General features: G+C 43.9%; 3 protein-coding genes across 11 annotated transcripts; 1 reads left to right on the forward strand and 2 right to left on the reverse strand.

Moving 5' to 3' along the window:
• The first annotated feature begins 890 nt into the window (after nucleotides 1–890).
• Nucleotides 891–4,599, forward strand: LOC311110933 (BLOC-2 complex member HPS6-like). The gene has a single exon (XM_084153579.1). It carries the CDS (start codon nucleotides 1,157–1,159, stop codon nucleotides 4,037–4,039), a length of 2,883 nt encoding a protein of 960 aa, XP_084009705.1. The 5' UTR covers nucleotides 891–1,156; the 3' UTR covers nucleotides 4,040–4,599.
• Nucleotides 4,600–11,491: 6,892 nt separating this feature from the next.
• LOC311110994 (prominin-1-A-like) lies at nucleotides 11,492–38,996 on the reverse strand. Of its 4 annotated transcripts, none has more exons than XM_084153670.1 (24): nucleotides 38,676–38,994; nucleotides 30,185–30,436; nucleotides 24,475–24,539; nucleotides 23,875–24,080; nucleotides 23,624–23,744; nucleotides 22,213–22,276; nucleotides 21,949–22,038; nucleotides 21,519–21,712; nucleotides 20,498–20,572; nucleotides 19,925–19,988; nucleotides 19,257–19,413; nucleotides 17,475–17,627; nucleotides 17,214–17,337; nucleotides 17,028–17,116; nucleotides 16,782–16,866; nucleotides 16,386–16,529; nucleotides 16,199–16,267; nucleotides 15,940–16,032; nucleotides 15,702–15,755; nucleotides 15,499–15,579; nucleotides 15,078–15,146; nucleotides 14,700–14,789; nucleotides 14,488–14,600; nucleotides 11,492–12,512 (listed from the first exon to the last, which is right to left on the reverse strand). In XM_084153670.1, exons 2-24 carry the CDS (start codon nucleotides 30,426–30,428, stop codon nucleotides 12,461–12,463), a joined length of 2,496 nt encoding a protein of 831 aa, XP_084009796.1. In that variant the 5' UTR covers nucleotides 30,429–30,436; nucleotides 38,676–38,994; the 3' UTR covers nucleotides 11,492–12,460. The 4 variants fall into 4 exon arrangements, with proteins under 4 accessions (XP_084009796.1, XP_084009795.1, XP_084009797.1 ...); XM_084153669.1 differs by having other exon boundaries at nucleotides 30,185–30,460; XM_084153671.1 differs by having other exon boundaries at nucleotides 30,185–30,471.
• Nucleotides 38,997–45,687: 6,691 nt separating this feature from the next.
• On the reverse strand, nucleotides 45,688–93,982 carry LOC311110889 (LIM domain-binding protein 1-like). 6 transcript variants are annotated; one of them, XM_084153509.1, is made up of 11 exons: nucleotides 93,753–93,982; nucleotides 70,322–70,427; nucleotides 70,163–70,207; nucleotides 69,941–70,016; nucleotides 68,427–68,529; nucleotides 68,114–68,286; nucleotides 67,780–67,902; nucleotides 62,081–62,158; nucleotides 61,545–61,668; nucleotides 50,468–50,601; nucleotides 45,688–48,739 (listed from the first exon to the last, which is right to left on the reverse strand). In XM_084153509.1, exons 1-11 carry the CDS (start codon nucleotides 93,778–93,780, stop codon nucleotides 48,686–48,688), a joined length of 1,044 nt encoding a protein of 347 aa, XP_084009635.1. In that variant the 5' UTR covers nucleotides 93,781–93,982; the 3' UTR covers nucleotides 45,688–48,685. The 6 variants fall into 6 exon arrangements, with proteins under 6 accessions (XP_084009635.1, XP_084009632.1, XP_084009631.1 ...); XM_084153506.1 differs by having other exon boundaries at nucleotides 45,688–49,443; nucleotides 93,753–93,929; XM_084153505.1 differs by having other exon boundaries at nucleotides 45,688–49,443; nucleotides 50,462–50,601; nucleotides 93,753–93,929.
• Nucleotides 93,983–107,166: the final 13,184 nt, after the last annotated feature.

The raw sequence follows: 107,166 nt of genomic DNA on the forward strand, positions 1-107,166 counted from the left end.
AATCTCAAAGTAACTTCAAACCAAGTCGTCGCATTTTGAGTGTGTATTCAACTAAAAGAATCCTGAATACACCGATCTGTGATTTTTAAACATTTTCATTCCATCCTGGTCAAAGGCCTTAGCAATATGAAAATTGCAGGAAATTAGCTTTAAAACATTTTATTTTTCGTAGGGGTGGACCCCCAGTACCCCCATCTTAGGGTGGAGCCAATGACATTCAGGGTAGGAAATCTCACTCCAAGCTATAGAATCTTTGAAAGTTGGCAGCCCTGAAGTGGAAACTGACATCTTTCTAGAGCTCAGTCTTTCTGACCTGAAGATCACTGACGTCATGTTTTGACCTTGTTTTTTTTGTTGTTGTCTTGAAAGTACCATAAGAACAAAGTATAGTAAACTTCAGCGATTTCGTCATTCAGTCACATCATTTTCATGAACGTTTTTCGAAAAAAATGTTAGGAGTAACTTTGTAAGTGTTGTATGGCACTAATTTGCGATTATTTAGTTATCCTGACTCCTGCCAAATCATTTCACAAGCGAAGTCAAGCTGAAGATGGAAAAATAGAGACTGTTACGTTTTCTCTCTAGCTAGTATTGTTGTGATGCATTCTTTCTGATACGTCTTTATCCTTGTTTTCACTAGTTACCACAGCCACAAAGGCTGTATCGTAAAAATTCATGAAAACAAAAATGTGCTTTTTGGTCTTAATTTAAGACTAGGTTTAGGCATAAGGTTAGCAGTGTGGTTAATGTTGGTGTTAAGGTTAGGTTTAAAATCTGATTTTAAAAAATATTTTAGAAATAGCCATTTGTGGCTGTGGTAACTCTCCACTCCTCCCCTTTAAGAAAACAAATCTTGTATCCGGAAATTAATAAACTCGTGATGTCAGGAGGTAGCTAAGCATCCAGATAACTAGCTTGCTAACTTGTTTTACGGATAAGATTTCAACTGTTTTGAAATGTCGATAACTACATAGTTAGAGACATTTTCATTGACAGAAATGTGATTAGTAAAGCAGACGAAAATCGGGTGATTTAACCGCAAACATGGATTGCTACGAGTTTAAGGGATCCAGCAAGCATCATGACTGAGTGAGTTAAGATTTGTGCTAGCTACTGATCGAAGACCTTCTCTGCCCATCTACCAAGCTCTGTAGACATGATGCGAGTGTTGGAACAAGTGGCAGATTTCGGAGACTTTACTAGAGGTACGGATTTAAACGAGTATCTAAAACAGATTTATTCAAATAACAGTAGTTGCAAAAGTAATCTGTCAGATGTGCGCGTGAGTCCAGATGGACGACACATTCATGTCATTCTCCGCAAACCCAAGGCTGGTCTCATGACTTTTGACAAATATCAGAGACCGCAGCTGATCCAGAGCCAAAAGCACCTAGATTTGGGGCTGACTCGGACTGTGCCCATTGTGGATATTGTGTATTTTGACGACGACAACAACAGAGAAGGGGGTGTTGCTGTGCTAGCTGTCATATTCGAGAATGGAAAAGCAGAGTTTTGGAAATTTCTGGAACTCAAAGGGGGATGGCATCTCCTGCACACTGCGGACCTCTGCAACAGTCCCCGGGCTAAAGTCATCTCTGTCTCGGCCAGTCCGAACTACATCTTCTGGTGTGAGGAGAGGCCTCTATCAGAGAGCTCCTCACCTGTCAACGCGACCAACAACTTCAGGTACTGCATCTGCAAACGGACCTATGAGGTGGGGGAAACAGCTGTCAGTTTAGATGGCGTGAAAATCGCTCTGCACAACAACCCCCGCTACAACGTCATCAGCTCAGGTGAGAATGTTTACCTGCTACCTGATTTGAAAGACAAATCCACCATGGCCCTCTCCAAATTCTTTCTCACGTGGTCCCCCCAGCATGACACATTCAGAGTGAGCAGCACCTGTAAAGGTACTCTCCTTCGAAAACACTCTCCCTCTACTAAAGAATCCGACTTTAAGAGATTGGTAACAGACTGCATGGGGTACCTATCAGCCCTTAACCCCCCAAAAATCTATGGCTACTCCCCTACTGGCAGTGGAGGCCTGTTACTACTGCTCAGCACAGGCTGGGTCAGTCTACTACAGAAGGATGGGGTGTTACGACAGATCTACAAACTAGCTGACAACTGCCTGGCCAGCAGCGGTGCCCATAACAGCCTGAACGTGTACCAGGACACCCTGGCTCTGACCATCGGACGGACCCTCTACCTGATTGACACTACGTGTGGCGTAGAGCTGGAGAAGATAGCCCTGAAGAGAGAGGGGCTGCTCTACGGGACCGAGAAGCAGGCACCACAACTGCTGTCAGAGACCGGCCTGTTTGTGGTGATGCTCCGGGAGGGGGACCCCCAGGGCCACGACTCCGACCCCGAGCAGAAGGCCCCGTCCCTGGGTACGGGGGAGAGCATCAGCCCCGCAGCTCTACTGGTAGAGGTAGTGTTCGAGGAGGCCTGTAAGTATTACCAACAGAGAAGTCTCAGCAGCACTCAGCTTACTGTGGAGAAGTTAAAGAGAGGAGGGATGTTCCAGGCTCCTATCTCTCTGGCCAACATCGTCAGAGACTACCTCCAGAGCGGGGAACAGAGGGGAGTGGAATTATCCCAGAGCGGTGCAGGGGGAGGCGGGGGAGGGCAGGAGAAGCTGCTGGGGTCCCTGGAGGCTGAACTGAAGGGGCTGGTCTCTCTAGAGGAGGTAAAGGGGGGATTGGTGAGGGGGAAGGAGGGGGAGGTGGAGGAGGTGTGTGAGAGTCTAGTGCAGCAGGAGGTGGGGAGACTCCTCTTGTCGTCAGAGCTCGACCGAGACTCTCTACGCTACCTCAACTCCATCTTCAGCCTGTTCCCCGGTCAGGCCTGGAGGGCCACGCAGAGCGCTCTGCAGCTACATTGCAACGGAGAGGGCTCTCTGTCCTCTAAAGCACCCCCAGAGGTCTGGAAGACTGTCCTCAGCCCCGTACAGGCCAATACTGTCCCCGCAAACCTGCCCTACACCAATGGCAACAGCCAGCCTAAACACAAGTCACCCAAACCTTGCTCCAGCACCAGCCCTAGTTTGAAACCTAGCCCCAGCCTTAGCTCCAACTCCAGCCCGACTGCCGCTAACTCGGCCATGCCCGTCTTCGAGCTCCTGTGCCACTCCGTCTTCCGCTTCCAGCCCAGCTGGCTGCCCAGGTTCCTGGAGCTAGCCGAGAAGCAGCAGACCTCGGCGAGCTTGGGGATGGGTCTAGGCTTGGGTGGCTCCACCTGGAGATACTCTGGAGGTAGGGGATCAGCTGAGAACGGAGAGAGCCTGCCCCTGTATAAACGCGCCCTGTCGGCTCTGCCTCTGCCCGGCCCCGGATCAGACCTGAAACAAGACCCAGATTATGAACAAAACCAGGACTTGGAGGTGGATCTTCTCCTGGTGAGTGGTAGACCCAACGCGGTCCTCCAGGCTCTGAGAATCTTGATGGGGAGACGGCAGTGGGAGAGGGTCACCGAAGTGGCCCAGAGGTTCTGCAGGCAGAGTCCCTTACTGAACAAGGATATCTTTACCACATTACTGTATGAGGTGGCCCAGCATCGAGACTTGGATCCATACCTAGACCTCCTATGGGCTCTGTGTCCTGAAGAGCTCACAGTCACGGCCATACTCAACATGGTGCTGAAAAATATACCCTCATCATCCTCCTCCTCAAATGTCCCTCCCTTCTCTTCCTCCCTCTCCTCTTCCTCCCCATCCTCCTCTACCATTGCTGATCCCCAGTCCAGCCAGTTGACCATTGGGTTGTTGAAGCCGTTGCTCAGTAGAGTTCTACAGAGAGAGACCAGGCCCAACCAACGGTATGCTGACATCCTCCAGTCGCCCTCGTTCCCCCCTCCCACGCCCCCTCGCCAGGCTAAAGGACTGCCCAGGGCTACCACCGAGTCTAGCATAGGCTTAGCTCAGCAACACAATCATGATGTCATCAGCAACACGGTGGCCATCTTGGATCAACACAACACTTCTAAACACAGGACTGTTCCCGGGGGCAGGGTGACCTCACCTCCTTACCCCGTCTGAGAACACACACACACACACTTGACTCTCACCACAAAACCCCCGTCTGACTCTCCCACAACCTGTCAAACCTTATCCTGCTATACCATAAACACACACACACACTGTCTGCTCTGTACAGAAAATAAGAGCTCTATGGACATTCCCAGCCTTACTAGGTTGGGGAGATATCTTCATGTTACTCTACTTGATGTGCAGTTAGCTACGAAAACCTTTTAACAGCCAAAGCATATGAGTAAAAAGAACTGAAGAACTATTAATACCAGTATTTACATTTCTGTTGATTGATGTGTGGTAGTGGGTTGTTAGATTGAAATTGGTTTAATCTGCTATTGAACAGCATTAAACTAGCATCTCTTCAGTGCTTCCTCTACACTGGAGCAGGGCTGTGCCTGAACAACTCGGCCAACAAAACAAAATGTCCTCCTTTTAGGCAGGCTTTATATTAGTTTATGTGCTGTTGTCAATCATAGGCAGATGAATGGCCATAGCTGACAGCTTACATTCCGAACAAAATATCACTTTAAAGTTATTCCAGGTTATTAAATTACTACTAAATCCTACCATTGTACATACCTCTCTTCATTTTGTATTTAAAAATGTGTATATATACGTGGTGTTATTTAAGTATTGCGTGATCAGGAATGCACACAGAGTAGAATGCTAACTAAGAGTTGCCTTGCATTTGATACACTTAATCGAAAGAACATTAATAGCCTTTTATAAACTGGGTGGTTCGAGCCCTGAATGCTGATTGGCTGACAGCCGTGGTATACCACGGGTATGACAAAACATTTATTTGTACTACACTAATTACGTTGATAACCAGTTTATGATAGAAATTAGGCACCTCGGGGGTTTGTGGTATATGGCCAATATACCACGGCTAAGGGCTGTATCCAGGCACTCCGTGTTGCGTCGTGCAGAAGAACAGCCCTTAGCCATGGTATGTTGGCCATATACCACACCCCCTCGTGCCTTATTGCTTAAATATACACTGAGTATACAAAACATTAAGGACACCTGCATTTTCCATGAGAGACTGACCAGGTGAATCCAGGTGAAAGCTATGATCCCTTATTGATGTCACTTGTCTAATCCACTTCAATCAGTGTAGATGAAGGTGAGGAGACAGGTTAAAGAACGATTTTTAAGCCTTGAGAATGTGTGCTATTCTGAGGGTGAATGGGCAAGACAAAAAATGTAACTGCCTTTGAACAGGGTATAGTAGTAGGTGCCAGGCGCACCGGTTTGTGTCAAGAACTGCAATGCTGCTGGGTTTTTCACTCTCAACAGTTTCTTGTGTGTATCAAGAATGGTCCACCACCCAAAGGACATCCAGCCAACTTGACACAACTGTGGGAAGCATTGGAGTCAACATGGGCCAGCATCACTGTGGAACACTTTCGACACCATCTAGAGTCCATGCCCCGTCAAATTGAGGCTGTTCTGAGGGCAAAGGGGGGAGTGCAACTCAATATTAGGAAGGTGTTCCTAATGATTGGTATACTCAGTATGTATTGATGTTATGTGCATGTCACAGAGCTACCATTCTTGTCTGTAATATGGTAGAAACCCATTAACTACCCTCTTTTTATTTTATTTTGTCATCAAAATGTTAACGCTACAATGAACATTGTCATGTTCAGGTAGTGCCTCCTGTGCTTCAAAATATGATCTTCTATTTCGTGCCTACTGTACACAACCCGGATCTGTCAAATCGTCCCAGGTGTTCTACTGTACACAACCCGGATCTGTCAAATTGTCCCAGGTGTTCTACTGTACACAACCCGGATCTGTCAAATTGTCCCAGGTGTTCTACTGTACACAACCCGGATCTGTCAAATCGTCCCAGGTGTTCTACTGTACACAACCCGGATCTGTCAAATTGTCCCAGGTGTTCTACTGTACACAACCCGGATCTGTCAAATCGTCCCAGGTGTTCTACTGTACACAACCCGGATCTGTCAAATTGTCCCAGGTGTTCTACTGTACACAACCCGGATCTGTCAAATTGTCCCAGGTGTTCTACTGTACACAACCCGGATCTGTCAAATCGTCCCAGGTGTTCTACTGTACTTTAAAACGAACGATAATCGAAAGCTCTTTGTCAGTCATTGTGATACAGTTATCGGACCCTGATCCACAAACCTCTTTTGTTGAATGTTTATTTGTTTAGAATATTTTTAACCCTGGGCTTTAGGGGGTAAAGGTTTAATCTCTGGTACGTGACTTCTGCATTTAGTTTATGTTACTCATAAAGTCAGTCAACAGTCACTCTCAAAACTTAAACTACATTTTACTAAACTGTGTCTGTTTGACCATAACATTGACATAGTGACACCTTTTCCAGCAGCAGTGGAAAAAGCTATGGTGAAACACATTTATTCAAGAGATATACAGCTCTTCAGTAAAAAAGTATGTCAATTTTCTTCTAGGTGTAGATGAATATCACTTTCTACTTCTTAAAATCCTCTCTGCATTCTCTCTGTCTCTTTCCATTCTCTTTTTAGCCCTCTCTCCAGTCTCTCCCCTGTCCTTCTCTCTAGTCTCTTTCTTCAGTACCACCTAGTACATTCCTACCAAACTTCCCTGTAGAAGAGAGGTGACTCACTGTCTTCAAGCTCCTGTAATTGAATTTGGGATAACTCTGTTATGCCCTTAGTGGGGTTGGGATAGGCCCAACCCAAGGCATATCGCACACACACACACAGTGCAGACATACACACACCACGTGCACACACACACAAACTAGACACGCTGCACCAGGTCACATCTCCCTGCATGGGCCCGTTGACTGTAATGTCATTATAGATGTAAGACCCTCCTAACATTTTCTCTCTCTGTCTATCCACTGTGGCATTCTCTCTTTCTTTTGTTAGCATTCCCTGTCACCATCTCTGCTCTCTGTCTCCTCTTTCTCTCTCCTCTGATAGCATTCTCCCCCTCAGTGTTCTGCCACATGGTTTACACACACGTACAGACAGATGAGTAGCTACCCAATTGTCAGTATTATAGAACATCCCATTATTGTTTACTTGTCATGCCTGGGTTAAATGTTTAAGGCTGGAGATCAAACCTTGTACATGAAGCACAATGGATAAAGATGATTGTTTTAAAGTGCCTAAATTCTTATTTTCTAAAATTGTGCATCTATTTTCTGAAACCCAAAGCATGAATTATTCAGTTGCTTCGCTTTCCTAAGAGTGTTGTCAACATTATCCTGCCTTTTATTCACATCTTCTGACAGAAGATCGCTTTGTATTATGTCTTTTATTTTGTAGTTTAGACATTTTTGTGTTTCAACTGCCCCACAATCGAAAAAAGAATAAGGTTGATATAGTAGTCTATCAAAGTAATCAGACCAATTTATTTTTATAACTGACAATATGTAACTTCTTTACTTTAAATAGTAAAGTAAAACTTTGGAAACTTCTTCCGTTACTACAAAAATACTTTTAAAGAGCTTTAGCAAGCCTCACAACTTTACTTGCAAAGTTACCATCTAATTGTTTGAGATTATTCACTTCTGTAGTCATATCCAGATTTATACAACGGGTGGGTCTAATCCTGAATGCTGATTGGTTAAAATCACATTCCAGCCGGAGTCTATTCCACAAGTTACCACCGGCTAAATCTATGACGTTAAAATGCCTATTTACTCTGTTCCATCTGACTGCGCAATCCACTGTCTCATCAGCCCAGCCAGGCACTTTATAAGCTTGATCTCCACTATTAAAAGCATCTAGACATTATCTAACATTTTATTTTAGACTAACATTTAGTTTTCAACAGCGGAGATTTGTATTAACCTTGCTGTCTGTCTCACCGACATTTGCAACATTGTTTCAAATATTCGATATTCAAATTCGATCTCCAGCTGTCACATAGTAATGAACGTGTCGGGAGGAGACAGACAGGCAGGCAGCGTTTCTCAGCAAGTCGAAATCATGAATCAGCTGGCATCCTTTTTATGGATATATACAAAGAAATGTACATTGAAAAAAGGTCAAACGAAACGAAGTGCAGTTAGTTTGCACTCTTTCCAGCTTCAATTTGAAGTGATTGTTTTAGCTGTGTTGTTGGCTAGCTCCTCTGAACAACAGTGTCCTGACAAGTGTGAGCACATTTTCTATGCCAGGCGAAATCGCGCCTCATTAGCTTATTGTTATGGATGTCTCCAAATAAATGTAACTAAAAAACAGCTTATGCAAATGCAGCTACTTTGCTGTTATTCTGGCTGCACTTTTTGATGTAACTGTAAGTCTAGCCGTAGTTGGCTAGCTAGCAAGCAAGGGATAAGAACGTTGCCAGCCAGTATGGCAATGGAACATTTAGAATGATAATGGAGTTCTGATTATGTGCCAATATATCCTCCAAACACTGGCTTCTCGGGCATTATCACTGAAATACAGTGCCTTCAGAAAGTGTACATACCCTTGACTTATTCCACATTTTGTTGTTACAGCCGGAATTCAAAATGGATTAAATTGCTTTATTTTTTTTTCTTCTCACCCATGTACACAATACCCCATAATGACAAAGTGAAAACATGTTTTTAGACATTTTTGCAAGTTTATTGAAAAATAAATACAGAAATATCTAATTTACATAAGTATTCATACCCCTGAGTCAAAACATGTTCAAATAACCTTTGGCAGCAATTACAGCTGTGAGTCTCTTTCTGGGTAAGTCTCTAAGCCCGTGTCTAGACATGACAGTTCATGCAGCTTTTGTATTCTGATAATGGAGTTCTGATCATGGAATTCCGAACACCTCATCCGTTTACATTTAAATTTGTCCACCATGTCCACATTGTGTCCGTTCCCGTGCTATATTCAAATGCCAGTATGCATTCTATAAATGGTGGAATAGGCAGAATATGATAATACAACAACAACTGATGTCTGTAGCTACTACTGTAGCCAAGTAGCCAGCTAACCTCTAGTTAGTCAAGAAGCTAGCCATCAACGCTAAAGGGATTGCAAACAAGTTAGCATAACTCTAGCCAAACACGTTTTTTTATTTCTTCTAAATATTAGCTTGCTGACTAGCATTTATGAGGCCAGTAAACACGTTCCCAACCTCTTTGCGAGGCATTGGAAAACTGGACAGACTTGAGTTCCTTCAGAGAGCTGCTGCTCCTCATTCACAGCCTAGGGTCACATATCTGCTCTAAGGCAGTCACCACCACTGCTATAGATACAGCAGTCAGGACCATGGGATGGTGACCATGTGATGGTGTGTGTGTGTGAGATGGGGCGATGTGTTTTTCCTGATCACATGACTCGGCCAGGAAATACTGGTCGCCTGCTCTGAGAGCCAAAGATGAATTTGTTCTATGCCCAAATTCTCCACCCTTTTCCTTGAAGTGATTCAAGGAAATACCCCACATAGATTAAACAGCGGAGGGCTAGTGAAAGCATGGGTTATTACACCAATCCTATGCTTTTAAATCCATGTTGGGGAGTGCATACTAGAGTGAAAAGGGTTGAGAATTGGGATGCAGGATATGACTCATGAGATGCTGTGACTTGTGATGACATTCTGTTCTGTTTGTTTCACTGTGCATATGATGAGTATGTCCTAGCATATCCTAGTGTGTCGGGTGCACAGCATATGTCCTGGAGGGCCAAAATGTCTCTTGATTTTCATGACCTTTAATCACAGTCTGTGTATATTCTCTCTGGCCAATCATTGACATTGATTGATCAATAAGTGAAGCTTGTGCCAGAATTAAACTGAAACCAGTCGGATTGGATGGCTCAATGACTTTAATGGATGTATAAAGCTTTAGAATATGACAATAACAGAAAATCCCATTGACTAGTATCCTACTATTCAATCCAGAAAGGTGAATGTGCTCTGAAAAGGAAGTATTTTGATTATTTGCCTTTGCTCCATTTTGACAGGTGGAGTTCCCCTTTTTTATTGCCTGTTATCAAAATGTTTATTTTCCCATCGGCTGTGAAAAGTGTTCCATGTACAGTACTTTAGCCTTCTGTAGTGTTTAATTTTCAGCCACACAAATATAAAATGTTTGGGTATTTATGAATGAATGCAACATACGTGTGTTATTAAATCAAAGTTAAAACTTCAACATGGTCTCTGTTTGTTTGTGAATGTTTTCTATTTTGGAATATACTGTTTGATTGTATTGTATTTTGTCAGGCTATTTCTGATTTACGCTAACTGGTCGTTGTCTTGCCAAGCCAACAATGTAGTGTTTCTAACAGCAGAAACAGTCAGTTACACAGACGAACTACAGTAGTTGTGTCATTGGGTGCGTTCCAGATAACCATATTATGTGCAAGCTTGCACAGTTTACAAGATCATTATATCATAGTGCTGTGGTAAAGACCTGATATTCTACGCAGGCCTTAGAATGTGTCTATCTAGAATGTGCCCAGTATGTGTGTCAATGTGAGAAGTGCCCTTGAATGTTTTGTGAATAGTTCATCATCCTCACCATATGGCATGGCTCCCATAGGTTGTTCTGGTTTGTTGGGTCGTTGACATTGCCAACTCACTCTGAGTTACACAAACATTGTTGTTACCCTTTGTTTAAACTAGCCTGGTCCCAGATCTGTTTGTGCCATAGGAGTTGGCAAGATAGCTCAAACAGACCAGTCACAGAAATGGAGGAAACACTACATTTACTAGATGTATCCATGGCTTTGGATTTTAACCTCAATATGGCCATAGCCCTGCGATGACCAAATCTCTTTAGAGCTCTACACAGCCTTGTGTGTGAACAAGTCAAAGGATTAATGTGAATGCAGTGGGTTCAATGTTGTGTGTGTTTCTCCTGTGTGTTAACTATGAGAAGAATGACCTTACCGTGTTTGCTGAGCAGCGCCACTCCTTATTTGTCATGGCTATGGAACTGTGTGTGTGAGCGTCTCTGTTTTGTTTCACACCAGACAGGCAGGGTCCTCGGGTGTGCGAGAAGGGTCTCATCACGGATGGAATTATCACTAACTATGGAGAGGGGAGAGAATGGTGGGAGGGGAGGGAGGTGCACAGAGGACAAGGGTGGCGGAGACACCCACTAATTGTCTTGCGTCAGATTGTAGTCTGCACTCTCGGTTCGAGGATCCCCTGGAGTGATGCCAACAGCCTGAAAACAATGGGGACGCACTATCTCTGTGTTAGATAACCCTGCTGGGGATGGAGAGGGAGAGCAAGGCTGCTCCAAGAGGCTAGAACACTGCAGATCCGTCAATAGGTTCAAATTCCACCCCTGATACCCACGCTTCCATCCCCCACCTCCCTCTCTCCCCCATTGTGATGCTGAGAGGCTGTGTTCACTGATTCGGGTGGATTTGTGCTGTAAACCTAAACGCATCGATTGATTTGTTCAATTTTTAGACTGCATCTTGTAAACAATAATCAAATGCAGAACTCGTTTCTATTGGCCGCTGATGCTATCCTATCAGAAACATACTACAGTACAAAGTACTATAACAGTAATACATTTGAGAAAGTAGCACATCTTTAATTACAGTAGTTTGCACAATGCTCAGAAATGTTGTTTCTATATAAACAGACCTAAAAGTGCTTCGTAACATATACAAACATCCTACTCATTGTCTGGCACAAAATGTTATCATAGCAGAATCACATATTTCAGTCAATATAATTCATTAGAAGAATATATCTATATTAAAATAAAAAGACTAAAAAGAACCTCACAATGACATTGTAGATAACACAATGAAATGATAATAAACGTTATGTTGAATACCTACCCTATTTGATTTATCATATATACATTATCCAGGTGATACTAGTAGGGTTAGTCCCATTTTCCATATCGAAATCATTTAAAATACTAAAATACCAGTGATGTTCTTTATGGTACATTCAAACCAAATACTGGTTGAAAACATACAGTAGCGTTATATACATACAGTGAATCCATTAGATATCATGGGAAATGTTGAGTTTATGTAGATTCCTTTTTGCCCTGCATTTGATCCTGCATCACTCCTGAGAGGAACTCTGTGTATTCCTCAGTGTGTGTGTGTACTGCAGACATTAAGAATTTGTCCTTTAATTCCTGACACACTGCATGGAAATATGTGGTACATGTGTGGCGCATATGGCGTCTCCAGAAAACAGTTACTCTGTCCATTACGTGAGTGTGAGATCGCTCCTCCGTTTCAGTCCACCAATGAGGGAACGTACCACTTCCTTATTGAAATACACCATGTGATTGTATTTAGTCCTGGTTGGAATGTTCCATGTGGTAGCTTTAGGTAGGGGTGGCAGAGTCCTGGTAGTGACAATCATTTGATTTCTATGAGGGTGACAGAGTTCTGTTTGGCATGTTCCATGATCCTCTGTCAGGGAGTTGTGGCAGAATCATGGTTGTAGTCCCTGAGAGCAGTAACAGTCCTGGCCAGTCCTCTTTCCCCCAACTCAGTAGGGTTTGACTTGGGCTCGGGGGATGGTGTTCATGGCTATGTGGTTGCTGTGGGGAGAGAGATGAGACAAGACAAAAAGAGATTGTATATCATTCCCATACCACCTTTATTGCAACAACGTCTCGATCAGTCATAGTGTCCTGGGCCCGTATTCACAAAGAGTCTCAAAGTAGGAGTGCTGACAAAGGATCAGTTTAGCCTTTTATATCGTATTGAATAAAAAGATAAGATGATATGATATGGGGGGAGATATGGGGCCCGCCCAGTACCTAAGTACAATCATTGGATGTACAGTTGAAGTCGGAAGTTTACATACACCTTAGCCAAATACATTTAAACTCAGTTTTTCACAATTCCTGACATTTAATCCTAGTAAATATTCCCTGTCTTAGGTCAGTTAGGATCACCACTTTATTTTAAGAATGTGAAATGTCAGAATAATAGTAGAGCTTTTATTTATTTCATCACATTAGGAAAGACATACACTCAATTAGTATTTGGTAGCATTGCCTTTAAATTGTTTAACTTGGGTCAAACATTTCGGGTAGCTTTCCACAAGCTTCCCACAATAAGTTGAATGAATTTTGGCCCATTCCTCCTGACAGAGCTGGTGTAACTGAGTCAGGTTTGTAGGCCTCCTTGCTCGCACACGCTTTTTCAGTTCTGCCCACAAATTTTCTATAGGATTGAGGTCAGGGCTTTGTGATGGCCACTCCAATACCTTGACTTTGTTGTCCTTAAGCCATTTTGCCACAACTTTGGAAGTATGCTTGGGGTCATTGTCCATTTGGAAGACCCATTTGCGACCAAGCTTTAACTTCCTGACTGATGTCTTGAGATGTTGCTTCAATATATCCACATCATTTTCCTTCCTCATGATGCCATCTATTTTGTGAAGTGCACCAGTCCCTCCTGCAGCAAAGCACCCCCACAGCATGATGCTGCCACCCCTGTGCTTCACGGTTGGGATGGTGTTCTTTGGCTTGCAAGCAACCCCCCTTTTCCACCAAACATAACGATGGTCATTATGGCCAAACAGTTCTATTTTTGTTTCATCAGACCAGAGGACATTTCTCCAAAATGTACAATCTTTGTCCCCATGTGATGAGATGTGCTTGTGTGTGGTTACTCACAGCCTTGACTATCTGTGAAGTGTTAGTGTTGAGGAAGTCTTGAGCTGTTCCCACTTTACTCAACACATCTCCTAATGTGCGCTAAACCGTAGTCTGGCTTTTTTATGGCGGTTTTGGAGCAGTGGCTTCTTCCTTGCTGAGCAGCCTTTCAGGTTATGTCGATATAGGACACGTTTTACTGTGGATATAGATACTTTTGTAGCTGTTTCCTCCAGCATCTTCACAAGGTCCTTTGCTGTTGTTCTGGGATTGATTTGCACTTTTCGCACCAAAGTACGTTCATCTCTAGGAGACAGAACGCATCTCCTTCCTGAGCGGTATGATGGCTGCGTGGTCCCATGGTGTTTATACTTGCGTACTATTGTTTGTACAGATGAACGTGGTACCTTTAGGCGTTTGGAAATTACTCCCAAGGTCTACAATTTTGTTTCTGAGGTCTTGTCTGATTTCATCTGATTTTCCCATGATGTCAAGCAAAGAGGTACTGGGTTTGAAGGTAGGCCTTGAAATACATCCACAGGTACACCTCCAATTGACTCAAATTATGTCAATTAGCCTATTAGAAGCTTCTAAAGCCATGACATAATTTTCTGGAATTTTCCAAGTTGTTTAAAGGCACAGTCAACCTACCGTATGTAAACTTCTGACCCACTGGAATTGTGATACAGTGAATTATAAGTGAAATAATCTGTCTGTAAACAATTGTTGAAAAAATTACTTGTGTCATGCACAAATTGTCCTAACCGACTTGCCAAAACTATAGTTTGTTAACAAGAAATTTGTGGAGTGGTTGAAAAACGAGTTTTAATGACTTCAACCTAAGTGTATGTAAACTTCTGACTTCAACTGTATGTGTGTAAATATTTGTGTACATATGTTAGCTACTCACTCATAGACATCACTATGCTTCATCCTCCTGTAGAATTTGGCCAGATTGATGGAGAAGATGATGCTGGGGACAAAGAAGATCATACACCAGCCCAGACTGAACCAGAATGCATTCTGGACAAACACACACACACACACACATTTAGGTTAATAAACAATGTTAAATTAGCACAGTGAATCATTTTCTCTCTGTGTGTGTAATAGTTTTCTCACCAGAGATTGCACCATGTTTGAGCAGACTATAACCTCAGCTGAGTCCACAGCTTTTGCCACTGGGCCACAGAGACCAACCTGTTGAGTGATCTACATACACACACACAGAAGAGTGTCAATCAATCAAATGTATCAATCAAATGTATTTTATAAAGCCCTTTTCATATCAGAAGTTGTCACAAAGTGCTTTACAGATACCCAGCCTAAAACCCAGGCTGTGTGTCAACACAAGATGATCAACCACAACCCCACATTATTACACATATGGCTGAGGCTAAACCACACACGCAAACATAGGAACCTACAATGAAACCAGACACACACACTCGGTAGTGTAATGCAGTGATACAGTAATAGTAGTACACTAAGTGAACCCACTGTGAGGTTAGCCCAGTCAGCATACGCCATGAAGTACCCCATCTGACAGTCCAGGAACTCCTTACTCTCCTGAGACCGAGAGAGAGAGAGAGAGACAAGTGTAAGCCATGAGATTCAGTGGAGCTTTGCAGCAGAGAATCAGGTGGAATTTCCTGTAACTATGTGAAGTGGGCCGTGTGTGAGTAATGGCTGTGGTGCTACAGGCTAAGGCAGACCGAGAGCTGTGTTTGTCACACTCATCAGAACTCATCTCTCCCTCTTCACTGTACAGAACACTAGAAGTCATGAACCAGATGAAATGGTTTATCTTTCTAGAAAAGAAACCCAGTGCGGTAAATGTGGAATATGAAGTCATTATGATGTCATTTTCTGGTTGTAAAGTATTTTCTGTGATGAGATGTGCTTGTGTGTGGTTACTCACAGCCTTGACTATCTGTGAAGTGTTAGTGTTGAGGAAGTCTTGAGCTGCTCCCACTTTACTCAACACATCTCCTAATGTGCGCTAAAGGAGAGAGAGAGGGAGAAAGCGAAGGATGAGCAGGCATTGCATAGCTACATTATGACATAGTTTAATGAAAGAACACTTGCTGCTCATGCTTTCTGAACATTCTGCAGTATACTTACATTGATATGTGATGCTATGACACTAAGGGCAACTATGGTGGAGTTCAACTGAGTCTGAAACACAAAAGACAGACAGTATATACAACATGACTCTGCTCTGAATAATGACCTCTTAAGAATTGATAAAATAGTCATAGATAGTCCAGATAGCTGTATATTTATTACAACCAAACGCATGGGACATTTTGCTGAAGTTGTCCAGAGCAGAAAGCGACAGCACCAGGCTGGTCAGACATACCAGCTGTGGGATGATGGTAGTGTTAATGTATAACTGGATCTCTCTCAGGACTGTAGTCTCCTGGGTCAGCTCTAATTGAATACCTCGATCAAGCTGGAGGGAGACGGTGGGACATGCTTCACATTACTGCCTTTCTACAAATGTCCATATGCACAGTGCACACTGATGATCACAGTCTCCGATGATGATAGAGAAGAGACTGAGTGTGCTCAAAGGGAGGGAATATATTTGGAACAATGTTACATGTTTTATTACTCACTTGAATAGCAGCAAGTTTGTCTAACCTGTCTGCTGTTTCATTCAGATTAATGCTGGCAATATTGTTGATCTAAAAACAGATATAGAAACAGTTATGGTATGTGATATGATATGATATATACTCAAATTCAATACAAACTATAAGAGACCAAAGGTCACACAGATGTACACACACACACACTTTGTACCTGCTGTCTGACAGAGCTGAAGTCGACATCATGGGCTATGGCAGAGAAGCTGTGTAGCTGTTTGCGTATCTCATGGGTGAGCAGGGTGATGGTAGACAGTTTGATATCATTACTGTCAAAGTGCTGCTGAATCTCTTCTGTGTACTGGGAGGGGAGAGGTAGAGCGAATTAGAAGGACTAGAGGAAACATTGTCCCAGGAGAGCAGATGGTTTAAAATATGGACTTTACACCAATTTGGAAGTGGAAACATAAGACGATTAATTTGGGAACTAACTACCCATGTAAAGTGATTCCCAGTGATTATCAATAGACAGTGTATGGTGATAGAAAAAGTTAAACCCATATGTGATAGAGTAGAAACCATATATGATAGAGTAGAAACAATAGAATCGTACTTTGGACACGTTGAGCAAATCATTGAGGTCTATGAGCTCATACAGATGGAGGGTTGTCCATAGAGGCCTGTTCTGTTCACATTCACTACAAACACACAACAATACATCATTACATTGCACAATAGCCGAACAAAAACAAAATTACATTTAGCAGACGCTCTTATCCAGAGTGATTTATAATAACCATTTAGATAACCAGAAAGCAGATATTTAATTTGCATAACCCTTTATAATGTTTCTACATACTTGTATACTTCAGTAAGAGTCAGGTTGCTCTTCAGGCCCAGTGTCTTTCCTAAATTGAAGCCATGTATCAGGCCCGCAGTGTCAGCAAACTGGGGAGGGGGGAGACACACAATCAATCAGTGAGTCAATTAATGAATTGTGTGTGTGCATGTATGAGAGTGTGTGTGTAGGTGTGTGTTTGTGTACCTGTAGTAGCTGTCCACTGCGCCAGGGCTGGCACACCAGTGTGTAGACATTCCCTCCCAGTATAAATAGTAGTAACACCACCAGCATGAGGAGCCAGGAAAACAGGAAACTTATCCCTGCACCCCTACACACACAAATACGTTGAGATCACTATTTTACTAGATTATGTATTGTTAAGGGCACAAGCGTCACTTACGCCCATCCTCATATATATACACACACACACACACACACACACACACACACAATGACAGTACTTACGCCATGAGGAAGGTTCCTCCACAGTCTGCAGTGCTGGATCGTTCTGTTGGGACGTCTTTAGAGCTCAGTCCCACCGGACCCAAAAACAGACCCAGGAGGTTACACACTACAACCAGGAGAACTACACAGCTCAGGATAATACCTACAGCCCACCTAGAGAGAAAAAAACAGAGGATCTTTTATCTTATCTGTTCAGTCCTGTCAGTGTGTACAGTCGTGGTCAAAAGTTTTGAGAATGACACAAGTATTGGTCTTCACAAAGTTCGCTGCTTCAGTGTTATGAGATATTTTTGTCAGATGTTACTATGGTATACTGAAGTATAATTACAAGCATTCCATAAGTGTCAAAGGCTTTTATTGACAATTACATTAAGTTTATGCAAAGAGTCAATATTTGCAGTGTTGACCCTTCTTTTTCAAGACCTCTGCAATCCTCATTGGCATGCTTTCAAATAACTTCTGGGCCACATCCTGACTGATGGCAGCCCATTCTTGCATAATCAATGCTTGGAGTTTGTCAGAATTTTGTCCACCCGCCTCTTGAGGATCGACCACAAGTTCTCAATGGGATTAAGGTCTGGGGAGTTTCCTGGCCATGGACCCAAAATGTCGATGTTTTGTTCCCCGAGCCACTTAGTTATCACTTTTGCCTTATGGCAAGGTGCTCCATCATGCTGGAAAAGGCAAAACTGTTCTTGGATGGTTGGGAGAAGTTGCTCTCGGAGGATGTGTTGGTACCATTCTTTATTCATGGCTGTGTTCTTAGGCAAAAATGTGAGTGAGCCCACTCCCTTGGCTGAGAAGCAACCCCACACATGAATGGTCTCAGGATGCTTTGCTGTTGGCATGACACAGGACTGATGGTAGCGCTCACCTTGTCTTCTCCGGACAAGGTGTTTTCCGGATGCCCCAAACAATTGGAAAGGGGATTCATCAGAGAAAATTACTTTACCCCAGTCCTCAGCAGTCCAATCCTTGTACCTTTTGCAGAATATCAGTCAGTCCCTGATGTTTTTCCTGGAGAGAAGTGGCTTCTTTGCTGCCCTGCTTGACACCAGGCCATCCTCCAAAAGTATTTGCCTCACTGTGCGTGCATATGCACTCACACCTGCCTGCTGCCATTCCTGAGCAAGCTCTGCACTGGTGGTGCTCCGATCCCGCAGCTGAATCAAATTTAGGAGACGGTCCCGGCGCTTGCTGGACTTTCTTGGGCGCCCTGACGCCTTCTTCACAACAATTGAACCTCTCTCCTTGAAGTTCTTGACGATCCGATAAATGGTTGATTTAGGTGCAATCTTACTAGCAGCAATATCCTTGCCTGTGAAGCCCTTTTTTGTGCAAAGCAATGATGACGGCACGTGTTTCCTTGCAGGTAACCATGGTTAACAGAGGAAGAACAATGATTTCAAGCAGCACCCTCCTTTAAAGCTTCCAGTCTGTTATTATAACTCAATCAGCATGACAGAGTGATCTCCAGCCTTGTCCTCGTCAACACTCTCACCTGTGTTAACGAGAGAATCACTGACATGATGGCAGCTGGTCCTTTTGTGGCAGGGCTGAAATGCAGTGGAAATGTTTTTTGGGGATTAAGTTCATTTTCATGGCAAAGAGGGACTTTGCAATTCATTGCAATTCATCCGATCACTCTTCATGACATTCTGGAGTATATGCAAATTGCCATCATCAAAACTGAGGCAACAGACTTTTGTGAAAATTAGTATTTGTGTCATTCTCAAAACTTTTGACCACGACTGTATGTGTGTGTGTGTGTATGTTCATTACCTGATCATCTCTACCCTCTCTGCCTGTGGTGAGTACATGCTGATGTATCTCTGAGCCTCTCCCAGTGTGTCTGAGATGTTGCTGAGGGTAGAGACAGGGATGTTTCCCTTCACCTCAAAGATCTGTCTCTTGATGTCTTCAAGCTGCTGCATCACATCTGAGGGAGAAGGATGAATATACCTCTAGACACTGATCCAAGGTCAGTTTTAAAGGTATTTAGTTAAGATGTGGCTATAAGGCAAGTAAACATACAGAGTCTTGTTAGTGTGGGTGTGTATAATGACCTATACAAGATAGAAGTTTAACTGAATCAAATGTATTTATAAAGCCATTTCTATATCAGTAGATGCCACAAAGTGGTTATACAGAAACCCAGCCTAAAACCCCAAACAGCAAGCAATGCAGAAGCACGGTGGCTCTGAAAATCTCCCTAGAAAGGCAGGAATCTAGGAAGAAACCTAGAGAGGAACCTGGCTCTGAGGGGTGTTCAGTCCTCTTCTGGCTGTGCCGGGTGGAGATTATAAGAGTACATGGCCATTAAGGCCAGATCGTACTTCAAGATGTTGAAACGTTCATAGATGACCAGCAGGGTGAAATAATAATCACAGTGGTTGTAGAGGGTCCTAGTCCTATAACAGTTAGTAGTGACATTGAAGGTGAATACTCACTCTGTACCACATCCTTGGTGTCGTTGGTCACTTTTTGGGGAATACTGGCAAAGAAGTCTTCTCCCTGACACACACAGTCAGAAACGTCCTCAGTAACACTCCTAGGAGTTTCATGCATGGATCTCAATTTCCCCCTCAGAACAGCACCATGCATACTACTGTGTCATGTCAGTAACACTTCACTAATCCATCTCTCTCTCTCTCTCGCTCCCCTGTCTCTCTCTCTCCCTCTCGCTCTTTCTCACACAAACACACTCACTCCCTTTCATCCAGAGGTTATCTTAACCTTACATTGATTATGAATCGGAGTTACATTAACTGTGGTCACTGACCTGACCTATTTCTACTCATAACCATGTTTTCCACAACGGCATACAGTACGCAATACTGACACAGCAAGAAAGGTGCCGTTGTGTATGATTACTTTGCATGACATCCACAAAACACTTCATTTGGATATTGAACATTTATTGCAATAAAAATCACTAGTTAATTGATAGTCTTAGCATCCATAGACCATCTATATGGAACTATCGAAATACATAGTCTTCAAAAATGTGTCTATTTAGTTACCTCTTTCACTTTAGAGTTGAGATCAGCCTTGGTGACGTTATCGACAGCCGACTGCAGCTCACTCAGACTGGGGATCTATGGAACACACACACACACACACTTTAGGTTGCAAACAGCTCATAATCTTCAATGACTTCTCTGCAGTAAATGTCATTCTTATGCTTTGGCAGCAGGGGGCAGCAAAGCCAGAACTATCAACTATGCTGACAAACTCACATTTTTACTAGGCTATGTATTGCCAGCCTTATGCTTGTTATCAAAGTAGAACAGTGATAGGGGTGAATGAAATACTGCATTGTGTATAATAGAATAAACTGACATCTAAAAACAACATTTATATGATTACAAAGGACACCATTCTCCACAATCATATCAGAGTAACATACACCATGGTCTCTTATTCAATGTCCTTTTTTTGGCTGTTTGTTCTACCTCCTCCTGATTTGTTCTTAATAAGTAACTATTCAGGCCTTTTGTTGGACAGAAATGTCTGGTTTTGTGTGTGTGCGTTTGAGCATGCATTATGAGCTGTAATTTTCCCGAAACCACTTCATTTGTGGTAGCCTGTTTGAGAGGGGGTGGAGAGGAGAGAGTGTGTCAGTGGGAGTAGGAGGAGGAGGAGGAAGAAGAAAGGACTAGTCAGGTCAGCTAACATGTTGAAACCTTACATCACAAGACAACACCATGAGCCATTTCCACACAACTAATTTCCCTGTGTCATAGTGATCTCGTTAACCCAGTAATGTGTTCCTTCTGTTGCAAGGCAATTTCCTCAAAACACAGTCCACCACCACACACCACACACTGTCCAAAATCACACACACACAAGAAAGCCAAGTGTTTCTGTACAGCTCGATTGTGTTTAACAAAAGGCCTGAATCCTTCCTTATCGAGGACAAACCAGTAGGATGAAAAGACACAGAGGATAACTGGGGTGGAATTGCCATTCAATAGTGGAAAGAGGAGAGGGGAGGAGCGAAGAATGAATGGAGGCGGCGACGCGAAACAAAGTTGTACTCACAGTGACAGTGTCAAATGTTAGTTTCTGTAGCTCTGACTGATCGGCAGAGCACTCATTACAGTTAGGGTTTCTCAGTGTGCTGTTGATGCGGTCTCTGACAGAGCTAACGTTAGCCTGGACCACAGCCACATCAGACTGGAAGTGGGTTAGAGTAGAGTCTAACCTCACCAGCAGGATACTGGTACTGTTCACCACTAGATACAAATACAACATACACACATATTCAAATGTCAGTAGACTTTAAAAAGCGCTTTATTAAACAAGTCATGTAGAGAATTAAAAATGCAACTATATCAGTAGAGGAATATACACACAATCACTACACACACAAGCGCGCGCGCACACACACAGAAACACTAGTTAGAATATCAGAAGAGGAATACACACACACACACACAAACACACACACACACACAGGATGGAGTTGTACCATTGGCCATATCGCTGACAGACTGCAGGGCATGGTTCAGGGGGCCCTCTAGACTTCTCTGGATCTCCCTGCCCAGCAGAGGACCTATATCTAGGAGAGAGAGAAGATAGACATATATGTAATTGTTGACCAGTGTTTCCCAAATGGTGGGTGGCAGCTAGTCTCTCCTGGGTCAAAACGACAATTGGCATAACAATTGTTTCAGTGTGGTTGTCCTTTGCAGAACTTGTGATGCATTATGTGACTAGAAGCTCAGGTACTCACTATTGAGGCTTCTGGTGACTTCATCCACTGTCTTATTACTCTCTATCAGCACACTGTCAATTTGCTGAGGCGAGACAGAAGACAGACACACTTAGACACAGGGGAGACGACACAAACATGAGGAGACTCCCTCAAACACATTATAGCACACAGACTGAGAGTATGTACTGAAACTTCAAAGCCACTACCAACAGCCAAAGTACATTATTTACCTGTTCTAACAACACAACCCTGCCCTACCATTACCTTATCGCTCTCTCTTTCTCCCTCTAACCCCCTTCTTCCTCTCTCCCTCTCGTCCTCTCTCCTTCTCCCCAGTCTCGCCCCCTATATATCCTCTCTGCCCTTTTCCACCTTTCTCCCTCCCTTTCTTCCCTCGGCGTCCCTCTCCCTCTGTTGTACCAGATAAAAGTGTTGACAGTGCAAGCTTGACAGCCAGTTAATCACTAAGGTGAATGGGAGACTAATGGTGTGACAGAGGGTCAAAGATCATCCCCCAAGACATGCTAACCTCTCACCATTGCCAATAACAGGGGAGGTTAGCATGTTTTGGGGGTATGATGTTTGACCCACTGTAATTTTCTCACTCATCATTATTCACGATTCGTTTAGGATTGTCCGTAATCATGGTAGCATCCACATTAATGTAAAAGTGTTTAGAAACATATTATATTCTTCTTTACAATAAAAGTGACTCCAAAATAACACAATACAATATTTACCATTGATTTCTAATGGGCACTAAATAATCTGAAACACAACCAAAACTAACTGCAAATGCATCCGACAAGCTTGTAGAGTCACACTTGATGTAGTCATTGCGTCCTAGGAATATAGGGCCAAATTCTAAACTTTTGACTACTTTATTTCTAATAATCTTTACGGGTGTCAATAAATTTCACCCCTACCTTTTTGAGAAAATAAAATATTACTTGTTAAACAAAATCTCTTTCTCTGAGCAATTGTATTAGTTTAAAATAATATAATTTCCCCAAAAAATGTAGCATACCAAGGGCTGCTGAGGGGAGGACAACTCATAATAATGGGTGGAATGGAGTGAATGGAATGGTATCAACCACATGTAAAACATGTTTGATTTGTTCGATACCATTCCATTTATTCCGTTCCAGCCATTACTATGAGCCCGTACTCCCCAATTAAGGTGCCACCAGCTGCCTGTTGCACATACTCTATAGCTCAGTGTTTGAATTATTTATTTTATAGTAATTATTGCTAATCTTTATCAAGGGTGTCAATTTCAGACCCCACTGTATATCTATAAAACTGTCTGTATTGACACGTCTATGATGTTTTAGAAACTAAACTGGTCTTCCTTCTTCCTTTCTCATTTAGGTTTTCTACTCCCTTCTGAAAATAACAGGGAAGTCCTCACACACACACACACACACACCTGTGGGACAGCTGTGAGGTAGGTTTGGAGGTTGTCCAGTGTTTTGTTGACTTCTATAGAGCTGTCCTCGACACTAACTTTCAAAAACTGGTTGCTGAAGAACATGCAGATGTTCCCTGAACTACACACACATGCACACATACATGGACACACACACGCACACAAAAGTTAGTTCGTTTTCATTGTTTCACTTCATATCAAAAATGCTTGTTTTGTCTTATCCAAATGCTTAAATATGCGCGCACACTTACAGTATGACTAGCGTGGTGAGTAGTGTAGCCCAGTAGAATCCTCTCCTGTGACAGTGGACAGCTTTAGTCTGTCTCTGGTACATGCGTCCTCCACAGTGTCCACAGCAGCGACAGCAGGCCAGGCAGAACCCAACCAGGGGCATCAGGATAATGTATACAATCCCTATAGCAGCACACACTAGGAATCCAACTTCATAGAGAAGGACCTGAGGAGATTCACACACAGTTAACACGCAGAGACACACACACACATTAACAGAAACACCAGGATATACAGGATTATAAACAGAGTGTAAATAATAAGAAGAAGAAAAGTTAGCTGATTCAACATTGGTGAAGAGAAAGATGGTGACACTTTGCTCTAATATATTAACATTGCACATTACTGTGTAGTATTAGTGTACTTTACACTGTCATCTACTACCAATGCAATACTACAAACACTTATAACTGAATTACCAGAAATATTAATTTCAAGACCAATCTTCTATCTATAACAATGAAGAGTCATTGTTGTTCGATGTGACGTCACACTCTGTCAAATATCACTGGACAATAGATCGACTGTAATGTGGACAGGAAGCATACATCTGTTCTCACCTCTTTAATGGTCGTTTTGTCATCGTATATATTACCATTTCCCTCCAATAAATTAACCAGCAAATCTAAGAGAGAGGGATGGAGAGGGAGAGAGAGAAAGAAAGAAATTGGTTATTTTTGTGTGCATTTTATTTTTTATTTTTTTTACCTGTAACCACCCCCCTCCCCCCAAGTTATTTATTTTTTAAACAACAACAAAAATAAAGCACCCTACCCCGAGTTGGATTAGCAAAACAGACAAAAAGCTGGTCACAAATGCGGTCCTTGGTCCTATCCATATACTGCTAGTGAGTAAAGCGTGCACCGGACACAGGCCATGCAACCTCTGTTGTTCACTGGAAGCAAACAGAGGAGGTGAGACAGGGAACAGCTCGAAAGCAAGGGACCTGTAAGACATAGGTTTAACCTTGGGAGCAAAAGCTGCATTTGGACATAACATCACTTTGGAGTCGCCAGGCACGAACTCCAAACAGGAAGGGGTGTATTAAATCTCCAACGCGCATGTCCGACACCAAGGCCATAAGCAGGACAGTCTTGTAGGACAGACCCTCCTGACAGACCCTCCTGACAGACACTCTCCACGGTGGCCTGAATCAGGTCCACCGGAGGAACGTATAGAGCAGGGTCCGAGGCCACTGATACGCCAAAGCATCTGTTCCCAACGGAGCGCCCAGATCCCTCATTGAGAAGAACAGATGACAATGCACATTTTCATGCAATGCCTAAAGATCTAGATCTACGTCTGCCCTGCCGAACCGGATCCATATCTGGGCAACCACCAAGGGGTGCAATCTCCACTCCGTAGATAGGACCCCCCTGGAAAGTAGATCTGCACCCATGTTGAGAGATCCGGGAAGATACGTCGCCCTGAATGACAGGAAATGTGCACTGCTCCATACGAGCAAATAATAGGCCAGGTTTAGGAGAGAGAGAGACCACGTCCCCCCCTGCCAGTTGATGTACGCCACCGCCATCCTGTTGTCGGACCTTACCAACACATTCTGGCCCTCCAACATTTGAAGGAAATGCCTCAGTGCTAGCAAAACAGTCAGTAGCTCTAGGTAATTGATATGCAGCGCCCTTTGCGCTGTTGACCAAATCCCTCTTTCCGAGTAGCCCACACAAAGCGCTCCTCATCCCAGTAAGGATGCATCTGTCGTGATCAACATGCGGCACACTACCCAGCCCATGAGAACCGCTTGCAACAGCAAACACAGGTCCCTCCAAGGAGTCAACTCCCTTATGCATGACAGTTATACCTCGAGCAATCAATGGCAGTGGCGAGATACGTCCAGACGCGTAGCAATCACTCAGCGCTGAAACAGACGCCTCAACAGAAGTCCCAGAGGTACCACAGCTTTCATGGAGGCCACCAGACCCAATAACCGCAGGCACAAGCGAAAAGGCACAGAGTGCCCCAGCTGAAACCGTGCCAGACAGAGCCGGAATGCGACCCTCCTTTGTTGGGACAATAAACGCATGATTCAGAACCGAGTCCAGAATGAGATCCAGACACTGAAAGCACTGAGCCGGAGTCAAACAACTTTTCTTGTGATTCACTATGTACCCCAGAGACTTAATATAGGAAACCAGAGTGGCAGTGTGGAGCTCCACATGTTCCCTCGACTCCGCTGCGACCAGCCAATCATCCAGATAGGCCAATACTCTGATCCACTGGCACCGCACCAGTGCCAAAGTCGCCTCCACCACCATAGAAAAGGTGCGGGCAATAGGGAGAGCCCGAAAGGCAGGACCAGAAACTCGTACGCCACACCCTCGAAATGAAACCTCTCGAAATGAAACCTTTCTGTTGGGAGGATGTATAGCCACATGAAAATACCCATCCCTCAGATCTATGTACGTAAACCAATCGCTGGGACCCACCGACTGTAATAGCCAGCGAAGTGTTAGCATTTTGAACTTGCAAACCTTGAGGTGCTTGTTTTAAAACACGCAAGTCCAGGATGGGACTCAATGTTCCATCGCTCTTGGGAACTGAGACGGGGACCACCCAAATAGCCTGCTTTTGAAGCAGAGAAGAAATCTCCTCTCTCAAGACAGGCGCTAGGACTTCAGGGATCATTAACATAATGACGCTACGAAAAGGAGGACGCACAGCGAACTGCAGACTGTACCCCCTTGTCACCGTCCTCATCACCCATGGTGAAACTGCGCATGCCGGCCACTGGATGGAGCACGCTGCCAGTCTCCCATACATTGTCTCCTGAAGGGGCAGAGCACCACCCTGAGAACTGGGATTCTATTTTTTGTCATGCTTGTTTTCATATCCACTACTTGAAAACCGTGTGTCTGAACATGGGGAAGGAACTGTTTATTATTCCCACAACTGGACGGTACCGCACTCTTAATACCCCTGAACACCGAGGAACCTTTTGTAGAAACAATGTGCTTTCGTGGTACTGCCGTTCTGATACCCGGCCCACACCGGGTTCGTGGACTTCGCAAACCAGTAACTTGCCCCCATTGACCGAGCCACTTGGGAGCACTGTTGCCCTTGTTGGTGAAACTGGCTCATCCAAATACATCTGCCTGTCCACGTCAGGAATCCGGGACAACGTCAACCAGAGGTAGCGGTGAGCCACCACCGTCACCCCCATACTTCTCCCCACAGCCAGGATAGTACAGCAGGACAGACGCAGTACATAATCAACAGTAGCACCGAAACTGGCTTCCCCAGCTCTGAAACTGGCTTATTCAGCTCCTGCAGCAAATCGATATAATATTTCTGCAGCATTGTGACCACATTCAACGACCGGGCTACCACACCCTCAGTGTGGTACACTTTTGTCCAGCTGATCCGCCGAGAACCAGCACTATGTATTCGGAAGCATCGTGCCAGGATTAACCCTCTTGTTAGCCTCTGGAGCTAAGTAACTCGCCAGCTTTCCATCCATCAGCTCCGTCTCCTCCATACCCTCTACGTTCATGAACTCGCCATAACCTGGTAGCACCAGCCTGGCTGAATGAGGGGAATCCCAGGTCGCCTTTAGCTCATCGGCTAAATCTTTAAATGGGGGTAAGCGGCATTTCACCGCTGCAGGGACAGGAGGTAAATACCTTCCCCCAACCTGGAGGAACCCTGCTGTGGGGAAGAAGACGGCCAATCCATCCACAGGTGATCTGCCGCCCTACAACACAGCTCTATCAAAGGCGCATTAGCCACCAACGGTCCACTCTCCCCCGTCAAATCCAAAGCCAGGGCTTTAGGCTGCCCCGGACTGATGTCATCTGATTCACACTCTGAAAATCCTCCAGAGCTATCAGGGATAGTAAATCATCCCCGGAATCTAGGAATTTAGGAAATGTATGCGAGCCCCGGCGTTATAGCCAGGAAGGCTTCCGAGGGCGGGCTCAGCATCCATTGGCACGTTTGACGTGATTTCAGTTTTCTTCAGGTGAATATGATTGATCGTTGACTCCCCATAGTATGACATACCAAGTGACTGACTGAAAGGGAACATTTTCAGTTCGTATTGGCATTCCCTCTCTCTTTTCTATACACTCAAGCACAACACAATCAGTCATCATTCAACCCACAATGATTGGATATCAGTACAAAAAAACATATTCAACATATAAACATCTTCTGGCTTGTTCATGTGAGAGGATCAGAGTTCACACTTTCACAGGCTGTATGAAGATCGGGTGTCACATTTCACATCAACCCTCTGAACTCTCTCATTCTCATTCCCTCCCTCTCTTTGTTCGTTCCTCCCTCTCTCTCTCCTCCGTTCCTCCCTCCCTCACCCTCTCTTCCTCTCTCTCTCCAGTCTCTGACAACAGTGAGATAGGAAATCAAACCCACTGTATGTTCTTTAGAACCTAAGTTAAGGATCAGGAAACCATGGGTAACCACACCAGGGTTGTAAGGCCTGAGCCAACCACACATTAAGAACGGTTCCTCCTCCATTGTCTTGTCTAAACCTGGTAGTTATGGTTATTGTTCATCACCACCGGCTGGCATTCTGAAGGGAAACTTGAGAGGAGCTATATCATTGTCTAGGTGGGAAGGAGGAATGTCTTATTTTTCACATTCTCTCTCTATTTCTGCATTTCTCCCTCCCTCTTTCTGTCTCTCTCTCACACAGAGCCATTCACAGTCTAGTGAATGCTGACGGACTAGGTAAGTTGCATTGAATTGTGAAAACTGTTACAGAGTAACAGGGCGTGGTGTAAACCACATTTTTAAGAGTGTTTTTCTTCACTGTTTCACAAATGTGTGTTGGTGACTACCACACATGTTGAATAAATCAACTACAGAAGAGCTGTGTCACCATCACTTGTCTCTGTATGTGTTTCGATGATAAAACCTAAATAATAAAATGTACAATAAATCTAAAGAAATAAAGCTTAGAACAGGCTACTGTCACCATGTTCAACGAGTGAGAGAGAGCGAGAGAGGGAGATACTGAGAGAGAGAAAGACAGTGAGAGAGAGGGATTGAGGAGAGAGTGAGAGAGAAACACAGAGAGGGAGAGTGTCTTCGGATAGGATTCGAACAGAGAGTGGATCAGTCAGTATTTACAGTTGGATTCAGAAAAGTCATAAATAACATTAAATAAAAGTTTAAATAACTGCTCAATGCCTGGCACATAATAACAGACAAATATTAATGTTCTCAACAAACATAAAACCAAAACATGAGCAAAAAATGGTTGAAATACTAAGTTACAACAATACCTCCAACCCTGATTGGATAGAAGCCATGATCAAAGAGACTATCACAATCCAATCCGTGCATAGCAACCTGCTTAGCAACATGAGAGCTCTCTGATCTAAGACGAGTTTCACCTGGTGGCTGATTAACTTGGGGTGTGTGTGTGTGTACCTGAGGGACCTTCACTGTTGTTTGTCAAACAGAATCAATCCTGGCTCTAACAAGGAAGCAATAGATAAACTGAGCCAGCTCTGAACTCATAAAGAAATCTACAGACGGTAACAAAGGAGATGAAGCAATCAGATTCTGTCAGTGAGACAACTACAGTGGAGTATTGTCCACAGGTCTACAGTGTTGCTCTACTGTGTGGTTTCTGGTTTAATCATAAGTGTATGAGTCACTCACTACTTCAAAATAAAAGGAAACACACCATCCACAAATACTTTTATCTGACTACAGTAGTTAACCATTGACAGCCTGACCCACAACACACTAAAGGCATTCCCATTAACGTACTGATTAGCTAACCTCGTCAGCAGTTTCTATGGTTAAAGAGCGCCGGTTAGCTCTAATGCTTAACCTATCACATCACTATAGGCACACATGCTTAAATCTTTGGGGACGGTTAGGAGTAGAGCAAACGACGCATTTCCAGATGGAAACTAATCTCAGTTAACCTAGAAATAAAATATTGTGTAACGTTTACTTAGTCTGTCCACAAGAGATTAGTTGGCAACAGAAGGAAAAATAAAATATGTTTCTGCTATAGTTCTATACCAATTTCCCAAATTTGCAAATTGGTGGAAGCCCAGGTATTTATATGGGATTTACATAGTGGCTACACACACCTGGCTAGGTCAGTATGATAAAAAGACTGCTGTAGAAAAGGAGCGCTGTCAGACTAGGCTATGTCCAAAATGGCACAATATTCCCTTCACAGTGCACTTATTTTGTTTTTGACTATGGCACCCTGTTCCCTTTGTATACTGTAGTACACGACATTTGACCAGACAAATTCAGCCCCAGACTGACCTTTGGGGAAGGGGTTGGGCTGGACGGTGTGGAGGAAGGACTGGACCACAGCGGACATGAAGCCTGTGTCTGCTCCTGGGATTGACTGGTACTGGGGCTGGCTCAGGTTCGAGGGAGGGACTCCCGTAGGACAGGAGGCAGGGGGAGGCTGGGCCAAGCTGGAACCCAGGAACAGTGCACCGATCCAGGCCAACACAGGGCCGACGCAGCCCCCCAACCTCCAAACTCTCCTACATGCTCCCATCACTGCAGCTGGAGACAGGGCCGGAGGATGTGCTAGGGTAAGGCTGGATAAATTAGTGTGGCGCAATCAACTTATGACACAATCTCTGTATTGCTAGGCCTGCAAATGCACAGAGCAGAGAGAGATTGGGGTGAGAGTGGAAAAACACAAGGACACAGAGGAGAGAGCCAAGAAAAACACAGAAGTAAAAAGATTGTTGTGAAAGAGTGCAGGCACTGGAAAGGAAACAAATACACATATTGCCTAGTAAAGTATTGTATAGCAATTGTAAGAAATCCTGCCTTGAGGGAAACCATAAATGTGATGACAAGTGAAGGGTTATCAACTTCTGATAAATGTGTTCTTCTTCTGTTCATGTGTAAAGCACTTCCCTATTGATCTATAAACATTCGGCACAGCAACATTCTAGAGACCATATGTCTGTCTTAGTCTCTAACCATAATATATGCAATTTTTAGAGATATCTATTATTTTGAAAGCTAGAAAGTGAAAAAAGTATTTAATATATTGTATAGATCAATAAAAACAAAGAAGGCTATTAAAATACCAATCGCTTTTTACTAGTATAATGTTAGTCCCTCATGTTTGTGTCATTGGTGTTACCGCCTTGAAAATCACTCATTACAAAGATAAACAAAGACCTTGAGCATTCCCTCCAGTGGCAAACTGTTATCGGGGGAAGGGTCTATTTTAAAGAAAATCTTTGCTAATCACACCCTTTTAGTATGTCATAAATTTGAGGATTCCATTGATAATTTGGTGTCTAAATCCAAAGTCTCACTTGATGTTACTCAATTTAAATGAAGGGAAATTATTACATTGTGAGCAAAATTATTAATCATATCACCTAAGTAAATTATTTTCAAAGGGTTAATGACCTTAGATTTGAGCATCTGTGAGCTCCATTTAAGAAAATCCTCAATAACCTCCAATTTCTCATTGGTGTTTCAATCATTGGTGTTACTACTCCAACTGGTGGCACAATGTTATCATAATGGTACAAATTATTCACTGTCATTAACCCCTTACACTCGTGGAAATTGGCCAATATGGATAGGGCCAAATTGAAATGTTTCTAACAGAGGAACTATAAAAAGTATATGCATGACCATGGTAGCAATTGAAAGAGAAAACTTTGGAGATTATGGGGAAATTATCAGACCAAAGGTGAGGACACAACAGTTCACCTGACAAGACTGAATCCAAACATTACACTGTTGATTTGATGTGGATTTTACATTTATTGTACTTTTCACAGAATTGGTCAATAATGAAATCTAAAAATACTCTGGAAACATTCAGTAACATCATAATAATAATATTCATTGACATTTTGGAGAAGAAACGAAGGGTTTGAGTGACAGGTTTAACTGGTGTCTCCAAGTGGCCACACACCTCCAAACTGTGCACAGTTCTTAAGTAATTTCAATGTACTTTTCAGGTGCTTATTTTTTTTTAGCTCTCCTAGCTTTGACATTGAGGAACTGAAGCAAGCACATTTGTAGTTTTTTGTTTGGAAAACAGCCCTGCGTTCCCACCATCACATAATTACTGTTGTTGTTTACGCAATCCCAAAACATTCCATTATAAATCGCGATCTGGGTCAGGTTGGCATCATTTGAAAGCTTATTCTATTGCCAACATGGCTAGCTAAGTTATAAAATACGATCTTAGGCTTTCAAAAGGCACTTCAGACAAACAGATTGTAAATTTGGTGCACATAGAATGGAGTTTTGAGTGCATTCAAGTGCGTGTTCTGAGACTAATTTTCTTCACAATACGACAAACATAGGCTCATTCTTTTCAGGACAACCCAGGGTATAACGCATGTCATCCTTGTATCTGTGGATCAAACATAGCAATCCAAAACATTGATACTGTAAATGACATGTTTTCAAATATGGAAATGTAAAATGCAAATTTTCACTCATGGGTGTGTGGTTTGCTTGTATGACATCAAAGTAGTATTTATTTTAATCCTCAACGTCTCATCTTTCAGAACACAGACTCCTCATTTACATCATTTCCCTCATTCAGACAACAACAAATGTGCAAATGTGCAAAAGTAGCCCAATTAGCGGTAGGGATGGGGGCATCTTCTTGCCGCGCTCGGTGCTCAAGTTTTTAACTGTTGTTTGTCAAATCTCATACAGCGCTGTGAAGCAGAGAACCTTAGCTCCGACATCATGTATAGCATGTTACTGTACAGCCACTGCGTTCCAATTTAGTAGCTTAACAATGACAAAATCTGCAATTTTCAACCCGTATACGGGATGACAGGGGGTGTGAGTGGAAAGAGCTACGTTGCCATACTAGTTTATTTAGAATGGGAAGATGTACCCAAATACAGTTTTTTAATTATTTCCAAAATGCCATGACCAAATGCCACCGCAATTCAAGAACGACCCAGACGCTTTTATCCAAAGCGATTTACAGTAATGCGTGCATACATTTAACTTACGGTTGGTCCCGGGAATCGAAACCACAATTTTGGTGTTGCAAGCGCCATGCTTTACCAACTGAGCTACCACTGATAAGGTTATCAACATCTTTAAAGACTTGAGTTTTGATCAATCAACCACCAACACATAATAAATTACTTGAATCTTGCAATTTCACATGTCCTCTTCCTATATCAATCAAGAAAACACATAAAAACCCTGAGAAAGATCCCGAGACAGATCACCAAAAACATTAAAAACTTTCCATAACGCAAAACCACACACACACAACACACTGTATTCTGACCGGAGTCAGAAAATCGGTAATGTTTGTAGAAAAACAAAGACTATTAACACTCACTACTACGTAAGAGGTCATCATACACAACTACAGTGGCTTGCGAAAGTATTCACCCCTCTTGGCATTTTTCCTATTTTGTTGCCTTACAACCTGGAATTAAAATGGATTTTTTGGGGGGTTTGTTTCATTTGATTCATTTAAGATTTACTTTGAGTGTCCCATGTGAATTTCCACGACAATTGGGTATGACGCTACAAGCTTGGCACACCTGTATTTGGGGAGTTTCTCCCATTCTCCTCTGCAGATCCTCTCAAGCTCTGTCAGGTTGGATGGGGAGCGTCGCTGCACAGCTATTTTCACGTCTCTCCAGAGATGTTCGACCGGGTTCAGGTCCGGGCTCTGGCTGGGCCACTCAAGGACATTCAGATACTTGTCCCGAAGCCACTCCTGTGTTGTCTTGGCTATGTGCTTACGGTCGTTGTCCTGTTGGAAGGTGAACCTTCGCCCCAGTCTGAGGATCTGAGCACTCTGGAGCAGGTTTTCGTCAAGGATCTCTCTGTACTTTGCTCCGTTCATATTTCCCTCAATCCTGACTAGTCTCCCAGTCCCTGCCGCTGAAAAACATCCCCACAGCATGATGCTGCCACCACCACGCTTCACCGTAGGGATGGTGCCAGGTTTCCTCCAGATGTGACGTTTGCATTCAGGCCAAAGAGTTCAATCTTGGTCTCATCAGACCAGAGAATCTTATTTCTCATGGTCTGAGAGTCTTTAGGTGCCAGTTGGCAAACTCCAAGCGGGCTGTCATGTGCCTTTTACTGAGGATTGGCTTCCGTCTGGCCACTCTACCATAAAGGCCTGATTGGTGGAGTGCTGTAGAGATGGTTGTCCTTCTGGAAGTTTCTCCCATCTCCACAGAGGAACTCTGGAGCTCTGTCAGAGTGGCCATCGGGTTCTTGGTCACCTCCCTGATCAAGGCCCTTCTCCCCCAATTGCTCAGTTTGGCTGGGCAGCCAGCTCTAGGAAGAGTCTTGGTGGTTCCAAACTTCTTCCATTTAAGAATGATGGCGGCCACTGTGTTCTTGGGGACCTTCAATGCTGCAGACATTTTTTGGTACCCTTCCCCAGATCTGTGCCTCGACACAATCCTGTCTCGGAGCTCTACGGACAATTCCTTCGACCTCATGGCTTGGTTTTTGCTCTGACATGCCTGTCAACTGTGGGACCTTATATAGACAGGTGTGTGCCTTTCCAAATCATGTCCAATCAATTGAATTTACCACAGGTGGACTCCAATCACGTTGTAGAAACTTCTCAAGATTGATCAATGGAAACAGGATGCACCTGAGCTCAATTTCGAGTCTCATAGCAAAGGGTCTAAATACTTAGGTATTTCTGTTTCTTATTTTAAGAAATGTGCAAACATTTCTAAAAACCTGTTTTCGCTTTGTCATTATGGGGTATTGTATGTAGTCTGATGAGGAAAATGTTTTATTTAAGTAATTTTAGAATAAGGCTGTAACGTAACAAAATATGGAAAAAGTCAATGGGTCTGAATACTTTCCGAATGCACTGTACATATCTACCTCCATCACTCCAGTATCCCTGCACATTGTAGATATGGTATCGGAACTGACCCTGTATATAGTATGCTTATTTACTTATGTATTGTGCTCTTCATACTTCTTATTTCTCATGTTTTTTCCAGTATTACATTGTTATTGATTATTGCATTGTTGGGTTTATAATATTTAAGAAAGGCATTTCACTGTGCTTGTGCATTTGACACAAAAAAACTTGAAACTTGATCTTGGTCCTTCTTACAAAGAAGACTGTGTGACTGAACATACCGGTATTCTGTTTGTAAAGTAAAGAGAAAAGCTTTTACTGGGTTTACATAAGCTCAAACACAGTATTGAGAACCTACAGGGAGGAGGGAGGGAGGAGGTCAGTGACCTGGCAGTGTGGTTTCAGAGCAACAACCTCTCCCTCAACGTTAGTAAGACCAAGGAGCTGATCGTGGACTACAGGAAAGGGGGGGGGGGGACGACGACAAGTACGCCCCCATCCACATTGACGGGGCTGCAGTGGAGCAGGTCCAAATCACTAAAGACTTAAAATGGTCCAAACACGCAAACAGTCGTGAATAAGGCACGAAAGAGCCTCTTCCCCCTCAGGAGGTTGAAAAAGTTTGGCATGGGCCCTCAAATCCTGAAAAAGTTATACAGCTGTACCATTGAGAGCATCTTGCCTGGCTGTATCACTGCCTGGTATGGCAATAGCACCGCCCTCAATCGCATGGCGCTACAGAGGGTGGTGCAGACAGCCTAGTATATCACTGGGGCCGAGCTCCCTGCCATCCAGGACCTCTATATCAGGCGGTGTAGAAGGAAGGCCCGGAAAATTGTTAAAGACTCCAACCACCTAAGCCATAGACTATTCTCTCTACTTCCGCACTGCAAGCGGTACCGGTACATCAAGTCTGACACTAACAGGCTCTTGAACAGCTTCAATCCCCAAGCAATAAGACTGATAAATAGCTAACAAAATAGCTACACGGATTATCGGAGTTAACCATGTATCTGTTATTGACCTTATTTTTGCACTGTGCACACTCACAGTGCCCTACACACACTCACTCCATCATCTTCTCACTCACACATAATATGCACATACATTTATACTGACTCTACACACACGCACGCACAGCCACTCACATACAAGCTGCTGCTACTCTGTTTATCTTATATCTTGTTGCCTAGTCACCTTACCCATATACATATCTACCTCCATCACTCCAGTATCCCTGCACATTGTAAATATGGTATTGGAATTGACCCTGTACATAGTATGCTTATTTATTTACTTACTTATTGTGTTCTTCACATTTCTTCTTATTTTTTGTGTTTTTTCTAGTATTACATTGTTATTGATTATTGCATTGTTGGGTTTTGAGTTTGCAAGAAAGGCATTTCACAGTACTTGTGCATGTGACAACCATACATTGATACATTGAAACTTGATCTTGGTCCTACTTACTAAGAAGAGTGTGTGACTGAACATACCAGTATTCTGTTTGTAAAGTAAAGAGAATAGCTTTTACTGGGTTTGCATAAGCTCAAACACAGTATTGCAATGTCAATGTTTGTCCAACAAGTTTCAGTACATTATATTTCTTTATACAATGTGGTGGGTCTAATCCTGAATGCTGATTGGTTAAAACCGCATTCCAGCCAGTGTCGATTCCACAAGTTACCACCGCCTAAATCTATGACGTTAAAATGCCTATTTACTCTATTCCATCTGACTGCGCAATCCACTGTCTCGTCAGCCCAGCCAGGAAATGTATAAACTTGATCTCCACTATTGAAAGCATCTAGACATTCTCACATTTTTTTTAGACTAACATTTAGTTTTCAATAGCGGAGATTTGTATAAACCTTGCTGTCTGTCTCTCCGACATTTGCAACATTGTTTCAATATTCCAATTCGATCTCCAGTCTTCCCATAGTAATGAACGTGTTGGGAGGCGGGACGAGACAGACAGACAGGCAGCGTTTCTCAGCCAGTCGAAAACATGAATCAGCTGGCATCCTTTTTATGGATATATACAAAGAAATGTCAATTGAAAAAAGGTCAAACGAAACGAAGTGCAGCTAGTTTGCAGTCTTTCCAGCTTCAGTTTGAAGTGATTGTGTTAGCAGTGTTGTTGGCTAGCTCCTCTGATCAACAGTGACGAGAGAGCACATTTTCTATGCCAGGCGAAATCGCGCCTCATTAGCTCATTGTTATGGATGTATCCAAATAAATGTCACTGGAAAACAGCTTAAACAAATTGCTACTGTTGTTATTCTAGCTGCACTGTTTGGCGTGACTATAAGTTAGCCGTAGTTTGCTAGCTAGCAAGGGATAAGAATGTTGCCAGCCATTATGGCAATGGAACATTTAGAATGAACGACTGGGTATTTTTGTTCCATAGACACAGAACAAAAAGACTGAACGACTGGGTCGCCTCTCTGACAACCGAACCGATAGAACGAACGACCAACCGGATTGGGTAGCAACCCTAGATTTGTGTCGGGATGTCACGGATTCAGCCGAGGCTGCTCCTCCTCCTTGCTCGGGCAGGCTTCGGCGTTCGTCGTCACCGGAGTACTAGCTGCTACTGATCTATGTTTCTGTGTTCTACTTGTCTTGTCTTTATTGTTCACACCTGGTTCCCATTAGTTATTGATTACTTCCCTATTTAACCCTCTGGCTCCCACTGTATGTTGTGCGTGTTTGTTCTTGTTTGGTTGTCATCTGGTGAGCGGGTTTGTTTCCTCCCTGCGTGGAGGTTGTTATTTACGCTACGAGTAAAGTACGTTTTTGATTAGCTCTGTGTCCTGCGCCTGACTTCGTCCTACCGCATCACACTGACACGGGCCTATATCTTGTGGATGGATGATATAGTATTAATAAATTCATCAAAATAACGTTAATGAAAATATGTCAATCATTATTTGAATATGTTGGTAACCCGTTGTATAAAAGTGATAATGCCCTCAGAGCCGGTGTTTGGAGGATATATTGGCACGGTTTGCCAGCCCTCGACTTCGTCTCAGGCCTAACAACACCCGTGGCAATATATCATGCAAACACCGGCTTCTCGGGCATTATCAGTTAATTACTCAATAGTAGAACAACAGAATGAGAGAAAAAAGATACAGTGGCTTGCGAAAGTATTCACCCCCCCTTGGCATTTTTCCTATTTTGTTGCCTTACAACCTGGAATTTAAATTGATTTTTGGGGGGTTTGTATCAAGGATCTCTTGAAACAAGTTATTTTTTCATTTCACTTCACCAATTTGGACTATGTTGTGAATGTCCATTGCATGAAATTCAAATAAAAATCCATTTAAATTACAGGTTGTAATGCAACAAAATAGGAAAAACGCCAAGGGGGATGGATACTTTTGCAAGGCACTGTAGAGAGAAAGTGAGCGAGAACACAGATAGGGAGAGAGAGTAAGAAATAAAGAATAAAAGAAAGAGTTCTGTTGAGAGTAGAGCAGAGAGAGAGCAGGATGCCAGGCTCCTTTGTACACTACACACACAGTCCTATTGGAACACAGACAGAACACACATGCAACCAGTACTGGATTCCAACGCTCTCCAACTACTGCTGCTTCAGCTGTATAGAACTACTCCATAGCTCTTCTAAAGAAAAGTGGCTTAATCAATTACAACAGCGGACTTGTACATCATGTACAGCTACCTCAACACTTTTAACTACTGATATTGCCTCTGGGTGTTTACCTCAGTATCTCTGGGAGCTAACTGCAGAGCTGTTAGCCTACTTTCCATGTCCCTGTATGAGGCTCTGGGAGTGTGTAGAGGAGTAGGGGGGACAGATAACAGGAGAGTGAGAGGACAGGAAAGAAGAGGAAAGAAAGTAGAGTGTGTTGGAGACTGGAGAGTGAGTGTGATATCGGAGAGAGGAAGGGACCGAAAACAGGACTTTACCTGTTGTTCCTTCAGTCGAGTCAGGAAAGAGGTAAACCAGCAGAGCTGGAGCGTGAAGAATATGGTCCAGGTGAGTGGGTGAGTTTGAGTGTGTGTGTCTGCTTCCTGGACTACAGGTGTGTCTCCAATCTGCAAAGCACAGGTGAGTGAGTGTGTCCGGTCTCTGCCCTGGTCTCTCCACTAGTGTGTGTTTGTATGCGTGTGTCCAGTGTGAGGGAGTATGTATTAGTCCCTTCCTTGATAAATCTGATAGGGTCTCCTACTGCTGCGGTGAAAGTCAAGTTGACTGCCTCTCTCCCTGCCTGACTGTGAAATACTGGCACTGAGAATAGAGGGAGGGAAGAAGGGATTGGAGGAGGGAGAAAGGGAGGGTCTTAAATGGACGAGAGAGCGAGAGAGAGAGAGAGAGAGAGAGAGAGAGAGAGAGAGAGAGAGAGAGAGAGAGAGAGAGAGATACGTGAGAAGGAGGAGGGAGGGTGGGAACAAAATAAATACTTTGAGGAGTGGTTGGTCGCTTAGCAGTGAAAGGCTACTATACAGAAGGGATTTTCCTCATCTTGGATCAAACCCATGTGGTCAATAGAACATTGCCAGGAAATGTCAACGACAGTCCCACAAAGTTCAAACACAGTCTGTTTGAAAATGTGAACGTTACTCAGTCATCACTTCATTTACCGGACATAGAAAAAGAAAAGTATATTGTAATGTTTGGAGAGAGCTGGCCACATTAATTCCGACATTGTTTACAGTGGAACCTAATGACTCTCCCGGCCGTAACGGGATATAATAATAATATAATAATAATAATAATATGACACTGTTTATAGTTTATGGTAATATACTGTATGCCTCAAGTACATCCATGTATGTATCCCTAAGTCACACTGTATCATGTATCACTCAAAGTGTGTTTATCATTGTAACTTGATTTACTGAAGCTGTGTCTAATAAAGGGATGAAAGCAGAGAAAATATGTTTTTTCATGATTGTTATTATAAAGTGTTACCCATTCATTCATTCAAAGGGCGGAAAATTTAGAAAGGACGTGATAACTATTTTAAGACAAAAGGTTTGGAATGGATATACAGTGAGGGCAAAAAAGTATTTGATCCCCTGCTGATTTTGTATGTTTGCCCACTGACAAAGAAATGATCAGTCTATAATTTTAATGGTAGGTTTATTTGAACAGTGAGAGACAGAATAACAACAAAAAAATCCAGAAAAACGTATGTCAAAAATGTTATAAATTGATTTGCATTTTCATGAGGGAAATAAGTATTTGACCCCCTCTCAATCAGAAAGATATCTGGCTCCCAGGTGTATTTTATACAGGTGACGAGCTGAGATTAGGAGCACACTCTTAAAGGGAGTGCTCCTAATCTCAATTTGTTACCTGTATAAAAGACACCTGTCCACAGAAGCAATCAATCAATCAGATTCCAAACTCTCCACCATGGCCAAGACCAAAGAGCTCTCCAAGATTATAGACCTACACAAGACCTACACAAGGCTGGAATGGGCTACAAGACCATCGCCAAGCAGCTTGGTGAGAAGGTGACAACAGTTGGTGCGATTATTCGCAAATGGAAGAAACACAAAATAACTGTCAATCTTCCTCGGCCTGGGACTCCATGCAAGATCTCACCTCGTGGAGTTGCAATGATCATGAGAACGGTGAGGAATCAGCCCAGAACTACACGGGAGGATCTTGTCAATGATCTCAAGGCAGCTGGGACCATAGTCACCAAGAAAACAATTGGTAACACACTACGCCGTGAAGGACTGAAATCCTGCAGCGCCCGCAAGGTCCCCCTGCTCAAGAAAGCACATATACAGGCCTGTCTGAAGTTTGCCAATGAACATCTGAATGATTCAGAGGAGAACTGGGTGAAAGTGTTGTGGTCAGATGAGACCAAAATGGAGCTCTTTGGCATCAACTCAACTCGCCGTGTTTGGAGGAGGAGGAATGCTGCCTATGACCACAAGAACACCATCCCCACCGTGGAAACATTATGCTTTGGGGGTGTTTTTCTGCTAAAGGGACAGGACAACTTCACTGCATCAAAGGGACGATGGACGGGGCCATGTACCGTCAAATCTTGGGTGAGAACCTCCTTCCCTCAGCCAGGGCATTGAAAATGGGTCGTGGATGGGTATTCCAGCATGACAATGACCCAAAACACACGGCCAAGGCAACAAAGGAGTGGTTCAAGAAGAAGCACATTAAGGTCCTGGAGTGGCCTAGCCAGTCTCCAGACCTTAATCCCATAGAAAATCTGTGGAGGGAGCTGAAGGTTTGAGTTGCCAAACGTCAGCCTCGAAACCTTAATGACTTGGAGAAGATCTGGAAAGAGGAGTGGGACAAAATCCCTCCTGAGATGTGTGCAAACCTGGTGGCCAACTACAAGAAACGTCTGACCTCTGTGATTGCCAACAAGGGTTTTGTCACCAAGTACTAAGTCATGTTTTGCAGAGGGGTCAAATACTTATTTCCCTCATTAAAATGCAAATCAATTTATAACATTTTTGATGTGTGTTTTTCTGGATTTTGTTGTTGTTATTCTGTCTCTCACTTTTAAAATAAACCTACCATTAAAATTATAGACTGATTATGTCTTTGTCAGTGGGCAAACGTACAAAATCAGCAGGGGATCAAATACTTCTTTCCCTCACTGTAGGTCCTCTGATGAAATACCACTACCAATCCACATCACCATTGATAAGGTGTTCATACATGTAACGACACAGCCCAAATATGCAGGTAGTGACTAGAGGAACTCAGGCAGGTAAATACAGAGGAACTGAGGGCAGGGTTTCAGGAAGTTAGCCAAAATGAATAACATTGTTTTTAATGCACTATAGGCATATAATTACATTTTAATGTGACCTTTGAATGTCATTCATTTGTCTTGTAAATATTAACAAACAATATACTCAGTCATTTCAGTGGTAACCTTCAATGACAAGACTATCGTTATGTGAGGAGATGGAGTAGGAATGCATAATTGAGAACCCAGAACCAAATCCCACATGCCTGCTGGCCAGCTACATGATTTGGTTACTCATATGGCTGTAACTTACTTGTTTGTTTTAACAGTCTGTCACCAGAGACTAGAATGTACACTGCACTGTGCTGAAAATAGTACTTTATTCCTAGGGGGGAATATTACACAAAATATTCCCTCTTATCCTGAATATGAATGTTAAAGGCCCAATGCAGCCATTTCTATATCAATATCACACAAAGGGAAACCCAGCCGCAAGCTGATCACAATCTCAATTGCACTCCACACTTCCCTTTCCCACCTGGACAAAAGGAACACCTATGTGAGAATGATGTTAATTGACTACAGGTCAGCGTTCAACACCATAGTGCCCACAAAGCTTATCACTAAGCTAAGGACCCTGGGACTAAACACCTCCCTCTGCAACTGGATCCTGGACTTCCTGACGGGCTGCCCCCAGGTGGTAAGGGTAGGCAACAACACATCTGGCACGCTGATCCTCAACACAGGGGCCCCTCAGGGGTGCGTGCTTAGTCCCCTCCTGTACTCCCTGTTCACCCACAACTGCGTGGCCAAGCACGACTCCAACACCATCATTAAGTTTGCTGACGACACAACAGTGGTAGGGAGGACGTCAGAGACCTGGCAGTGTGGTGCCAGGACAACAACCTCTCCCTCAATGTGAGCAAGACAAAGGAGCTGATCGTGGACTACAGGAAAAGGAGGGCCGAACAGGCCCCCATTAACATCGATGGGGCTGTAGTGGGACAGGTCGAGTTTCAAGTTCCTTGGTGTCCACATCACCAACAAACTATCATGGTCCAAACACACCAAGACAGTCGTAAAGAGGGCACGACAACGCCTTTTCCCCCTCAGGAGACTGAAAAGATTTGGCATGGGTCCCCAGATCCGCAAAAGGTTCTACAGATGCACCATCGAGAGCATCCTGATCAGTTGGATCACCGCCTGGTATGGCAACTGCTCGGCATCCGACCGTAAGGCGCTACAGAGGGTAGTGCGTACGGCCCAGTACATCACTGGGGCCAAGCTTCCTGCCATCCAGGACCTATATCCTAGGCAGTGTCAGAGGACGGCCCTAAAAATGGTCAAAGACTCCAGTCACCCAAGTGATAGACTGTTCTCTCTGCTACTGCACGGCAAGCGGTACCGGAGTGCCAAGACTAGGTCCAAAAGGCTGCTTAACAGCTTCTACCTCCAAGCCATAAAACTGCTGAACAATTAATCAAATGGCCACCTGGACTATTTACATTAAATTAAATATTCTAGGCTATGTCGCCGCACTCCTAATATCGCACAGCAATACTGTAGCCTACCCATACTGTCACATACAGGTTACTGGTCTAGCATGCTTGGCTATTGAATGAGCGATTGGTTAAATGGTAGCTTTCCATTTGTTGTGTAGCAGGAATAATTTTAACCAGTTACGTCCAAAAATTTGATGTCCTGAAATATGATTATGATTTAGGCCTATATAATAAAAGCTTAAAGCTACAGTCTGGGATCCGGTCATTTCAATTATAAATGTACACCAAGGTAATTCTTTGTCATACCTCATTTTAGGAGGATCAGATGGTGACAGGGGTCTCAGCAGGGTCAGGCAGCCAGGGAAGACCAGTCTGTGACGGAGGTGTGGTGAATTTTTGCAGATACAACGCTTTATTTTCTCTGTGCAGAAAACACTGCACAAGCCAGATGCTATTTTAAGGCAGTCTGACAAACCTCCAAAGTTGATTTCCAAACTGTATCAAGGGTTGATAGAGGCTTTTCCCAATGACACAAAACAGGTAAAACAAAAATGTGAGGGGGACCTGATAGAAGCTATTGATGATGATGAATGGAAACATATGTTTGAATGCCCAGTCATGTTCATGTCATCTCAGACATAAATTACTGCAGTTTAAGACCATCCATAGAACGTACTACTGTATATGCCAGTGAAACTGAATTACATGCACTCAGAAATGTCATTCCTCTGCTAGAGGCTGGCTGAATACTGGCGAAGAGTATGTTCATTTGTCTCAGCATGTCTACAGATTCTCCATTCTCCCTGTTGTTGTTTGCTTGGAAATGTTAATACTGGAGACTTATCCGAAGAAACTGTGTAACCAAGCATTTATAGCGGCTAAGAAATGCATTGCCATTAATTGGAAGGTTGGTTATCCTCCCACAATGTCAAGTTATGTATCACTAGATTTGATTTATTACAAGATCAGGGGTATACTGGGCAACTTTCATAAGGCCTGGATGCCTTATTTGGAATACAGTACGACTAAAGGAGTCTGTATTGAAAACATGCCCACGTCTGGGGAGATCCCTATTTAGGAAATCCCTCGCTGCTGGACTGCTCAGTCATGGTCCTGCCATCCTGTGGGTTGTCACTCTGGCCTTCGCCTAACACACCGAAACCAATAATGAATGTTTCACTAAGATCCTGAAGCTGAGTGAGGTGTGTTGGGTTGGGGCGCTGCAGGGTGGTGGACGCCTGGGGACTGGACAGGGCGACACATCTATATTGCGGGCAAGTAAAAAGAGCTCTACAGTACTATGAGATTAATTATATGGAGAATTTGCTTTTTCTGTGTGTTAATGTATATTTGAGGTGTCTGTAGGTTTTGATTTTTGTTTCAAAAAACTTCCCTTGGGAATTAAAAAAATGTATGTTGTAAACTGGGAAGGAAATTGTGTTGGGAGAGAGTTGAGTTATTGACTAGACTGGTGGGGGTCTGGCGTGCAAGCGGCTCGGGCTGGCTGGTCGGTCCGGCTGAAATTTGATATAGAGGATGTCTTCATAAAGACAATCAAAAGTTTAAAGAGTTGTTCATTTGTTAGGCTATTGGTTAAAGGTGCAACACTATTTATTATTGAATTACCTTTGATCTAGTTCAGTCTTAATAATCACTTAAACATATTTAAGAATCTTACCTAGCTTGATGACTGTGGGCATTTTTGCTTAATTTTTGTTCGAAATAGAGACGGCATATTGGATTGTGTAAAAATGCAGGAAATTAGCTTTAGATGCCCAAAACAATGCGGAGGACCCCCCACCAGGTTATGGTCCCCCCACTTCTAAAACCAAAGCGGCACCCCAGTGAGGAAACGTCAGTCATCATCAAGCGTCCTCATTATCTCCCACATCACATCTGCCAAAATGTATAAACTGTCTTCTGATAACCAGACGTGATATTTTAGAACAGAAATAATATTCTTAGTAATTGCATTCTAGTTTTGTAGCTTTCCGTGCTAACATGAAGGACAATTTGCCCAGTCTGTCTGTTCTACCTTCAAAGGCCTCAGGCTACTATCAAAAACCCTTATTTACCCACCCAAAGCCAGCAGCTAACTCTGGGGCATATCCTAACTTCCACTTAAGTCAAATTTTCACTATGTCTCCCATTGACATCAATGCAAGTCTAAGTGAAGACTTGACTTAAACGGATTTGCCTCTGTGCTTATAACAGACATAGCAAGTGAAGAACCTCAGTCAACTGCACTTAAGTGAAAGTGTCTTTATTGATACCATTACATAAATCAATAGCAGAAACTAGGCAAAATATAATATATACTGTATATCAAACCACACTGATGATGTGCTAACAGGGACAGGTATGGTTACTTCACACCACTCAGACTCAAATCACACGCTACTACTTATATAGTGCACTACTTTTGACCAGCGCTATACGTGATAGTGCCCTATAAAGGGTGTGATTTCAGATGTGCCGCAGTTGCTATTCAGTCAGTCTGCTGAAGAGAACAGAGGAGAGAGGGCTGTTGGAGAGAACATGATTGGATAGTTGAAAACATTATACAGTTAAGTCTGGTAATGTCTGAATGGATTTAGTGACAGTTTGGGAGTTAGGAAAGAGAGGGTTGATCCTGCGGACTTGTTGTGGGCTGCTCAACTTTGTCATGGAGCTCTGGAGAGACCCCTGGTGGTGAAACTATCTGCACCAAGTTATGTACATAGAAACCAGAGGAATCGTTCATCACTGTCAAATCAAATTTTATTTGTCACATGCTTCCTAAACAACAGGTGTAGGCTAACAGTGAAATGCTTACAGGTCCTTCTCCAACAATGCAGAGTTAAAGTTTACTATATAGAGAGAGCGAGAAATGCAGAACTCGTTCAACCTAGGTCCCGATGGATTTTACATAGATTTTATTTTTAAGTAATCCTTTTTCTAATATATTTTCTCTATGGTGCTTTCTTCCTAATGACTTGACTGAAAATCATGTGAAGTTACTTATGAGAAACGTATGAAACACCATGTGAAAATAATGTAATTCTCTAGTCTTTTCAGACATCTGAATGTTGATAGTGACATTGGAGTGAGTTATTGACAAGGTGAAGTATAGTTGAGATGACATAGCCGGAGCAGCCTAGCAAAGTCTACAAAATGACATTGGGGGCAAAGGCATAGATATTGTACATGAACTTGCGAACTCATTAACCAGGTTTCCATCCAACCATTTCATGCGGATTAATTCCCTGACGCATAACAAAAGGTGTCGACCCGGCTGATGGAAACAGGAAATGCCGGTACAATTTTATAAAAACGCTGACAGCCAATTTGTTTGTTCGAAATGGTGGGATCTTTTGGTCTCCAAAATTAATTGTGCAAAAAATGGGGGTGAAACACCTTTATGCGCAAATATTGATATAATAACCATAATATTGAAGTAAACTTGGGAGTCACGCGGTGATATGGTATGTGGTTCTCCCACTACGACTTGGGAAACCATGTAGTTTAAATTAGGCTACAGATTAAATACATTAAGATTAACTTCACAGGGTGGTGAATGTGCAAGGTGATGAGCTTGATGCTCCTTTCCAATAAATATTGAGGGTCTTATTCTGGTGACATGATCGATGCTTGGCTGCAATTTGACAAATAAAATAATATCGCTCTTCTCCATAATAATCTCATCATGTAGGTAGCCTACCCGCACTGTATCTGGGAGCTGTTGGCTAGAGTACACATGTCAAGACCAGAGCGTGCACATTTGCTATATAACGCAACAATGTGTGACAAAACCATTAGTAGAGTTGAAAATGCAATGGAAACCCATTTAACTTGTATTTTTCTATTCGGTACATGGGAATTTAACTGCAAAAGTTATTTTTATGTGCACTACGTCATCACGCGCAGCCTTTTATCATCAATAACTCAGTTTGATGGAAACATCTCTGGTAGGAAAATGCGCAAATTGTTTCATGCAGATTTTAGAATACTCGCATGAAAATCTGTCGCAAATTGAATGGAAACCTAGCTATTGACATCGATATCAAAAAATAAATATGTTGTATGTTGAACCAAAATTCATGGCCAAGCTCTCGTGAATGGTGGTTGTACCCTTGAATGTAATTTCCAAACAGTTAAAAAATGATTGTTTTTTTGTACCTTTACATTAGAGATGCCTTAGGGTGTTGATCTAAGGAAGAATACATAGAATTACAATTATACAGAAACTACCTTAAATATACAAGCACAAAGACACACAAAAACATAAGAGGAAAAAGCACACAAAATGATTCTTAATACAAACAAATAGCATTTTGTGGATCAATATTTAAAAGGATCTTGCAAAGTAGCTTCTTTGTTTGTAGCTTTCAAAAATAGTGATTACAAATTATTGGGAAATGCAAGCCAATACAAAATGTGTTTTCTTATATCTTACAATGCCGTGTCAAAATTGTCTTCAAAAGTTTTCGTAGCATATCGGAGAAGAAAAAAAAAAACGTGTCTGTACTGTCTGAGGTGTGGACATGAGGTACTGAGCAGATAAGTAGACAGGGAGTTGGGAAGGGTCTCAACTGGCACTCTATCCTCTAGATCAGTGATTCTCAACTGATGGGTCTCGCGGGAGGTTTTGAATGGGTCGCGAGTGTCTGAGTTAAAAATAAATACATACTCCAGCCTGAAGTTAAACGACAAACAATTATAATGAACCTATATTTAAATAATTTAACCTCTGAACTATTTTTCTTAAACCACAGTATTTTCAATAGAGTTATTAGCAGCACTATTTAGCAGATTCGGTTGATTTTGTAGTCTCAAACAGTGAGCTTAACATTAATCAAGAATATGGTCAAAATTGAATAATTGACAATGAAAAAGGTGGGACTGTTGTTCCCTTGTCATATAATTGGTACACTTACTATCAATATAGCATTCAAAATAGTTTGCATTTTAGCAACAAAAAACACAATGCAAATATTGGACCGCGACAGACAACCTGGTTCAAATTGGGTCCCCAGGCAAAACCAGTTGAGAACCACTGCTCTATATAGTGCACTACTTTTGACCATAGCCCTATGGGTCATTGTCAAAAGTAGTTCACTACATAGGGAATAGGGTGCCATTTAAGGCTTGGACATTAAAGAGGTGGCTTTTCCCTTCAGATAAGAATCACTGGGATTCGTTATAACGTCATAACCATGTCTGACACTGACAGGCGACATACTGCATCAGGCATAGACAATACAATATTACATAGATGTAGTAATCATAATGACAATACAAATGATCTAACAGTAATATTTATAGTTATATACCGTAGATTCTCCTCTACCGTCACAGGTTTCTGATGCTTTACAATTTCTTTATATAAGCCATAATAAAAAGAAAATACACCAGCAATTCATAAGAAAAATAGATTGAAGTTAGTGGAAAACAGTCGAAAGAATATTCTGGGGTGTTTTTTTGTTTTATTTGTTTGCTTGTCCGTTTCATTTTTAGAAATTGATATAAAAATAAAAAATGTAAATCAAACTAAAAACATAGAAAATTAAAACCCACTTCTGTATGGCCTGGTGCTCTGGTCCAGGTGGGGAAGTAGGACCTCTCTCCAGTACCTCAGAGTGTCTGTGTGTGTGTGTGTGTGTGTGTGTGTGTGTGTGCGTGAGTGCGCGTGCGAGCGAGAGTTGTGTGTGTATGTGTTGGGTGCGTGTGTGCGTATGTTTTAGGTTTAGCGTAGTGGTTCTCAACTCCCGTCCTCAAGCTCCAGCAGTGTACAGGTTTTTGTTCCAACCAGGTCCTACAAAACAAATAATTTAGTTTTTAAAAACTGAACGTTGGATTTATGCTGTAGTGCACACAATACGTTTTACTCTGCTAAAATCTAAGAGATAATAAATAAAGCTAGGTATTCCTTCCCTGTGAGGTGAGCACAACAGAAATAGAGGTACGTTGTCAAGGCAACAAACCCAGAGACCCGAGGTTGGAACAAGAACCCGCCAATATGTCCGCCAGCAAAATGGCCACCATGGCTAGCACTGTGATCATAAAAGGCCGAACCCAGCTCTGTCTCAAACACTGACCAGTAAGCACAGGCACACACACACTAACAGAACAGAGTCAGGAATATAGCTGATGAGCAAGGGGAGCCAGGAGGAGAAGAGGGCCGGGGTTGACCACCACTGAGCATGTGCGAGAGAGAGCGTGCGTGGGATTCATTTTGCAGCTAGATGAGTAGCGTATCTGGGTGGTGAGTTTCGGTTTATGGTTGTGGCTCTACTGTGCGTCGTTCTTGCTGTCCTGGCTGTTGGGCGTCTTGTTGTTGTTCCAGGGGGAGTGTGCGCCCCCCAGAGCGGGGGAGCTACCAAAACTGTCCTCGTCCTCCAGGCCCCCCGCTCCGTTGGCCGTGTCGAACTGGCCGTTCTCCAGCCGCGTGATCAGACGCTCATCCTCGTCTCCGAACTCCCCTCCCATCAGAGTGGGCTCGCCCACCATCATCACGTCCTAGAGAGGGACAGCAAGGGCCGGAACATTATCCCCATAACCACGGGGGAGAACCGAGCATGGACGATCCCAAAGGACTTCGAAAATGGGATGGATGGGGCTGGGACTACCGTCGTTACTCGTAATGGTGGATTTTGGGCTAGATGACACCATAATTTTTAAGATTAATATTTTACATAACCTTTAGGTCCTTGAAGGCCTAAAATGATATGGACATTTTAAAATAAAGCTTTTCGGTACCTATGAAAATAAGGATAACTCATGTTTCAGTGTCTGATCTTCAGTGACTGTGTCCATCCATGCTCACCCCACTCACAACCAGACATAGCTCTGGGTTTCAGGCACACAGCCCAAATATTCAACACCATCTACAACAGGCCCAATGCCAGCCTCTGTTCCAGGGATTTGGGTAGTACTGCCCTTCCCCCATTGGTCAGCGGTGGGCAGCCCTGATCCTTGAGTGCTGCATCATGGGGGTTTTCATTCCACCTCGGGTCTCATTGGCTCACTTAACCAACCAATAGCACCTAAGCTGTCTGTGAATTCTAAGTTTTTATAGGCACAGTGGTAGTAGCTGGTTTTAAGTTCGTTGGACGATGAAGCGGATTGAGCGGCATGCCTCTCACCTGCTCTAGGTAAAAGTTACCCCTAACCACAGACCTAGAATCAGATTGGTGCATCTCCACTCCTAACTTTAACATTTAGAGGGGTGATATAGTATCTGATCCAGGACCAGTGGTAATGTCTACCTCCTGTATGTGTGTGACCCATAGGCCAGAGGACCAGGGACTGCCCAGCACTGGCTCATGTCAGACAGGGAGTCTTTGGCATCATAAACATAATACACTTCCACCATTCCCCAATACCCATAGCCTACTTCCCCAATCTGATCCTAAACCCAAAAGGCCCCACCTCCACCCTTCTTCCTCTCAACCCCATATCCTGCCTTCCCCCACCTCCCACAAACCTGCCTTAAACCCCCCCCCCCTCCCAAAGGTTATGTAGATGGGATGCTTACAGGTACCTGTGTGGAGAGAGGGAAGTTGTTAGCAGGACTCTTCTTCTTGCTGTTGTTGTTTCCCCCTCCAGCGCTCATGTTGCTGCCACCAGACATCTTCCTTTTCCTCCGCTTGTTGGGCGCTTGTCTGGCCGGCTCAGCTGGAGAGAGAGCGAGGAGGAGAGGTGTAACAGATCTGCAGTGTGTGTGTGTGTGTTGGGGCTTGTATTACTATCCTCATGGGTACCGGAAATCCCAAAGGTCCCCACAAGGATAGAAAAACAAGGACAAAGGCTATTTTAGGCTCAGGGGTTAGAATTAGGGTTAGGGAAAATAGGATTTTGAATGGAAATAAATGTTAGGTCCCCACAAGGATAGTAAAACAAATGCTGTGTGTGTAAGAGAGAGAATCGGATTAATCTGTGCACTTCAGGTGTGATAGGCCACCAAGCTAAAGGTCTCAATTGTCAAGTAAGGTTACTTATCATGCAAGTGTGGTTTACCCGACATTAGGGATGGGCATGAGTAAACGAAGACTCGAACAGACGTCAAAGCTCGATCTTTAACCAGAAATTTAAAAAATAACATATTGTAAAACTATTTGGTGGAATGTCCTTTGTGGCTGCCCGAACGGGCAAGTTAAATGTTTTTTATTGTCTCTTGAATACAACATTACTTTGCTTTAACTCTAGTGTTCTATTTGTGGGACACAACAAAAAAGAAACCAAGCCAAGCATCACACAGTTCTTCTCCCTAAATTCCCTTACCCCTTCGTGTCTCATTCACTCAATTGCATTCCGACCGCTCCCTACCAATGTTCCCTCAATTTTTGGGGGGGCACTGAGCAAATTTCAGGTCTGCTGAGCGCAAACTTCAACATTGTGAAAATTCTGTGCAACTTCTGGAGCCTGTTTACTGTGAACACTGAGGCTGTACCTGCTTTAAGTTACAGTTATCAGTGGCCAAATAGGCTACTGTGGCTAATTGATCATAGTGCAGGCCTACCAGAGAGGCCTACCATCAAAAACAATGGAGAAAATGCATCTCATAACATTTACATTTACATTTTAGTCATTTAGCAGACGCTCTTATCCAGAGCGACTCACCAATTGGTGCGTTCACCCTATAGCCAGTGGGATAACCACTTTACAATTTTTTTTTTGGGGGGGGGGGGGGGGGTAGAAGGATTACTTTATCCTATCCCAGGTATTCCTTAAAGAGGTGGGGTTTCAAATGCCTCCGGAAGGTGGTGAGTGACTCCGCTGTCCTGGCGTCGTAAACGCGGAAATAGCTGTTCTTTCATTCAGCCTACAGTAGCAGCCGATGTGTGGTGCTCAGTGTAGGCCTACATTCCATGAGAAATTTGCAAAAACATGTAATCAAATAACATTTTATTGGTCACATACACGTGTTTAGCAGATGTTATTGTGGGTGTAGCGAAATGCTTGTGTTTCTAGCTCCGACAGTACAGTAATATCTAACAAGTAATATCTAACAATTTCACAACATATACCCAATACACACAAATCTAAGGAATGGAATTAAGAATATATAAATACATATATGGAGGAACAATGTCAGAGCGGCATAGACTAAGATACAGTAGAATAGTATAGAATACAGTGTATATATATATATATATATATACACACACACACACACACACACACACAGTGGAGAGAACAAGTATTTGATACACTGCCGATTTTGCAGGTTTTCCTACTTACAAAGCATGTAGAGGTCTGTAATTTTTATCATAGGTACACTTGAGCAGGGGGACCTTGCGTGCGCTGCAGGATTTTAATCCATGACGGCGTAGTGTGTTACTAATGGTTTTCTTTGAGACTGTGGTCCCAGCTCTCTTCAGGTCATTGACCAGGTCCTGCCGTGTAGTTCTGGGCTGATCCCTCACCTTCCTCATGATCATTGATGCCCCACGAGATGACATCTTGCATGGAGCCCCAGACCGAGGGTGATTGACCGTCATCTTGAACTTCTTACATTTTCTAATAATTGCGCCAACAGTTGTTGCCTTCTCACCAAGCTGCTTGCCTATTGTCCTGTGGCTACATCCCAGCCTTGTGCAGGTCTACAATTTCATCCCTGATGTCCTTACACAGCTCTCTGGTCTTTGTCCATTTGGTCCATTGTGGAGAGGTTGGAGTCTGTTTGATTGAGTGTGTGGACAGGTGTCTTTTATACAGGTAATGAGTTCAAACAGGTGCAGTTAATACAGGTAATGAGTGGAGAACAGGAGGGCTTAAAGAAAAACTAACAGGTCTGTGAGAGACGAAATTCTTACTGGTTGGTAGGTGATCAAATACTTATGTCATGCAATAAAATGCAAATTAATTACTTAAAAATCATACAATGTGATTGAAGTGTACCTATGATAGAAATTACAGACCTCTACATGCTTTGTAAGTAGGAAAACCTGCAAAATCGGCAGTGTATCAAATACTTGTTCACCCCACTGTGTGTGTGTGTGTGTGTGTGTGTGTGTGTGTGTGTGTGTGTGTGTGTGTGTGTGTGTGTGTGTGTGTGTATATATATATATATATATATATATATATATATATATATATATATATATATATATATATATATATATATATATATATATATATATATATATACATATACAGTGGGGAAAAAAAGTATTTAGTCAGCCACCAATTGTCCAAGTTCTCCCACTTAAAAAGATGAGAGAGGCCTGTAATTTTCATCATAGGTGCACGTCAACTATGACAGACAAAATGAGGAAAAAAAATCCAGAAAATCACATTGTAGGATTTTTAATGAATTTATTTGCAAATTATGGTGGAAAATAAGTATTTGGTCAATAACAAAAGTTTCTCAATACTTTGTTATATACGGTTTGTTGGCAATGACACAGGTCAAACGTTTTCTGTAAGTCTTCACAAGGTTTTCACACACTGTTGCTGGTATTTTGGCCCATTCCTCCATGCAGATCTCCTCTAGAGCAGTGATGTTTTGGGGCTGTCGCTGGGCAACACAGACTTTCAACTCCCTCCAAAGATTTTCTATGGGGTTGAGATCTGGAGACTGGCTAGGCCACTCCAGGACCTTGAAATGCTTCTTACGAAGCCACTCCTTCGTTGCCCGGGCGGTGTGTTTGGGATCATTGTCATGCTGAAAGACCTAGCCACGTTTCATCTTCAATGCCCTTGCTGATGGAAGGAGGTTTTCACTCAAAATCTCACGATACATGGCCCCATTCATTCTTTCCTTTACACGGATCAGTCGTCCTGGTCCCTTTGCAGAAAAACAGCCCCAAAGCATGATGTTTCCACCCCCATGCTTCACAGTAGGTATGGTGTTCTTTGGATGCAACTCAGCATTCTTTGTACTCCAAACACGACGAGTTGAGTTTTTACCAAAAAGTTCTATTTTGGTTTCATCTGACCATATGACATTCTCCCAATCCTCTTCTAGATCATCCAAATGCACTCTAGAAAACTTCACATGTACTGGCTTAAGCAGGGGGACACGTCTGGCACGACAGGATTTGAGTCCCTGGCGGCGTAGTGTGTTACTGATGGTAGGCTTTGTTACTTTGGTCCCAGCTCTCTGCAGGTCATTCACTAGGTCCCCCCGTGTGGTTCTGGGATTTTTGCTCACCGTTCTTGTGATCATTTTGACCCCACAGCGTGAGATCTTGCGTGGAGCCCCAGATCGAGGGAGATTATCAGTGGTCTTGTATGTCTTCCATTTCCTAATAATTGCTCCCACAGTTGATTTCTTCAAACCAAGCTGCTTACCTATTGCAGATTCAGTCTTCCCAGCCTGGTGCAGGTCTACAATTTTGTTTCTGGTGTCCTTTGACAGCTCTTTGGTCTTGGCCATAGTGGAGTTTGGAGTGTGACTGTTTGAGGTTGTGGACAGGTGTCTTTTATACTGATAACAAGTTCAAACAGGTGCCATTAATACAGGTAACGAGTGGAGGACAGAGGAGCCTCTTAAAGAAGAAGTTACAGGTCTGTGAGAGCCAGAAATCTTGCTTGTTTGTAGGTGACCAAATACTTATTTTCCACCATAATTTGCAAATAAATTCATAAAAAATCCTACAATGTGATTTTCTGGAATTCTTTTTCTCAATTTGTCTGTCATAGTTGACGTGTACCTATGATGAAAATTACAGGCCTCTCTCATCTTTCTAAGTGGGAGAACTTGCACAATTGGTGGCTGACTAAATACTTTTTTTCCCCACTGTACAGCTCAAAAAAATAAAGGGAACACTTAAACAACACATCCTAGATCTGAATGAATGTACTAATCTTATTAAATACTTTTTTCTTTACATAGTTGAATGTGCTGACAACAAAATCACACAAAAATTATCAATGGAAATCAAATTTATCAACCCATGGAGGTCTGGATTTGGAGTCACCCTCAAAATTAAAGTGGAAAACCACACTACAGGCTGATCCAACATTGATGTAATGTCCTTAAAACAAGTCAAAATTAGGCTCAGTAGTGTGTGTGGCCTCCACGTGCCTGTATGACCTCCCTACAATGCCTGGGCGTGCTCCTGATGAGGTGGCGGATGGTCTCCTGAGGGATCTCCTCCCAGACCTGGACTAAAGCATCCGCCAACTCCTGGACAGTCTGTGGTGCAACGTGGCGTTGGTGGATGGAGCGAGACATGATGTCCCAGATGTGCTCAATTGGATTCAGGTCTGGGGAACGGGCGGTCCATAGCATCAATGCCTTCCTCTTGCAGGAACTGCTGACACACTCCAGCCACATGAGGTCTAGCATTGTCTTGCATTAGGAGGAACCCAGGGCCAACCGCACCAGCATATGGTCTCACAAGGGGTCTGAGGATCTCATCTCGGTACCTAATGGCAGTCAGGCTACCTCTGGCGAGCAAATGGAGGGCTGTGAGGCCCCCCAAAGAAATGCCACCCCACACCATGACTGACCCACCGCCAAACCGGTCATGCTGGAGGATGTTGCAGACAGCAGAACGTTCTCCACGGCGTCTCCAGACTCTGTCACATCTGTCACGTGCTCAGTGTGAACCTGCTTTCATCTGTGAAGAGCACAGGGCGCCAGTGGCGAATTTGCCAATCTTGGTGTTCTCTGGCAAATGCCAAACGTCCTGCACGGTGTTGGGCTGTAAGCACAACCCCCACCTGTGGATGTCGGGCCCTCATACCACCCTCATGGAGTCTGTTTCTGACCGTTTGAGCAGACACATGCACATTTGTGGCCTGCTGGAGATCATTTTGCAGGGCTCTGGCAGTGCTCCTCCTGCTCCTCCTTGCACAAAGGCGGAGGTAGCGGTCCTGCTGCTGGGTTGTTGCCCTCCTACGGCCTCCTCCACGTCTCCTGATGTACTGGCCTGTCTCCTGGTAGCGCCTCCATGCTCTGGACACTACGCTGACAAACACAGCAAACCTTCTTGCCACAGCTCGCATTGATGTGCCATCCTGGATGAGCTGCACTACCTGAGCCACTTGTGTGGGTTGTAGACTCCGTCTCATGCTACCACTAGAGAGAAAGCACCGCCAGCATTCAAAAGTGGCCAAAACATCAGCCAGGAAGCATAGGAACTGAGAAGTGGTCTGTGGTCACCACCTGCAGAACCACTTCTTTATTGGGGGTGTCTTGCTAATTGCCTATAATTTCCACCTGTTGTCTATTCCATTTGCACAACAGCATGTGAAATGTATTGTCAATCAGTGTTGCTTCCTAAGTGGACAGTTTGATTTCACAGAAGTGTGATTGACTTGGAGTTACATTGTGTTGTTTAAGTGTTCGCTTTATTTTTTTTAGCAGTATATACAGTGGGGAGAACAAGTATTTGATACACTGGCGATTTTGCAAGTTTTCCTACTTACAAAGCATGTAGAGGTCTGTAATTGTTATCATAGGTACACTTCAACTGTGAGAGACGGAATCTAAAACAAAAATCCAGAAAATCACATTGTATGATTTTTAAGTAATTAATTTGCATTTTATTGCATGACATAAGTATTTGATCACCTACCAACCAGTAAGAATTCCGTCTCTCACAGACCTGTTAGTTTTTCTTTAAGAAGCCCTCCTGTTCTCCACTCATTACCTGTATTAACTGCACCTGTTTGAACTCATTACCTGTATAAAAGACACCTGTCCACAAACTCAATCAAACACACTCCAACCTCTCCACAATGGCCAAGACCAGAGAGCTGTGTAAGGACATCAGGGATGAAATTGTAGACCTGCACAAGGCTGGGATGGGCTACAGGACAATAGGCAAGCAGCTTGGTGAGAAGGCAACAACTGTTGGCCTAATTATTAGAAAATGGAACAAGTTCAAGATTACGGTCAATCGCCCTCGGTCTGGGGCTCCATGCAAGATCTCACCTTGTGGGGCATCAATTATCATGAGGAAGGTGAGGGATCAGCCCAGAACTATATGGCAGGACCTGGTCAATGACCTGAAGAGAGCTGGGACCACAGTCTCAAAGAAAACCATTAGTAACACACTACGCCGTCATGGATTAAAATCCTGCAGCGCACGCAAGGTCCCCCTGCTCAAGCCAGCGCATGTCCAGGCCCGTCTGAAGTTTGCCAATGACCATCTGGATGATCCAGAAGAGGAATGGGAGAAGGTCATGTGGTCTGATGAGACAAAAATATAGCTTTTTGGTCTAAACTCCACTCGCCGTGTTTGGAGGAAGAAGGATGAGTACAACCCCAAGAACAGCATCCCAACCGTGAAGCATGGAGGTGGAAACATCATTCTTTGGGGATGCTTTTCTGCAAAGGAGACAGGACGACTGCACCGTATTGAGGGGAGGATGGATGTGGGCCATGTATCGCGAGATCTTAGCCAACAACCTCCTTCCCTCAGTAAGAGCATTGAAGATGGGTCGTGGCTGGGTCTTCCAGCATGACAACGACCCGAAACACACAGCCAGGGCAACTAAGGAGTGGCTCCGTAAGAAGCATCTCAAGGTCCTGGAGTGGCCTAGCCAGTCTCCAGACCTGAACCCAATAGAACATATTTGGAGGGAGCTGAAAGTCTGTATTGCCCAGCGACAGCCCCGAAACCTGAAGGATCTGGAGAAGGTCTGTATGGAGGAGTGGGCCAAAATCCCTGCTGCAGTGTGTGCAAACCTGGTCAAGACCTACAGGAAACGTATGATCTCTGTAATTGCAAACAAAGGTTTCTGTACCAAATATTACGTTCTGCTGTTCTGATGTATCAAATACTTATGTCATGCAATAAAATGCAAATTAATTACTTAAAAATCATACAATGTGATTTCCTGGATTTTTGTTTTAGATTCCGTCTCTCACAGTTGAAGTGTACCTATGATAAAAATGACAGACCACTAGATGCTTTGTAAATAAGAAAACCTGCAAAATCAGCAGTGTATCAAATACTTGTTCTCCCCACTGTGTGTGTATATATATACACACACACACACACACACACAGTGGGGAAAAAAATTATTTAGTCAGCCACCAATTGTGCAAGTTCTCCCACTTAAAAAGATGAGAGAGGCCTGTAATTTTCATCATAGGTACACGTCAACTATGACAGACAAAATGAGAAAAAAATAATCCAGAAAATCACATTGTAGGATTTTTTATGAATTTATTTGCAAATTATGGTGGAAAATAACTATTTGGTCAATAACAAAAGTTTCTCAATACTTTGTTATATACCCTTTGTTGGCAATGACACAGGTCAAATGTTTTCTGTAAGTCTTCACAAGGTTTTCACACACTGTTGCCTGTATTTTGGCCCATTCCTCCATGCAGATCTCCTCTAGAGCAGTGATGTTTTGGGGCTGTCGCTGGGCAACACAGACTTTCAACTCCCTCCAAAGATTTTCTATTGGGTTGAGATATGGAGACTGGCTAGGCCACTCCAGGACCTTGAAATGCTTCTTACGAAGCCACTCCTTCGTTGCCCGGGTGGTGTGTTTGGGATCATTGTCATGCTGAAAGACCCAGCCACATTTCATCTTCAGTGCCCTTGCTGATGGAAGGAGGTTTTCACTCAAAATCTCACGATACATGGCCCCATTCATTCTTTCCTTTACACGGATCAGTCGTCCTGGTCCCTTTGCAGAAAAACAGTCCCAAAGCATGATGTTTCCACCCCCATGCTTTACAGTAGGTATGGTGTTCTTTGGATGCAACTCAGCATTCTTTGTCCTCCAAACACGACGAGTTGAGTTTTTACCCAAAAGTTATATTTTGGTTTCATCTGACCATATGACATTCTCCCAATCCTCTTCTGGATCATCCAAATGCACTCTAGCAAACTTCAGACGGGCCTGGACATGTACTGGCTTAAGCAGGGGGACACGTCTGGCACTGCAGGATTTGAATCCCTGGCGGCGTAGTGTGTTACTGATGGTAGGCTTTGTTACTTTGGTCCCAGCTCTCTGCAGGTCATTCACTAGGTCCCCCAGTGTTGTTCTGGGATTTTTGCTCACCGTTCTTGTGATCATTTTGACCCCACGGGGTGAGATCTTGCGTGGAGCCCCAGATCGAGGGAGATTATCAGTAGTCTTGTATGTCTTCCATTTCCTAATAATTGCTCCCACAGTTGATTTCTTCAAACCAAGCTGCTTACCTATTGCAGATTCAGTCTTCCCAGCCTGGTGCAGGTCTACAATTTTGTTTCTGGTGTCCTTTGACAGCTCTTTGGTCTTGGCCATAGTGGAGTTTGGAGTGTGACTGTTTGAGGTTGTGGACAGGTGTCTTTTATACTGATAACAAGTTCAAACAGGTGCCATTAATACAGGTAACGAGTAGAGGACAGAGGAGCCTCTTAAAGAAGAAGTTACAGGTCTGTGAGAGCCAGAAATCTTGCTTGTTTGTAGGTGACCAAATACTTATTTTCCACCATAATTTGCAAATAAATTCATTAAAAATCCTACAATGTGATTTTCTGGATTTTTTTCCTCAATTTGTCTGTCATAGTTGACGTGTACATATGATGAAAATTACAGGCCTCTCATCTTTTTAAGTGGGAGAACTTGCACAATTGGTGGCTGACTAAATACTTTTTTCCCCACTGTGTGTGTGTGTGTGTGTGTGTATATAGATATATATATGCACACACCACTTTTACATTTTTTATTTTTTTAGAATTTTCTGAAACAAGTTACTTTTTTCATTTCACTTCACCAATTATTTACATATTTATTTTTGGGGGTCATTTTAGCAGACGCTCTTATCCAGAGCGACTTACAGTTAGTGAGTGCAAACATTTTCATACTCGCCCCCCGTGGGAATCAAACCCACAGCCCTGGCGTTGCAAGCGCCATGCTCTACCAACTGAGCTGCAGGGGACTGTTTGTTTGGACTATTTTGTGTATGTCCATTACGTGAAATCCAAATAAAAATCCATTTCAATTACAGGTTGTAATGCAACAAAATAGGAAAAACCCAAGGGGGATGAATACTTTTGCAAGGCACTGTATATCTGGGCTAATAACTCACTTACTAGCAAAGAATATGAACAAATGTACACACCTGGCTACACGCAGCTCTTGCTTTGATCTCAAAACAAGTGCATCTACTCGCGACCACTGATGCTGTAAACACGGCCTAGTTCAAAGTGAATGGCACAGATCCATACGTGGCAATGGTTCATTTGCATATAGGGACACTGCAGCTGTGATTGGTTATGGTGCACCGGTCTGTGTATAGTATGGGTTTGAGACGTGCCTGTCAATGCAATAGAATCCCACTCCGATGCGCTCTGACTACAAGAAAATCTCTTGCATAGTTAGTTATGTTTCGGTATGTTGCATTGAAAGTGGTTAATATTGCGTTGATTCAATCACAATTCGCACAGTGGAGGGAAACGTTGATAGTGTTAACTAAAGGGGAAAACTAGAAAGTTGAGTTAAGTTCAATCTCGTGCTTCTCTGAACGGGCTGATATTTCTACTGCACTGCAGTCCCGGGAGCTTCGCGCCCGTGCACAGCTTAGAGGGAACATTGCTTCCAAAACACACACACACACGTGTGCTGAGTGCGCACACAAGCTCCCGTTTGGCCTACAAAAATAAATGCCTATAAAAACATATGATGGGATACACAAGCTACATTCAAAGCCAAATGACGACAGTTTTATCACAAATTCAAAATGGACTGGTTGATTGAAGTAGGAAAATATGTGTTCCAACAACGAGCTGCAGTTCTGGCATAACTGTGTCCAGTCTATTTTCCGCTTAGGCTACTTTGCGAACTACTAGCGCCATTTTAAAACTGGTTAGCCTAGGCTAATACCCCCCTAAACATAGACAGGTTCCACACTGAAAATACGCAAACACAGTTTGATAAAGACAAAGAGCGTATTTTTCATCAGAATCCTTAAGCCTAAGCCTACTCACCAAACAGATGTCATGGACGTAATTAATCACCATGCAGTGCTCAATGTGAAATTGTTAATCCATTTTGAAAAAGAAAACAGGCAGAATAAACTAAATCGAACGTCTGTAAATCTAAAAGACAGATTGTTTTGTAACCCTGAATTATTTTCTTCTTTCAACTCGCCAAATTGAGCCCTGTTTCAAATTTCCATAACTGTTCCCGACAGTTCGCAGTTTTTTCATTTCTGTTATATTACATGTTTCGTTTTTTACAATAAAATAGGTGTCTTGACTGTGATAAGGGATCGTGAAATAAGAGCATCTTGTCTGCTAAATTAACAAAGCAAGGCTATGCCATTGCATAGCCATAGGCTTCTACAAGCAAGCACCACTGCTGATGCTACTGCCTTTTCGAAGGTTGTGTTCCACAATATAATATAACCAGTTGATGTTACGGTTTCAATAAATTAACCTGAATATGGGTCAATTTAGCAATTAAGATTTGTTATCTGTAATGGTTATGATAAATTAGGCATTGTTGCGCACTGTTGACATAGGCCTATAGATAAATGTGCATACATTTATTTCCAGTTCAGGGCTTGTGTTCTAAAAATAGATTTAAAAATTGTACTCAGAAAAAAAATCATGCGAGTACTGGTACAGTCAAAAAATGTCAAATGCCCATCCCTACCAAACATGTGTATAAGTGGGTTGTCTGTGTACAGAGTGTGAGTAAAGTCTGTGTGTTACCTGGTGGGGCCACCATGCGTTGCCACTTCTGGAAGAGGCAGGTCTTGAGACAGTCTCTGGGACTCAGACTGTAGGTCTTGTGTCTGGACATCAACTCCTGCATCGGCTCCAAGATCACACACAGCTAGAGGAGAGAGAGAGAGAGAGACAGAAAGACAGTCAGACAGAGACAGACATAAACATGAAAACACAGAAACGACACAATAGAATTCATTAAAAGTGCTATAGCTACACATTTAAAGTGAATGTGCAATATGCTGTATACCAATACTGCTTAAGTACCAGCACCTCTAACCACATTTACCATTCCACTGACTAAAGCACTGAATGAGACTGAACCAGTGGAGGCTGTTGGGAGGAGCTATAGGAGGACAGGCTCATTGTAATGGCTGCAATGGAATAAATGGAACGGTATCAAACAAAATAAAACATATGGAAACCACATTTGACGCTGTTCCATTAATTCCATTCCAGCCATTACAATGAGCCCGTCCTCCTATAGCTCCACCCACCAGCCTCCACTGGACTGGACATACCCTAAGATAGTTGAGTGTGGAGTTGGACAGGCCACATCTTGTGATGTTTTTAGCCAGCTGATCCAGCATCTGAGGGTCCTGCACCTTGGAATGGAGTGAAGTGGGGAGGGAGGGAAGAGAGAGCAGAGAGAACAACCAGGGGCGGGTGGTCAGTAACACTGGTCAGGCAATCAATTCATAAATCAATCCACCAAATACGCGTGTCAGGTTTCCATTAGGAAAATGTGGCGCCGGACAGTTGACCGGCAGCATTTTAATTTACCAGACATTTGAGATATATACCGGACCCATATACATTGCGTAACCTGATTAGGGCCTCCACCCACAGTGCTCAGAATGATAGAAATCATATTTAGATTATGGTCATTCATATTAACAGAACATACAAGTCGAGGCGCCAACAATGTGCGGTCCTTCTTAGTGAATTCTGATGCGTACTTTGAAGATGTTAGAATAACTGTCCACATTTACTTTTTGTGGCAACCCTGGGGCCAGCAGGAAGCTACAAAGGAAGGATCCAAAGGAAAGATCCCAAATTCATACAACCAGTAGGCCTAGGCTTAATTAAAAAAAAAGCTATGAGGCTGATACAACAAATCAGAACGTTTAGTTTAAAACATTGATCAACTATTATTTCTTCACATTATAAGCACAGCAATGAGTACAAGGCACAATTAGTGGAAAACCCATTGTCAAAGCGCACCGCATATGCAAGTGGTTTCATGTGACAGATGAAAATATCAGGTAGAAATTTTGAAACAGGACAGATCTAATATGCAACAATTAGCATGGGGTGCTAATATGACTAGGATTGTGCCTTTGGCGACTGGACAATGAAAGTTGATATAAAATAATTGCCTCCACGGATATGGTCTGATTTTGGGTAGGCTACTTTGAAGCAAGGTAAGACATGCCTCATAATAAGTAGTAAAACATTCCGGTTTCAAACAATGAAGTATACAGTGCATTCGGAAAGTATTCAGACCCCTTGACTATTTTACACATTTTGTTACGTTACAGCCTTATTCTAAAATTGATTAAATCTTTTTTTTCCCCCCTCAATCTTCACACAATACCCCATAATGACAAAGCAAAAAATAGATATTTAGAAATGTTTGCAATTGTCACCTTTGGCAGTGATTACAGCCTTGAGTCTTCTTGGGTATGACGCTACAAGCTTGGCACATCTGTATTTTGGGAGTTTCTCCCATTCTTCTCTGTAGATCCTCTCAAGCTCTGTCAGGTTGGGTGGGGAGCATCGCTCCACAGCTATTTTCCAGTCTCTCCAGAGATGTTTGATCGGGTTCAAGTACGGGCTCTGGCTGGGCCACTCAAGGATATTCAGAGACTTGTACCGAAGCCACTCCTGCGTTGTCTTGGCTATGTGCTTAGGGTCATTGTCCTGTTGGAAGGTGTACCTTCGCCCTAGTCTGAGGTCCTGAGCAGGTTTCATCAAGGATCTCTACTTTGCTCCGTTCATCTTTGCCTCGATCCTGACTAGTCTCCCAGTCACTGCCGCTGAAAAACATCCCCACCGCATGATGCTGCCACCAACATGCTTCACCGTAGGGCTGGTGCCAGGTTTCCTCCAGACATGAAGCATGGCATTCAGGCCAAAGCATTCAATCTTGGTTTTATCAGACCAGATAATCTTGTTTCTCATGGTCTGAGAGTCTTTAAGTGCCTTTTGGCAAACTCTAAGCAGGCTGTCCAGTGCCTTTTACTGAGGAGTGGCTTCTGTCTGGCCACTCTACCATAAAAGCGTGATTGGTGGAGTGCTGCAGAGATGGTTGTCCTTCTGGAAGGTTCTCCCATCTCCACAGAGGAACCCTAGAGCTCTGTCAGAGTGACCATCGGATTCTTGGTCACCTGCCTGACCAAGGCACTTCTCCCCCGATTGCTCAGTTTGGCCGGGCGGTGGTTCCAAACTTCTTCCATTTAAGAATGATGGAGGCCACTGTGTTCTTGGGGACCTTCAATGCTGCATAAATTTGTTGGTACCCTTCCCCAGATCTGTGCCTCGACACAATCCTGTCTCGGAGCTCTACGGACAATTCCTTCAACCTCATGGCTTGGTTTTTGCTCTGACATGCACTGTGTCATGACTTTCCCTCATGGGCTGAGGATCAAAGATCCTGGCTACGCAAAGGTTTGAACACCCACTTTCCTGGGGGCCAATTTTATGACCGGTCAAAAATTCCTTGCAGAAACTTTATTTTCCGTGCCATGCAGTATTGGGAGAGGGACTTTCCTTGTGAGACAAAGGAAGTCTTCCCACCAAGACTCCAACATCCAAAAGTGGATAATGAAACAATATTCCTGCTTAAAATAATGTGGGAAATGGTTGGTGGGGACTTAAAGAACAATCATGTCAAATTCGTTACTATGTTGTGAGGTCATTAAAGACAGTGGAACAACATAACTATCTCTGGGGGTGTACACTTCCCAGTTATGGGATTTGCATCTAATGGTTGTATAAAACGAATGATTAAGTATAATAATAATTTTGTGAAGATAACAATGTGATTTTAGCATTCTAGATGAGATGATTGTTTTCCATATTGATTTGGTCTCAGTCAGTGGCCACGCCCAGATGAGCACAAACATGATGAACGCCCCTTTGACCGAGTGCATAAAAAGCCTTGTGATGAAATTCACCTCAGACCAGCAAGACCCACATTGGTGTCTCTGGTGGGCAAACCAGAGTCCTACATCATCAACACAACTATCGAGGACAGCTACACGTAAATACATGTTGCATTTCTAATCCAAATGAGCATTTAGTGGGGTTTTAAGCATTTGTATTTCCTTGAGCATAGTTTCCAAAGTAACCACAATAGTTTGAATCTCTGTCACTCCCTTCCACTCTGACCCTCCTTCTACCCAAGCAGTCATGCTATTGTTAGTCAAGTCCACTAGGGACCTGTTTTCATTGTATTACGTTAGTAATCAATAACCTACAGTGGGGAGAACAAGTGAGAGACGGAATCTAAAACAAAATTCCAGAAAATCACATTGTATGATTTAAGTAATTAATTTGCATGACATACAGTGGGGAGAACAAGTATTTGATACACTGCCGATTTTGCAGGTTTTCCTACTTACAAAGCATGTAGAGGTTTGTAATTTTTATCATAGGTAGTACACTTCAACTGTGAGAGACGGAATCTAAAACAAAAATCCAGAAAATCACATTGTATGATTTTTAAGTAATTAATTTGCATTTTATTGCATGACATACGTATTTGATACATCAGAAAAGCAGAACTTAATATTTGGTACAGAAACCTTTGTTTGCAATTACAGAGATCATACGTTTCCTGTAGGTCTTGACCAGGTTTGCACACACTGCAGCAGGGATTTTGGCCCACTCCTCCATACAGACCTTCTCTAGATCCTTCAGGTTTCGGGGCTGTCACTGGGCAATACAGACTTTCAGCTCCCTCCAAAGATTTTATATTGGGTTCAGGTCTGGAGACTGGCTAGGCCACTCCAGGACCTTGAGATGCTTCTTACGGAGCCACTCCTTAGTTGCCCTGGCTGTGTGTTTCGGGTCGTTGTCATGCTGGAAGACCCAGCCACGACCCATCTTCAATACTCTTACTGAGGGAAGGAGGTTGTTGGCCAAGATCTCGCGATACATGGCCCCATCTATCCTCCCCTCAATACGGTGCAGTCGTCCTGTCCCCTTTGCAGAAAAGCATCCCCATAGAATGATGTTTCCACCTCCATGCCTCACGGTTGGGATGGTGTTCTTGGGGTTGTACTCATTCTTCTTCTTCCTCCAAACACGGCGAGTGGAGTTTAGACCAAAAAGCTAAATTTTTGTCTCATCAGACCACATGACCTTCTCCCATTCCTCCTCTGGATCATCCAGATGGTCATTGGCAAACTTCAGACGGGCCTGGACATGCACTGGCTTGAGCAGGGGGACCTTGCGTGCGCTGCAGGATTTTAATCCATGACGGCGTAGTGTGTTACTAATGGTTTTCTTTGAGACTGTGGTCCCAGCTCTCTTCAGGTCATTGACCAGGTCCTGCCGTGTAGTTCTGGGCTGATCCCTCACCTTCCTCATGATCATTGATGCCCCACGAGGTGAGATCTTGCATGGAGCCCCAGACCGAGGGTGATTGACCGTCATCTTGAACTTCTTCCATTTTCTAATAATTGTGCCAACAGTTGTTGCCTTCTCACCAAGCTGCTTGCCTATTGTCCTGTAGCCCATCCCAGCCTTGTGCAGGTCTACAATTTTATCCCTGATGTCCTTACACAGCTCTCTGGTCTTGGCCATTGTGGAGAGGTTGGAGTGTGTTTGATTGAGTTTGTGGACAGGTGTCTTTTATACAGGTAATGAGTTCAAACAGGTGCAGTTAATACAGGTAATGAGTGGAGAACAGGAGGGCTTCTTAAAGAAAAACTAACAGGTCTGTGAGAGACGGAATTCTTACTGGTTGGTAGGTGATCAAATACTTATGTCATGCAATAAAATGCAAATTAATTACTTAAAAATCATACAATGTGATTTTCTGGATTTTTGTTTTAGATTCCGTCTCTCACAGTTGAAGTGTACCTATGATAAAAATGACAGACCTCTACATGCTTTGTAAGTAGGAAAACCTGCAAAATCAGCAGTGTATCAAATACTTGTTCTCCCCACTGTACATCTGTGTGTGTGTTTGTATTGAGTTAGTAAATAAATAAGCCAATTTGTGTATTGCTGATTCATCAATAAGGATAGGGTTCTTGCAGGTTCAAGGATTATGCAATGTTCAGAATGAGACTGATAAGAGGTAATTATTTAATAAGTGACTGTTATCGATATATAACATATCTTCTAAGAGTTTAATTCGGGAGATGGTAACTCGTTAAACAACTTCATCCGTGGTGCCCCAAATTCCTAATTAGTTAATTGTTACATTATTAATTTAATTGAGTGACAATTAAACATAGATAGGTGATTCGATAAATAACAGTCATACATTAAAGTGAGTCACGACAACTGTCAACTGTGGGACCTTATTTAGACAGGTGTGTGCCTTTCCAAATCATATCCAATCATTTGAATTTACCACAGGTGAACTCCAATCAAGTTGTAGAAACATCAAGGATGATCAATGGACACAGGATGCACCTGAGCTAAATTCAGAGTCTCATAGCAAAGGGTCTGAATACTTATCTAAATAAGGTATTTGTTTTTATTTTAAATAAAATTTGCAAAAATGTCAAAAAAACGGTTTTTGCTTCGTCATTATGGGGCATTGTGTGTAGATTGCTGAGGATATTTTTGTATTTAATTCATTTTAGAATAAGGCTGAAACTTAACAAAACTTGGAAAAAGTCAAGGGGTCTGAATACTTCCGAAGGCACTGTATGTTTTCAAAATGCATACTGCCTCCAGCTCAGTGCAAAGTGGTGTGACGCGCTGATGAAGCCCAATGTCCGTTAACTATGCATTAGTTGTTTGAGATGCTGTAGCAGCAGCTCTCGTGCTGTCTGACAGATATGCTGCTCAAAGGCTCAGTACCTGTGTGCTGATACATAACGAATATACTGTACACAAACGACAATTTAATTCCACAAAATTATGCAAATTAACCTATAGACTGATAAGCATGACCAGTCAAATATATTTCCATCAATTAATAGACTAAAAAGTATTATTTCACAATAGGATTTCTCTCGTCTTCTCCGGGACTCACGTGCATGGCCAGTATGCTGCGAGGCAGGACTTCTCTGTGTTGTCTGATGCTAAAATGCCACGTCTTGATCCTCATCATGTCGTCAAACATGAACTCCAGGTACAGACGGCCCTCCACACACACCTAAAGGAGAGAGAGGTTAGAGTTCAAACGCCTAGAGCAAGGGAGAGGTAAGGTTTCCTATCATAAAGTGCACAGAAAATAGGGGGAGAAAAAGAGTTGGGGATAAAAGAGGCTAAAATACATGTTTGGATTTGTAAATGGAAGGTGGAGTTGTGGAATTCTAAATGGGGAATGCATATGTTCAAATGTACCAGAAAGTGTTTTTTCGTACCTGTGTGAACATGGGCTTGCCGTTCTGTGTAACCATGGTGCACTGGTCACAGTCCAGAGACACAAAGTTAGTGTGGAAGGACTCTTTAGGGTGCTTCAATGTGTAGAACAGCTCAGTGGCGCCCCCTTCAAAGATACTCCGGAAATAACGCGGGATCAATGTCCGGCCGATAGCTAGGGAGAGGATACTTTTACTGTTTTAATCAAATGATTTTATAATAAAATGCAGATTTACACGTTACGGTTACAGACGGTGAAATGTATACAATCCCATAATAAAGCATAACCTCCCTGAAATTCTAAATGTTTCTTACTGTATCGTTTGGGCCCGTCCTCCAGACAAAAGGTGATGGTGAGCATGGCATCATCCTCAAAGAACTCCATGGTGAAGGCATCCCACCAGAGATTGTCACAGTCCTACAACACACAACATACAATCAATTAGTCCAACAGTAAAGGGAAGAGAATATACAGTTGAAGTCGGAAGTTTACATACACCTTAGCCAAATACATTTAAACTCAGTTTTTCACAATTCCTGACATTTAATCCAAGTAAAAATTCCCTGTCTTAGGTCAGTTAGGATCACCACTTTATTTTAAGAATTTGAAATGTCAGAATAATAGTAGAGAATGATTTATTTCAGTTTTTATTTATTTCATCACATTCCCAGTGGGTCAGAAGTTTACATACACTCAATTAGTATTTGGTAGCATTGCCTTTAAATTGTTTAACTTGGGTCAAATGTTTCGGGTAGCCTTCCACAAGCTTCCCACAATAAGGCCCATTCCACCTGACAGAGCTGGTGTAACTGAGTCAGGTTTATAGGCCTCCTTGCTCGCACAAACTTTTTCGTTCTGCCCACAAATGTTCTATAGGATTGAGGTCAGGGCTTTGTGATGGCCACTCCAATACCTTGACTTTGTTGCCCTTAAGCCATTTTGCCACAACTTTGGAAGTATACTTGGGGTCATTGTCCATTTGGAAGACCCATTTGCGACCAAGCTTTAACTTCCTGACTGATGTCTTGAGATGTTGCTTCAATATATCCACATAATTTTCCTTCCTCATGATGCCATCTATTTTGTGAAGTGCACCAGGCCCTCCCCCTTTTTCCTCCAAACATAACGATGGTCATTATGGCCTAACAGTTCTATTTTTGTTTCATCAGACCAAAGGACATTTCTCCAAAAAGTACGATCTTTGTCCCCATGTGCAGTTGCAAATTGTAGTCTGGCTTTTTTATGGCGGTTTTGGAGCAGTGGCTTCTTCCTTGCTGGGATTGCTTTCGCACCAAAGTACGTTCATCTCTAGGAGACAGACGCGTCTCCTTCCTGAGCGGTATGACGGCTGCGTGGTTCCATGGTGTTTATACTTGCGTACTATTGTTTGTACAGATAAAAGTGGTACCGTCAGGCGTTTGGAAATTGCTCCCAAGGATGAACCAGACTTGTGGAGGTCTACAATTTTTGTCTGAGGTCTTGGCTGATTTCTTTTGATTTTCCCATGATGTCAAGCAAAGAGGCACTGAGTTTGAAGGTTGGCCTTGAAATATATCCACAGGTACACCTCCAACTGACTCAAATGATGTCAATTAGCCTATCAGAAGCTTCTAAAGCCATGACATCATTTTCTGGAATTTTCCAAGCTGTTTAAAGGCACAGTCAACTTAGTGTATGTAAACTTCTGACCAACTGGAATTGTGATACAGTGAATTATAAGTGAAATAATCTGTCTGTAAACAATTGTTGGAAAAATGTAATCAATCATTCAATAAATCAATCTCCCACCACAGACTAAGGGCACAGCCAAATCGCCATCATCGCTCACCTCCGTCCAGTTCTGTAGCCGTTTGTTGAGCTCAAATATCCTGTAGTCTGTCTGGTTGCCGTATGGTGTTGGTCTCCTGCAACAGGACAGAGCAGGGTCAGTACAGATGGACTAGACTTAAAGGCACAACAATTTTATTTTCCAATGTAAAGTTGTTCGAACACTATTTGGAGGCCTGAGGGGGTAAAGGTTGATGCTTTGAAGGTCAGTCGGTGTACTCACCCCATGCCAGGCTCTAGGTATGATGGGGGGTACATTGGAGTTGGCCTGCAGACGGAAATACAGGAGAGTCCAAATTAAACAACCCAGTATTATATAGGTACTAATAGTAATAACTTCCAGTACTAACAGTATTGGCAGATGTGTGTGTGTGTGTCCTACCCCACGTCCCTGTCCAGCATGGTGCCGGGGTGGAAGGGGGGGAAGGTACTGCCGTTAGGGCCGGGCTCCTTTGGGGAGTACAGCTTGAACGACTTAGACGAACAGCCTGGAAAGAAAGAAAGAGCTTGAACGACTTGGACGATGGGCTTGTAGCCTGAGGCTCCGAACAGAGTCGTATACAGCCCGTGGTACAAAAATCAACCAATGAATTGCATCCTCGCGCCAACACGCCCCACGATTAAGCCAGCTACAACCAATGAATTGACTTGCTTGTTTTTGCTTCATGTGTGAAAGCAGCCTATTAGAAAAATATGCATCTTTAATCATATTTACACTCTACCAGGTAGGTTAACTGAAATAACATTCATTTACAGCATATTTCTGGGTATAGATGAGAAAACAGGTAATGTAAATGGGACACTCCTCTCAGTCTTTCTATCATAGGGCTGGCAGGGTACAGTAGCAGGGATGCAAACTGGTGAGGGCCCAAAAAGGGGGAAAATTTCACATGGAAACAAGCAAAAAATCGAAACTTCCGATTTTCAGTGGGGTTGTCACAACACCAACTAACGATGTGATACCAGGCCAAGTATCACGATACCAAGTATTATCTTGACACCACAGGGTTTGCCCCCTCTCAATCACACACACTCTGTCACACACACTCTGTCACACACACACTGTCACATACACACACACTCTGTCACACACACACACAAACACTCTGTCACACACACACTGTCACACACACACTGTCACACACACACACACACACACACACACAGTCACACACACACTGTCACACAGTCACACACACACACACACTCTGTCACACACACTCTGACACACACACACAAACGCTGCTGCCATTCTCTGTTTATTATCTATGCATAGTCACTTTAACTCTACCAACATGTACAGTACAAGTCAAAGGTTTAGACACCTACTCATTCCATAGTTTCTTTATTTGTACTATTTTCTACATTGTAGAATAATAGTGAATACATCAAAAAATGAAATAACACATATGGAATCATGTAATCAAAAAAGTATTAAACAAATCAAAATATATTTTATATTTGAGATTCTTCAAGGTAGCCACCCTTTGCATTGATGACAACTTTGCACACCCTTGGCATTCTCTCAACCAGCTTCATGATGTAGTCACCTGGAATGCATTTCAATTAACAGGTGTGCCTTCTTTTTTGTGGAATTTCTTTCCTTCTTAATGCGTTTGAGCCAATCAGTTGTGTTGTGACAAGGTAGGGGTGGTATACAGAAGGAGAGCCCTATTTGGTAAAAGACCAAGTCCATATTATGTCAAGAACCGCTCAAATAAGCAAAGACAAACGACAGTCCATCATTACTTTAAGACATGAAGGTCAGTCAATCAGGAAAATAAACTTTCAAAGTTCTTAATTTAAGTGCAGTTGCAAAACCCATCAAGCGCTATGATGAAACTGGCTCTCATGAGGACCGCCACAGGAAAGGAAGACCCAGAGTTACCTCTGCTGCAGAGGATAAGTTCATTAGAGTTACCAGCCTCAGAAACTGCAGCCCAAATAAATGCTTCACAGAGTTCAAGTAACAGACACATCAACATCAACCGTTCAGAGGAGACTGTGTGAATCAGGCCTTCATGGTCAAATTGCTGCAAAGAAACCACTACTAAAGGACACCTATAAGAAGAAGAGACTTGCTTGGGCCAAGAAACACAAGCCTGCCCTCCTTCCGCTCTAGTGCACAACAGCCAGCCCAGGTCATTATAAAGGCATCCGCATGCTTCCCAGCCAAAACTGTTCGGAAGAGTTTGTGCATATATTATGACGAAATGTTGTGATGTTTTTGTTCATTTTGGACTTCGGTGAGGGTTTGTTTGGCTGTTCGGGCACACATTTTTTCTGGAGGCAATCCGAAGTCTATGCCCATTCCTCTGTGATTGGTCAACAGTAGGGATTCTTCAATAAAGTACTGTCTTTCAACAAGACTACTTTTTTTCATACACATTTTTTCATTGAGAAATACTGCACCAAAAATCTTATTTAGATGTAAAATTGAGAGACTAAGATCTCCTCTGCAAAAGCATCAATATTAATGTCAGATTTCTTGAGTTAACTTAGATGAATTCAGACTATTTTGAGGATCTGGCTACGGTTTCTCAAAATGGACAAACAGTACTATTGACGCTTTTTTCTTGTTTTTCAAGCGGGGGTCTTTTAAGGGAGTATGCGAGCACACATGTTCGGTTAGCCGAGTTGGGCTAGGCGCCAGCCGAACTGAAGCATGCCGACGCCTTAACACAGAGGAAAAACCATGAATAGCTTCTACAACAACTCTGATATGCTCCCAAAAGCAGAATCCTGTATTTGACCAATAAAGCATGGTTGGGAAAATAACATTACCCATGGTCCTCTGTAGCTCAGCTGGTAGAGCACGGCGCTTGTAACGCCAAGGTAGTGGGTTCGATCCCCGGGACCACCCATACACAAAAATGTATGCACGCACGACTGTAAGTCGCTTTGGATAAAAGCGTCTGCTAAATGGCATATTATTATTTTTATTATTATATTATACACTCACACCCCCCCCATCCCATTGCCACTTCCAAACCCCCCCCCCAGTCTCTTGTTTCACTGCACCCCAGAGAGTCTGTCTCTCCTCCCTGGTCCTTCTCTATAGGGTTCACTGCAGTTCTATAGGCATGACCTTTGACCTGGCAGCAACCACAAACCCCAGTACACCAGACCCAGACAACACCCTATATTCACTCAGCATTTCTCTAGCCTAGCCAGGTACGTCATATTACACTACTCATTCATCATTCTGCAATCAATAAAAATCATTTTTATTACACAGACTGGCTTTAAGCCTTCAACCTCAGCATATAGCGATGCCAACATGAGAACATAGCCAACATGAGAATAGAATGGATAAGCAGTCAGTGGCATCCACTCACCCTACTCTGGGGTCAACACTAGTTCTCAAAATGGAGGAGGGGGTCCTTGTCTTTATGACAGATGTAGATGGATGACAGATAGTTAAACATCGAAGTCACAGAGCTGAGAAGCTAGCAGCCAACTACATGGTGAATTCTTCATTAACTGTCTTCTCTTGATGAATACTAACGCATGAGATCAGTTGAACAACGGTTTGACTGGACACTGATAAGCTAGTTAACTAGTTACAACAGCAAGATCGTCTGTGTTGACCAGCGGCAGTGAATAGTTAGCTAGCTGGCGTTAGCCAACGCTAAACTAGCTAACGTTAGCTAGCTAACTGTTAGGTAACTAACGTTAAGTATCTAGCTGCACGGGCCGCACTCGAAATCTCACTTTTGCATCATAATAATTCATTGCTACCAAAAATTGCAATAAGACTAGTAACTAGAGTTAATTGCTAACACTTCAAGCCACCATACCTGCACAGAATGGTTCAACGAAACGCTATGTTTTTTTTCAACACCACTGCTCGGTTAGCAGGCTAGCTTGAATGCTAGCTGTCCCAATTTGAAGCACCTTCAGGCTCAGCGTAAAGTAGCCGTTATTTCAGTTTTCCTCTCCGAAACAAAACGAAAAGCAAAATAAAAGTGACAAGAATTAGTATTTCCTCAGTTGCGTTATTTTTGCTCCTCCAAAGTATAGTTGTTTTTTTTAGCAACCCAGATGTTGAAAAGTGGTAAAGGAGCCAAACCCTTTGTTCCTAGCCAGCAGCCCCCGTCTTTGCACTTGCTTCCCCCTGACTCTTCTTCTTCAGTGGGGTTTATCGGCGGTTGGCACGTCATGGTGCATTACCGCCACCTACTGTACTGGAGTGTGGGCCAGAGACAGGGAGAAACTAAATCCTACCTGCCATCCCGTTGCTCTTATAAAATAGAACACTTTTTTTTAAACTATATCTAATGACGTTCTACTCAATATACTCTTTAAACTAATTTCCTGTAAAGGGGTGGTGGGGTTGGAAAGTAATAAAGGGAAATATTTTTTTTTAAAGGATATGTGTATATATATATATATATATATATATATATATATATATTTGCGATAAAAAAACATATAGGGGATTGGAAGTGATGCAGACAATTACATTGATGGAAGTCAATTTGTAAGTCGCTCTGGATAAGAGCTCCTGCTAAATTATGTGAATGTAATGTTAATGTTACAATCTATTTGCAATATTAAAGCTGATCTACCCCCTAAATTTTTTTTATTTTTTATCCTGTATCCCCTTCTCCCTCATACTAGATCTCATCCTCTCTCTTTCCCTTTGATACTGCCCACACTGTAGCAATACATGCTCCACGGTCTCTGTTTCCTGACAATAATGTTTCAAGCAGACCACCATAGTCCCCGTGCCCAAGAACTCTAAGATAACCTTCCTAAATGACTACCGACCCGTAGCACTGACGTCTGTAGCCATGAAGTGCTTTGAAAGACTGGTCATGGCTCACATCAACAGCATAATCCCAGAAACCCTAGACCCACTCCAATTTGCATACCGCCCCAACAGATCCACAGATGATGCAATCTCTATCGCACTCCACACTGCCCTTTCCCACCTGGACAAGAGGAACACCTACGTGAGAATGCTATTCATTGACTACAGCTCAGCATTCAACACCATAGTGCCCTCTAAGATCATCACTAAGCTAAGGATCCTGGGACTAAACACCTCCCTCTGCAACTGGATCCTGGACTTCCTGACGGGCCGCCCCCAGGTGGTAAGGGTAGGTAACAGCACATCTGCCACACTGATCCTCAACACGGGGGCCCCTCAGGGGTGCGTGCTCAGTCCCCTCCTGTACTCTCTGTTCACCCATGACTGCATGGCCAGGCACGACTCCAACACCATCATTAAGTTTGCCGACGACACAACAGTGGTAGGCCTGATCACCGACAACGATGAGACAGCCTATAGGGAGGAGGTCAGAGATCTGGCCGTGTGGTGCCAGGACAACAACCTCTCCCTCAACGTGACCAAGACAAAGGAGATGATTGTGGACTACAGGAAAAAAAAGAGGACTGAGCACGCCCCCATTCTCATCGACGGGGCTGTAGTGGAACAGGTTGAGAGCTTCAAGTTCCTTGGTGTCCACATCACCAACAAACTATCATGGTCCAAACACACCAAGACAGTCGTGAAGAGGGCACGACAAAGCCTATACCCCCTCAGGAGACTAAAAAGATTTGGCATGGGTCCTCAGATCCTCAAAAAATTCTACAGCTGCACCATCGAGAGCATCCTGACTGGTTGCATCACCGCCTGGTATGGCAACTGCTTGGCCTCTGACCGCAAGGCACTACAGAGGGTAGTGCGTACGGCCCAGTACATCACTGGGGCAAAGCTTCCTGCCATCCAGGACCTCTATACCAGGCGGTGTCAGAGGAAGGCCCTCAAAATTGTCAAAGACTCCAGCCACCCTAGTCATAGACTGTTCTCTCTGCTACCGCACGGCAAGCGGTACCGGAGTGCCAAGTCTAGGTCCAAAAGACTTCTCAACAGCTTCTACCCCCAAGCCATAAGACTCCTGAACAGCTAATCATGGCTACCCGGACTATTTGCACTGCCCCCCCACCCCATCCTTTTTACGCTGCTGCTACTCTGTTAAGTATTTATGCATAGTCACTTTAACTCTACCCACATGTACATATTACCTCAACTACCTCAACTAGCCGGTGCCCCCGCACATTGACTCTGCAACGGTACCCCCCTGTATATATAGCCTCCCTACTGTCACTTTATTTTACTTCTGCTCTTTTTTTCTCAACACTTTTTTGTTTGTTTTTTTATTCTTACTTTTTTGTTTAAAATACATGCACTGTTGGTTAAGGGCTGTAAGTAAGCATTTCACTGTAATGTCTGCACCTGTTGTATTCGGCGCATGTGACCAATAAAATTTGATTTGATTTGATTTAATCACACTTTCCTGTTGGATGCTTTCCTATCACATTTAATGTCTTATTCAACTGGCTGTGTCCCACCCTTAATCTTGTAAAAATAGCCTCCTCTCTTCTGTCCCTTCCTGCCGTGCACCCCTCCCCAACTTTCCTCTGTACTTGAAATAAATGCCTTCCCTTATTATCTCTATTCCACTGCTCCTGCCATCTCTGCACCATCACTGTATATATCAGTATTTTTGCCTCTGCCTTGCTCATTGAAAGTTCAACATCAACTTCCCCACTACTAAGTACTTGTTTAGCCTGTTCATCTACTGCCTCGTTCCCCTCCACCCCCACATGGGCTGGGACCCAAGTAAATCTTATCTGAATACCCATCTGTTTAATCCTGCCATGGGTTTGTAGCACCTCATAAAGCAGGTATTGTCTGCTATGTGAGCTAAGGGACTGGAGACTCATTAACACTGCACATGAATCAGAGCAAATAACTACTCTGTCTTGTTTGACTTCCTCCACCCACTGCAAGGCCAACAGTATGGTCATCAGCTCCGCCGTATATACAGTCAGATGATCTGTAATACGTTTCCTGACTTCCACCCCACATTCCTGCACTACAAATGCTGACCCAACCCCCCTGTGCTGCTTCTTCTTCTTCTTCAGTGGGGTTTATCGTGGTTGGCATCCAACGTTATGGTGCATTACCGCCACCTACTGTACTGGAGTGTGGGCCAGAGACGGAGAAAGTAAATCCTACCTGCCTGCTCTGTTGCTCTTAAAAAAGATAACAAAATATTTGAGACTATATCTAATGATGTTCTACTCAATATACTCTTTAAACTAATTTACTGTATTCCTTCCTCCCTCATACTAGATCTCATCCTCTCTCTTTCTCTCTGATACTGCCCACACTGTAGCAATACATGCTCCACAGTCTCTGTTTCCTGGCAGTATTCACACTTTCCTGTTATTTTTGATGATCTTATTTGCTCTTTTGTAGCTTTGGCAACGATGTGTGTGTTTTCTATACCGGTTCGCTCCTCTCCCTGTAGGCTTTACAGATGCTCCCCACCCCTTGGCTGCAACCCTTCTAATTTAGTGCACCCTGCGCGCACAACCCATGTGGAATTCCGGGTCTCTGGCTGCGTTTGGAACTGCGGTCAAGAACGCAGAGTTCATCTCAGCCCTTCAGTCCCTTGACTTTTTGGCCCTGACGGAGACATGGATGACCCCAGAGAACACTGCTACTCCAGCTGCTCTCTCTTCATCTGACTACATTTTCTCTCATAGTCTGAGAGCATCTGGTCATCGCGGCGATGGCACAGGTCTACTCATTTTTCCTAACTGGAGATTCTCTTTTCTCCTTCTGTCATCTGTCCATCTCCTCATTTGAATTCCATGCTGCCACTGTCACTTGTCCACCCAAGCTTAACAGTGTTATATTTTGCCCACCAGGTGCCTTTGAAGAGTTCCTCAATGAGCTTGACACCTTAATAAGCTCATTTCCTGACGATGGCTCACCACTCTTGTACTTTGCGACTTCAACCTCCTGACGTCTGCCTTCGATTCATTTCTTTCCAACTCTCTCTTTCCCCTCCTTGCCTCTTTTGACCTCACCCTTTCCCAATCCCTTCCAACTCAAGGCAGGCAATACACTTGAACTCAAATTTACTAGAGGCTGTTCGCCTACTAATCTCACTGCAACCTCCCTCCAGGTCTCTGATCACGACTTTATTCCCCTAGCCAGATGGTCATGTGCCGTCGCAATCTTAACTCTCTCCCACTACTCTCTCATCTTCTATCCTATCATCTCTCCCTTCTGCCAAATCCTTCTCCCTCCTGATTCTGCCTCTTTGACCTTAATCTCCTCCCTTTCTGCATCCTATGACTCGCACTGTCCCCTTCTCTCCCGGCCGGCTCGACCCTCCTGCTCCGTGGCTGAGTGACTCATTGCGAGCTTATGGAACAGGGCTAAGGGCAGCTGAGCGAAATTGGAGGAAAACTAAACTTCCTGAGGACCTATCATCCTTTCACTCCATCCTCACTACATTATCTTCCTCTGTATCTGCTGCTAAAGCCACTTTCTATCATTTTAAGCTTCTGCCTCTAACCCAAGGAAACTATTTTCTGCCTTCTTGTCCCTCCTTAATCCTCCACCCCCTCCCTCCTTCCTCTCTTTGGACAACTTTGTCAACCACTTTGAAAAGAAGGTTGATGACATCCACTCCTCATTCAGTCAGCCTATTGAGTCCACTGGTCCCATTCACATAGAACTACACTACGCCTTGACCTCTTTCTCCCTTCTCTCTCCAGATTAAATCCTGTGACTAGTGACGTCTGGCCATCTGACAACCTGCCCGCTCGACCCCATCCCCTCCTCCCTTCTCCAGACCATATCTGGAGACCTTCTCCCATTCCTCACTTCCCTTATCAACTCATCCCTGACCACTGGCTGCGTACCCTCTGACTTGAAAATGACCCGAGTCGCTCCCCTCCTCAAGATACCAACACTCGACTCATCTGATGTCAAACTATAGACCTGTATCCCTTCTTTGTTTTCTTTCCAAAACACTTGAGCGTGGCCTCTCTGATCAACTCTCTCGTTATCTCTCTCAGAATGGTCTTATTGACCCTAACAAATCAGGCTTCAAGACGGGTCACTCAACCGAGACTGCTCTTCTCGGTGTCACGGAGGCTTTCTGCACTGCCAAAGCTGACTCTTATTTGATCTATCCACTGCCCTCAACACAGTGAACCATCAGATCCTCCTCTCCACCCTCTCAAGTTCTTTGCACTCTGGGAGGGGGACACCATGGAGTTGTCAACCATGATGGAGAGGGCTTGGAATGGGCATGCCTTCCCTGGGAGGAAGAGCAGCTCAGTCTTGTCAATGTTGAGTTCAAAGTGGTGGGCTGACATCCAAGCTGAGATATCTGCCAGGCACGCAGAGATGCGTGTCGCCACCTGGATGTCAGAAGGGGGAAGGAGAAAAGTAGTAGAGTGTCATCTGCATAACAATGAAGGGAGAGACCATGTGAGGATATGACGGAGCCGAGTGACTTGGTGTAAATAGAAAAGAGGAGAGGGCCTAGAACCGAGCCCTGGGGGACACCAGTAGTGAGAGCATGTGGTGCAGACAGATCCTCTCCACGCCACCTGGTAGGACCGACCTGCCAGGTAGGATGCAATCCAGGAGTGTGCAGAGCCTGAGACACCCAGCCCTGAGAGGGTGGAGAGGAGGATCTGATGGTTCACTGTGTCGGGGAGGATGAGAACAGAGGCGAGAGAGAGTCCGTTTTGGCAGTGCAGAGAGCCTCCATGACACAGAGGATAGAAGTCTTGGTTGAGTGACCCGTCTTGAATCCTGACTGGTTAGGGTCAAGAAGATAATTTAGAGAGAGATAACAATAGAGTTGGTCAGAGGCAGCACGCTCAAGTGTTTTGGAAAGAAAATAAAGAAGGGACGCCAGTCTGTAGTTTTACATCAGAGGGGTCTATTGTTGTTTTCTTGAGGAGGGGAGAGACTTGGGCCATTTTGAAGTCAGAGGGGATGCAGCCAGTGGTCAGGAATAAGTTGATGAGGGAAGTGAGATACAGGAAAAGGTCTCAAGATGGTCTGGAGAGACCTGGAGGGGGGTTGCAGTGAGATTAGTAGGCAAACAGCATCTAGTAAAGTGGCCTGCCTTGAGTGGGAGGGGACTGGGAACGGGTGAGGTCAAAAGAGGAAAGGAGTGGAAAGAAAGAGGTGGAAAGAAATTAATTGATGCCACCACCATGACGACCAGATGCTCTCAGACTATGAGAGAACACATAGTAAGATGAATAGAGAGCAGCTGGTGTAGCTGTGTTATTTGGGGTGATCCATGTCTCCGTCAGGGCCAAAAAGTCACTTTTGATTAATAGCTGAGGTGATTTGGTTAAGTGTGAAACGCTCTATCTAGAAACAATTGATCCTTGATTGCACTGTTTTTCTTTTTGTTCCTTCCAGAGTTTCAATTAGCTCAGGAAGTACAACGCAAAACACCTTCATGGGAGTCTGTGTTAAAATGGTGCACAGTAAGCGGATCTTTTGTATTTGTAAAGTTATTTAGTGGTGATATGAAGTAGAGTTTTTGAAGTTTCCAAAACTGTATTGCACGCTGTGAGTATTAACGGTTAGACAGAGTGTCGGGACAGCTGTACACATCGCCCCTCTGTGGTTAACCCCCTAGAGTTGATTGACACACTGGTGCATCAATCTAAGTAACATATTAAAGCTAGAGATATGATTATTTTTGCATTGGATGCTTCTCAATCCACCGCATCCGCCAATGTCGCACTTCCGCATCTGCGGTGAAAGGTGGTAGAGCTAGAGCGGTGTTGGTCAGTCCTTGAGACATCCTGAAAATCGGTATTCTCATGAAAAACGTCTGTACGGTTTGACCTACAAACTATTATGATCATTCTATGGAAAGGGGAGACTCACAAACACAATGGTGGTCTCCGTTTTTCTCTACAACCCCCAGAAGTGTCAGGGGACTCTGAAGTCGGTACCGTCGATGTGCCAACTTCTGTTTGTAGCATCGGAACCATTTGGGCTACAAACTAATGTGACCCCACAGTGGAAAGGGGAGATTCACACAAACACGACGGTGTTCTCCGTTTCGCTCTTACTCGACTGAAGGTAACTGGTATCGGTTTAAGAATTTTATGGAAGTATGAAGGTAGTTTTGTGCCTACCCAATAAAGGGGTTAAATACTATAGGTGTAAAAAAAAAAATATATATATATATATATATATATATATAGATTTCCTGAGCTTACTTATATCTCATAGATATAGGACAACCACTTCAAAACCTTGTTTCTTATGATTTATTTTTTGACTGTCTTTATTGCCATTAATGTGTAATTCAATGTGTTTCTCTGGGCTATAGTAGTAAAGGCCAAATTCAATATTTTATCAAATAATGTTTTTATATATTTTTTCTGATATCTAAAGGGGTCCTAAACTTCTAAATCAAATAGCGATTTGATACATAGTATGACCATCTTAAAACAATTCCATATATAATCTAGTCCTAGTCAGGGAGGGAGGAAAGAAAACGTGGTTCAGTCTGCTTTCCAACAAACACTGGGAGACAAATTAACCTTTTAGCAGAACAATAACCTAAAACACTAGGCCAAATATACAGTTTACATACACCTTAGCCAAATGCATTTAAACTCAGTTTTTCACAATTTCTGACATTTAATCCTTTAATCCAGTTAGGATCACCACTTTATTTTAAGAATGTGACATGTCAGAATAATAGTAGAGAGAATGATTTATTTCAGCTTTTATTTCTTTCATCACATTCCCAGTGGTTCAGAAGTTTACATACACTCAATTAGTATTTGGTAGCATTGCTTTTAAATTGTTTAACTTGGGTCAAACATTTCAGGTAGCCTTCCACAAGCTTCCCACAATAAGTTGGGTGAATTTTGGCCCATTCCTCCTGACAGAGCTGGTGTAACTGAGTCAGGTTTGTAGACCTCCTTGCTTGCACACACTTTTTCAGTTCTGCCCACACATTTTCTATAGGATTGAGGTCAGGGCTTTGTGATGGCCCCTCCAATACCTTGACTTTGTTGTCCTTAAGCCATTTTTCCACAACTTTGGATGTATGCTTGGGGTATTTGTCTATTTAGAAGACCCATTTGCGACCAAGCTTTAACTTCCTGACTGATGTCTTGAGATGCTGCTTCAATATATCTGTCACAACCTGACTTATGGGACTCTTGTATGTTGAGTCAGGGTGTGGAGATCTATGTTATTATTTCTATGTTCACATTCTAGTTATTGTGGTTCTATGTATGGCCGGGTGTGATTCCCAATCAGAGGCAGCTGTCGCTCGTTGTCTCTGATTGGGGATCATACTTAAGTAGCCTGTTTGCAATCCTTAGTGGTGGGATCTTGTTCCGTGTAGAGGCTTGTATTGTGTTTAGCCTGAGGACTAAACGTTACGTTGTTTTGTTCGTGTGTTTATCTTTATAATAAACATGTATGCATTTCACGCTGTGCCTTGGTCTGACCTGTCCTTCAACGTCCGTGACAATACATATCTACATAATTTTCCTTCCTCATGATGCCATCTATTTTAAGAAGTGCATCAGTCCCTCCTGCAGCAAAGCACCCCCACAGCATGATGCTGCCACCTCTGTGCTTCACGGTTGGGATGGTGTTCTTCGGCTTGCAAGCCTCCCCCTTTTCCCCCCGAACATAACGATGGTCATTATGGCCAAAAAGTTATATTTTTGTTTCATCAGACCAGAGGACATTTCTCCAAAAAGTACGATCTTTGTCCCCATGTGCAGTTGCAAACCGTCGTCTGGCTTTTTTATGGCGGTTTTGGAGCAGTGGCTTCTTCCTTGCTGAGCGGCCTTTCAGGTTATGTCGATATAGGACTCGTTTTACTGTGGATATAGATACTTTTGTACCCGTTTCCTCCAGCATCTTCACAAGGTCCTTTGCTGTTGTTCTGCACTTTTCGCACCAAAGTACGTTCATCTCTAGGAGACAGAACACGTCTCCTTCCTGAGTGGTATGATGGCTGCGTGGTCCCATGGTGTTTATACTCGCGTACTATTGTTTGTACAGATGAACGTGGTACCTTCAGGCGTTTGGAAATTGCTCCCAAGGATGAACCAGACTTGTGGAGGTCTACAATTTTTTTTCTAAGGTCTTGGCTGATTTACTTTGATTTTCCCATGATGTCAAGTAAAGAGGCACTGAGTTTGAAGGTAGGCCTTGAAATACATCCACAGGGACACCTCCAATTGACTCAAATTATGTCAATTAGCCTATCAGAAGCTTCTAAAGCCATGGCATCATTTCAAGGAATTTTCCAAGCTGTTTAAAGGCACAGTCAACTTAGTGTATGTAAACTTCTGACCCACTGGAATTGTGATACAGTGAATTATAAGTGAAATAATCTGTCTGTAAACAATTGTTGGAAAAATTACGTGTGTCATGTACAAAGTAGATGTCCTAACCGACTTGCCAAAACTATAGTTTGTTCAAAATAAATTTGTGGAGTGGTTGAAAAACGAGTTTTAATGACTCCAACCTAAGTGTATGTAAACTTCCGACTTCAACTGTGCATATATATATATATATATATATATATATATATATATATATATATATATATATACATACACATACACACACACACAGTGGGGAGAACAAGTATTTGATACACTGCCGATTTTGCAGGTTTTCCTACTTACAAAGCATGTAGAGGTCTGTCATTTTTTATCATAGGTACACTTAAACTGTGAGAGACGGAATCTAAAACAAAAATCCAGAAAATCACATTGTATGATTTTTAAGTAATTAATTTGCATTTTATTGCATGACATAAGTATTTGATCACCTACCAACCAGTAAGAATTCCGGCTCTCACAGACCTGTTAGTTTTTCTTTAAGAAGCCCTCCTGTTCTCCACTCATTACCTGTATTAACTGCACCTGTTTGAACTCGTTAGCTGTATAAAAGACACCTGTCCACACACTCAAACAGACTCCAACCTCTCCACAATGGCCAAGACCAGAGAGCTGTGTAAGGACATCAGGGATAAAATTGTAGACCTGCACAAGGCTGGAATGGGCTACAGGACAATAGGCAAGCAGCTTGGTGTATATATATTACACAGGGATGTAACCCAAACAAAAGAGCGAGGTGTAAACCTCTAAACAATACACGGGACGTGACCCGTAATACCAAGAGCACAATACACGGTACTCACGAGACCAACAGACATGGGACAATAATCAACAAGGACAATGGGGAACAGAGGGAACATACAGTGAGGGAAAAAACTATTTGATCCCTTGCTGAATTTGTACATTTGCCCACTGACAAAGACATGATCAGTCTATAATTTTAATGGTAGGTTTATTTGAACAGTGAGGGACAGAATAACAACAACAAAATCCAGAAAAACGCATGTCAAAAATGTTATAAATTGATTTGCATTTTAATTAGGGAAATACGTATTTGACCCCTCTGCAAAACATGACTTAGTACTTGGTGGCAAAACGCTTGTTGGCAATCACAGAGGTCAGACGTTTCTTGTAGTTGGCCACCAGGTTTGCACACATCTCAGGAGGGATTTTGTCCCACTCCTCTTTGCAGATCTTCTCCAAGTCATTAAGGTGTCGAGGCTGACGTTTGGCAACTCGAACCTTCAGCTCCCTCCACAGATTTTCTATGGGATTAAGGTCTGGAGACTGGCTAGGCCACTCCAGGACCTTAATGTGCTTCTTCTTGAGCCATTCGTTTGTTGCCTTGGCCGTGTGTTTTGGGTCATTGTCATGCTGGAATACCCATCCACGACCTATTTTCAATGCCCTGGCTGAGGGAAGGAGGTTCTCACCCAAGATTTGACGGTACATGGCCCCGTCCATCGTCCCTTTGATGCAGTGAAGTTGTCCTATCCCCTTAGCAGAAAAACACCCCCAAAGCATAATGTTTCCACCTCCATGTTTGACGGTGGGGATGGTGTTCTTGGGGTCATTGGCAGCATTCCTCCTCCTCCAAACACGGCGAGTTGAGTTGATGCCAAAGAGCTCGATTTTGGTCTCATCTGACCACAACACTTTCACCCAGTTCTCCTCTGAATCATTCAGATGTTCATTGGCAAACTTCAGACGCGCCTGTATATGTGCTTTCTTGAGCAGGGGGACCTTGCGGGTGCTGCAGGATTTCAGTCCTTCACGGCGTAATGTGTTACCAATTGTTTTCTTGGTGACTATGGTCCCAGCTGCCTTGAGATCATTGACAAGATCCTCCCGTGTAGTTCTGGGCTGATCCCTCACCGTTCTCATGATCATTGCAACTCCACGAGGTGAGATCTTGCATGGAGCCCCAGGCCGAGGGAGATTGACAGTTCTTTTGTGTTTCTTCCATTTGCGAATAATCGCACCAACTGTTGTCACCTTCTCACCAAGCTGCTTGGCAATGGTATTGTAGCCCATTCCAGCCTTGTGTAGGTCTACAATCTTGTCCTTGACATCCTTGGAGAGCTCTTTGGTCTTGGCCATGGTGGAGAGTTTGGAATCTGATTGATTGATTGCTTCTGTGGACAGGTGTCTTTTATACAGGTAACAGAGATTAGGAGCACTCCCTTTAAGAGTGTGCTCCTAATGTCAGCTCGTTACCTGTATAAAAGACACCTGGGAGCCAGAAATCTTTCTGATTGTGAGGGGGTCAAATACTTATTTCCCTAATTAAAATGCAAATCAATTTATAACATTTTTGACATGCGTTTTTCTGGATTTTGTTGTTGTTATTCTGTCCCTCACTGTTCAAATAAACCTACCATTAAAATTATAGACTGATCATTTCTTTGTCAGTGGGCAAACGTACAAAATCAGCAGGGGATCAAATAATTTTTTCCCTCACGGTATATACACATACTAATCAGGGGGAATGGGAACCAGGTGTGCATAATGAGACAAGACAGTCCGGGGGTGGTGGTAATGATCCAGGTCAGTCACGCCTAGAAGGCCAGTGACATAGACCTCTGGTGCTGGTGAACAGAATGAGCAGCAGTACCAGGGGGATTCATGACATTTGACTTAAATCGACTTGAACATCTATGGTAAGACTTCAAAATGGCTGTCTAGCAATGATCATCAACCAACTAATAATAATAATAATAATAATGCAAATATTGTACAATCCAGGTGTGCAAAGCTCTTAGAGGCTTAACAATAAAGTAGGTGTAATCGCTGCCAACGGTGATTGTAACATGTATTGACTCAGGGGTGTGAATACTTACAGTACCAGTCAAAAGTTTGGACACACCTACATATTCAAGGGTTTTTCTTTATTTTCACTATTTTCTACATTGTAGAATAATAGTGAAGACATCAAAACTATGAAATACCACATATGGAATCATGTAGTAACCAAAAAAGTGTTAAACAAATCAAAATATATTTTATATTTGAGATTATTCAAAGTAGCCACCTTTTGCCTTGATGACAGCTTTGCATGCAATTGCCAACATGGAACGGTTTATTAATTGTTTAAGCTAATTATTCAAGGGTCGCTTCGTTATTTAATATTTTTAACTAAAATGCTCAATTGCAACTCAAATCATGAATGACTCATATGCTGTGTGATGACTAAACAGGATGCGCTCTTAGGCCTGCAGCTTGATGGTGGTTATACAAAGCTGCAATACTAAGCCTACTAATGATAATGACATGACTTATTATTATAATGATGATAACAATAATAATAGTAATAATAACAATAAGGAGATCAAGAAAAAGGAGGGTTATTATTATTATTATTACTATTATAAATTAAATTTTTCGGACAATTTGGAACAGTGTAAACAACACTGAATGAAATTGAAATAATACTTGAGAGGCTGTTCTAACGGAAAAATTGTAAAGCCTTTATTAAAATATTAAAAACAGCCGAATTTGTTAAATTGTTTATCCGACATGTTGTGGTTGCGTGAGGCTTGGTGCTCACGGAATCAGTAGGCTATTAAAGAAACATTCAAACAGGCAACAGAAGCAGGATCTGTCTTATTTCTGTAGATATATATGGATGATTTACATTTTATTTTATAACATTTAATAGTTAGGCTATTAATTATAGACCTTATTACATTGGGGTTTCCTCTCTCCTCACTTTTCTTAAACAATTAAGTTTTCTCATCTTTTACCTCCGCTGCTGCCTCCACCGCATTGTTCTCAACACCAATATGCTGGGTAACTTTGCTGTTATGCACATAGCAACATGGTCTAGGAAAAGGCGCCAATTCAACAGCGCACTGATGTTTCAAAACCACGGACAACGACCGCTATCCAACACAGGAGAAAGCACATTTGTTATAAAATAATATTATTTGTATTAGTGTTGCACCACTGTTCTTATGTAATGCACTGCTCAAAAAAATAAAGGGAACACTAAAATAACACATCCTAGATCTGAATGAATTAAATAATCTTATTAAATACTTTTTTCTTTACATAGTTGAATGTGCTGACAACAAAATCACACAAAAATTATCAATGGAAATCAAATGGAGGTCTGGATTTGGAGTCACCCTCAAAATTAAAGTGGAAAACCACACTACAGGCTGATCCAACTTTGATGTAATGTCCTTAAAACAAGTCAAAATGAGGCTCAGTAGTGTGTGTGGCCTCCACGTGCCTGTATGACCTCCCTACAATGCCTGGGCATGCTCCTGATGAGGTGGTGGATGGTCTCCTGAGGGATCTCCTCCCAGACCTGGACTAAAGCATCCCCCAACTCCTGGTCAGTCTGTGGTGCAACATGGCGTTGGTGGATGGAGCGAGACATGATGTCCCAGATGTGCTCAATTGGATTCAGGTCTGGGGAACGGGCGGGCCAGTCCATAGCATCAATGCCTTCCTCTTGCAGGAACTGCTGACACACTCCAGCCACATGAGGTCTAGCATTGTCTTGCATTAGGAGGAACCCAGGGCCAACCGCACCAGCATATGGTCTCACAAGGGGTCTGAGGATCTCATCTCGGTACCTAATGGCAGTCAGGCTACCTCTGGCGAGCACATGGAGGGCTGTGCGGCTCCCCAAAGAAATGCCACCCCACACCATGACTGACCCACCGCCAAACTGGTCATGCTGGAGGATGTTGCAGGCAGCAGAACGTTCTCCACGGCGTCTCCAGACTCTGTCACGTCTGTCACGTGCTCAGTGTGAACCTGCTTTCATCTGTGAAGAGCACAGGGCGCCAGTGTCGAATTTGCCAATCTTGGTGTTCTCTGGCAAATGCCAAACGTCCTGCACGGTGTTGGGCTGTAAGCACAACCCCCACCTGTGGACGTCGGGCCCTCATACCACCCTCATGGAGTCTGTTTCTGACCGTTTGAGCAGACACATGCACATTTTTGGCCTGCTGGAGGTCATTTTGCAGGGCTCTGGCAGTGCTTCTCCTGCTCCTCCTTGCACAAAGGCGGAGGTAGCAGTCCTGCTGCTGGGTTGTTGCCCTCCTATGGCCTCCTCCACGTCTCCTGATGTACTGGCCTGTCTCCTGGAAGCGCCTCCATGCTCTGGACACTACGCTGACAGACACAGCAAACCTTCTTGCCACAGCTCGCATTGATGTGCCATCCTGGATGAGCTGCACTACCTGAGCCACTTGTGTGGGTTGTAGACTCCGTCTCATGCTACCACTAGAGTGAAAGCACCGCCAGCATTCAAAAGTGACCAAAACATCAGCCAGGAAGCATAGGAACTGAGAAGTGGTCTGTGGTCACCACCTGCAAAACCAGTCCTTTATTGGGGGTGTCTTGCTAATTGCCTATAATTTCCACCTGTTGTCTATTCCATTTGCACAACAGCATGTGAAATGTATTGTCAATCAGTGTTGCTTCCTAAGTGGACAGTTTGATTTCACAGAAGTGTGATTGACTTGGAGTTACATTGTGTTGTTTAAGTGTTCCCTTAATTTTTTTGAGCAGTGTATATATATATTTTTTCTCAACTAAAGAAATGTTGGTCGACCAACAGCCTATCAACGAAACAATCGACCAGTCGACTAAATGGGTTCAGCCCTATTTTCTACAAAAATGTTCACTTAGTTATCATTGGGGAATTGTGTGTAGATGGGTGGGGAAAGAAATCTACTTTCTGAAGACACTGTACATCACTGGTTAATAAAAGTCACATCAGGCTGAGAAAGCAGAATACTGTAGACACACACACACACACACACACACACAGCTTGGCCTTTCTGTGGGTCTTTGCTGGGGCTGTCTCAGAGACAGAGGAGGACGCAAACAATATGGATGTACGTGTGCGTGCGCATGCATGCATGTGTGTGTGTGCGTGTGTGTGCGAGTTCTTGGAAACAGCAGGACAATGTGCTGGTATGCCAGCACAGCCTGCTAAAGCCAGTAATCCCTATGCCCTCCACTGTGCCATTGTGTGTTCAGTACAATAGACGGGTTGGCTGACAACGTCTAAAAATGATGTGCGTGCGTAGATGTGGCCGGGTAGCGTGCATTGTTATGATTCTGAACGATCAGATAGCTAGCAACAACAACAAGAAGCTGCCATGTGGGGAATCGTAGGTGGCACGTTTCAGCTTGTTCTATCTTGTTACTGATACCATGTCTTGTTTTGACTGATGTCATGTCTATGCTAATATGGCAAAAATCCACTAGCTAGCTAATCAAAACTGTAATAATGTCTTTGAAAGACAACAAGTGCTCATTGTGCAAATGTATTTATGTTTTCAATAAACATTTGGAGAATAAATATAGTCTACATGTTGTCAACAGTCTAAACCAACCCCGTTTGTTTTGCCCCATAGTTGCGCACGCGTTGTTTTTTTTGCTAAACAATGTCTATATGGAACACTATACACATACACTATATTTACAAAAGTAGGTGGACACCCTTTCAAATTTGTGGATTCGGTTATTTCAGCCACATCCGTTGCTGACAGGTGTATAAAATCGAGCACACAGCCGTACAATCTCCATAGACAAACATTGGCAGTAGAATGGCCTTACTGAAGAGTTCAGTGACTTTCAGTGTGGCACCGTCATAGGATGCCACCTTTCCAACAAGTCAGTTCATCACATTTCTGCCATGCTAGAGCTGCCCCGGTCAACTGTAAGTGCTGTTATTGTGAAGTGGAAACGTCTAGGAGCAACAACGGCTCAGCCGCGAAGTGGTAGACCACACAAGCTCACAGAACGGGACCGCCGAGTGCTGAAGCGAGGAAAAATCGTCTGTCCTCGGTTGCAACACTCACTACTGAGTTCCAAACTGCCTCTGGAAGCAACGTCAGCACAATAACTGTTCGTCGGGAGCTTCATGAAATGGGAGCCTAAGATCACCATGCGCAATGCCAAGTGTCGGCTGGAGTTGGGTGAAGGTCACCGCCATTGGACTCTGGAGCAGTGGAAACGCGTTCTCTGGAGTGATGAATCACGAGTCACCATCTGGCAGTCCGACGGACGAATCTGGGTTTGGCGGATGCCAGGAGAACACTACCTGCCCCAATGCATAGTGCCAACTGTAAAGTTTGGTGGAGGAGGAAAAATGGTCTGGGGCTGTTTTTCATGGTTTGGGCTAGGCCCCTTAGTTCCAGTGAAGGGAAATCTTAATGCTATAGCAGACAATGACATTCTAGATGATTCTGTGCTTCCAACTTTGTGGCAACAGTTTGGGGAAGGCCCTTTCCTGTTTCAGCATAACAATGCCCCCATGCACAAAGCGAGGTCCATACAGAAATGGTTTGTTGAGATCGGTGTGGAAGAACTAGACTGGCCTGCACAGAGCCCTGACCTCAACCCCATCAAACATCTTTGGGATGAATTGGAACCCCAACTGCGAGCCAGGCCTATTTGCCAAACATCAGTGCCCGACCTCATTAATGCTCTTGAGGCTGAATGGAAGCAAGTCTCCGCAGCAATGTTCCAACATGTAGTGGAAAGCCTTCCCAGAAGAGTGGAGGCTGTTATAGCAGCAAAGGGGGGACCAACTCCATATTAATGCCCATGATTTTGGAATGAGATGTTAGATGAGCAGGTGTCCACATACTTTTGGCAATGTAGTGTATTTTAGAAATCATGTCACGCATGAAACGAATGATTTGTCGCCCTCTAGTGATCGTCCTGAATATCTCCTAACTGCGCTCTGCTCCATCAAAAACCATCTAGATCATACCAGAATGCTCAACATAACTTAGTTGTATTCAACTGGAATACTGATGGAATTTACATCCTTGAATGCCCTATGGAAAATTCACAGTGATGCTCAGATGGCTCAGGTTCAAACCCAGACAGATCTCGTTGAAAAGAGGGCTCACTATCGTCTCATTCACAAGCCTAACCTTTACCCTAGAAGCCTGACGCATGTGGCTTGTCTTACACCACTCCATCTCCATCCACTCAGACCCTGCTCTCTCAGTGTTTCCTGTAAAAGGTTAGGCAGAGCTGACGATGGATGCTGCTGTGTGCTTCACTGGCCAACAGGCTTTCATCCACACAGATCTGGGTGATGTTTATTAGTATGGCACGCAATGGAACATGTTTTGTAATGGGAATCGAAAATGTGCGTTTGTTATTGTTAAATTCAGGTAGTCCCTGTTTGTCGACTTTCTTCCAATCGGTGCCTATTAATCATGACCCTGCTGTAAGATGACAAAATGTCCCCCCCAATGGCTGTATTGACTTGACAGGCAGCAGTGTTAAGGTAAATTCCATTAGGCAATTAATGATAATTGAATTAAGATGATTTTTCAGTTAATTAATTACATTTTAATTCACTTCCTGAAGGGACTGACGTTGACTCCCACGCCCTGGTAGGCATCATGCTTGTTCTGAATAGAGTGATTCAGACTTGGACAGACTTGTATTTGCAAAGGAAACTGACCCAAATAAGATACTGATATGAGATAAGTGATTGAGGTGAACTGTACAAAATGTCAGACTGACAATTTCACTCAACGAACAAAGACCATATGTACACACTTCTCTCTCACACACACAGCCCGCGAATCTATCGTTTAAATGTCTACAGGTTTTAGGTCTCAGAGAAACAGCATAGTTGGAGTGTGTCCACTTTGTTTGTCCACTTGTGATGGAAAAGTAAAGAAGAAGGGTAGTGATTAAAAAAGCGATTAAGCTCAGACTAAAGTTACCATTATATAACCGCTTAGTTACATACAAACAGTTATCAAAACACCAGCCCGCCAGGATTGTCATAGCTGCTCACTGGTTGTGATGGCAACAAGGAGGCCAACAGAATGGCAAACAAAGCAGGAAGTTAGAAGCTGAAAGAGGGGAGGCATGGGGATGAGAGAGCAACAGAAAAAGGAGTGAGAGAAAGCATTAAGCGTATATATCCACTCTATCTATACTGAGTCTATAAGGGATAGCAGGGGTTGTTGAGGCCGGGCACAGTCACCGGCATGCCTAGTAACCGTCACCGCACGCACAAACACTTACATACACACACAATCCACTGAGAGGGAATTTAAAAGCACAGCAAACAGTTGCTGTCTCTCTGCTTGTATTACTCACCATAGGCTGCCTTTCCTTCAGTGTTAAACCACTTATCTCACTGGCTAATGATTATATAAAGCTGTTCAATGTTAGCTTTATGTTGTTGTTCATCTTTTAGTGCTCTTTTTCTCACCTATTCCTCACAACGAAGCTTTCTCTTTTAACACTGGATGGATTGTGTTCAACTAAGTCACTTTGTTTACCTGTAATATCATTTTCTTCCATAGAGAAAACCCATTTCTCATTCCTCCTCTCCTCTCCTCTACAGTCAGTGGCTCATGCCAACTTTCCTCTGCTCTCCTCTCTCCCTGCGGCACACGTGACATCACATCGAAAGCTGTCTGTATGCCTTTCTCTTCTCTCTGCATCCCTCTCTCCTCTGCATCCCCCTCTCCTCCTCTCCTCTCCTCTGCATCCCCCTCTCCTCTCCTCTGCATCCCCCTCTCCTCTCCTCTGCATCCCCCGCTCTTCTCTCTGCATCCCTCTCTCCTCTGCATCCCCCTCTCCTCTGCATCCCCCTCTCCTCTCCTCTGCATCCCCCGCTCTTCTCTCTGCATCCTTCTCTCCTCTCTGCATCCCTCTCTCCTCTGCACCCCTCTCTCCATTCCTCTCATCATCCCTCTTCTCCGAATTCTGACGGGAGGGGACAGTGAAAAAGGGAGAGTGGTATCAGTCAGCAGAGGCAGTACCAATCTATCGGGGAAAGAGTGAATCGGTTCTCTCCCCCTGTCTGCCATCTTAGTTCTGCTTTAAGTCCTTTTCCCTTCAATCAAGGAGACAGACCATGTTACTTTCTGGATGAGCTGGTGCCACTGATGGCGAAACAGAGCGAGAGAGACAGCAGGGAGTGAGTGCGAGAGGTAAAGAGAGGAGAGTGGTAGAGGAAGAGACAGGAGAGGGGAAAGAGCAGCTTGCATGTGTGTGTGCATGTGCGAGAGAGTGTGCGGCGGGAGGATAATTTAGCGCGCAGGCATTCTATTTTTACCAGGCTGTGACTACCTCCACCATGATAGAGCAGTGGGATCTGTCTTGCAGTACGTACAGATCAGACTCTCACAGACTGTTAGGACGTAGTCATGTCAGTGTTCCACAGCACAGCGCACACTCAGTCTTACACACAGACACACACACACACACACACACACATTGAGGGGGAGGATCCCTCAGTGCAACATCATACAGGAATGTAAACAAACTAGCCTTCAAACAGGACCACCGAGTTACATCTGTGTGTGTGTCCTCTCTTATCACTTCCTTTCTCTCCCTTTTCTCTCTCTCTCCCACTCACTCTCATTCCCTCCGTCTCTCCTCCCCTTCTTGAGATAGAGTATAAAGTACCCTGAATATTGAGTCAGGAACACACTGTAAACCAATTGATGGACTTTTTTAACAGTGCATTCTAAACAAACATGTGGATGCCATCAAACCTTTACAGCAGCAAAGACGAGAGAAAACACGAGGGAGAGAGAGAGAGAGATGGGTGGACTTACCGGGGCAAGCGCAGCCTCCAACAGACATCTTCTCACATGTTGTAGGTCTCTGCTCTGCTGGAAACAGCTGCCTTCAGTCCTCCCTCTGTACGCATGGAGACACTAGACACATGCAGAGAGAAAGAAACAAGGAGGAGAGTGAGAAAAAAGGTGTAGAAGAACAGGGAATATAATGAATCAAAACAGGATCGGAACTCTATCTCTCTTTCTCTTTCTCTCACTCTCGTTCTGAGAATCAGGAAGTAGGAAATAGAATGCTCTGGTTGGTTCATTATGCAAATTGCAACACTGGTGGGAGGAGATAGATATGAGAGAGAAGGGTACAAACCATAGGTCTCTTGAAATCGCTTATTGCGGCAAACGTATCAGTGACTATGCTTATACAGGGCAACAGACAGGGCAATCTCCTGTTTTTTTCTAAATGTATGATGTCGTGCAGAGGCTATGCTTTGCAAACATTGATCGGCCAGTGCCTGCTCTCCTATTTAATTGGTGACCTAAATGTGCAGTTCATTGATTTGAGCGTCCTTTTGTAATGCTCATTGGTGTAAATAGGAATAACCTCAACGCTCCCTGTCACTCTCTCCCTTGTCCTCCCTCTGTTTTGTATCTGTGTGTAGAACAGCAGTGTTAATCACTACAGTCAGCATCGATAAAAAATGCGAAGCCCTCCTGGAGCACTGCGACACTGGAGACCCATGAGACACACACACGCACGCACGCACACACACCCAAACACACACACACACACACACACACGCAGTGGGAGGAGCTATAGGAGGACGTGCTCATTGTAATGGCTGGAATGGAATCAATGGACCGGAGGAAACATGTGGTTTCCATATTTTTTATGCGTTTGATACAGTTCAATTTATTCCATTCCAGCCATTACAATGAGCCCGTCCTCCTATAGCTCCTCCCACCAGCCTCCTCTGACACACACACATATATATATACATACATACACACAAACACATCGCCTTCGCTGTCCCCACATCACCTAGCTCTCTCCTCTCTTTGCCCTCCCCTCTCCACCTCTCTCCATCAAGCGTGTCTGCTCTCTAACCCAATAAGCTTATAGTCCACCACACACACGTGCACAGACAGACAAACAGACACACACAAACACACGGACGCACACACACACACAGACAGGCATACACTCACACTCCTCTGAGTCCCATGTCTACTCTTCCTTGCTCCACTGCTTGATCTCTTAAACTACACACACACACACACACACACACTCGCAGTGACACACACATATACTCAAAGTAGGAGTGGGGCTCCTTTTCATAAGCTACAGCTCTTTGTTATCCGTCAGTCAGGATCAATACGTTGAGGAAACACAGCAACCATTTTACAAAAATGACAAGTGGGACACAACATTCCCTACACGCTATCAAGCGCAGTGTCGGTGACTGAGCCATCAGAGCTGAATGTCATAGATGCTGTTAGACACATTTCTGAGGAACTATCACCACCCTCCCTAAGGCCTTTACTGTCAGTCCTCACATCTCTCTCTCCTTCCCTCTCTGTCCAGTCAGACCAAAACAGAATGATCTCAGCTGGCAGTAGAACTCTGCTTTTGAAATGGCGAACTGAGAACAAAGGCAGAGATGAGTAATTTCACACACAGAGAGAGAGAGAGTGTGTGTGTTTGTGTGTTTTTATTTGTCTGTATGTGTGTTTTTGTTTGTGTGTTTGCATGTACAGTATGTCTGTGTATCTGTCTCCACTGCAGCTTTGGAGAAATGGCTGTTTATATGCAAGAGAGGCTTTGATCCTAGAGATATACACTTCACCGCTGACTACACAAACAGGCAGTGTTTATCACACTGGCGCTGACACTTACACACTCTGTCTCTTACTCTCCGAAGTGGCTTTTCCGAAAACAAAGATGGTGTCGCTCTATCTTTCTCTGTCAGAAGCCAGGCAGCAAGTAATGTCAGAGGAGGAGTCAGGTACTTGCACCAACACACACACACAGACACAACTGAATGAGAGGCATCACACTCCACCTCTTGTGAAGAACATGTTGTCCTCTGGAGGTAAACAAACACTCATTATGAACATTACATTTTACACACACACAACAATGACTTTGGCATAGTCTAGCCTGAGAAACATGACATCCATAACATCTCCCAGTCCCAGTCCATCTCAGGACCTCCATTCTTACCTCTCCTCTTTGTCTGTCTGTCTACTCGTCACCTCACTACACAAACAGGCACACACACACATACACACACACACACGCCATCCATGCTTACCCTTTCCCCCCCTTTTGTCTCCTCCCGTCTTCTGTCCTTGGCTGTAGAAACACAAGAGCCTGTTCACTATAACATCCACCAGGTCAACCGCAAAGAAAAATAGACCGCCAGAAAAAGAGACAGAGCGAAACAGAGAGAGGAGATGTAACGGAGCGCGGAGATGATGAGGAGGGAGGGAGAAAGCTAGCTCTCCGATGGTATAAATGCGACGCAGAGGCAGCAGCCAGAGTCACTACTTTCCTCTCCTCTCCTCCACCCCATCCCTCCATACCCATGAGAGAGAGAGGGCACTGTATCCATGGCAACTACAGAGCAGCAGTAAGCGGTTGTTACTGAGCGCGCTGGGGCACAGCAGTGTTCTCTCCCAGCTCACACACACACACACAGTCTCTCTCTCTTTAATGAGCACGCTATCTCAGTCTGTTCCTGACATGCACACAGCCTGTGTGAGTCCCCCCTGGTCCTCCAGAGCAGCAGTCAACGTCCTAATGATGACAGACTACCACACTACAAGGGTACCCAATTTAGGGTCCCCCTCCCTCCATCTGTTTTGGTGAGGCATGTAATCTCTGGTCTTTGGCAATAATGCAATGCCATATCGTACCTCAAGCCACCTACAAAATGGCAAGTTTATTTTTTTTTATCAATCGACGATGAGAAGGTGAAGATCTTCAAGGGTCCAAAAAGTTGTACAGAAATAACAAAATAAAAAAAGAGACCCGGACCAGAGGGACAAGTTTGAGTTTTGGGCCTGTTTTGGTCCTGGGTCGAGTATTTGGGTTAGGGTACCATGAGGGTCCAAAATTCGAACTTGTCCCTCGGGTCCAAGTCAGGTTGAGTTGTCAAATGTCATGGATCAGGTCTATGTAACTACAGCTGATATATCCAAGTGGACCCCTCCGAACCTGACCACGGCTCTGCATAGCTTATGGCAAATTAGCTGAAAAACGTTTATTTTGTCACTCAGGTCCGAACGGGTCGGGTGTCTTTTTTGAAAATCATTCGGTTCAGGTAGAATATCTACAGCTCCAGTTCGGGTCAGGTACAACTTTTTGGACCGGTGAAGAATTAGATTAGGCTATAGACCTAGTAGTAGCCTAGCCTACCTTAACCATGGCCTACTGTTGTTGAAGTAAGAAGATGAATCATTCTTACAAAACCACATTTATTACTGTTTTACTACAGTACTTCTAGTGATCATCATCATCATTATCAGCACACAACTTATACTAACTGACTAGATATCTCCCTTTCCCTTTCCCTACTAGGCCTACTCCTACTACACATACTTTATAAAGATGTCAGTTTTTTGCATAGGCTAACCTTTGACGATCATCACACAGTTGGCTACACTGTTTCCATCTTAAAGCTTACTTGTCAGAACCGGCTGATGTGGATGTGGTGGAGGAGTCACACGCAGGACACAGAAGCTCAGTTTAACCAACTTTACTGATCACAAAAATAAACAGATCCTGACCTCAACAACAGTGCGCAAAACACAGGATATCCAAGGCGCACGAAAACAAATACAGTGCGACGACCGGAATAATACAAAATACAAAATGACGAGCCGCACCAGTAGACAGGCGAACAATAACACACAACACATGACTAACAAAACGAGAACTTATAGGAGACATAATCAACCAAAAAGGAAACAGGTGTACACAATCAGACAAAACCAAACAAACATCGAAAACATCAAACGGTGATAGCTAGTACTCCGGGGACGACGACCGCCGAAGCCTGCCCGAGCAAGGAGGAGGAGCAGCCTCGGCCGAAACCGTGACAGTACCCCCCCCTTGACGCGCGACCAGGAGGACGCGGAGCAGGGCGCGTAGGGTGTCCACGGTGGAACTCCGTCAGGAGGGACGGGTATAGGATGTCTCTCCTCGGCACCCAGCACCGTTCCTCCGGACCGTACCCCTCCCACTCCACGAGATATTGGAGACCCCCCATCCGACGTCTCGAATCCAAGATGGACCGAACTGTGTACGCCGGAGCCCCCTCGATGTCCAGTGGGGGCGGAGGAGTCTCTCTTATCTCATCGTCCTGGAGTGGACCAGCTACCACCGGCCTGAGAAGAGACACATGGAACGAGGGGTTAATACGATAATCATCAGGCAGTTGTAACCTGTAACACACCTCGTTCAATCTTCTCAGGACTTTAAAAGGGCCCACAAACCGCCGACCCAGTTTCCGGCAGGGCAGGCGGAGGGGCAGGTTTCTGGTAGAGAGCCAGACTCGATCACCAGGTGCGTACACCGGCCCCTCACTGCGGTGGAGATCGGCGCTCGCTTTCTGACGACGGATGGCCCGCTGCAAGCGGACGTGTGCAGTGTTCCACGTCTCCTCCGAGCGCCGCACCCACTCATCCACCGCAGGAGCCTCGATCTGGCTCTGCTGCCACGGTGCCAGAACCGGCTGGTAACCTAACACACATTGGAAAGGGGTTAGATTGGTTGAGGAGTGGCGGAGAGAGTTCTGGGCCATCTCGGCCCAGGGGACATACCTCGCCCACTCCTCCGGCCGGCCCTGGCAATACGATCTAAGAAACCTACCCACATCCTGGTTCACACGTTCCACCTGCCCATTACTCTCCGGGTGGTAACCCGAGGTCAGGCTCACCGAGACCCCCAAACGCTCCATAAACGCCCTCCAGACTCTGGAGGTAAACTGGGGACCTTGATCAGACACTATATCCTCGGGTACCCCGTAGTGCCGGAAAACTTGGGTGAATAGTGCTTCGGCGGTCTGTAGGGCAGTAGGAAGACCCGGCATTGGGAGCAGACGACAGGCCTTAGAGAACCGATCCACAACGACCAGTATAGTAGTATTCCCCTGCGAGGGGGGAAGGTCTGTGACGAAATCCACCGAGAGGTGAGACCATGGTCGTTGTGGAACGGGCAAGGGTTGTAACTTTCCCCTGGGCAGGTGTCTAGGCGCCTTACACTGGGCACACACCGAGCAGGAGGAGACATAAACCCTCACATCCCTGGCTAACGTTGGCCACCAGTACTTAGCGCTAAGGCAGTGCATAGTCCGGCCAATACCAGGATGTCCAGAGGAGGGTGACGTGTGAGCCCAATATATCAGTCGATCCCAAACCTCGAGCGGAACATACGTCCGACCCACCGGGCACTGTGGGGGACTAGGGTCGGTACGCAACGCCCGCTCGATTTCAGCATCGACCTCCCACACTACCGGTGCCACCAGACAAGACTCCGGCAGTATGGGAGTGGGCTCAACGGACCTCTCCTCCGTGTCATACCGCCGAGACAGTGCGTCTGCCTTACCGTTCTGGGACCCAGGGATGTACGTGATCTTAAATACGAACCGGGCTAAAAACATGTTCCACCGCGCCTGGCGAGGGTTCAATCTCCTAGCTGCCCGGATGTACTCCAGGTTACGGTGGTCAGTCAAAATGAGAAAAGGGTGTTGAGCCCCCTCATGCCAATGCCTCCACACCTTTAGGGCCTGTACCACGGCTAACAGCTCCCTGTCCCCTATGTCATAATTTCGCTCCGCCGGGCTGAGCTTCTTGGAGTAAAAAGCACAGGGGCGGAGTTTAGGTGGCGTGCCGGACCGTTGCGAAAGTACGGCCCCAATACCGGCCTCTGACGCGTCAACCTCTACCTGAAATGGTAAAGCGGGATCCGGATGCGCCAGCACCGGAGCCGAAGTAAACAGGTCCTTCAGTCTCCCAAAAGCCCTGTCCGCCTCGGCTGACCACTGCAAACGCACCGGACCCCCCTTCAACAGAGACGTAATGGGAGCTGCCACCTGTCCAAATCCCGGATAAACCTCCGGTAGTAATTTGCAAACCCCAAAAACTGCTGCACCTCTTTTACAGTGGTTGGAGTTTGCAAATTACGCACGGCTGACACTCGGTCAACCTCCATCTTCACCCCTGACGCAGACAACTGATAACCCAAAAATGAGATCGACTCCTGGAAAAACAGACATTTCTCTGCCTTGACATACAGGTCGTGCTCCAACAGCCTCCTCAACACTCGGCGCACCAGGGCTACATGCTCGGCTCGGGTAGAAGAGTACACAAGAATGTCATCTATGTACACGACCACACCCTGCCCCTGCATGTCCCTGAAGATCTCATCCACGAAGGATTGGAAGACTGAAGGAGCGTTCATCAACCCGTATGGCATGACGAGATACTCGTAATGACCTGAGGTGGTACTAAATGCTGTCTTCCATTCATCGCCCTCTCTAATGCGCACCAAGTTGTATGCGCTCCTGAGATTTAGTTTTGTGAAGAAACGCGCCCCGTGCAATGACTCCGTCATAGTCGCAATCAGAGGGAGTGGATAACTGTATTTCACCGTGATCTGATTGAGACTACGGTAATCTATGCACGGGCGCAAACCTCCATCCTTCTTCTTCACAAAAAAGAAGCTCGAGGACGCAGGGGAAGTGGATGGCCGTATGTATCCTTGTCTCAGAGATTCGGCTATGTAAGTCTCCATAGCTCTCTTCTCCTCTTGAGACAGAGGATACACATGGCTCCGTGGAAGCGCTGCTCCTGCCTGGAGGTCTATCGCACAATCCCCCTGCCTATGAGGAGGCAACTGCGTCGCCCTCGATTTACTGAACACGATTGTCAAATCCTCATACTCAGAGGGAATGTGCAGTGCGGGCACCTGGTTTGGACTCTCCACCGAGGTCGCCCCCACGGAAACACCTAGACATCGCCCCACACACTGGGCAGACCACTCCTTAAGAGCCCTCTGTTGCCACGAAATAGAAGGATTATGGGTAATCAACCAGGGAAGCCCCAACACCACCAGATACGCAGGAGAGTCAATCAGATATAGCTGAATAGTTTCCTCATGACCCCCCTGCGTCCTCATCCTAAGTGGCGCGGTGACCTCCCTAATCAACCCCGATCCCAATGGACGGCTGTCTAAAGCATGGACAGGAAATGGGGCGTCGACAGGAAGAAGGGGAATTCCTAGTTTTAAACAAAAATGTCGATCAACATAATTCCCAGCTGCGCCTGAATCTACTAGCGCCTTATGCTGGGAATGAGGTGCAACCTGTGGAAAATGTACAGGTAAACAGACGTGCACAACAGAGAGCTCTGGGTAAGTGGGACGCCTACTCACCTGGAATGACTCCCCAGTGCGTGGCCTGTTGTCCTCTCCCCTAGGAGACCCTCCCCAGCACCTAGCCGCAGTGTGCCCTCCACGGCCACAGTTGGTGCAGGGGACAGCCCCCCTCGGGCTCCTCCTCCTCCTCTCTCTAGCGCCAGCACCTCCGAGCTCCATAGGGCTCGGCTCGGAGGTGCTGGAGGGTGGAATGGACGACCCCCACTCGGAACGTCCGCGGGTTGCCAGCAGGGTGTCAAGCCGGATGGACATGTCCACCAGCTGGTCGAAGGTGAGGTGGGCATCCCTGCAGGCCAACTCTCGACGGACGTCCTCCCGTAGACTACATCGGTAGTGGTCGATGAGGGCCCGCTCATTCCACCCTGCATCCGCCGCTAGAGTCCGGAACTCCAGGGCGAACTCCTGTGCGCTCCTCTTCCCCTGTCGGAGGTAGAATAGACGCTCCCCCGCCGCTTTCCCCTCAGGTGGATGGTCGAACACGGCCCTGAAGCGGCGGGAGAACTCTGCGTAGGTGATGGTAGCAGCGTCTATCCTCCTCTTTTCGGCGTTGGCCCACTCCAACGCCTTGCCGGTGAGACAGGAGATGAGGGCAGAGACGCTCTCGTGTCCCGAGGGCGCCGGGTGTACGGTGGCCAGGTAGAGTTCCACCTGCAGGAGGAACCCCTGACACCCGGCAGCAGTGCCATCATACGCCCTCGGGAGCGAGAGCCGAATCCCACTGGGTTCCGGAACACCGATGGGAGGACTGACCGATGGTGATGGTAGGGTAGGCGGAGGCGTGGGTACCCCTCTGGTCTCCCATCGGTGCAGAGTGTTAATTACGTCCTGCAGGGCAGTCCCGAGTTGATGGATCCGATCGTCCTGCTCGCGGACGCGCTCCTCCAAAGACTCGGGTGCTGCTGCTGCTCCTGCTGACTCCATATGGTGTGTTATTCTGTCAGAACCGGCTGATGTGGATGTGGTGGAGGAGTCACACGCAGGACACAGAAGCTCAGTTTAACCAACTTTACTGATCACAAAAATAAACAGATCCTGACCTCAACAACATAGGAGGCGGACTATGCGCAACAGTGCGCAAAACACAGGATATCCAAGGCGCACGAAAACAAATACAGTGCGACGACCGGAATAATACAAAATACAAAATGACGAGCCGCACCAGTAGACAGGCGAACAATAACACACAACACATGACTAACAAAACGAGAACTTATAGGAGACATAATCAACCAAAAAGGAAACAGGTGTACACAATCAGACAAAACCAAACAAACATCGAAAACATCAAACGGTGATAGCTAGTACTCCGGGGACGACGACCGCCGAAGCCTGACCGAGCAAGGAGGAGGAGCAGCCTCGGCCGAAACCGTGACATTACCGTAGGCTTCCCAGTCTAAACAGTTTGTGCATATACGGTATTATGACTACATTTTTTTATGTTTTGGTTTTTGGCAGGGGTTTTTTCTGCTTTTCATGTACACCAAAAAATTTATTGAGGCAAGTCGAATATCAGTAGCCAAAGTCTACGCCCCTTCATCAGTGATTGGTCAACAGTACTACTGCTAACAGGAGTGGGAACATGAACTGTTTGTTGTCATTCAACGAGAGATTACTAGTTTTCATGCAACATTTTTGCACTTGAGAAATACTGCACCAAACATCGTAGTTATTTTATTTATATGTACAGTTGAAGTTGGAAGTTTACATACACTTAGGTTGGAGTCATTAAAACTTGTTTTTTAATCACTCCAAACATTTCTTGTTAACAAACTATAGCTTTGGCAAGTCGGTTAGGACATCTACTTTGTGCATGACACAAGTACTTTTTCTAACAATTGTTTACAGACAGATTATTTCACTTATAATTCACTGTATCACAATTCCAGTGGGTCAGAGGTTTACATACATGAAGTTGACTGTCTTTAAACAGCTTGGAACATTCCATAAAATGATGTAATGGCTTTAGTAGCTTCTGATAGGCTAATTGAAATAATTTGAGTCAATTGGAGGTGTACCTGTGGATGTATTTCAAGGCCTACCTTCAAACTCAGTGCCTCTTTGCTTGACATCATGGGAAAATCAGAAGAAATCAGCCAAGACCTCAGAAAAAAAATTGTAGACCTCCAAAAGTCTGGTTCATCCTTGGGAGCAATTTCCAAACGCCTGAAGGTACCACGTTCATCTGTACAAACAATAGTACGCAAGTATAAACACCATGGGACCACGCAGCCGTCATACCGCTCAGGAAGGAGACGTGTTCTGTCTCCTAGAGATGAACGTACTTTGGTGCGAAAAGTGCAAATCAATCCCAGAACAACAGCAAAGGACCTTGTGAAGATGCTGGAGGAAACAGGTACAAAAGTATCTATATCCACAGTAAAACGAGTCCTATATTGATATAACCTGAAAGGCCGCTCAGCAAGGAAGAAGCAAGGAAACCACCATAAAAAAGCCAGACTACGGTTTGCAACTGCACACGGGGACAAAGATTGTACTTTTTGGAGAAATGTCCTCTGGTCTGATGAAACAAAAATATAACTTTTTGGCCATAATAACCATCGTTATGTTTGTGGGGAAAAGGGGGAGGCTTGCAAGCCGAAGAACACCATCCCAACCGTGAAGCATGGAGGTGGCAGCATCATGCTGTGGGGGTGCTTTGCTGCAGGAGGGACTGATGCACTTCTCAAAATCGATGGCATCATGAGGAAGGAAAATTATGTCGATATATTGAAGCAACATTTCATGACATCAGTCAGGAAGTTAAAGCTTGGTCGCAAATGGGTCTTCCAAATGGACAATGACCCCAAGCACACTTCCAAAGTTGTGGCAAAATGGCTTAAGGACAACAAAGTCAAGGTATTGGAGTGGCCATCACAAAGCCCTGACCTCAATCCTATAGAACATTTCTGGGCAGAACTGAAAAAGCGTGTGCGAGCAAGGAGGTCTACAAACCTGACTCAGTTACACCAGCTCTGTCAGGAGGAATGGGCCAAAATTCACCCAATTTATTGTGGGAAGCTTGTGGAAGGCTACTCAAAATGTTTGACGCAAGTTAAACAATTTAAAAGCAATGCTTTCAAATACTAATTGAGTGTATGTAAACTTCTGACCCACTGGGAATGTGATGAAAGAAATAAAAGCTTAAATAAATCATTCTCTCTACCATTAATCTGACATTTCACATTCTTAAAATAAAGTGGTGATCAGGGACTTTCTACGAGGATTAAATGTCAGGGATTGTGAAAAACTGAGTTTAAATGCATTTGGCTAAGGTGTATGTAAACTTCCGACTTCAACTGTATATACAGTACCAGTCAAAAGTTTGGACACACCTACTCTTTCAATGGTTTTTCTTTATTTTTTACTATTTTCTACATTGTAGAATAATAGTGAAGACATCAAAACAATGAAATAACACATATTGAATCATGTAGTTACCCAAAAAGTGTTAAACAAATCAAAATGTATTTTATATTTGAGATTCTTCAAAGTAGCCACCCTTTGCCTTGATGACAGCTTTGCACACTCTTGGCATTCTCTCAACCAGCTTCATAAGTAATACTTTTCCAACAATCTTGAAGGAGTTCCCACATATGCTGAGCACTTGTTGACTGCTTTTCCTTCGCTCTGCGGTCCAACTCTTCCCAAACCATCTCATTTGGGTTGAGGTCGGGTGATTGTGGAGGCCAGGTCATCTGATGCAGCACTCCATCACTCTCCTTGGCCAAATAGCCCTTACACAGCCTGGAGGTGTGTTTTGGGTCATTGTCCTGTTGAAAAACAAATGGTAGTCCCACTAAGCGCAAACCAGATGTGACAGCGTATCGCTGCAGAATGCTGTGGTAGCCATGCTGGTTAAGTGTGCCTTGAATTCTAAATAAATCACTGACAGTGTCACCAGCAAAGCACCCCCACACCATCACACCTCCTCCTCCATGCATCACGGTGGGAACCACACATGCGGAGATCATCCGTTCACCTACTCTGTGTCTCACAAAGACACAGCGGTTGGAACCAAAAATCTCAAATTTCAGACCAAAGGACAGATTTCCACCTGTCTAATGTCCATTGCTTGTGTTTCTTGTCAAGTTTCAAGCAAGTCTCTTCTTATTATTGGTGTCCTTTAGTAGTGGTTTCTTTGCAGCAATTAGACCATGAAGGCCTGATTCATGCAGTCTCCTCTGAACAGTTGATGTTGAGATGTGTCTGTTACTTGAACTCTGTGAAGAACTTATTTGGGCTGCAATCTGTGGTGCATTTAACTCTAATGAACTTATCCTCTGCAGCAGAGGTAACTCTGGGTCTTCCTTTCCTGTGGCGGTCCTCATGAGAGCCAGCTTCATCATAGCGCTTGATGGTTTTTGCAACTGCACTTGAAGAAACTTTCAAACTTCTTGAAATTTTACAGATTGACTGACCTTCATGTCTTAAAGTAATGATGGACTGTCGTTTCTCTTTGCCTATTTGAGAAGTTCTTGCCATAATATGGACTTGGTCTTTTACCAAATAGGGCTATATTCTGTATACCCCCCCTACCTTGTCACAACACAACTGATTAGCTGAAACGCATTAAGAAGGAAATAAATTCCACAAATTAACTTTTAACAAGGCACACCTGTTAATTGAAATGCATTCCAGGTGACTACCTCATGAAGCTGGAGAGAATGCCAAGAGTGTGCAAAGCTGTCATCAAGGCAAAGGGTGGCTACTTTGAAGAATCTCAAATATAAAATATATGTTGATTTGTTTAATACTTTTTTGGTTACTACATGATTCCATTTGTGTTATTTCATAGTTTTGATGTCTTCACTATTATTCTACAATGTAGAAAATAGTAAAAATAAAGAAAAATCCTTGAATAAGTAGGTGTGTCCAAACTTTTGACTGGTACTGTATACAGTGCATTCGGAAAGTACTCAGACCCCTTGACTTTTTCCACATTTTGTTACATTACAGCTTTATTCTAAAATTGATTAAATTAAATTGCCAAGCATCACGTCTGGAGGAAACCTGGCACCATTCCTACGGTGAAGCATGGTTGTGGAAGCATCATGATGTGGGGATGTTTTTCAGCGGCAGGGACTGGGAGACTAGTCAGGATCGAGGGAAAGATGCTCCAGAGCGCTCAGGACCTCATACTGGGGCGAAGGTTCACCTTCCAACAGGACAACAACCCTAAGCACACTGCCAAGACAACACAGGAGTGGCTTCGGAACAAGTCTCTGAATGTCCTTGAGTGGCCCAGCCAGAGCCCGGACTTGAACCTGATCGAACATCTCTGGAGAGACCTGAAAATAGCTGTGCAGCGACACTCCCCATCCAACCTGACAGAGCTTGAGAGGATCTGCCGAGAAGCATGGGAGAAACTCCCCAAATGCAGGTGTGCCAAGCTTGTAGCGTCATACCCATGAAGACTCAAGGCTGTAATCATTGCCAAAGGTGCTTCAACAAAGTACTGAGTAAAGGGTCTGAATACTTATGTTTTTTATTTGTAATACATTTTTTCTAAAATTTCCAAAATCCTGTTTTTGCTTTGTCATTATGGGGTATTGTGTGTAGATTGATGAGGGGGAGGGGGAAACGATTTAATCCATTTTACAATTAGGCTGTAACGTAACAAAATGTGGAAAAAGTCAAGGGGTCTGAATACATTCAGATTTAACTTTTTATATAAGAAAACTCTGTCAAAGTGTTAATATGCCTTCTGCTAGAATACTGTATACTGGAATGCAGCCCTGGGACAAGTGAACTGGAAAAAAAGTATTGTTGTTGTCTAGCAAATATTGCATATCTAAAAGATGAAAGAAGTATCATATAAACTCATTCACAGAGTGTACTCTGTAAATACCTTTATTGTACACACTCAAAATTGCTATAAATGACAAATGTGTGTTTTGTGGTTGTGACCCAGAAACTCTTGACAATTTATTTTGGGACTGCTCTCATGTCAGAAGATTTTGGATTGAGTTAGAATACTTTATTTTAAGGGAAACTACTGTCAATGTTGATTGGCGC

The sequence above is a fragment of the Coregonus lavaretus genome (genome assembly GCF_964263955.1).
Source record: "Coregonus lavaretus genome assembly, chromosome: 36".
NCBI lineage: Eukaryota > Metazoa > Chordata > Actinopteri > Salmoniformes > Salmonidae > Coregonus > Coregonus lavaretus.

Bases quoted from the DNA above. Each gene is read 5' to 3' on its own strand.
- LOC311110889 (XM_084153505.1), bottom strand. From the start codon at position 93,780: ATGTCTGTTGGAGGCTGCGCTTGCCCCG. The intron at 67,903-68,113 runs GTACGAAAAAAC...TCTCTCCTTTAG, and splicing joins GCAAGCCCATGTTCACACAG to GTGTGTGTGGAGGGCCGTCT. The intron at 50,602-61,544 runs GTAACACACAGA...CTCTCTCTCCAG, and splicing joins ACGCATGGTGGCCCCACCAG to CTGAGCCGGCCAGACAAGCG.
- LOC311110994 (XM_084153670.1), bottom strand. From the start codon at position 30,428: ATGGGAGCATGTAGGAGAGTTTGGAGGTTGGGGGGCTGCGTCGGCCCT. The intron at 23,745-23,874 runs GTAAGTGTGCGC...ATGTGTGTGTAG, and splicing joins CTCACCACGCTAGTCATACT to TTCAGGGAACATCTGCATGT. The intron at 17,628-19,256 runs GTAATGAACATA...TTTTCTCTCTAG, and splicing joins GAGAGGGTAGAGATGATCAG to GTGGGCTGTAGGTATTATCC.
- LOC311110933 (XM_084153579.1), top strand. From the start codon at position 1,157: ATGATGCGAGTGTTGGAACAAGTGGCAGATTTCGGAGACTTTACTAGA.